Genomic DNA, 144,179 nt, shown 5'->3' with positions numbered 1-144,179 from the left:
TCCGCTAACCTTAGCAAATGGCTCTGACCACTATGCGACTTAACTTCTGAGGTCATCAGTCGCCTAGAACTTAGAACCAATTAAACCTAACTAACCTAAGGACATCACACACATCCATGCCCGAGGCAGGATTCAAACCTGCGACCGTAGCGGTCGCTCGGTTCCAGACTGTAGCGCCTAGAACCGCACTAACCTTAGCAGTGGTATCTCTTTCTCTTACTCTTTAACTGATTTTCCGGAATTTTCTTTCACTCCCTTTATTGCTTTCTCGGCACATGTGATAATCAACAGTGGCGATAAACTGTAATCCTGCCTTAAACGATTCTTAATAGGAGACAGTCTCTCTTGATTTTCCACTTGTATTACACCAATTTGGGTTTTGTAAACACTATGTTAACTGCTCACCTGTCTCTGTGCCTAAGCCCCTCTTCTTGGGATTTCGCACATCATATTCCGCTTTAAATTGTCGACAACTTTCCCAAGAATATAAAATGCCGTGCCTGTATCTTGCGTAAATCACAACAAGCCGAATTCGTATTCTCTTCGAAAATTTCTTTACCCTAAGCTTGTTCTGTAGGTTGCCTAGGAGCTGAAGAATTACATGAGAACATAGACCGACTTCGAACATAATTCACTAGCTTTCATGAAACCAGATTTAGCGATGATCGCTACCAGTTACAGTAACGTAAAAGAGCTTGTATGTCGTATGTTAACCGGAGGCCTAGAAACGGTGGAGACGCCCCTTCGCCGCCGTAGCCGCAGTGGTCCACAGCCCCACGACGATTACCGCAGTCCACTTCACCCCTCCGCCGCCCGCGAACCCGGGGTTATTGTGCGGTTCGGCCCCCGGTGGACCCCCCACGGAATGTCTCACACCAGACGAGTGTAACCCCTATGTTTGCGTGGTAGAGTAATGGTGGTGACGCGCACGTGGAGAACTTGTTTGCGCAGCAATCGCCGACATAGTGAAGCTGAGGCGGAATAAGGGGAACCAGCCCGCATTCGCCGAGGCAGATGGAAAACCGCCTAAAAACCATCCACAGACTGGCCGGCTCACCGGACCTCGACACAAGTCCGCCGGGCGGAAACATAAAAGAGCATACTAGTTTATTTAAAGAACTGTTGCTTGTTTCGTGTGAGATCAGACTAGTGCCCTGTTATCACTGACGGTCAGAGAGGCTCTTGGCACGTAAATTTTACATGGCCGAAGTTCAACTGTCCACTGCTTCTCGTTAACAGAATAGGAAAAGGATAAATGGACAATTTGTTCTCGGTTTCACGACACTGTATTGTGAAGAGTTAAACTTGATCTCCAATTAAAAATGTGAGAATCTTTGTAATTTACTCTTCTTATTACGTAGTTAGATGTATCCATACTTACATATTTATGAGCATATTGCATGGATATCTCATACTTGATGGGAAGACAAAACGTTTATCGGAATGACTGTCGTGCGAATATGTCCTGGAATCTTCGTGCAATTTGTTTTTCGCAGCCGCATTAAAAATAAACAATGGCGCTACAGTCAGTCCGATGAATAGTATACCGCATTACACACCGCGGGGATACACAGCCAACCTCAGTAAGAGGACAGAAAATATAATTAAAAAGTTGATTCACAAATATACTACATGGAATAACAACTAAATTACGGCAGAATGCATCAGTCCTACGCAGTGAGGTGTAATACAATTTAAGTAAGCCGGCCGGTGTGGCCGAGCGGTTCTAGGCGCTACAGTGTGGAACCGCGCGACCGCTTCGATCGCAGGTTCGAATCCTGCCTCGGGCATGGATGTGTGTGGTGTCCTTAGGTTAGTTAGGTTTAAGTAGTTCTAAGTTCTAGGGGACTGATGACCTCAGAAGTTAAGTCCCATAGTGCTCAGAGCCATCTGAACAATGTAAGTAAGCTTTTGCATCACAGAGAAACGTGTGTCTCTGTCGACGTAAATATGAGGGTAATACAAATCACAGAAACTGACGCTTCGATCCATGTAAACAGCCCCACTGTCATTGGATATTTCATGTGATGTCTCCAACATATGATGGCTCTTGGCGCGCTGGCTGGAGTAAACGACAGGAGGCGTGCCTCGTCGCCGCATGATGGACGTCGCGCCGAGTGCAGTGATGATGGGAAGCTAACGTCGACTCCTTTCCGTAGTGCTGGCACCTTTACCTGTGTTTTACGTTTGTACTAAAGTAGAGCGACAAACGTGGAAATACTGGCAGTGCTGTGAGACATACTAATATCTTACAGTTCGTGCCGGTTTTCTCCGCTACTGGCAGCACCAGTAAAATTTGGTCTTCTTATCATGGACAAACAGTATTCTTAAATGACCTCAGCGGCTACTAGGGCAAAAAGTGGGGAATTTAGAGCTACGGCAAACAATTTGTAATAAAGGATCAGCAGGAAATAGCTGGAATTGTATCGTCCTTCGACGGCCAGCAATGAATGTAGTACTGGTCCAAGAGACCAGTGAACACGTCCGTGGCGTGAAACGGTGCCTTCGTAACAAACGGCAGCACATTCTCTCCAACACAGTGGGCCGAGGCCTGTAGCAACGCTGGTCATTGTCGACCATTTTGCAACCCGCTGCCGGAAGTCAGTAAACTGTGTGGTTGCGCATACGTTTACAGGCGACCCAATAGTGTATAGCGGTGTAAGCGTCCTTTATCAGCCGCACAGAGGGAGTAGGACGAGAGGAAGAGGGAAGGGAGGAGGGGGAGGGGAGATAGAAAGATACAGGTAGAGAGAGAGAGAGGTCGTGTAACGTTTCTGAATCTCTGTTTGTCACGCGCAATAATGTCGTTTCTTTATGCTATAATATAACCACCATTCACGTAGTAGTGACAAGAATTAGAATGCACCTATGTTACGTAACTGACTTGGCGCTATATAGTACGTCTTCTGAAGCTTCAACAGCTTTAGAAAACGTTAATGCATTTACCTCTACTAGTCATACTGAAACAGCCACACGTTCAGTTGCAATTGTACTGCCATTATAACTGATGTAGGTGTTATTCACTCCACTTTCGATTGAACAACTCCATGTGGAACATAGAATATGAATTTTTTAAACTTATTCCAGTTATAAGTTCAAAATGAAATACATTAATTACCACATCATAGATATCTTATTTGTTATGGGTTGAGCACATTGCAATGTAGTTGCATGCTGATAGGAGTGGCCCCCCAGGGGGTCCACAACTCTTTTGTGGATACGTGCGTAGCGAGCACGGGACCCCGAGCTAATGTGGCCCTCCTTCCTTTCCGGGCTGCATACCTTCCCTTTCCGCATCCTTCCCCGTCCCCCATCTTCGCCCCCCCCCCCCCCCCCCCCCGTCACCTCTGGCTCTTTCCTTCCCTTTCTCCCCCTCTGGGAGTATGGTTTGTGCCTACGTCCAGAGACGGACGGTCGAAACTGTTACAAATTCCTTGCTTTCTACACTTGCAAGTCTTCGTCCTTCCTCTGTCCCTTTCTTTTCCTTACCTCTTCTCTTTGCCCTTTTCTCCGCTGCGGCGTTTGAGACCCCTCTTCTTTCCTTTCTCTTTCTCTTTTTTCCTCCCTGTGCGTGTCTGAAGGCCGACCCACGCATTTCCATGCGTAGCCGGTGACGGGGTAACGCGTAATTCCCCGCCCCGGGTAGACAGGTAGGACACGTACGTACCCCCTGGTAACGGCCAGGCCCAGGGAGGGGTGATTACACGAGCTGATACCTTCCGAAAGTGCCGATTGGTCCCTCCATCCGTTTGTCAGGAGGTGTGACCTGAGGTGTGAACAATCACCTAAGGCGGGAGTGCCCTCAGAGAGGGCCCCCACAAGGGAGGAGCGCGCCATCGGAGATGCCGGTAATCATGGGGGATTCTTCCGCAATGGTTTCCTCACCTTCCACTATGTCTGCTCACAAGCGTAAGTTCACTGAGTCTCAGCCACAGACAGTTCTTCCATCGTTGCCACAGTTCCTTGTTGTTTCTCAGTCTGACGAAGGTCACGACTTCTCCAAGGTCAACCCTTTCATTATTCAGAAAGGTGTCGACGCAATTGCAGGTCCTGTAAAGTCTTGTTCCAGATTACGGAATGGCACCCTGTTGTTAGAAACAGTCAGTGCCCTCCAGGCACAAAAATTGCTGCGTACTTCACTGCTACACACCTTCCCTGTCCGGGTTGAAGCGCACCGCACTTTAAATTCCTCGCGTGGAGTCGTTTATACACGCTCCCTCGATGGATTGTCTGATGAAGAAATTCAGCAATACCTGTCTGACCAGGGCGTAACAGCTGTTCATAGAGTTATGAAAAGGGTTGGCACGAACATCATTCCAACCCGCACTGTCTTCTTGACATTTGACAAAGTTCAGCTCCCATCGAAAATCAAAGCAGGCTATGAGATAATTTCCGTTCGCCCTTATGTCCCAAACCCTACGCGTTGCTATCGGTGTCAGCGGTTCAATCACACCAGCCAGTCCTGTTCCAATCCGGCCAAATTTGTTACATGTGGCAAGGATGCCCATGAGGGTGCTTGTCCACCTCCATCCCCTCGCTGCATCAACTGTATGGGTGACCACGCTGCTTCCTCTCGAGATTGCCCCGTTTTTAAGGACGAAAAGCTCATCCAGGAAATCAGAGTGAAGGAAAAGGTGTCGACCTTTGCTGCTCGAAAATTATTCGCCAGTCGACGGCCCACCGTGCCTCAGACAGGAAAATACAGCACTGTCCTTGCTTCTCCTCGGCCAACAAACGAGGCGGCCATGCAGACTTGCGACCTCACCTTTAGTGCCACGGTCGTCAGATCGGCCAGCGCAAAGATCGTCCGTTCAACCTCACCACCTTCGCCTGCCCACTCTCTGGCTCACCCTTCGTCGGGTTCTGCTAAATCTCGAGCCCAAAAGTCAGACACCAAGACTTCGAAAAAAGAGCATACTCGTGAAGAGTTTTTATGTACTGCAACTTCCCAACCATCGGTTCCTCCTTCATCTAAACATCATACTTCCAAGAAGGCTACAAAGAAACCCAGTTCCTCTCCTTCTCCGCCAAGGCGTGTCCCATCTAGAGCACCACCTGGCGGAAATCGCCCTCGGCCGTCTTCTGTGTCGCCGAGGCGCACTGCTGGCGGCCGATCAACCGGCCGATCGCTGGTGGCAGAAGCTGCTCCTGAACAACTTATGGATCAGGATCTTCTGCCTTCGGCTGAATACCATTCCATGCTGTCGGTCGCAAGCTCTGAGCAGTCTTTGAGTTGACAGCACCCTTGGTCACATTCCTCCATTTTCTGTTCACCCTATGTCCATTATCCACTGGAATATCCGCGATATTCGAGCCAATCGGGATGAATTGTCGATCCTCTTACGATCCTACATCTTCTGTCTTAAGGAAACAAAGCTGCGTCCCCATGACCGCTTTGTTCTCCCTCATTTTCAGTCCGTCCGATATGATCTCCCCTCTGTTGAAGGCACTCCAGCACATGGAGGACTCATGATTGTTCTCCATGATACTCTCCATTATCACCCAGTTCACTTAAACACTTCCTTCCAAGCTGTCGCTGTCCGTCTTTCCCTTTCCGGATACACGTTCTCTCTTTGTACTGTATACATTCCATCATCCACACCAATGGCACGAGCTGATCTCCTTCATCTTCTTGGTCAGCTTCCACCCCCCTATTTGCTGGTTGGGGACTTCAATGCCCACCACCCGCTTTGGTGACCTCCACATCCTTGTCCACGTGGCTCACTGTTGCTCGACGTCTTCCACCAAGCGGATCTAGTTTGCCTCAACACTGGGGTCCCTACATTTTTGTCTGCCTCCACGACAAATTTATCTCATTTGGATCTTGCAGTCGGTACTGTTCCGCTAGCTCGGCGCTTCGAATGGTTCGCCCTTGATGATACACACTCGAGTGACCACTTTCCATGTGTCCTTAGACTGCAGCCTCAACTGCCATATATGCGCCCGCGACGCTGGAAGTTTGCCCAAGCTGATTGGACACTTTTTTCGTCTCTAGCGACATTCGATGACCGTCACTTTCCCAGCGTCGAGGATGAGGTCACACATATTACCGACGTTATTCTTACAGCTGCGGAACATTCAATACCACGCACCTCCGAATTGCCCCGGCGCGCCCCAGTTCCTTGGTGGAACGAGGCATGCCGTGATGCAATACGTGAGCGGCGACGTGCTCTCCGCGTTTTCCGCCACCATCCTACTTTGGCCAACTGTATCCGCTATAAGCAGTTCCGTGCGCGATGCCGTCGTGTCATCCGCGATAGCAAGAAGCCAAGCTGGAAATTCTTTATTAGCTCATTTAACACCTTCACTCCCTCCTCGGAAGTTTGGAGTCGGCTTCGACGGTTCACAGGCGCGCCCAGTTTCTCCCCGGTCTCTGGGCTCACTGTCGCGCATGATACATTAGTGGACCCCGTCGCAATTTCTAACTCGTTGGGTCAGCACTTTGCTGAGATTTCGAGCTCTTCAAATTACCCGCCAGCGTTTCTCCCGAAGAAACGTGCAGCGGAAGTGCGACCTCTTGCTTTCTCCTCTCAAAATCGCGAAAGCTACAATACTGTTTTCTCCATGCGGGAACTCCAACATGCACTCTCTTCTTCTCCCTCCTCCGCCCCAGGACCGGATGGTATCCACGTCCAAATGTTGCTGCATTTATCAACCCATAGTCTGCGTTACCTCCTTCGCCTTTATAATCGAATTTGGACCGACAGTACTTTTCCCAGACGATGGCGGGAAGCTATCGTCGTTCCTGTTCCGAAACCTGGAAAGGACAAACATCTCCCCTCTAGCTATCGCCCCATTTCTCTCACGAGTAGTGTCTGTAAGGTTTTGGAGCGTATGGTGAATTACCGTTTAGCGTGGCGGCTGGAATCCCGCAGTCTTTTAACACCTGCCCAATGCGGATTCCGAAAGCATCGATCTGCAGTTGACCATCTTGTTGCTCTCTCCACTTATATCATGAACAATTTTCTCCGGAAACGCCAAACAGTAGCAATATTTTTTGATCTGGAGAGAGCATACGATACCTGTTGGAGGACAGGCATCCTCCGCACACTGTTCTCTTGGGGCTTTCGAGGTCGGCTGCCCCTTTTTCTTCGCGAATTTATGGCAGAGCGCACATTTAGGGTGCGGGTGAACACTACTCTCTCCCATACTTTCTCCCAAGAAAACGGGGTACCCCAGGGCTCCGTGCTGAGTGTTGTACTGTTTGCCATTGCCATAAATCCAATTATGGTTTGTCTCCTTCCTGATGTCTCGGGCTCCCTCTTTGTGGACGATTTTGCGATCTACTACAGCTCTCAACGGACCAGCCTTCTTGAACGACATCTTCAAGGATGTCTCGATCGCCTCCACTCTTGGAGCATCGAAACCGGCTTCCGTTTTTCTCCCAGTAAGACCGTTTGTGTTAATTTTTGGCGACGTAAGGAGTTTCTTCCGCCCTCCTTACATCTAGGTCCTGTCAACCTTCCGTTTTCAGACGTCGCTAAATTCTTGGGTCTTATGTTTGACAGAAAACTGTGCTGGTCCTCCCACGTTTCCTATCTTTCGGCTCGCTGTCTGCGATCCCTCAACACCCTCCGTGTCCTGAATGGTACCTCCTGGGGAGCGGACCGAGTGGTCCTTCTCCGCCTCTATCGCGCCTTAGTGCGCTCGAAATTGGACTATGGAAGCATAGTCTACTCCTCTGCTCGGCCGTCTATTCTTCGGCGTCTCGACTCTATCCACCACCGTGGATTACGTTTAGTGTCTGGAGCTTTTTACACCAGCCCTGTGGAAAGCCTTTATGCTGAGACTGCTGAACCTCCGCTGTCCAATCGGCGAGCAGTCCTTCTGAGTCGTTATGCTAGCCATCTGTCTTCCATGCCTGCTAATCCAGCCCATGACATTTTTTTCGACGCCTCCTTTGATGTAGGGTATGCAGGCCGCCCCTCCTCCCTTCTACCACCGGGAGTCCGCTTCCGTCAACTGCTCCATTCTCTTTCCTTCCGCTTTCCTAAAACCTTCTTACAACTTGGGGTACAGCACCGCCTTGGCTCCGTCCCCGGATCTGCCTGCTCCGTGACCTTTGTCGATTTCCCAAGGATGGTACCCCTTCACTTGTTTTTCGTCGGGCATTTGCTGCTCTATGTGCACAAATGACGGACGCCACATTTATTTACACCGACGGCTCGAAAACATCGTTAGGTGCAGGGAGTGCCTATTTTGTTGGCGACACCCCAAATCACTTTCGGCTTCCCGACCAGTGTTCGGTTTATACTGCGGAGCTTTACGCTGTTCTCCAGGCTGTCTACTACATCCGCCGCCATCAGCGGATACAGTACGTTATCTGCTCAGATTCTCTCAGCTCTCTCCTCAGTCTCCAAGCTCTTTATCCTGTGCACCCTCTGGTCCACCGGATTCAGGACTGTCTGCACTTTCTCCACCTGGGGGGCGTCTCGGTGGCATTCCTCTGGCTCCCAGGACACGTTGGTATCTGTGGAAATGAGGCGGCCGATATTGCAGCCAAGGCTGCAGTCTCTCTTCTTCGGCCAGCTATTCAATCGATTCCCTTCGCCGATCTACGGAGCGTTTTATGTCGTCGTGTTGTTCATTTATGGCACGCGCATTGGTCGACACTTCCCCATAATAAATTGCGGGACGTGAAAGCTCTTCCTTGTGCTTGGACCTCTTCCTCCCGAACGCGTCGTCGGGGGGAGGTAATTTTAACTAGACCCCGAATAGGGCGCTGTCTTTTTAGCCATCGACATCTTTTAAGCGGCGATCCTCCCCCACTATGCCCCCACTGCTCTCAGCTGTGGACGGTAAGACACCTTTTAATTGTGTGCCCCTATTTTAATCCGTTACGCTCCCGTCTACCGCTATCGCCTGATTTATCGTCGATTTTAGCAGATGACACGCGCTCAGCCGACCGCGTTCTCAAGTTTATTAGTGCCAGTGAAATGACGTCAGTCATTTGAAGCTTTTTTTGGGGACAACCAACCCCTTTCTGTAGTGGATTTTTAAGCCTTCCTTCTGCTTTTAGTTTCTCCAATTGTATGACTTTCGTTCCCATTGCTGCTGGTTTTCAATTTCGGTTTTTTACTGTTTCCTAAGTCACGGACCGGGCGCTAATGACCATAGCAGTTTTGCGCCCTAAAACCAAAACAAAAAAAAAAAAACAAAAAAAGTGATAGGAGTGGATTGTCGAAGTCATTTTACAATCCGGATTACAATCCCGGAAATTGCTTCGCGAGCTGTAATGTGAAACCGCCATAGTCAATGAGCCGGGAGCGATCTTCAGAACACATTCCGAACTGATTGAGAGCTGAGGGTCGGTTTAAGGCCCAAACGACACAAACTATCATCTGGGGCGCCAAGCTGGGAGAGGTGCAAATGGTGCCTCAGATGTAAGATATCTGTACAGCACTAACCACGATTAGTAGCGCCTGCTTGGGGCGTCAAGTTGTGTGTGTGTTTGGGGGAGGGGGGGGGGGAAGGGAAGGGGGTGCCCAAGTGCGAGATTTGTATTAAGTGCGTATCACAACTCAATTAGTAGCGAAAACTGACACGGGTGAACGTGTAGGAGGGAGAAGAGGGGAGGGAGGGGGGCGCCAAATGATAAGCCACCTGTGTGCTTTAAGCGCTGGAGTTGGGATGAACATAACTAATCTCTCTCTCTACCTTATTATTTGTTCCTCATACTTATTGCTTTATGTATGTTGTAACTTTTTTAGTTCTATAGTCAGCGGGTTTATTCTTCAGTCACTGTTATTTATTACCAAAACGTGAGTTTGTGTCGTGAAACAAATTAATTTTCAATGGTATGATGACACTGTACCCAGATGCGTTACTACGCACTGAAACACAATTCTCAACTTTATAGGTATGAACAAAACCGCGCGCATTTTCTTGGTTTGTCTGCAAATGTCAAAAAGTTTCAACTCAAGTCATTTTAAACAAATAGGTGATAAATCACTGCGTACATGTTATATGCTAAGATCTTACAATGAATGATTACGTGTGATCTAATGTGGTCAGTGGTACGTTGCACAACAGTTCCTGACAGGTGTGCAACGGTCTCGTTATAAAATATGGGTCGGATCAGAACAAAATCTCTAGCCTCTGATGATTTCCACCATCATCGTCTTTAGAAAAAATGAACCATTCTGAATATTATATTTAGCTTGCTTTACTCATAGCTTAGTTCATCTCCATAGGGAGGAGGGGGACGTGGAGGGGATACTAAACGTCTTACAAATCTCTTGAGCGTAAATTTGTTGTACGAGGATGTGCTGAAAAGTAATGCCTCCGACTTTTTAATGTGAAAACTTTTGAATAAATTTTATTAACATTTATTCTCCATGTCTACATATTTGCAGCTCTCTGCTGCTAGAGGACCCAGAATTGTAGCGTGTAACATGGCGTTGTGTAACATAAGTATGTCAGTGCGTGAGAAACAGAGTGCTGCAATAGACTTTCGAATTCGAAGAGTTCGTCCAGAGATGGAGCTCCCTCTCATTCAGCATGACATCGCCATACCACACCCGAGAGCTACGACTTCTTGGGTTCACTGTCATCGATCATCCTCCTTACAGCCCCGTCTTGGCCCGAGTCATTTTCATCTGTTTCCAAAACTTCAAGAGCGCCTTCGAGGACTTCAGATAGTGATAAAGCGGTGCAAGCAGATGTGGGGTTGTGGCTCCGTCAACAAAGTAAAACGTTCTACATTGCTTGTATCAACAAATTGGCCTCTCGCTGGGAGAAATATGTTCATCGCCAGGTTGACTATGTTGAGAAATAAATATGTAGACATGAAGAATAAAGCAGTAGGATGTTACTAGCGTTTGGATTGGATTGGATTGTTTAGGGGAAGAGACTAAACAGCGAGGTCATCGGTATCATCAGATTAGGGAAGGACGAGGAAGGAAGTCGGCCGTGCCCTTTCAAAGGAACCATCCCGTCATTTGCCTGGAGTGATTTAGGGAAATCACGGAAAACCTAAATCAGGATGGCCGGACGCGGGATTGAATCGTCATCCTCCCGAATGCGATTCGAGTGTGCTAGTCACTGCGCCACCTCGCTCGGTAATAGCGTTTGTTATATTTAAAAAGCTTTAAGCGTTTTCACTTAAAAATGCGGAGGCATTACTTTTCAGCACGCCCTTGTAAATACACAACGCCAGATTTTTACACTTAAAGTGCCGGGTGATCAAAAAGTCAGTATAAATTTGAAAACTGAATAAATCACAGAATAATGTAGATAGAGAGGTACAAATTGACACACATGCTTGGAATGACATGGGTTTTATTAGAACCAAAAAAATACAAAAGTTCAAAAATGTCCGACAGATGGTGCTTCATGTGATCAGAACAGCAATAATTAGCATAACAAAGTAAGACAAAGCAAAGGTGATGTTCTTTACAGGAAATGCTCAATATGTCCACCATCATTCCTCAACAATAGCTGTAGTCGAGGAATAATGTTGTGAACAGCACTGTAAAGCATGTCCGGAGTTGTCATGAGGCATTGGCGTCGGATCCCTAGAGATGTCGGTCGATCACGATACGCTTGCGACTTCAGGTAAACCCAAAGCCAATAATCGCACGGACTGAGGTCTGGGGACCTGGGAGGCGAAGCATGACGAAAAGTGGCGGCTGAGCACACGATCATCACCAAACGACGCGCGCAAGAGATCTTTCACGCGTCTAGCAATATGGGGTGGAGCGCCATCCTGCATAAACATCGTACATTCCAGTAGGTGTTTATGAGCCAGGCTAGGGATGATGCGATTCTGTAACATATCGGCGTACCTCTCCCCTGTCACGGTAGCAGTTTTTCTGTCCAGCGCCATCTGTCGGATATTTTGTGAACTTTTTTTTTGTTCTAATAAAACCCCATGTCATTCAAAGCGCGTGTGTCAATTTTTACCTCTCTTTAATACATTATTCCGTGGTTTATTAAGTTTTCAAATTTATACTGACTTTTTGATCACCCGGGATTAAAAACAGCGAGATTAAAATATCATTAATTTTGATTTTTTTTAAAACACTGGTGACACTGTTGTGACCACGAAGGCGCTAGCAGTGAATAGGCTTTGCATGCTGTTACGCACGATAGTCAGACCGAGTAAAGGTGGAAAGGGAGAGTGACAAAATGAGAAACGGCACAGTAAACACCAGAAAGGAGACAACAGATAGGGTAAGGGAAAGTATTCAATTCTTGGGAATTGCGCGCGCAGAACCTGTGAGTCGACAATGTGTGCGATGGACAGCGGTGGGATTGGACTGGTCTTTATAATGGAGACCTGAAGGGGTGAAGGGTGGGGGATGTAGATAGGAGAAGAACTAGAGATATGGTAATCAGAAAGAGCACCGAGATCTTTGAACCAAGATAAAATTCTGAAATGGCAGCGGACAGAACAGTTTTTCACCGGTCAGACTTACCTCTGACTGTGTGCATTAGAACAAAAAAAAAAAAAAAACACGTAGATTAAAGTGGCTAAATGTAATGACAGGATGTGTACGATCATCAAAGGCAACTACGACTATAAACAGAGTAGTCGAAACAACCGGAAGACTGCTTCGTCCAGTTGTGGCACTCTAATGGCTAATGACAACGATCTTCAGTACTACACCCAAATCAGAGTAAGCCGGCCGCTGTGACCGAGCAGTTCTAGGCGCTTCAGTCCAGAACCGCGCTGCTGCTACCGTCGTAGGTTTGAATCCTGCCTCGCGCATGGATGTGTGTGATGTCCTTAGGTTATTTATGTTTAGGTAGTTCTAAGTCTAAGGGACTGATGACCTCAGATGTTAAGTCCCACAGTGATTAGAGCCATTTGAACCAAATCAGAGTAGTTCGGTAAATACTTAACAGTTATCAAGGTGCTTGCGAACCTGAACTCGTATGGCCTCATGATCTTGAAACCCAGCACGACGTATGGAACTCCTTCAAGGAGCACTACGCTGCAGTGAGTGGATGGTAACGAGCCATGCACGAGCGCAGCCTTGGGAAGGCCACCGCCCCTGTGTGTTGCAGCAGTGGACTGCACAACCGGCGTTGGCGGCCTTTGTCACGTTATTGTCTTCGATTTCCGGCGCGAATCGCCGTCATCTCTTGTCATGTATTTGGACTGTACTTTCCTTAATTAATTCCTGAGATAACCATCACAAACAACAAAGGGATTGGGTGTCGCGGTCTAACGCTCCCATTCTGTGTCGACCGTCTGTGGCACGCAACGTATGGTTGGGATATCCGCTCTCTGATGCTTGATCTGCCTGGTAAAACGATGTCACAGGAGCTGAATATTAACATTGCAGCTGCGTTGCCTTGATCTCTATTGTCACTAAGGAGCTGCAGTCTCTTCAGTCTGTTTCTTCTTTTTAGTTTCTCGTTAGTGTTAGGTAATGCTATCCTCATACCAAGGGTTGTCTTGAGCACCACAGTGCAATAGGCGTGTTCCTATTGGAGGAAGAATACCGTAGCCTATTTCCGACCTTTGAACTGACTTTCTCATCCAGTTACAGTGGGATCTGCGGTTTAAAATGGACTCCAAACCGAGGTGCCACTCGGTGTTTTCCACATAACAAACACTACAAGAGATGAAGTAAGTAGTAAATTATTGATAATAATATCATTACTGACGGGGGACTGCACCCGTGACCTTTTAATCCGTAGTCTGACACGTTACGCTTGACAGCGATATTTAAGCACCGTTTTTGCCAAGGAAGGAAGATTGAGTTTAACATCCCGTCGCCGTCGAGGTCATCAGAGACAGAGCACAAGCTCGTATCGTGTCAAGGATGGGGAAGGAAATCGGCCGTGCCCTTTCAAAGGAACCATCCCGGCATTTACCTGGAGTGATTTAGGGGACTCACCGAAAACATAAATCTCGATGGCCGGATGCGGATTTGAACCGTTGTCCTCCCGAATGCAAGTCAAGTGGGCTAACAACTGCGCCACCTCGCTCGGTGTTTTCACCAACTCTTATTCAATAAATAAATCAATTTACATAATCATATCATAGTAGTGGGCTCATTCCTGAGTGAGCTCTCGGCTTGCTGTGCCAGGATAATAAAATAACGTGAAAGTAGGTCTCACGGAACTAAGGCCTTTGACAAGATAGAAATCATAACTCCATCGCATTTCATTTATTCCATCTGTCGCACGCTCCGTTATGCTACTCCTCTTCGATAGTGTCTATGTACTATTTTTCTACTGTTTGTGTCCAAGCTTCTCTGTTTAAAGGTTTTTTTCATTTACTGCATCAGTTAGCGGTTGCTGTTCAAAAATGGTTCAAATGGCTGTGAGCACTATGGGACTTAACATCTGAGGTCAACAGTCCCCTAGAACTTAGAACTACTTAAACCTAACTAACCTAAGGACATCACACACATCCATGCCCGAGGCAGGATTCGAACCTGCGACCGTAGCGGTCGCGCGGTTCCAGACTGAGGCGCCTAGAGCCGCTTGGCCACACCGGCCGGCAGAGGTTGCTGTTGTCTTGTCTTTTAAGTTCACTATTCGTAATTACGATCATTGAATAATGATCCCTGGCAAATTATAAACACCGAGAAGGTAAAGAGGTTAAAGCAATGGAATCGTATGCGGTATTAGTCAACCACAGTATTATTGCACCTGCGAGTGAGGGCACGTAATATTTCCTGAGGACACGCTGAACCACTTGACAGTATAAACACAGCTGTCTTGAAATCATTCACTGCGTGATGCGTTATCCTCAGTCACCATTGTAGGTTCAAATGGTTCAAATGGTTCTGAGCACTATGGGACTCAACTGCTGAGGTCATTAGTCCCCTAGAACTTAGAACTAGTTAAACCTAACTAACCTAAGGACATCACAAACATCCATGCCCGAGGCAGGATTCGAACCTGCGACCGTAGCGGTCTTGCGGTTCCAGACTGCAGTGCCTTTAACCGCACGGCCACTTCGGCCGGCCCACAACTGTAGGTGTTTGCTATAATGTCACCACGTGTTTCCGGTGTGAGACACGGGAGGCAAAGTACAGTAATATCGTGGTCAGATAGTAATGTTCTCCCTAGATTACAAACACTCACATTGCAGCTGTGAAGCTCGGTTTTAGTGGTGCGTCAGAACCAATGGAGTAGTTATACCTGTACAGCAAAGAGTGTTGTCTGCGGCAGGTTGTCATGCCGGGTTCCGCTTGCCAACGATTCTGAACTACAAGGAAAATGTAATTGAGATAGACGATGAGGCGCTGCAGCAAAAGAGTCAGGATTCGAGAAGATATATCCTCTACAGCTGTAATGTAATGGTATCAGCGGAAACTTCTGATGTCACCTCCCACTTCATTCAGTGACAGACAATTGTATGTGTGAAGTGACATGTTAATGAACTCTGACTTCAAACCTCAGAGTATGTAGCGATTTAATTAGAAGAAAGCACTACTCTGATAACGAAATTATTGATAGACTACTGCATCCATCGTTGAATCACGTGAAGACACATGTAAGAAGTGGAAATCATCACATATGGCGTAAGAACGCTACCCACTGACTTCAGTCGAGGAGATGGAACCCCGGAGAGTGACACCAACCTGGACAATTGGGAGCAGACTCAAGTAGTGGACAGACTTGACCTAGACGCCATGAGTGAAAAATAGCGAGTAAGGTAGAGACGTGTGAAGAGACAGTGAGGTAAGTAACAGTTCTGAGACAGAAAACTGAGGTCGAAGACAGTGTTCAGTAGTCTGGATAATTTGGGCTCTCTTTTAAGAAAAAGCTAGACTAGTCTGAGCATTAAGCAGCCTGCAGTCAGTTGTATGGTTTGAGTTTTGTTGTAACGCAAGATCAGTCTATCATAGTGTTTGTTATTGCACAGTAAATTATTCACAACTCCGGCAGTCTTACTTACTCACATATATGACTTCAGTTTTGTGTTTGCTGTTATTGTGGTGTTTCAACATACGAATGGTTCAGTACGAATGATTCATTGCTTGTCGTCAATGGTAGCCTCGTGCCCGGCTAGTGACATAACAGATATTATATCTGTATTTCTGCTAGTATTTACAAGACTGATGCAGCCTATGACCTGTGATCTCAAAAACTGAAAAATTTCCCCACCGCAAGGTGTGCTCTTCGTCTGTTTCCCAGCGCCTCTGCGACAGAGGCACTCTAGCATTCCGAAGGTAAACAGTGGAAGACCTCTTTCAGTCCGCACGCTTGAGACGGAGGAGCGCGTTCTACATTCAGTGCACGAAAACCGTGGAACCAGAGCACAATGACAAGCAGCAGCGGGGGCATAAGTCATCCTTTTGTCTTGCTGTGTCCGCCCCATCGTTACATACATGAAGGCCACAAACGCATTGATGACTAACTGCGGGTTTCTTAATGGCACTTGCAAAAATGTGTTGTACATGCGTTGGATTTTATTTGCTTATGAAGTGGGATACACAAAAGGTCTTTTTGTAATTTTCAACTTAATCATATGTAGGCTGATGGAAATTCCGATGTCATTGCTGGAAGAGTGCACAGTCGTTGTACTGGAGCTCCGTCAGCGGGATCAGCAGAGCGTTGTATGTCTTTCTTTATTACTAGGTTCATTCTCTGCCAAGAATGTACTGCGGTACCTCAGACAATAATTCTTCCAGCAAGTAATATGTTCGTAATGATACTATTCACGATACTATTCATGGGTCCACTGGGGGCCGAACCGCACAATAACACTGGGTTCGATGTGGGGCGGCGGTGGGGTGGGTGGACTGCTGTAGCCTGTTGTGGGGTTGTGAACCACTGAGGACTACGGCGGGGACCAAGCCTCTCCGTCGTTCCTAGGTCCCGTGTTCTATACAATACAATACAATGTTCATGTCTGAGGAGTTTCGTGGCCAGCAGAAGTGTAAACTTAGAAGACTGTTGCTGGACCCACTCTGTACGAATTATGGACGTGTGGGGTATCGCATTATTCTGCTGGAATTTTCCAAGTCCGTCGGTATGCATAATGGGCATGAATGGATGCAGGTGATCAGACAGGATGCTTACGCACGTGTCACCTGTCAGAGTCGTATCTAGACGTGTCAGGGATATCATATCATTCCAAATGCACACGCCCCACGCCGCTACAGAACCTCCACCAGCTTGAACAGTCCCCTGCTGACATGCAGGGTCCATGGATTCATGAGGTTGTTCCATACCCGTACACGCCCATAACGTCTATAACACCACTCACTTAAGTAGTCATAATCTGCCACTGTAGTAGCAGTAGCCGATCTAACAACTGCGCCAGACACGTCTTGTGTTTTATATAGGCGTGGCCGACCGCTGCGCCTTATTCTGCCTGTTTACATATCTCTGTATTTGAATACGCATGCCTATACCCATTTCTATGATGCTTCATTGTAAAACGAATTCTGTAGCTCAGTAGAGTTTTGACAGTTTATTTATATATTTCAGCACATTTATATATTTTACACATATGAACAACAAAGAAGGACGCATAATATAAGGTTGATATAAAATCTTTTGCTTTACGTTTCTTCTAGATACCTTGGTCATCGATCGCAGTTCATCACATACGCCCTTCTTATGATTTGTAGCTCAAAAAAGTAAAAATGGTATTAGAAACCATTTATCGTAGTTTCCATCTTTCTAGTTTTACATAATTTTTTAGCAGTCATTTTATGTTCTTTTCAGGCATTTTAAGACCATTTTAGCCCCTTTTGTCACTGCAGTACCACTACGGGCATATTTTTATAGGTACGTTATGCAAAGACAGTGCGTTATAAAGTTTTATTGGTGAAAAATGCCGACTAAAAGCATGTTTGCTGACCTCAGAACCCTTGCGATGATCCCAGAAACTTTGTTATGTGGTCATAACGTCAGTTAAAACTACATTTACGCGTCAGACCGGATATTACGTACATATTTCACGTGCGTAAGTTCGGTAACTTTGGACCTGTGGATCTCAGTAAGGGGTAAAGATATCGAAAAAAGTTTAGAAGTTCCTAGAGAATAGTGTCTCAATAACATACTGTAAAAATTTCAACGACCTGCCAAGAATAGGAATTCTTGAAGAATTGGTCCTTTTTGCACCCAAAAGTCATTGTTTTTGGGGGTTTTCTCAGGAACCGCCCACGAACAAATGGTGTTTTTATAAAGCCTCTAAGGCCCACCCTAGAACACACCTAATGCAAAAGATCCAACCGATTTGCTCATTTAGCCTGGGCTGGAGGAAGTGTATAATGTTTAAATTTTGATCCTGTACCGTAGGTTAGCTACCGTATCGCGTTCTTCCGGCAGGTATACAAATGGCCGCTATGGCTAGGGCTATCCGCAACACTTGACCCTATCTCTGCGATCAATAGAACCTGAGATATGAAGCCCTGGAAAGTCGCATTTTCACGCGCGGCTTTTTGGAACATACTGGTATTGTGCACTGTCGTGTTCGAACCGATATACATCGTGTAAATGACAACTATTTATGATGATGATGATGATGATGATGATGTTTGGTTTGTGGTGGGCTCAACTCTGCGGTCATCAGTGCCCGTACAAATTCCCAACCTGTACACAGTCCAATCAAGCAACTTTCACCAATGATGATGGAATGATGACGACAGCACAAATATCCAGTCCCTGGGCAGGGAAAATCTCCAACCCGGCCGGGAATCGAACCCAGGATCGCATAATCCAGAGGTAGGATAACTATTTACAACGTACCACAGTGGTGTAGGTCAAGATGAACGAACACGTTGATGTCGGGCATTTGTAGTCTGTCAAGCCAGAAAACAATCTCAAATTGGCCTACAAGAACCGCCTAACTTACAGCACAATCGCGCCGCACGAGATTTTGGATAAACCGTCCCTGAATATTGGAAACCACTTATTCTTGAACTTACAGAATGTAAAACTGACGTTTATGTAAATTTTACCTAAGAATATTGTGAACTCTAACAGCATAAAATAACAACGAAATCCATTTGTTTTTCTAGCCTGATAATATGTAACTATCGCACTTGTGGGGCTTATAATTAAACTTTCGCTACTTGAGAGAGCACTCATGAGGAACGAGTGATCGTGGGACAAAGCGACTTTGCGGAAATATTTGTAAGGACATGCGGAAAAGAGAACAAATGAACCATTAACAGAAAAAATTTTAATTTCCACATGAGAGGGTAACATTTGTTAATTGCGTACCACTTTCACGTTCCAGGTCTCATCTGCATCTACGACAGCCCGGTGTTTGTACGGATACCATTTGACAACTATTGTTCGCAGCACTTTTCGTACGGTGGACCATGGCTTGTTTAGCTCTCGTGACGCAGCTGGTACATTGCTTGACCACACATTGTGTCCAGCATTCTCAGCTCTGGGAACAATAACTTCTTCATTAATTTGTGGCGCAATTGGCCGTCAGCCTCTCTCAGGAGGATTTCCAAATCGCCAGTAAATTCGAATTTCCGATTCATGTTCTTCAACCCCGGTGCGGAAGGAAGACCTTCTCGTATTCCTTTAATGCGTCGTTTACTCGCCAAGAGTAACAGCACTACCGCTGTTGGTTGATTAATACAGTTTAACGAGTAAAGCCCGCTCACCTTGTGCGGATTTAAGTTGTCTCTCTGGAACTATAGTGCACTCTGATGCTTGCACATATTTCAGCACTACGTCCCCGTACCAGTACCGGCGCCTAACGGCATGTCATGACACTAAGACTGCTAACAGCGGAAACTGTGCAGGGCACAGTCTGGAAATCATTCGTATAAAATTGGGTACTCTCACAGCAAATAGTTTTCCGCCTTCACTGGATCAAGTAACGGAAGTTTAATTATAACCACCCTGTAGATCGAATTGTAAACGTAGTCAGTTTTTGCATAACTTTTAACAAAAGGCTTTTTCTCTTCCATTACCCTCACTGGAAAGTTTAAATTAGTAATGTTAAACCAGTGGCGTAAGAGGGCGACACAGTTTTGGAAATCTCGTGTGGTACGCTTGCTCTGTAGCTTGGGTGGCTTGTGTAGGCCAATTTGAGGCTGTTTCCCAGCGTGGTAGACCGCAATTGCCGGCCGGAGTGGCCGTGCGGTTCTAGGCGAGCGACCGCTACGGTCGCAGGTTCGAATCCTGCCTCGGGCATGGATGTGTGTGATGTCCTTAGGTTAGTTAGGTTTAATTAGTTCTAAGTTCTAGGCGACTGATGACCTCAGAAGTTAAGTCGCATAGTGCTCAGAGCCATTTGAACCATTTTCAGACCGCAGTTGTCCTGTACCAAATTCTGTGTCTCGACTTCACCTACACCACTATGGTACGTTATAAAACGTTATTGTTTACACCCTGTAGATACTGTGTAAAGTATATGCTTCGTGTCTTGTTTTGTCTCTAAGGGCCAAGTAATGTCGGAAACTACACATAGAAAAAAAAAAGTTTGCCATCACCTCGGTTTCGAGAGTTTCGGAACCTGTACAGAAAATTGGAATAGAGATCAACATAAACATCATTTCTGCCCTTTTCATTGCTCATGAAAACCACACATTGCATGTTGTACAACCATACAGCCAGACCTTCAGAGGTGGTGGTCCAGTTTTCTGTACACACCGGTACCTCTAATACCCATAGCACGTTCTCTTGCACTGATACATGCCTGTATTCGTCATGGCATACTATTCACCAGTTCATCAAGACACTATTGGTCCCAATTGCCCCACTTCTCAACGGCGATTCAGCGTAGATCCCCCAGAGTGATTGGTGGGTCACGTCGTCCATTAACAGACCTTTGCAATGTATCCCAGGCATGTTCGATAGGGTTCATGTCTGGAGCACATGCTGGCCACTCTACTCGAGCGATGACGTTATCCTGAAGGAAGTCATTCACAAGATGTGCACGATGGGGGCGCAAATTGTCGTCCATGAAGATGAATGTCTCGCCAATATGCTGCCGATATGGTTGCACTATCGGCCAGAGGATGGAATTCACGAATCGTACAGCCGTTGCGACCACCAGCGGCGTACGTCGGCCCCACATAATGCCACCCCAAAAAATCAAGAAACCGCCACCTTGCTGCGCTCGCTGGACAGTGTGTCTAAGGCGTTCAGCCTGACCGGGTCACCTCCAAACACGTCTTCGACGATTGTCTGGTTGAAGGCATATGCGACACTCATCGGTGAAGAGAGCGTGATGCCAATCCAGAGCGGTCCAATCGGCATGTTGTTGGGCCCATCTGTACCGCGCTGCATGTTGTCGTGGTTGCCAAGATGGACCTCGCTATGGACGTCGGAAATGAAGCTGCGCATCATGCAGCCTTTTGCTCATAGTTTGAGTCGTAATACGACGTCCTGTGGCTGCACGAAAAGCATTGTTCAACATGGTGGCGTCGCCGTCAGGGCTCCTCTGAGCCATAACCCGTAGGTAGCGATCAACCACTGCAGTACCCTTGGATGGCCTGAGCGAGGCATGACATTGACAGTTCCTGTCTCTCTGTACTTCCTCCTTGTCCGAACAACATTGCTTTGGTTCACTCCGAGACGCCTGGGCATTTCCCTTGTTGAGAGCCCCTCCTGGCACAAAATAACAATGCGAAAGCGATTGAACACCGGTATTGACCGTCAATGCATGGTTGAACTACAGACAACACGAGCCGTGTACCTCTTTCCTGGTTGAATGACTGAAACTAATCGGCTGTCGGAGCCCCTCCGTCTAACAGGCGCTGCTCATGCATGGTTGTTTATATCTTTGGGCGGGTTTAGTAACACCTCTGAATAGTCAAAGGGACTGTGTCTGTGATACGATATCCACAGTCAACGTCTATCTTCAGGAGTCCTGTGAACTAGGGTGATACAAAACTTTTTTGCCGTCTGTATTTTTCTCGTTTAATGTTTCTGATTGCTTCCCTACTGAAAAAATTTTAATTGAAATATTTTTCATCTGTTTACTGTCAAATTCATGTACAACAGGCTTTTTCTATGACCGGGTGCTCTAGGACCTAAATATGTTTTGTTCAAATGGTTCAAATGGCCCTGAGCACTATGGGACTTAACTTCTGAGGTCATCAGTCCCCTAGAACTTAGAACTACTTAAACCTAACTAACCTAAGGACATCACACACATCCATGTCCGAGGCAGGATTCGAACCTGCGACCGTATCGGTTGCACGGTTCCAGACTGTAGCGCCTAGAACCATTAGGCCACCCCGGCCGGCTTCTGTTTTGTTCTCAGATATTTTGCATTTCTTGTTATACAATACTAGTAGGAAAAATCTTTCCACGCAACCTGACCAATGTGTCATGAAAACAAGTAAACAGTAAAATAAAGATTACAAAAACATTAAATATGTTGTTGTAACATGAGCGACGCGGTGAGAGCTGGCTAACTTGTGTTCTTCTTCTATTCTATTCCATTATTTCTGATCATGTGGAATGTCCAGCACACTTAGGAAAAATGGCTCTGAGCACTATGGGACTCAACTGCTGTTGTCATAAGTCCCCTAGAACTTAGAACTACTTAAACCTAACTAACCTAAGGACATCACACACATCCATGCCCGAGGCAGGATTCGAACCTGCGACCGTAGCGGTCGTGCGGTTCCAGACTGTAGCGCCTTTAACCGCTCGGCCACCCCGGCCGGCACACTTAGGATTTTAGAACTGTACACTCGGCACGGTCAATTGATAATTGACGTCACTGATCCATTAGCGACTTGGTTGGCGGCTGATTTACATGCAGGTGCGTGACGCGCACCCAAGACGACAAGTCGAACCTGAACAGATAGCCGCTCGTGCAAAACGGCCTTTACGGTGGTGTGCTCTGGCGAACCTAGAAAAACAGCGACAGCTGTTTGACGCAAAGGGCGGATGGTTATCACTGAGATTGGATTGTCCTTGCGTGCCGGCCGATGTGGCCGTGCGGTTAAAGGCGCTGCAGTCTGGAACCGCAAGACCGCTACGGTCGCAGGTTCGAATCCTGCCTCGGGCATGGATGTTTGTGATGTCCTTAGGTTAGTTAGGTTTAACTAGTTCTAAGTTCTAGGGGACTAATGACCTCAGCAGTTAAGTCCCATAGTGCTCAGAGCCATTTGAACCATTTGTCCTTGCGTGTTCCTATTTCACATCATTATACGATATGTCCTCTGTACATTAGATTGACTGGAAAAATGTCAGTAGGAGTTCATAGCTTTGAGTTACTCCTTGAAGCGCGTAGTCACGCGCGTCACCTAGAAAGAGTACTATCTACGAAAGTTAGGAGTTTGTCACCCTGCTACGGCACACAGTTTTAACCTGTCGCAAAAGTTCAATGCAGCTTAAACTCAATCAAGCGTACGAGAATGACGTCTCTAAGGAAAGAAACCGAAAGAGATTAAGAGGGTCAAGACGGAACGTGTGGCAGCCTCACTGAGGTCCTCTACCTCCCTCGCCTAATGAAGTTCGCTGACCTGCAGGAGGACCTCACGTCTGCGACGCCGCGGAAGTCGGCCGGTTCAGTAAAACCCAGACTGGGACAGCGGGCTCTCCCCAGGCGCTGAACGGCGGCCACTCAACCCGCGCCGTCGGCCAAGGTCGGCGGTCGCCGGGAGCCAAGCTACGGCGGCTGCTTGCGTCCTCTTTATCCGTTGTCACTTCAGGCATGTGTGTAGCCCGGCATGGCGAAGGCAGAGTTTGTCGCGCAACAATATCAAAAGCACGGTAATCAAGGATCAGAAGTTTTCAGTCATATTTACATTTTGTAAGCTGTGTTTGGTAGTGGAAACATTGCTGTGTTCCTGTATTAATCATGGTTATTGCACTTGTGGCGTCTCTGGCGCAGAGCGCCCTATCTTTGGGAACCTTTTTCTTTGGACTAGCGAGTCTGGCGTGAACTTTCTGTTCGCGATATAACAGCCATTATTGTCGTATGTGCAAGTGTTCAATAAATGTGTATTTCATATCGAAGTGAGCTATCTCTCGACTAATCCCGTGATAACCACACACTAATTTATAAGGAAACTAAGGCGTTTCGAATGGTTGGTATGCCAAATGTGTGCCGAGCAAATAACACCCAGAGCGTTTATAAAATAGCTGTAAAAGCGGTACCTTTAATTGTGATACGCGTAAATAACTTACAGAAATGTTTGATGAAATGCTGAATGTAGTATATCGTCAAGTTTTATTCACTCCTAACACTGTTAGTTTCCGACATTCCCGCTAGGTGGCACGCGCGAATGTTTTTTCCAACAGTCATCATGGAATCGTATAACAGTGCAGCGCAGTGTTGTTTATGGTTTCGTGAATCCAAATCCTCTGCTACAGTTCAGAGATAATTCAGGGGCCTCCACCTCAAAGACAAGCTGTAACACTGCCGAGCTTGTTCAATTGCTGCGTCAGAGAATGCTGGCCGACTCTGACCTAGCGTCCTATGTGATTCGCAGCGTTTCGGGGAAACGATTGTAGGGCTACCAGTTAACAACAGTGTCTGTTTGAGGTGGTGGCTTGGATTGATGAAACCATAAACAACGCAGTGCAGATTCTGCACTATTATACGACTCAAGGGCGGTTGTTAGAATAACTCATTCGCGCATTCAACCTAGGAGGAAAGTTGGAAACGAAAAGTGTGAGGCTGGAATAAAACTTGAAGAAATACTGCATTCTGTGCCGTATCAAACGTTTCTGTAAATTATTTACCCTTGCAAAATGAAAGGTTACTTTTGTATAACTAATTTAAACACCCTGCGAAGTCCCACTATCATTTCAAAAAATCATAAATTGGAAACTATTAGAGGTAGAGTACCGTGGGTTGTTACAAAACGTTTAGCATCTCTCAAAGTTTTTTACTCTTATGCCAGAATTCCAACAAGCACCCTACTTGTCGATCGTGGAACATCTAGGAGATATTCGAGTTCTGTGCATGTACGTGTGAGCACTGCAGCATCAACACTTCTGACTGCGTCATTCATTTGTGCTGTAAGCATAGCAGAGTCGTTGATTGGTGCGGTTTCCACGCGACCCTTAAGGTAACCCCACAAAAAGAAGTCTGCTGGCGTGACATAGGGGGCGTGCAGTGCCATGCCATAGGACCATAGAAATAAGAATAATCTTCACAAAGATTTAAGGTCTCTTACTTTGGTCCAGAATGGTGTCCATTATGCGGGAACGTGCATTTTCGATAGCTTGCCAGCACCTAGAAAAAGTACCGTTTAACTTGAGCCTAAAGGTTTTTTTGGTGGCCAACTCCTTCTTCTCCATTGATGAGTTTCTAAGTAGAACGAACAGATTTGTATATTTTACTAATAATATCAAATAATGTGAGTATTAGTACAATCTGACTTCTGTACAATTTCAGTGAAATAATGTGATCACTGTATATAAGTGTTGTAAAATGATTTTTCTTCTCGATGGTGGATGGCTAAATATATCCTAGAAATTATCACGTACATCTCAGTGTATTGAACATATACATGTTTTGTAACAAAAATGGTTTATTACCGTTCGAATGAAAATATGTTCAAGTTTTTTTTTAGATGTTCCACACCCATGAGGACCATTTCACTTACAAGTTAGTACCTGCGGAAGGTACTTTAGCATACTTGTTTTTCTTTGTAAATGTTTATTGTGTGTTCTTGTTTCTCTGGCGTTTTCTACATCCTGAAGGACCTCCTCACTATGGATGTATTGGAACGAAAAGTGCGTCTAATCTAATCTAATCCCACGACCCACTCATTCGTAGGAAATGTGTAATTCAGCGCATCCCGCACGTTCTTACTCGAATGTGGAGGAACGCTGGCACGCTAGAAGACGATGGACGCCTGCATCTCTTCCATCTATTCGAACGTAACAAGATCAACATTTACCTCCATGGTTTTCTCTGCAAAAAATACCGCCTCATTATATGAATGCGTTGTGTCTGTTCTTTCGGACATGTGTCCCGATGCAGCTAACGTCAATAATTCCTTACCTTTCCTACATAACCATCTCATTATCCTTGTTTTTGCCAATGGTGCCCTACCACATTGGCGTCGATAATTCCGCAGTATCTTTGTCACAGATTTGGATTCTATGTACAAGATGACACATTCTGCCTTCTCGTAGTCTGTTGGCATCACAGGATCACAGACTTTTCCTCACGATGTACAGATTCACTGGTATGCACATCTAAGACCAATGTATCATCACTGGCAATGGAGTGCACGGGAGTCCTCTACAACCTTTGATTTTACACTGATTATACCGTATTGGTCTGTCTATACTTATGTATACTCTTATCAATACCTACACATTTTTTTGTAAGTATGAACCTGGTGTATGGTGAAACCTGAAGCCCAATAAATACAAATAAAAAAAAAAACCTACGCCTGGTGATGTGTTGTGACTCGTACAAGAAGGAAGAAAATGACGAGGGAGGTAAGCATTTCGTAATTTCTTTGAGGTAGCCATATATGGAGTATAGTCAAGTTGGAGAAGGATGAAAAAGAAAGTGATCGTGGCCAGTTTCAATGACTTCACAAAAGAGCGACACATCGAAGAAGGTTCATCGCGTCGTCAACCGATCGCTTCGTAGATGCCACGTGTGTGAGCGAATCGCAGCGATCGGTTGCTGATCGCGTGGAAATCCCAGGCAGTCTGCTGGGTCGCATGCGATTCGTGCTTGCAGTGTGGCTACCCGACTGACTAGCGACAATGTGTGATTATATGGATGCGACGCGTTTCTCCAGTTGTTAAGTGTGCTTGTGCAGTTTTGTTTCGTTTCACTTTGCCTCTGTGGAGAGAGAACAGTACATTAAAAGTTATAGTTATCCAGGGACCACGAACTACTGAACTGGAAGCCAGAGCTGATGTTTATATTCAAAATTAATACAAAATACGTCCTCCGATTTTGCAGTGATTAGGATTTTGAAACTCATGCTATAGGTGTGTAATAGTCACGTCTGATAATTTTGAGTTATTTATGAAACAATTACACCCATAATTAAAGCTTTTAGTTTCTAAACAGAATGACGCGCCATAATATTAAGTGGACAATTTTATTTAAATGTTAGCGACAAATATATTATACTGCTACACTCAAGTCCCTTGTAATTTCATATAATCTAACTCTCCCTCAAACAATGAAAAACTTGACATATTCTGTAAATTAACCCACAGTGCCCCAGAAAATCGTTACAAAACAAATTTAATAAATTACAATCCCCGTTTTTTAATATATTTTTGCAAGTATTCGTGAGGATACGAAGATGAGCTGTGACTGCTGCTAAAAATAGCAGTTCATTTTCCATAGCAGAACTTTTCCACACAATGGTGTTCGTATAACTGGTTGAAATTGCTTGGCAAATGGCTCGTGTGTGGCGGGGTCGATTCCACCGATACTGGATGCGACGAATTTCCGCGCTCCGTCGCTTGTGTGTACGGCCATTAAAGAACATTCCGGTATTAACTTGAAGCAGATGTTTAGATGTCCTGTAGTACTGTTGGCTATTAAATTTTTTGTGTGGGCTTAGTAGCTTAAGTCAGAAAAGTTCATTCACATGATGCCTTACCATAGTACATAGTGCATCTTATTTACAACAGTTTCGCGTAGGTGGCTACGGCAGATGCATTTGTAGAATGAAGCATTGTTTTGTGCTGGTGACGACAGGAAAGGGATAGAGCGAAACCAAAGGCCTAATAGCAACTAGGGGCTCACCGATCTTTGTCAAAATTCGAAAGGGCTACCTACCTGTATAGCGCCGCCACTGTAGAAAGTGTTTGCGGTCATAAGACCGTTAATAAGAACTTTTTAAAATAAAATGGCTATGTACACCTGCACGGACTACCCTAACACACCTCCCACCTCAGTTCCCCGTTTCGTTTGATGCTGGGGTATTCTTGAAAAGGTCTCTGGAACCAAACAGTTTCATTTGAAGAAAATATATAAGTAGTTTCAGTTTATTGAATAACAACTGCTATTTATGTTTCATTTTTTTCAATGAGATATTTCCGCTTAATACATCTTACACCAACATAGCAAAATTGTAGCATTATCTCTTATGCAATTAAAATGCTGTAGGTGACAGTGAAGTAAAGGATTGCCAAAGCGGAATTTGAACGATGCTCATTACGAATACACATCCGTTGTGTTAATCAGTGCGAAACATAGCTAAAATCTTTTGACGTGCTCTTAGAGGAAAACCGCAGGCCGTTTGTACGACTCGTACTTTGTAGTAGCGGAGTTGAAGTATCCACTCGCCCATCCTGATATCCGTTCGCCTTGGTTTCCCGAAATAACTTCTGACTAACGGTTTTTCGTTCATAGGTGACCGCAGTCATGTAGAACTCTTTGAAAGAAATTTCTGCCATTTGACTGTAAATTAGTACTCATACATTTCACACAATCATGATTATACACTATTGGCCATTAAAATTGCTACACCAAGAAGAAAAGCAGATGATAAAAGGGTATTCATTTGACAATTATATTATACTAGAACTGTCATGTCATTACATTTTCACGTAATTTGGGTGCATAGATCCTGAGAAATCAGTACCCAGAACAACCACTTCTGGCCGGAATAACGGCCTTGATACGCCTGGGCATTAAGTCAAACAGAGATTGGATAGCGTGTACAGGTACAGCTGCCCATGCAGCTTCAACACCAAACCACAGTTCATCAAGAGTAGTGACTGGCGTAAAGCCACCATTGACCAGACGTTTTCAGTTGGTGAGAGATCTGGAGAATGTGCTGGCCAGGGCAGCAGTCGAACATTTTCTGTATCCAGAAAGGCACGTACAGGACCTGCAACATGCGGTCGTGCATTATCTTGCTGAAATGTAGCGTTTCGCAGGGATCGAATGAAGGGTAGAGCCACGGGTCGTAACACATCTTAAATGTAACGTCCACTGTTCAAAGTGCCGTCAATGCGAACAAGAGGTGACCGAGACTTGTAACCAATGGCACCCCATACCATCACGCCGGGTGATACGCCAGTATTGTTGTGGTCTTCAGTCCTGAGACTGGTTTGATGCAGCTCTCCATGCTACTCTATCCTGTGCAAGCTTTTTCATCTCCCAGTACCTACTGCAACCTACATCCTTCTGAATCTGCTTAGTGTATTCATCTCTTGGTCTCCCTCTACGATTTTTACCCTCCACGCTGCCCTCCAATACTAAATTGGTGATCCCTTGATGCCTCAGAACATGTCCTACCAACCGATCCCTTCTTCTGGTCAAGTTGTGCCACAAACTTCTCTTCTCCCCAATCCTATTCAATACTTCCTCATTAGTTATGTGATCTACGCCAGTATGGCGATGACGAATACACGCTTCCAATGTGCGTTCACCGCGATGTCGCCAAACACGGACGCGACCATCACGATGCTGTAAAGAGAACCTGGATTCATCCGAAAAAATGACGTTTTGCCATTCGTGCACCCAGGTTCGTCGTTGAGTACACCATCGCAGGCGCTCCTGTCTGTGATGGAGCGTCAAGGGTAACCGCAGCCCGGGTTCCCGGGTTCGATTCCCGGCGGGGTCAAGGATTTTTCTCTGCCTCGTGATGACTGGGTGTTGTGTGATGTCCCTAGGTTAGTTAGATTTAAGTAGTTCTAAGTTCTAGAGGACTGATGACCATAGATGTTAAGTCCCATAGTGCTCAGAGCCATTTGAACCATAACCGCAGCCATGGTCTCCGAGTTGATAGTCCATGCTGCTGCAAACGTCGTCGAACTGTTCGTGCAGATGGTTGTTGTCTTGCAAACATTCCCATCTGTTGACTCAGGGATCGAGACGTGGCTGCACCATCCGTTACAGCCATGCGGGTAAGATGCCTGTCATCTCGACTGCTAGTGGTACGAGGCCGTTGGGATCCAGCACGGCGTTCCGTATTACCCTCCTGAACCCATCGATTCCACATTCTGCTAACAGTCACTCGATCTCGACCAACGCGAGCAACAATGTCGCGATACGATAAACCGCAATTGCGATAGGCAATTTATCGAAGTCGGAAACGTGATGGTACGCATTTCTGCTCCTTACACGAGGCATCACAACAACGTTTCACCAGGCAACGCCAGTCAACTGCTGTTTGTGTATGAGAAATCGGTTGGAAACTTTCATCATGTCAGCACGTTGTAGGCGTCGCCACCGGCGCCAACCTTGTGTGAATTCTCTGAAAAGCTAATCATTTGCATATCACAGCATCTTCTTCCTGTCGGCTAAATTTCGCGTGTGTAGCACGTCATCTTCGTGGTGTAGCAATTTTAATGGCAAGTAGTGTATGTTTCTATCATTCCGCCACTAGCGCGTTTCACAACTGCTGGATGGTAGCTGGTGAGCGTCGACGTGCCGCAATACGTCTCCCCTATGGACCCCACGCACGCCTAATGGGACTTAAGTCGGGCAAACCGGCAGGCCAGCCCATTCGCCGATTTTCCACCAGATCCGAGAGTTCCTCTACCTGGGCTGTTCGATGCGATGCAGTCGAGCACTGTCATCCATAAAAATTAATTCCGGGCCGAATGCACCTCTGAGAAAATGCACATGGGGCAGGAGTACAGTGTCGCCTTAACGTTGACCGGTACAGCCGTGCAACATTATACCTCTCTACACCATAACACCTGGACAATCCTGTGCGGCTGGTCCCGCCAGAGGTTCGAGTCCTCCCTCGGGCATGGGTGTGTGTGTTTGTCCTTAGGATAATTTAGGTTAAGTAGTGTGTAAGCTTAGGGGCTGATGACCTTAGCAGTTAAGTCCCATAAGATTTCACACACATTTGAACATTTTTGAACCTGGACCATCAAAACTATCATGTTCGACAGTGTTCCTGAGTGCATTACCTGTTCCCCCCTCTCGTCACATGATGGTACGTCCAGTACTGTCGAACATAATCGTATTTTTTGGTCCAGGTGTTACTGTGTGGGGAGGCAACACGTTGTCTTTGAACACGGTACTGTCACCACTCAATATTATTGTGACATAGTACTCCTTCACCTAGCGTCTTTTCGAAAAGGCATTCGGCACTGACTTCATTTGAATGGATGACAATGCACGACAGCATCGAACAGCATAGGTGGAGGAGCTTTTGGAACGAGAGGGTATTTGGCGAACGGGCTGGCCTGCCGTTCTTCCCAGCTTAAACCGCATCTAGCACAAGTGGGACGCACTGGGGAGACGTATTTCAGCTCATCCGTATAGCGCCAATGACCATTTAGCGCCGCGTGGTCTGAGGCGCCTTGCCACGGTTCGCGCGGCGGCTCTCCCCCATCGGAGGTGGGGGTATGGCTCTGAGCACTATGGGACTTAATTCTGAGGTCATCAGTCCCCTAGAACTTAGAACTACTTAAACCTAACTAACCTAAGGACATCACACACATCCATGCACGAGGCAGGATTCGAACCTGCAACCGTAGCAGTCGCGAGGTTCCGGACTGAAGCACCTAGAACCGTTCGGCCACTCCAGCCGGCTCCCATCGGAGGTTCGAACCTCCCTCTGGTATGGGTGGGGGGGGGGGGGGGGGAGGCGTTGTCCTTAGCGTAAGTTAGTTTGACTTAGATTAGTGTGTAAGCCTAGGGACCGATTACCTCAGCAGTTTGGTCCCATAGGAACTCACCACCACCACCATTCTTCAGCAGGTGTCGACTGCACTGGTGAAGGAATGGAACGCTCTATCGCAAGAACTCCTTGCCACCCTTATGGCCAGAATAGGAGCACGTTGGAGAGCATGCTCTGCCTTGCGTGGTGACCCAGGCTCTATTAAGAACCATGTCCCGTCATTTACAATATCGAGGGAATCATCACGAATCGCGCTGACTTCAGTGAAATTAATTTGAATAAAATAGTCATTTATTCGTCTCCATCGTATTTCTTTCAGTTATTTCCTCCGCTATACTGTACTACACTACAGCAGTTCTTTCTACAAAAAGATGCTCAAATGTGTGTGAAATCTTATGGGACTTAACTGCTAAGGTCTTCAGTCCCTAAGCTTACACACTACTTAACCTAAATTACCCTAAGGACAAACACACACACACATGCCCGAGGGAGGACTCGAACCTCCGCCGGGATCAGCCGCACAGTCCATGACTGGAGCCCCTTAGACCGATCGGCTAATCCCGCGCGCCTTCTTTCTACATATGGTCTAAGTTTCACTGAGTTACATTAACACTTCGTGTGAAAGTTACTTTCGTCTTTAAGTTTTGCACACTAGCATTTGTTTTTTTTAAGCACCATATGATGGTTGATTTTTAGACAATCTTGCACTATTAAGTTCGTCCATTAATGGATTTTGGTCCAAAAAATCGATTTTTCAAAAATATTATTTTCTTGATCCACACACTTTAATCTAAGTCGTGTGTGAATTTTATCGTTATAGCGGCTTTAAAAATGCCTTTAAATGGTTAAACTGACTAACTCTGCACTGTCGGCCACTCCCACCTTTTCCGACATTTGGGAAACTGCTTGCTTCAGTGGTATTTTTGTCAGTGTGAAGGCTATTTTCTTTCGATATCTTTGGCTGACATCTATATCTCTGGCTGACATCTGTATCTTTGCCTGAAAACTTTCTTGCATGTGGTTTATTTACGTTTTGACAATACTAACACATATTAGTAGGTGGAAGGTTGGATTTGCAAACCTTTACGCGGAAGTCAAGATTTGTGCATAATGGGTGGTGAAAAAGACAGTGAGAAACTGTGATAAGAAAAGCATGCAGTAGCATGCTCTAAAAATTATAGTGGCTCAAGTGGGGGCATGGAGGCTGCTGCGGTTGTGAGGATGTTCTCCAGATCTGAGGACCAGTATGGTGTTAGATATACTAAATACCTTAGTGATGGGGACCCCCCTTCGTTCAAAGCTGTAACAGATAAAAATACGTATAATACAACAATAGAAAAGTTGGATGTATCGGCCACATCCAAAAGAGCCTTGGCGGTAGGCTTCGTCGCTTGCTGAAAGAGAAGAAAGGTGAAGCACTTGAGGATGGAAAACCACTAGGAGAAAAAGGCAGGCCTACTCTGAAAGAAACTGATTCTTTTCAGTTATTTTATGGAAGAGCTATCAGGAAAAACACACGTAATTTAGAGGTAATGAGGCGTGCTGTGTGGGCAATCTTTCTCCACAAGCTATCCACTGACCAAACGCCAGTGCATAATCTGTGTACGAAAGGCAACTGGTGTAAGTTCAACAACAGAAATGAGATGTATTCACATAAACACTCGTTACCAGAACCTGTTATGAATGCAATTAAGCCCACATTCTGGTTTCTTGCAAACTCTGATTTGTTGAGGAAGTGTCTTCACGGAAAGACACAAAATGCAAATGAAAGCCTCAATAATTTAACTTGGTTTAACTAGATGCTCAAAAAGGACATTCTGTGGTCTTGAAGTACTCAAAATAGGTGTCTATGATGCAGTTTTATGTTACAATAACGGAAATAATGGGAGAACTGAAGTGCTGAAGAGAGTTGGTATAGATCCTGGTGTGTTTACGACGAAAGCATTTTACACCATCGACGAGAGCAGGGCCAAGAAAGCTGACAGATCAGTGTCTTACCTGCAAATACATGCCAGACAGATTCGAAGAGGAGAGAAGAAAAACCTGGAGGACGAGGAGTATCAGTATGGAGGATTTTAAAATTGAGGTAAGATTATTACATGTAGAAGTAGGGGCCTATGAGAAGAAAATGTTTGAACCTCATTTTCTCTGTTTCACATTTTTTACATTATTAGAAGCCTTTTCTCAAAAAGTATACGCGCTAATGCTATGGAATTTTCAAGAACTGTTCGCAACGTGTTGCTGTCTCCCTGGAACTAAAAAATACGAGATTGTGCAATTACATTCTGATTTTAGATGATTGTATGAAGAAAAAAAGTTAATTTTGGCTGTGCAAACTTAAAAACCCTGTTAATGATACAGTTTGTACCATAAATTAATAACTGTAGTTCAGTGATGTTATAACCTTCTCAGGACACTACAATAAAATTTTCAGATTAATTGCATGAGTAGAACTTGAATTATGGCTTTTTATGAAAAAGACAGTTTAAAAAAATTAAAAATTCAGATTTCTGGCAAAATATTAATCTTGCTTGTTTGATTATATTTTTCTGTTAAAGCAAAGCTCTTTTGCTATACACATACAAAATTTTAGATTTGTACATTAACAAATATGGCTTTAATGGTTCAGATGGCTCCGAGCACTATGGGACTTAACATCTGAGGTCATCAGTCCCCTAGAACTTAGAACTACTTAAACCTAACTAACCTAAGGACATCACACACGTCTATGCCCGAGGCAGGATTCGGACCTGTGACCGTAGCAGTCACGCGGTTCCAGACTGAAGCGCCTAGAACCGCTCGGCCACAACGGCCGGCTATGGCTTTAATGTTTTTATAGATAAATGTTTACATTTTCCGTTACGTCCCCCTTAAGATATCAAGTTTATTTGCACTAGAGACAAATATTACAATGTAGCCAATAAAAGGTAGATGGTTCATGTATACCGCATTAATCCATATTATTTCTTCTTGATCTCAACTCTGGGGCCGATGAGAATCATTTTGGTGATGTGGAATTTTTCTGCCTGACTCCTCTTTAAATTCTGAATTTCTCACTCTTCTCATGAACTCTTAACAGTGTACCGAGCGAGGTGGCATAGTGGTTAGCACACTGGACTCACATTCGGGAGGACAACGGTTCCAACTCACGTCCGGCCTTCCCGATTTAGATTTTCCGTGTTTTCCTTAAATCACTTGAGGCAAATGCCGGGATGGTTCCTACGAAAGGGCACGGTTGACTTCCTTCCCTTACACGGGCTTGCGCTCCGTCTCTAATGACCTCGTTGTCGACGGGACGTTAAGTACTAATCTCCTCCTTCTCCTTCCGTGTATTTGCGTTGACTGAATCAAATCCCTGTTTCTCAAAGATATCTAATACAGATTTTATTGAAATTAAGTTCAAAGCTGAGGCGAAATGTATGAATCCTAGACGAAATGGTAATTCCCATTCATTACTGCATTTTCATTCGCGATTTGCAATAAGTCAGTTGTAGTATATCCACTCCTAAACGCTCAAAAGAGGAAAAGCCGCTGGACCTGATGGGATACCAGTTTGATTTTACACAGAGTACGCGAAGGAACTTGCCCCCCTTCTTGCAGCGGTGTACCGTAGGTCTCTAGAAGAGCGCAGCGTTCCAAAGGATTGGAAAAGGGCACAGGTCATCCCCGTTTTCAAGAAGGGACGCCGAACAGATTTGCAGAACTATAGACGTATATCTCTAACGTCGATCAGTTGTAGAATTTTGGAACACGTATTATGTTCGAGTATAATGACTTTTCTGGAGACTAGAAATCTACTCTGTAGGAATCAGCATGGGTTTCGAAAAAGACGATCGTGTGAAACCCAGCTCGCGCTATTCGTCCACGAGACTCAGAGGGCCATAGACACGGGTTCCCAGGTAGATGCCGCGTTTCTTGACTTTCGCAGTTTGTTCGATACAGTTCCCCACAGCCGTTTAATGAAGAAAGTAAGGGCATATGGACTATCAGATCAATTGTGTGATTGGATTGAAGAGTTCCTAGATAACAGAACGCAGCATGGCATTCTCAATGGAGAGAAGTCTTCCGAAGTAAGAGTGATTTCAGGTGTGCCGTAGGGAAGTGTCGTAGGACCGTTGCTATTCACAATATACATAAGTGACCTTGTGGATGACATCGGAAGTTCACTGAGGCTTTTTGCGGATGATGCTATGGTATATCGAGAGGCTGTAACAATGGAAAATTGTACTGAAATGCAAGAGGATCTGCAACGAATTGACGCATGGTGCAGGGAATGGCAATTGAATCTCAATGTAGACAAGTGTAATGTGCTGCGAATACATAGAAAGAAAGATCCCATATCATTTAGCTACAATATAGCAGGTCAGCAACTGGAAGCAGTTAATTCCATCAATTATCTGGGAGTACGTATTACGCATTAGGAGTGATTTAAAATGGAATGATCATATAAAGGTGATCGTCGGTAAATTAGATGCCAGACTGAGATTCATTGGAAGAATCCTAAGGAAATGCAATCCGAAAACAAAGGAAGTAGGTTACAGTACGCTTGTTCGCCCATTGCTTAAATACTGCTCAGCACTGTGGGATCCGTACTAGAGAGGGTTGATAGAAGAGATAGAGAAGATCCAACGGAGAGCAGCGCGCTTCGTTACAGGATCATTTAGTAATCGCGAAAGCGTTACGGAGATGATAGATAAACTCCAGTGGAAGACTCTGCAGGAGAGACGTTCAGTAGGTCGCTACGGGCTTTTGTTGAAGTTTCGAGAACATACCTTCACCGAGGAGTCAAGCAGTATATTGCTCCCTCCTACGTATATCTCGCGAAGAGACCATGAGGATAAAATCAGAGAGACTAGAGCCCACACAGAGGCATACCGACAATCCTTCTTTCCACGAACAATACGAGGCTGGAATAGAAGGGAGAACCGATAGAGATACTCAAGGTACCCTCCGCCCCACACCGTCAGGTGGCTTGCGGAGTATGGATGTAGATGTAGATGTAGGTTGTTCCTTTGTTTGATGAAATCGAATGTTTACTTTTTCTTTGTAGTTGGTAGTGACGTTTAAATTTCGTTAAATGTTATATCTTGTAGGGCTGTAAATAGCGCTACTAATACGGATAACTGTCATAGATGAGACAGAAATAACGCCTAAGATATTATAGTACAGTCTGAAGTTACACGAGCTGCGCAATTCACTCGTGTATTGCGAGCGCCCCCCTAATCTAGATAAGGGAGTCGCTTGCTGTCGCTGTCAAACCTTTCCGTATTCTGCTGCTTAACGATGAAAATGTAGGCGAAAGTGTGGAGTGCCTGACATTTAGGCGGGGGTGTTTTATGATAACGTGCAGCGTTGAAAGTTGTGGGTGGGGAGGCGGGAAGAGGGAGGTGTCATGGGGGCTTAGTTACTCGCGGAGCCGGCGTCTGCTCGCTCAGTCCCGGCGCTGACGGTGCGGGAAGCGGACGGCTGACCGCGACACGGCGCCATGGCGGCCTACCGCATAGGTGAGTGGCCGCACTTCTACACCTGTACACAGCAATCAAGCGTATCGTATGCCAAGAGAATATGTACTGCCTACCAGCATTTTACATGTGTCGTATGCTGGGTAATACGTTGGAAAATCGACTGTCGGGTCCGCTACATATACATCCACATATATTCTCTGCAAGGCACTTCAGAGTGCATGTAGGAGGGTACATCGCACCAATATTATCGATTTTCTGTTCCATTCGCGTAATGAGCGGCCGAAAAATGACTGGACAGTGGCTGCATAAGGTCGAAGATACTTTTCCCAAAACCGGCTCTCTAAATTTAAGTAACAGGGCGTCGAGAGAACTACGTCGTCTTTCCTGCAAGGATTTGCCTTTCAGTTCCCCGAGCGCTTCCACACTTTCGTATGGTTATGGCGATCTCTTATTTTCCTAGCAACGCCTATCTGAACTCGTTCGGTATCTTTTTTTATGCCTTTTTGATAAGGACTCAAAAAACTGGAACAGTACCATGGCAATGGTCGCTCTATCTCCTTACGTGTGAGCAATCGCTCTTCCCGCGATCCATATATGAATGGAACGGCGAAAGCCCTGATAATGGTACTGTGAGACGTACCCCCTGCCATGCACTTCGCAGAGGTTTGGAGAGTGTTGATGTAGATGTAGATTTCCATTACAGACGCACTGCGTTTTCCCAAAACGCTTCTGACAATCCTAAGTCTTCCATTCGCCTTCCCTAATACTGATTTCACTTGATCGTCTGATTTCACAACGCCGGCCGCGGTGGCCGTGCGGTTCTAGGCGTTTCAGTCCGGAACCGCGACACTGCTACGGGCGCAGGTTCGAATCCTGCCTCGGGCATGGATGTGTGTGATGTCCTTAGGTTAGTTAGGTTTAAGTAGTTCTAAGTGTAGGGGACTGATGCCCTCAGATGTTAAGTCCCATAGTGCTCGGAGACATTTGAACCATTTTTGATTTCACAACCTTAAACACTTATACGACTTGACGTGCTCAGGAGTGCACCTTTACTCTTGCAAATCAGATACATCTGGGTTCTTTCTCTTTCTTATACACATTATCATACATTTATCTGCATTTAAAGAGACCTGCATTCATTAACCCGAATTAAGAATTTGATGCAGTCTCTTACTATCGCTCACAGCTAATATTTCCTGTACGCAAGAGCATCTAATACTGCTGCTGATCATATATGATAAATTGTCTGTGTACATTGAGAACATTAGAGGTACTGACCCAACCGGATAGACGCGCGTGTTACAACACCGCTTCCGGGACCCAGGGAGGCTCGCCGGACCCGAATCGAATCCGCCCTGCGGATCATCGACGAGGTCAGGTGTGCCTACTAGCCGGGATGTGGTTTTTATATGGTTTTCCCCATACCTCTAGGTGTATACGGGCTGGCACCCACGTCCCGCCTCCGTTACACCATTCGCAAACAATTCGTAAACGATCACAGTTTCACGCGCGTTAACGCTAGACGCAGACAGATGGGGTACACAAATTCTTTCCAAGGAAAAGGGGTGGCTGCTAGAAGGACTTCCAGCCACCATCTGCTGTTGACATTGTCAGTTTCTGATTAACATGCCGACCCCGTGAAGACACGAGATAAGGCAAGGAATAATACGAACAAGATTAGAAATACTATTAACGTTCCATGGATACATCCGATGTTGCTTTCGTTACTGTGAAACATTCGCTTTGAAAAATACCGTAATGTGTTCTATCAGTAATCACATATTTCCAAAGACACTCCGCATCGTCGTATTCCGATCAGTAGAAAAATATGCGGTGCAGTATATCGAACGCCTTTCGGAAATCTCGGAAGACAGAATCCACCTGCTCACCTACTCCTATTATCTACAAGATGTCGTGTATGAATAAAGCAAGCTGTGATTCGCACTACTGGTCTTTCGCGAATCCGTGGTTATTCTTTGAGAGAAGCATGTTGTCTCTACGAACTCCATAATGTTTGAGCTCACAATATGGCCTAGCATCAGCCAGCAGACGGACTGCGGCGGTAATAGTCTGTAATTCTGTGCATCCGAACTTTTACCTTTTCCCGATAATTCCGCAGCGTTCTGAATGTAACATCTGACGCGCCAGTATATCCAAATACCTACTTCACAGTCAAATTTATGATGGATGATGTACAGTGTTTATTAAAACGCCTTGAAATGAACGTTCTCGGAGTAGTAATAATGCGCCTCTACATAATGCAGAACGTTTTGCTTACGTCTCCCACTGGAGATCACTGAGTGTTCCTATGACGCTCGCGGTTTCACTAAATAGAAATGTGGCGCAACTCTTCTTTGAAACTTCTCTACAGGTTCCTTTCATCAGGGTTAGTAACGGTCCAGGCAAATGAACACTGCTGGACTTTCTACGCGTTCTATTCGTAGACGAGTTACACATCTTCAGCACGTCCATCTTAAATCGTGCAGCATGGAAGCCGCTATACAACATGTCCCAGAAGGAATGAACAATATTCAGGGATACGACAGAAAATCAATCGAAGCAAAAAAGTCTAATAAACATGGGCTCTAAAATTCATACCTTAAGAGCTACGATCACTTCGTTATCTGCGATTCTGTGAAGCAAATCTGTTCTACTGCGAGGTCGTAGCCTTGCCATATTTTGAGAGGTGATAGTACGGAACAAAACAAGAAATAAAAGGCCAGTAAACATGGGTTCTAATGTGCATACTTTAGGAGCTGTGAGCACTTGTTCATCTCGCTAAGGTAAACCACATCTCTTCTACTGAAAAAAAGTGCTCATTGCTCTTAAGGTATGCCTGCCGTAGTATGCGTTTACTAGACTTTTTGTCTCAACTGATCTTTCCTGTCATATCCCTGAATACTGATTATCCCTTCTGGGACACCCTGTGTATTCGATGTTTGTAACTGACTGCAGTGACTGATCGCTGGTGATGTAGCGAAACAACATTTGCCCCTTTCAGCACCAATCTGTGTTACCATCGTCTTTGCCGGCGTAAAGGTACGATTCACAGATTACGCGACATCCAGCAGGGATAACCCACTGTTATAGATGAAACAGAACACAAGCAACTGCGGATACGTTAAGGAGCTATGAGGAGACCAGTATTTTTTGTACTGTTTATTAATAAATTTGCAGAAAGTGTTAGCGCCAGTCTTACAGATTTTGCAAGAGACTGATTGTCTGTGATGTTATCCAAACGTTAATAATATTTCTATTTAGTGAAATTTTGGCATTTGCTTCTACATGTAGATGAATAAAAGGTTACGTATTTCACGAAGAGTGTAGCTACATCGGACAAAATAAAAGTCACATTTTGCTTTATTGTCAGTACTGGACATAATAGGTAACAAAAAAAAGGTTCAAATGGCTCTGAGCACTATGGGACTTAACATCTGAGGTCATCAGTCCCCTAGAACTTAGAAATACTTAAACCTAACTAACCTAAGGACATCACACACATCAATGCCCGAGGCAGGATTCGAACCTGCGACCGTAGCAGTCGCGCGGTTCCGGACTGAAGCGCCTAGAACCGCTCGGCCACCGCGGCCGGCTAATAAGTAACAACACTGTTTTTGTTATATCAAGTGTAATCATAAGGAAACAAAAATGAAGAAAGTAAACACATTTCCACTTGATAAACACAAACAAAAAAACCTACAAAAGATTCCACTGCAAGCATTACAGTTTCTTCTCATGTCATCTTGCATAACATATTGTCTATGAACCAATTGACCCTTCCCATAATTGGAGACAGTTTTGAATTTTGTTAGGCATGTTGTTTACGAAATTGTCCACATAACCGTGTACGATATTGTCCCACTCCTCCACAGCAGCCTTTATGATGCCCTGTAGTTTTAGCACGGCTCATGCACTCTCAATGCATTTGAGATCTGGAAAATATGGAGGCCATTCCATCGGACTAGGACCGTGTTCATAAAATTGTGATGATGGAGCCGTGCATTGTCGTCTATCAGCGTGAATCCCGCTCCATTACGTTCACCAAATGGAGTCACACTACGTGCAAGATCCCGGTACTTCGCCCCACTCATCGTGCCATGTATTGGCATAAGCGGTGTCCTGCGGCCACACCTGATTCCACTCCAAAACGTGACCCAACAGCTTTGATGAAGATGGCTGTCTACGATACAGCTAAGGTGTAAACGTTGTCCTCGTTGCCTCCGTACTCGAATATCAATATTTTCAGGGAGGAGACTGATACGGATCTCACTAGAAAAGAGCACTATGTCCCACTGCTGCCCAGTCCACAAAGAGTGGTTTCGTGCCCAGGCGACAGGAGCCCCCCTTTGAGCCCGATTTAGAGGAGAGCCTTGAAAAGTCTTCTGGCACGTAATCCCCGCTCTCCTATAGCTATTTGGAACTGCCGCCATTGTGTTCAGGGTTTCTGCTTGCTGCTACGCAGTTTTCGTTCTACACGCCTGTTGCTTTCCTCCCGCGACCACTTCTGTGACTATCGTCAACTCATCCTGTCGCTAGAAATTTGTTCAAGATCCTAGAGGCCTCACTATGACTCACAGTGAGATTCTCTGCGACTGTCTGGCTCCATTAGAGTGACTGACTGTACGGAACCTCTGCTCCTATGTTATTGTTGTCCGAACCATCTTGAAGCAACACGGCTCTCGTAATGTACTGCGGTGCTTCCAGATGACACGGTTGCCATATATTGCACATACCGCCCTCTCATGGTGTAAACATGGACTATTCGCGTTATAATTACATTACAAACAAATCACTGTATCGATATCGTTATGTATTTCTGGACCACAAAGTTTAATATTAAAGTTTCGGCAATATGCGACTTTTTTTTTTACTACTGTATAATACCCATTGCCAATAGGATTAATAAATCGCAATGTAACCATTCATATCTTACAATAACTGTGTGTCACATTGCAGTAAGATGTGAATTGGAACATTGACAAAGGCTCAGTTGTCAGTGGAGTACAAAGGGAAATCATAACTCAGAAATTTTATTATAAAGCGTTGGTACAATCGATACTAGAACGTCGATCAAGCACGCGTATCAGGCTGCACTGACTCAGAATTTCCAGCAAACGCAAAAAACTGCAGCGCGACTATTTAATTGCTGGTTTAAGTGGTGCGAGAATATCAGAGCTCTTCTAAAAATTTGAAGTGGGAGGTGCTTGAAGAAAGTGTCCTTACAAGGAGCGACTTACGTTGAGAAATCTAAAACTATCCTGCAATCCACTGCTTAGGAAACGCTTCTGTGGCGATGGTAAAGATAATCATTATTCAGTACAGGCAACACTTTATGGATGCAGCCACATTTCTCTCTCATCGCCTGTCTCATCCGTCTCTAACGGTTTAATAACGTCAAGTTGATTGTATCTACTACATACAAATGTAACGAGAGTTTCTTCCTGCACTCTGTGCGTGAACGGAAGAGGAAATATTTTAATATACGTATGATTCGAAATTGTTTTGAAAACCTTAGAGGGCTTTCAGTAGGGATAGGTACAGTGTAGATACCGTTTGTAATACGGATTCCTGTTTCGATTAGGGTGAAACGATATCATATATCTAATTCATGGCTTCGGCTAGTGCCGAAGGGAGACTACATCGCTGTACTTGTGTATGATCTACCAAGTAGTCGTACAGTTCGCTGCATTTGGTACATGGTATCTGAGATCTTTCCGATCAAGTTTTCGAGAGGGAGACGGCTGGCCTGAGAGGAGCCGCATAGGGTATCAGATTTAAAATATCACAATGCAGTCAGAGGAGGTCTGTTAGCGGGAAAGGCAGCGTTTTTTTCCGGATATTGTCTATTTAACCGGTTTCTGATACGTGAAGGATCGAAAAAAATGCCATATTCCAGCATGATAATGAAAGACCCCACATAACTGCTCACACCAGAAAGGCATTGAGCAATGTGCCAACGGCCTTGCCTCGTTGATTACACAGGCTCTCGTCGGATCATCGAAGATGAGCAACGTCAGGTATGGGTAACCGCCTGGGTATGTCACGTGCTACTGGCTGCTTTCTTCGCTTTACCTTTACGGCATAGGAGAGAAGGGGTGGTGGCGTAAGGTCCCTGATCCCTATTCTTCGTTCCAGTGTCCTGCATTACATTTCAAATCTCTCCGCAGTGTCTCACGGAGTGAGTGCATGTGACACTGTTGATGGTGATGGGTTTTACGGATGGGGGCGTTAGGCGTGGCGGCTCGTTTAGTGTCGTTCGAGAGGAGTACACTACATATCGAAGCCGGGTTTTCCACCATCTTCCTTCTCTCACCATCAGTAAAGCAAACAAGACACTCCACTACACACAACCGTTACAGTCACCTACACTTACTGGATTCACTCAAATACATAACCCCCGCCGCGCGGAGTGGCCGCGCGGTTAGAGGCGCCATGTCACTGATGACGCGGTCTCTGCCGCCGGAGGTTCGAGTCCTCCCTCGGGCATGGGTGTGTGTGTTGATCTTAGCATAAGTTAGTTTAAGTAGTGTTAAGTCTAGGGTCTTATGTCCTCAGCAGTTTGGTCCCGTAAGAATTCACACACATTTCAACATTTTTGAACACAATTTTCACGCTTCGTGAAGGAAAGGTGCCAGTGTGCGCGAAGAACAGAAAAACCTTTCCAATTAGGCGGCTAAACCAGTCCTCTGGGATCTCCCACCCAGCCAACCATGCAATACGACTTTACTAGTGAGAAATTTACGGTTCCTTGACTGGTCTGCTCAGTGTCCTGATCTGTCACCCATAGAGCGCGTCTGTGGTACAATGGGAAGATTGAAACCTTCCCGTCTCCTCTATATCTCTTTTGTTAATAACCTTCCCTTCTACAATAACCTATGAAACCTTTCCTTAGGATTTCTGTCTCTTACTTAATAATAACAAATGAAATATTCCCTTTGAAATTTATTCTCTTTCTCAATCTTCGCATACAAATTTAATTGATGCTTATTAAAAGTGATTTTCTGATTATTTCGACGAAGCATAGAATGTGTCGTCGTCGCGGCCCTCAGTCGTTATCTGCAATAACCAAAAACTGTTCCTTGCCTTTTTTACTGTTACTGCCTCGCCATCTGACTGCTACATCGCACTGTGACATGAATATACTTACTCTGGTTTACTATACTCTATTAACTGCTGGTGGGCTGTCATAATAAGTGGCTGTATTTTTTACCAAAGCTGACGTTATTCTTTAATAGCAAAGCTGACGTTATTCTTTAATTAATTTGACTGAAGTTATGTAATTCATAGTTACACTTTTCCTTGACAACAATAAAATTTTTGCAAAGTTTTTACGTTGATGGTTTTTGGGATGGATTATAATCAGTAATGCAACATTGCTGGCAAAAATTAATTATATTCTGAAAACGCTTCAAATATTTACTGTTGGTAGTGAAATGATTTTACAAACGTTCAAATGGGACTTACTTTTTACAATAATCTTACAACTAGCATTGCGCAGACATACCTTCAGTAGTCTTGAGTTTCGCAAAGAAAATAATACAATAATATTAGTTCCTCTTATGATAATAGTTAGTTGATGTCTCTGTACATCCGTTTGTAATCTCTTGTAAATCATAGCTGGTGGCTGGCAGGCACACGGCTCCTCTCAACGTCTCTCTCTTCTGACATGCTACCGACTCACTTCACATCTCACTTACTACTGACTTCCTACGAACGCTAAAGTGCGGTCTCTCCTGCCAACAATGCTTTCTGATGCAGACAATCTCTTCTACCATTGCAAAATGTATCGATGCGCGGTCTCTCCCGCTCTTTTCTTAAAATGTATCCATACGCGGTCTCTCCCGCCCTTTTTAAAATTACATCAATTTGCGGTCTCTCTTGCCAACAATAATTTGGTGCAAACATTCCCTTCTACCACAATTATTTCCAACATGACAAATATTAATTATTCCTACTTAATCCTATTAATAAAATATAAACATCTTTCATAAATTGTGGTTTGACAATAGACAATAGAAATATACACGTCTTACAAGATGTATACTGCACTTCCTGCCAGCCTCCGGCGTGTAGCATTTATGAACTGACCCAGCATTTGCTTCCTGAATGGCAAGAAATTCCTCGACATAACATCTAAACGTTGTTGGGTTCCATGCCACAACAAATACAAGAGTTTATCCATATTCGGGAAGGGAGGGGGGGGGGGGGGAGGTGCGAGAGGCAGGGAGAAGCGTCACACATCGTACTGATGTTGATAATGGACATTACTTCCGTATGAAATGACAGTTCAATCATTTATGTGGTGAAGATGTCTTCAGAGTTTGATAAATGTCAGACTGGCACTTCATGGGGTAATATTTCTAAATTCCGTTAATGTATATCTAATAATGTGAACACCCAGCAGGAAATTAAGTGGCGGTACATAAACATATATTCAGTTTTTCAGCAAATGGGCATTGCTTGGAGTACTGCCCTATGTAATGAACATTCAAATATTCCTTTACATATTAATGATGTGTTCGTGTATGTACGAGTAGAAGTGAGACTTAATTAGGATGTAGTTAATATTTCGTACGTTGTTTTCGTCCATCCATGTATTAGAAACTGATCAAACAGACGACGTCCGGAAAAAAATTCGTCGCTTTTATCGCTACTAGATCTCCTCTGACTGCAGTAACGTGTCCTAAGTTTGCTACAAAGTGCAACCCCTCTCAGACCAGCGTCTTCCCCTCGAAAGTCTCAGATACTGCGTCCCAAACGCAGTGGACTCTATGGCCATTTGGGTGTAGTTCATAAACAAGTACAGCGATGTAGTCGCTCTTCGGCATTAGCAGAAGTAAGGAGGGGCATAAAAACAGGATTTAGAATTACTGCCTCATACTGGCAAGTATTCAAACTCCCCCTAGTAATCTTGAACTCAGGTATGGGTCTCACGAATCTCTGTTTCCTGTGGCCTTTCAGCAAGTCGTCCACGGCCGCCATGGCGTCGATCTGACCACCACATTCAGAAGCCAGACTCATCACTGAACTTTGCAGAGTGCGACTCAACGTCCCAGTTGACTCTGGCTCTACGACGCGCAAGCCTCTGTCGTCAGTGGTATGATGTCAGCGGAGAAGCACGCATGGCAACTCAAGAACTCAATCCAACTTCCAGTAAACTCTTCCCGAAAGTTCGTGATGACACTCTGCCTGTAAACTGTACCCGAGCTCAGCTGTTGTGATCCATTAATTCGTCAGAGTCAATCGAAAAATCCACACTATCTTCTCGTGCTGTAATCCTATCTGAGCCCATCTCGCCAGCGCTCGTTCTACAGCCGCTGCACTACAGCTCTGTGCTATCTGTCGAAGTGATGCTCCAGTGTCACACATTCCAGTCACAAGACTTTTCTCAAAATCCGAAATATGGTGATAAGCTGAACGTGCACGTCCTCTGGCCATGCTGTGTTGCGATCTCCACCTGCTACGTCCCAGCAACGTTAGGTACATCAAATAGCCATGATGCGTTCACATAATTTTTCGTCTGCAGAAATGACATCGTTCTGTATTGAATATAAGCTCGCAAAAGGAAGAAATTTTACTGAACATATTCCACAGGCAATGGAATACTGGAGCAACTGTTTGGTGGCGTTAAGCCTGTGAGTTGATGGAGTAACAGTTTACATTTCCGTCGGCGTAGCGGGTGACTTGTGCTCACATTCACTGAAGTAAGCAATGGTGGTAGCAGTAGCCTTATTCCTGCAGTACGTACACAAGGCTGATTCAGCCCTCTGCAATATGTGAAGGTGTGTTTGACTTTTAGCAATTTACGCGAAGGCGAATCTCCTGCAATATCACGATCGTAATGGAATGTCAGAGACTCCTCATATAGGTGAAACATAAAGAGTTTGCAGTCACGTTTGGCTCCAATTTGCAGCCGTCCGAACTCGGGTCATATTACTGTACTTTGTCACTTGACGTACTTTCTGCTTCATAGTGGGTAATCTTACGCCACAGTTCTCCAGCCACGTCATAATATTTTGGTCTACAAAATATTTCTGTCACTCGTCCTAAAATTTGGTTCACCAAGCAGTTAACCCAATAGATACGAAAGATTTAAGTACTTGATTTTACTTTGTTTCATTTGTAGCAAAGAAGCATATATTCCCATAGACGCTTTCTTATTCATAACTTTTTGGAGATTTTAATGTTAATTTTTATGTACGTTGTTCTGTAGAGTCTAACTGTAAATGTAGACAATAATGTTTACATACTTGAACTTTCCTTGGACTCAACTGGGTTTTTAACATCGATGCAGCTTATGGTTCTGCCTGTATAGAAAGTTCCAGCATAGGCGAAAATCACACTCCGTTTAAAAAAAAAATTAAGATCCGCTGGTTATCGAATACTACATCTTTTAATTGCTCTGCTGATCGCTAGCAATAGAAATGTCATGTATATATATGAAACTCATAAAACAGTTACACAGAAAGGCAAGAATTGTAATCTGGCACCGCTGCTGCGTTTTGGGTTCTCTCCCCTAGATGTGGAGGGCGCAAGATTAATGGGCATGATATTCTTCTCGCTGTTTCTCAAGAGTAAGGGGAAATAACAGGTATTCTTCGTCCTGCAACTCGGCCTATATTTCACTCTTACTCAACTGCAATGACAAATAAACATAAAAGTTTTCTGGGTATGGTGCCGCCTATATTTTCAAATAACTGTCACTGAATAAAACCAAAGTTTCGACCACGGTTGTAATGACTCTCGTCGGGGTTTACAGGTGCACTGTTTCATAGAAAGTCCACTTACATGGTCCTTCCACATTGTACAGTATCACAATTTAAAAAAAAAAAAAATACTATTGATACGGTTGATCTCCTACGGTGGAAGCAGTGTGAAACTTTATTAGATTCCGGAATGAGATTTTCACTCTGCAGCGGAGTGTGCACTGATATGAAACTTCCTGGCAAATTAAAACTGTGTGCTGGACCGAGACTCGAACTCGGGACCTTTGCCTTTCGCGGGCAAGTGCTCTACCACCTTTGTTTTTTACGTTGTGTTTGGTCCTTGCGAACGTCACATGACATCCGTTCAAGTTCGTTTGTTGATCCTTCCATTCAGTTTATTACAGAGGCCAACCAGCTCTCTGACCGTGCCGGCTGCCATCTGAGCTACCCAAGCACGACTCACGCCCCGTCCTCACAGCTTTACTTCTGGCGGTACCTCGTCTCCTACTTTCAAAACTTTACAGAAGCTCTCCTGCGAACCTGCAGAACTAGCACTTCTGTTTCATATCAGCGCACACTCCGCTGCAGAGTGAAAATCTCATTCTGGAAACATCCCCCAGGCTGTGGCTAAGCCATGTCTCCGCAAAATCCTTTCTTTCAGGAGTGCTAGTTCTGCAGGTTCGCAGGAGAGCTTCTGTAAGGTTTGGAAGGTAGGAGACGAGGTACTAGCAGAAGTAAAGCCGTGAGGACGAGTCGTGAGTCGTGCTTGGGTAGCTCGGATGGTGCCGGCACGGAAGCTCAGCGTGTTCGGTCAGAGGGCTGCGTACTCTCTGCAATAAAAAAACTGAGTCAAGGAATCAAGGACCAACTTGAACGGATGTCTTGTGACGTCCGCACAGACCAAACGCAACGAACTATATCGAACAAAATGAAAAAGGATAGTAATAAATGGTTTAAAGCCAACTCACTGACATTAAACTTCGAAAAGACTCACTATATGCAATTCAGAACCTGTAAGAGGTTTCCACCCAGCATATGCATAAAGTACGAAGAAGAGCAGATAGAAGATGTTGACAGTCTTAAATTTCTGGGATTACAACTTGATAATAAATTCAGTTGGGAGGAGCACACCACAGAACTGCAGAAACGCCTTAACAAATCTGTATTTGCAATTCGAGTGTTAGCAGACATAGGCGACGTTAAAGTGAAAAAGTTTGCATACTTTGCCTACTTTCATTCCATAATGTCATATGGTATAATATTTTGGGGTAACTCTTCAAGTCAAACAAAAGTTTTCAGAGTCCAAAAGCGTGTAATACGTATTATTTGTGGAGTAAACTCACGGGCGTCTTGTAGAAACCTCTTCAAAGAACTGGGTATACTAACTACTGCCTCTCAGTATATTTACTCCTTAATGAAATTTGTCCTAAATAATATATCTCTTTTTCCAACAAACAGCTCAGTTCATACATACAATACCAGGAACAAAAATGATCTGCACAAGGACTTAAAAGCACTTACTTTAGTTCAAAAAGGGGTCCACTACTCAGGAACACTCATCTTCAATAATTTGCCAGCAAACATAAAAAATTTAGTTACAAATAAAGATCAGTTTAAAAGGAGCCTGAAAGACTTACTAGTGGCCAACTCCTTCTACTCCATTGACGAATTTTTTAATAGAAACAAATGATGTATTGTATATATTCATACTACGAGTATTAGTATTGTTATTTCACCTTAAAAAAAGTGACATGTTCCACATCCACGAGGATCTCCTCAACACGGATCTATGGAACGAAAAACTAATCTAATCTAATCTAATCAGAAATGGCAAAACGTCGTCTTCACGGACGACTTCCCGTTCTCTGTTCAGCAACACGATGAAAATAATAGTAGGCCTATGTGGAGGCTCCATGAGGAATGAACGTTGCCATCACCTGGAGTGATGGCATAGCCTGTCATTTAGTGTACAACAGGACCACACAGCCGGTAATTTGAAGAGCAATGGCTGCCTTTCTGAAATGTTTAGGCCAGTGGCTGGCCCCTAATCTTGGAAATCTCGGTTGCCTTATCTTTCAACGAGATAATGCGAAATCATATGTTTTCTGCGCTCCCTGACATACCTCCATATAGAGAGCGTTCAATTGCTGTCCTGTCCAAGACATTCTCCAGATCTGTCACCCATTGAAAATGTCTAGCCGTTGGTTGCCGAGAGACGGGCACGCCACTGGTCACCAGATAATACGACTGACGAACTCTGATACAGTATTGGAGCAGTATGAAATGTATACAAAATTAATCAAGTAATCTAAAAAATGGTTCAAATGGCTCTGAGCACTATAGGACTTAACATCTGAGGCCATCAGTCCCCTAGAACTTAGAACTACTTAAATCTGACGAACATAAGGACATCATACACATCCATGCCCGAGGCAGGATTCGAACCTGCGACCGTAGTGGTCGCGCGGTTCCAGACTGAAGCGCCTAGAACGGCTCGGCCACACCTGCCGGCAATCAAGTAATCTATCTCACTGTATTGTCTACTTATTTTACAAGTAAAATTTCATTATTTTCTGTCCTTCTTGGTATTGCAGTTTTAGTGGTCAGCAATGTTTTTAGTGGCCTTGCTGACCTTGTGCTTCACGATCCCTGGCTGGCTTATTGTCTTGGCGTAATCTGTATGGTATTCGGCCATTGCCGATTAGTTGTACTGCCCAAGTCGACAGCAGTGCCGAGGTAACCGAAGGAGGAGGCGCAGTCGTTAGTACACTGGACTCACATTAGAGAGTATTACGGTTTCAACCCGCGTCCGGACATCCACATACGTGTTTTCCGAGATTTTCCTAATTCGCTCCTGGCAAATGCCGGGATGGTTCCTTTGAAAGGGCACGGACAAGTTCCTTCCCATCCTTGAAAAAACTGAGTTGGTGCTCCGTCTCTAATGACCTTGATGTCCATGGTACGCTAAACCTTAATCTCCCTTCCTTCCTCTTCCGATGTAGTCTTCTCCACAGTCGCACTCCATCCTGTACACACCTGCAATGTGTGCAGCGTCTGTCATGTCCTTGCTGGGGCCCAACACATCCTACACCTCACTGACGCTCTCGAAGATGGAATGGACACCAACCTGGCGAAGATGTTTGCCAATTCGGTCACTAAAGTTATCCTTCCTTCCAGCAAACGATATCAAACGTCTCTACAGTTTTATTTTTTAATTGTAATGTAGTGTCTGAACCATCGACAACACAGTATAACAGAAGATCCAGAGGAAGGCCACTGCAGCCATGGCTGAAACATCGACTTTACTGACATTTATTTTACAAAATGAAGCGGCACCATACCCAACAACTTATACCATCTTACTCTGTCTTCAACCGACAGAAAAACTATCTTGTCCATTGAAGATCCATATTAAGTTAATGTTTACCTGCTTCTTTAGCCTTGACGGCTTTCATCGTAAGTAGTCAGTCCCTCCTGGTCAAAAAGTTAATAAATAGTTCTGTCACGATATGTCAACGTGTCTGAGGGAGATTATGTGGAGAAAGTGTCTCAAAACTTTCCTACGACAAACCACACTCGAATGCGGTTGCCAATGTGCCGATTAGCTTGGCTGAAAATAGGATGACACTTGCGCTCCAACGACGATGTTTAACGGTCTTGGCTCCCCATGACATTTTCTATCCCCCATTTGAAAATCAGTTTGACGTTACATACAGTCGAGGAAATTTAAACCAAAACTTGGAAACCTGTAAACAATACCTCGTACGAAGCGAGAAATGTTCTGAGTAGCGTTTTGGTAGCTTGTCCGTGACTTTTTGTTAGTAAATTTTCACAGATTTTCAGATTATAAGGTCAACATTACTTCGGCAGAACATTCTAGTGTTATCGTCTCTGTTAGGTTGATTGCATTTAAACTTACTGTAAATGCCAAAAGCTTAAATAATACAATAAGTAGATTCTCACAATCGCTTTGTAAACATTTTTGTACTTTAAATACTCCCAGAAGCTCAGACAGGCTCGTATCTTCCAACGCATTATTTGCACTGAATGTTATTTGTGTTGAGTGATGGAATAAAATGCTTGCATTAGGGTTCTATTTAGTGAGGTACAAAACTTTGGATTCCTTTTTATGTCTTTTTCCCTTTAAGGCAGTGTGTGGCGAATCTACCACTTTCTGAGAGTCGAGAAACATCTCATTCCGTCGACTGATCCTTTTAATGTTATCCAAGTTTCAACACCATGCTCTCTTCCAAGTTACTAGAACATGGAATCACTTTCTTTTCAGTAGGTATTTCTTACCTTGACGTCTGGTGAAGGAAATGGGCATGGCAGAAAGATGTCAATTTAAGAGCCGCTCAGGGATATGTACACAACAAATACGGGTAAATCAGCACATGTGCACATTCTTGGTTCCACACAGTTATGTACAAAACCGCTTCCGTTTGAGTCAAGATTTCACGTACAGAAGTGCAGCTGTGTTTGACATAGCAAGATGATGCCTAGAGGAAGAGTGCTCATGAACTCTGTTTTTTTTTACTGATGTTCTTGATTCTTATGATGAAAAAACTTCTTTCTATTACTTCCCACTGACTGCTTCTTCTCACAAAGAATACCAGTCCTTCTGTGTAATGTAGTTCCCGGAATTGTGTAAACTTTAGGTACAGACAGCCATATGGATTTATGTGTCCAGTAATAGCATACACACCGGTCTTCGACATCAGTTTATAAACTGGAGCGCCATTGCCTCCAGTGACAAAGAGAATTATATGTGACGGTCCTCCTCGAGGCTCGGGTCATACAGCTAGAGTTGTAGGATGTACCCTCCCCTACACATTCCACAGTAGTTTGAACAGTATAGATGTAGGACTCACAGACCACGCGAATACAGTAAAGCGAATGGACAGACATCTATGAGAACCGATTATGAGGACAACACTGGAGATTTTTACAAAATATAAGAAGAATTAGTTTTTAAAAAATTCGAAAGATTTTATTGTTTTTAAAAATATTTCCCTTTAACATCAGAACGTTTTTCCATTCGATGAAACCAATCCTGAAAGCAATGATGCCTCTCTTCCTGAAGTACTTCAGAAACCACATTTTTGTAATGTTTCACTGCTTCATCTCATAAAAGTTATCCTATGCATTTTATCTTTAATTTTTGAAAACAAAAAAGTTCTCGGTCAGTGATGTATGGTGCTGAACTTTAGAGCATCCAGATACCCAGTTGTTAGGTTTTGTTGAGTGCAATGACACATTGTCATGAGATTTGTTTTCCATTAACTTTTTCAATAATTTGCAATAAACAGACGTTTGAGTATCATTTAAAAAATGATGGCCCACTTAAAGAAATTAACAGCAATCTCCTTACCGTCACTGCGAATTCGTCGAACTTCTGCATAGATTCTGACCCACTGAGCTGATTGACTTTTCTTCTCAGGATTAGAACAATGAATACAAGATTCGTCTCCAGTTTTAAGCTACATCAGAAGTTTCCAGTTCCTCTGCACCAGTCAGTGCGTTGTTGTTTCTTAGTGGGATCAGTTTATGTGGAATCCATCGACAACAAAATTTCCTCATATCTAGCTGTCGTGTTGATGTAAAATGTTTTGAATTTGACTCTTATCAAAGTCAAGTTTCTACCGAATAAACTCCTTTGATATCTGTCGATCTCTTTTGGGCATTGCCTGAACAGCTGCAATATTTGATCAGCAACTTCAGTTCCTGTGTGCCCTTCACAAAATTCATCACTAAGATAAACCCATTCTCTTTTGAATTCGCAGTATCAAATATAAATTGTTGCTTGAGAAGGAGCTTCTTCACAAAATGCATTTCCGAGTCGATCTTGACATTTTTTGGCGTTAATGACGATTAAGAACTGTAAAAAAACATAACCTGAAAATGTTTTTCGGTGCACATAAAGATCTTTAAATAATGATCATTAACAAACTATTAGAATATCTCGAAAAAATTACAAGGCAATCAACTCGCAAAACATTAAGAATTAGCTGTCGAATGTAAACAGAGTCAAGGCGCTCCAAACACCTTCAGCCTCATCCTCGTGTTTGCCGGTGGCTCTGATTGGCAGATGTCAATCAAAGTACGCTTGGCTATCAGGACAGTGCATGAAGCCTGCTGTGACAAAACAGTGTCACATGATCTCTCTCAAAACTCTCTAAGAAGTACTGGTCGTATGTTAAGGCACAGCGTGGCAAAAGAAGGTCAGACATTTGCTGACAAGAGACTGAAACAGACAATAACAAATTGAAGCCCGAAGTGCTGAATTCTGTTTTGAAATGTTCCTTCACAAATTAAAATTAAGAAATGTTTCCAGTATTCAATTGCCGCACCACAGCAAACATTGGTGGTAAATAGAATGTAGTTAGGAATGTTCAAAAGAAAATAAAGTAGCCGTTACATAACTAAGTCCCAGGCTTCAACGGAATATTACTCAAGTTATATACAGTGTTTGCAAGTGAGTTATGTCACGCTTTATGACAATTTCCCGCAGATCCTTGCAACGGGGAAATGTTCCATTGGCTGAAAAAGAAAACACAGATTACCCCCATTAACGGAATAACGCAGCATAAATTTACACATAGTTACCGATATAAACCACTCACCGCTATTTGTAGTAGAGTTCTACAACAAGTTCTGAATTCAAACATGAGGCCTATCTAAAACAGTGATATTCTGCGAGGCAACCAACATGATTCCGAAAACATCGACCTTGCGAACATAGCTCGCGCTCGTCATACATGATATTCTAGGTACCATGGATATTTAGTCTGAAACAATTGGCGTCTGTAGACTTCGGACAAGCTTTTGATTTACTATCAACTCCACACCTGTTGTAGAAAATACTTTTGTGTGGGATGGTTAACCAGGCTTGCGACTGGACTGAGAGCTTCGTGACAGGCAGAACTGCAGCAAATTATTCCAGTTGCATTCCCTACAAACAGAAATGCAGATGGCATGATACACTGTAGTATAATAGTTACAGCAGAAGGACTGATTAAACGCTGTTATTAAGAAAAAATGTGCAAATGCAGTTGTGACTAACTAAACAGCGGAAAAACAAGATCTCTCCACAAAACTGTGAACTCCGAAAGGCAACATGACTTGGAAGTTAATACGTCTAACGAGAAACGCGCATTAGAGCTTTAGAAAGCTATAACTTAACGGAACATACTGAATTCAGAGAACTATTCACATCGCTTTCTGACTACTGCTTTGTTGTGGTTCATCCAGTAATATCGACGATAACAGTCCTATCTGTAAGCGGTTTGTTTAATCAATACAACAGTACCGTGCAGATAGTCAATAAATTTACATTCCTATCGCGGAAGGCTCATTACAAGACATTAGGAAACCATCATCACGAAGCATTCGGAAATTACATAGAATACTGTTTCATATAAAGTAATGGGTTAAAGATATAAAAAGAAAAATTAGGCGGCAGTTAACTAAGCTGGACTTTTTAGAACATTCTGTCGATGAACTCTCTGCCAACCACTGAACAAATGCTCGTCGAGACACTGATTAAAAGGTCGGAGAAAAGTTCAGGAAAACCCTTAAAACAACCCCTCCCGCACTCCCCCCCCCCCCCCCCCCCAGCATCGAATGAAAAAATGGAGTTACGCAAAATCACTCATACAATCCATCTTGTAATACTGGATGGGGGAACGAAATTCAAAGGGTTTTGCCTTCCTCTCATATAGTATACTTCAGATGTCTTGCATAAAAACTGAAATTATAGAAGAAGATAATACGAGATCTAGACTCGACGGTATCTACTTGCCGCTGCTTCTCTGATAAGTCACACTTACATTGGAGCAAGGGCACGCAGATTACGAATGGTAATAACCAATCGGTTAAAGCCGACACTGGTATTTTAGCTCTCAGTAACGGGTATTTTTCGGTATACGTTTCGTCTCGACTCTAACAGGTGTTTTATTCATTTCTTTACTGATAACCGATAAAACACCGGAAATATCGCGACAGGCAAACACATATAATAAAAATTGGTAGTGCATTGCTGAAACAATGTCCCTGTTGCCGCGTGTCGTGGTATTAGGTACACGTGTACATGCAGTGCACCTGGTCTATACAGCAGTTTCTCGCTTTCGTCGCGCCGACATCTGTAGTATTGCAAAATTGTGACAACAGTAATAAATTAAAAACTCAGTATTTCATTCATAGTAAACAATAAGAATAGAAAGTAGCTGAACTTCTGCCGTGTCAACGTAATACGCCTTTATGGGCTTGTAGTCCTTGAAAACAGGCAGACTAACACGAAGAAAAGAGTTCTTCAGCCTTAGTTTTCACACTTTAACACTGACTATTCATAATGTCCAAACAATGGTATGATCCCCAGTTACTAAGTGATTTTTGAACAGTGTTTCAAAAAATTAGAATCAGTAGGAGAATATTGGTGGTTTTTTGTAGTATTCAACTACTTATCGCTTTTCGAGATGCGCAGCGAACGGGGGACGGACTAAGGTTTCTTTTATTTGCCTATTTAATATTTTTATTCTATGTATCTTGAAACTGTGAGAGTCAAAATTTTTCATTTTTAGTTCGATTTCGAGGTTCATCACAGGAAATAATAGGAATAAAAAAGCGAAAATCGGTTATTTTAGAAACTGGCTTTTTGAGCGGTTTCGGGTTAAACTGGCAAGGAAGAAAACCAATGTAACCCAAACCCGGTTGTTTCAGGCCACATGCAGCCCAACAATTATCAGCTGGTTGTCACGGCGTTGATTCTTGTAACTAGCCTCACTGTTCGATGCTTTTAAACTTGCACACTTGTGCAACAACGCAGTCGCAGCGACAAGAGTGGCACGCCGGTCTACAGGTAGACATAATTTAGTCGTCAATAGAATTTCCAGCGACTTCCTAAATAGTTCGTTCAGCTTTTTGTGACCAAGATAAGCGAAAATTTCTACATGTATTTGTGTGAACCTTACAATTATTGATCGAATTAACGTAAGAAAATTTTATAATCAATTTTTGCCCCGAACATTTTTTCCTCTTCATAGACATTGTTGCTAAGATTCATTCTCCGTACTTGTAGAAGATCTAAAATTAATTTTAGAATGGATAAAGGCATACAAAGTAGGAAACACAACGTTGTTGTAATTGTTGGTGTGGTTTGGAGCGCTCAACATCTAGCTCATAAGCGCCATCAAATGTTATTGGACGCATGAGTTTAAAAAAATACTAATAAAATCTTTCTTATACATTGGCTGAAACAAAACTACGACATTCACGATAAAATAATTTTCAACGAAAGATGCAGTTATAAGACAAAACCTCAAAAATTGTGCTAACCAGTTACTAAAAAAGAGCAGGAACCAGCTTCTCTGAAAAAATTTAAAATCTGTGGATGCATGTATGGTTGATCACACATAAAGAGTCACGCTTACAAACTGTACCCATTCAAACACGCAACCTCAATGTTTAAAGATTTTATGTCACCCAAAAGATAAAATATTAAAAAATGAAATGATGAAATGAAACCTTTTGATGAAAATGCTTGGGAATGAATCAGTCACCCTTATGACAGTTAAAATCTACCCTCTAATATCTCAGGGAATGGTCGTGTAACCTCACAGGATTTCAAAATCACTACTACACTCGCCCAATCATCATTTAAAATACAGGGCATGTTCATATGCGTCGAGGAGTCAGAAGTGCATTAGGGCCTACAAGCACTGCAAACGCGGCAGCTTCAGGGTAGCTGGAAGGAAAAACCTTTCTTTTTTTTGCACAGTCGCTGAATAATATAGTTCGCCTTATTTGCAAAACTGTTGCAGCCGTTCCACAAAGAGACACTACGAAAGTCTCCATTTTCAGAATTGCCAGCACTTTATACACCGTTGAAACGAGAAGTAACCTGTCAGCAATCTATATTCACTAAATCTGTTGAAGATTCAGTAAATGCAACACAAATAAGTTTCGAAATATCTCCCGTTATAGAAAAAAATTGCCGGCCATTTACGGACGGAAATTTTGTCAGTTATTATTTCGAGATAGGTGCTAAAAAGATCCGTCCGGAATTCTGTGCACAGGAGATTACCGTAACGTAGGCACTGACAAAGGGCTAATTAACATACTCTGTAATATTGTATTGGATGAGCGGCCAGTAAAATAGTGGAAAATCACTCATATCATAGACATGGGCCTCCGCAGAAATGTTTGCAGGAGGGGCAAGATTCAAAACTTGCTAGTCTTGATGTAACTGATTCGATGAATCTGAATACCTGTACGCCTCGTGCACCAAGAACTAAATTTTACAGGAAGTACAGAAAACATACGGTACGTCAAAAGAGTGATGGTTATCTGTTTAGAATTATTAAAGTCGGTTACTTTGGTAGCTAAATGTTAAGCATTTTTCAATAGCATATGCAAAGTACATGTTTTACTATTATTAACATTAATTTGGATGTCACTTGTTTGATTCGCCTACCTGAATTTATATCCTCATATGATTAAATTCAGGGTATCCAGCGAGCTATGAAATAAAACTAGAAAAAAATTCACAAAAAATTATTTATGGATGTTCCCATGATGTTAGGTTGAAACAGAAAAATAAAAACTGAAATAGTAAAAAAAATTTCTGGAAATTTGTAGTAAGGTCTTGTGGGACCAAACTGCTGAGGTCATCGGTCCCTAAGCTTACGCACTACTTAATCAAACTTATACTAACGTACGCTGAGGACAACACACACACACCCGTGCCCGTGGGGGGGGGGGGGGGGGGGGGGGGGGAGCCGCGCGGGCCGTGACAAGGTCCCCTCAGACCGCGGTGCTACCCCGCGCGGCCTGAAATTGGAAAAAAGTCTGAATGATATCCTGCTGGAAGCCAACAACAATACTGCATTATTGTTTCTAGAAGTGGAGAAATAGTACATAAACTTTAAAAAGGTTTGCTCAACTCTGATGCTAAGTGCAACATTTTGTTTTCTTATAAAACTTCACATCTGTTCACATTAACGGATTTTTTGCATTACTTTCAAAATCTATATGTCTTTAGTGTCGGCTGGTACAATTGAAATGGAATAAAATGTATTTTGAAATCTACATTTTTTGTAGTTAGTTAGTGTGGCTCAGGGCCAATACATGACTATATGAAAGTGAGGAACCTCAAAAAATCATTCTCTGATTGGCCGGCAAAATCAGCTTTTAGTAGGCTAGGACTGCGCCAAGCTAAACCTTCTCTCTCGAGTTTGTCAAATTATTGTGCAGGCATACCAACTGTAACTCAAATCGCAGCTCTGTGCCTACATGTGGTGTTGATTTGCACCCATAGACGTAGAGCAATCCCAATTCTGGATACTTTTTCCCTCTCTTCTAGCGGAAAAGTCGAATTTTCTTTTTCGATTGATGTGTTTGGGTTTAAGTATAGATGTAGGCCTACTCACCTACAATATAGCATGATTGTGTTCTTCAGAGTGTAAAACCTAAAGCAGAATCAGCAAGCCATGGATTCTCTTTTTCCACAGAGAAATGGTAAACTGCTGTTGACCTGTTGTGATTCCATGCGTAAAAGGGCGAGGGCGTCCTAACGCTAATTAGAGACGAATGACTGGTATCATGTGTAGTTGTGTTTGTTGTGTTAGGAATCGGCTGTGGAATCTGTGCCCCAGGGGCTTTTTATCGGCTTTTCTGCAACGTGATAAAGGCAGTATGGGAAAGGGGCAGAAAAAGACAGAAGATATTGTTTCGGCACAGGATGTATAAAAGCTCGTATCCATCTTAACTGCAGATCAGCGCTGAAAACGCAGCCGCGCCAAGGAACTGGCATAATGTCCTGCGGACAGTGAGACAACTAAGAAAAACCGAGATAAATTGTAATTTCTAAAGATGCAGCATTTCCCTTCGTGATCAACAACGCTAAATCTGCAGTTTAGTGGAGTTACTTTTACCATGTGTGAACAAACGTATGAGCTAGCCACTAGTATAAATTAAGCGCCGTATATCTATTCCTCTGAGTACTAGATTCCAATAGGAATCCATAGGAATGTCATTACTTTTGCAGTCTTGTTGGAAGAGAAGCCAACCATTGACAATAGTTATATCGATGAAGTGACAGAAAAATCTCAAATAAAATTTCCTAGGCCTTAGCTGATGAGACCATCTAGAAGGTATACTCACTCCATGATTTTTTTATGAGTTCTAGGACAAGTGACATCAGTCTCCTGCTCATCTTTTTGGTCAAAACATCGTACAACGGTGAGAGGGAGAGCAGATTAAAAAGTTCACGCAAGAGATACTCCTCTGTTATCCAACCATTTTACAGCCCTAATATTTACCCAACAACTGCTGGCATAATCCGTATCACTTCAGGCAGGGGGGTTACCTTCATAGTCTCGGATGTTATTGAATTTAGCATATGTTAAAGTTCAGTAGTAAGCAAGAAATTGTATTTTTTGTTTTCTCCAAAAAAATTCTTGCCCCAAGATACAGGCCTCCAAAGATGACACCGCTAACACCATTTTGTAGATGCGAATTTCGGAATTTTTTTAAAAAATGCTATACCTCTGTAACAGTTCTAGATATTTTGTTAGAGGTTTTTATTTGAAAGATAATTGCTTTATGATTACAATGGTATCCTTTGTTTGGACATATCCGTCAAAGTTCTTGTACTGTCGCCTTTTGGATTCTTTTTATAATTTACAGATTTTTTTTTCCAAAAATGCCAATCCAGGAAAGTTAGATTTCTTTTCTGTTGATTAATGCCATGTAGTCCTATATTCCCTCAAAAGGAGAGCTCACACTTTTAAGTCAGACAGGTTTTATTTTAAAAAATAATTTTTTTTTTAACTTTCAAGGGTAATGTATGTCTTCACTGAAGTTGTTTCTTACTAATTTCCTTGATACAATGTTTATTTCTATTGTCTTTGTTGCTGTTATTTCTTATTAATTTCTTTGTTGCAGTTATTTCTTTTCACTTTCATTATTGCAGATATTTCTTACACTTAGTTGTAGTTTCTTGTCAATTTCTTTGTCATGGTTGTTCATTGCAGGTTTCTGTATTGTAGTTGTTCAGTGCTAATTTGCTTACTGAAGAGACTTCTCAGAAGTCTGAGACCATCCAGTGAATTCTGTGTTTTCGTGAGGAATTTGCCAGTTAACACAGCTGCAGTGTGTTTTGTGAAATGACTGTTTGAAATGTCTTCTGAATGAGGCCACAGGAGAGTGAAGTGTGCTCACTATTTGCATATCCAGAAAAGAGTGATATATAAGACAAACAAAAAAAACAGCCTATGTTCAGCTTGGGAATAAGTGTTCTCATTTGAAGACTGTGTTTGAAAGTGAAGATGTTTCCAGTGACGACTTTTCGTATTCTAAATGTTTTGACAGAATAACAACAATGATAATATCAGAACAAGGTGAAGTGTCCCATTGTGCAGATGATGCAGATTTTGAGTCAATAGGGGAAGAATTAAATACCCTGAATCAGTCAACTACAGAGGTTGGTGTTAGTCCTGATAAGAAACTGTGGTCAGTGCAGTTGAGTCTTAAGCTCTATATATCAGGAAAGTGCAGAGAAATTACTAAAGCTATGGATAAATACACTACAGCAAAACTGACCACACTCTTCAAAGTAGAAATTTCAAATGAACCAAAACACTCTTGCACCTTTTGCCAAGAATTTTTCACAAATATAAATTCAACTGCTAAATATTGTGCATCCTATGGTGAAAAGGTGCAAGTTTTAACTATTATTCCAGAGACATTTTCAAAGAAAACAATTCTGAAACATGTTCCATCAGTATCAAAGTACATGGTAGACAAATCAAGAAATGTGAGGTCTGTAAAAGAAGTCTTTGGAAGACCAGATCCCTATTATGGTCATCCTGTACAACAAGCAGCTCAAGTTCAAATAGTGTAGTCATTTTATCTGGAAGATAAATGGGACTGCTCTCACCAGAGTGCCAACAAAAAAGACACTTCAACTGTAACAGTTGAAGGTCAAGAAGTTGTGAAAATGATGAGGTACATGATTCGCAGTATTAAATAAACTTTTGCAATTTATAAGAGCAACTATACAACTTCACATATTGGAAGATCAAAATTTTATGCACTATGACCTATGTGGGTAGTTCCACACCCACCTAGAGATGTCTGTTTATGTGTGTAATGCATGAATTTTGAACTTTGTGTGGTAACTTTGAAGAACTTACTGAAGGATGTGACATATGACACCTCGGTTGGGCTTTGAAGTCATTAGTAGTCTGTAACGTAAAGCGAGGGACTTGTTTGTTTCAAGACGTGGAGACTGCGCTGGAAAGGGAGAATTGTCTTTACAGACACTTGGCCTGGAAGACATATGAGATAGGTAACCCTGCAGAAATTACATATGCAACATGGGAGGAAAATAAACTAATTAAGAAAATTGTTGCCTGCAATAACAACACTTTGCAGGAGTGAAAGGGTGTGTACAGGCTGAAGAGCTATGTTTAGTGCTTCACTCTGATTTTGCTGAGACCTGGTCTGTAATTCTCACACAAGAAGTACAAGGGTATCATTGGAGTAATGACCAGGTTTCAATTTTTTACAGGAGCGACATATTTTCAAAACAAGGCCACAAGTGTTGCAGTTATAAGTGATGACAAAAAACATGACTCAGCACATGCTTTGCTAACAATGCGGAAAATTTTTGAACTGCAAACAGGGGCAGAGAAAATCATAATTATTTCTGATGGTGCTCCTAGTCATTTTAAAAATCATTACCAGCTGTTTGAATTGAGTAAGTTGGTTGTGCCAACTGACTGGGTATACAGTGCTATTGGTCATGGGAAGCGGCCTTATGATGGTGTAGGAGGCATGCTGAAGCACCATGCTACAACACATAATCTTGCCAGACCAAATACAGCTGTGATTCAGAATACTGAGGATTTTATGACAGTTTTGAAATCTTACACATCCACAGCCCTCATTCTTTTGCCAAAAGAGGAAATCGAAGAATTCCATGAACAGATAAAAGAAGAATTGTCCAAACAAACTACTCCTATGAAAGGAAATCAGAAGACACATTTTTGGACTCAAAGTGATGGGCAAACTCATACTGCACATACTTTAAAGAGCAAGAAAGAATAAATTTCGTTCATTCAGCCAACACCTCAGAGGCAGCAGGATAATATTCAGATTTACAACCTGAGAAGGGGGATGTTTGTGACATCTGTGTGTGACTGGACTGGTGGACTGCAGAGATTATAGACGCCATTTATGAGTTAAACGATATTGTAGTGAACTTTGTGCTACCACATGGACCAGCTGCTGGATACAAGTTTCCAGCTGAAGGACTGCAACAATGTCATCAGTGTTCACTTACTGTTCACAATGTTTGGAAGATTGTAAGTGCTCAAGTTCCTATTGGTTCAATGGGAAAGCATCACTCTTCAAAGGAAGACACTGAAGTAGTGGAACACATTTTTAGTTCATTGACTGGCTGATTTCAATACAAAACAGAGAGCATAGAAGTTATATAAATTGAAACCTTTAAGTCTTTGGATCTTTCACATAAACTTTGGAACCATTTAAAATGCGTGAGAAATGAGTCTCTTACTCATCTTTCAAAACTAAAATTATCTTAAATAAGGCTAGGTTTTGATTTTTATTAGCCTGTTATGTGATAATGTGGTAATAAAACAGGTTTTATGTAGGCCTATGGCAAAAATTTCAGTTGTTCAACCAAAAAGTGGAAGCTCTCCTTTTCAGGGAATGTAGAACTATATGGTACTAATCAACAGAAAAAAACTCAAAATTTTATCGAGTGGTATTTTTGAAAAACAATTTTTTTTCATAAATTATAAAAAAAGCTCAGAACACTCTAGTAAAAGAACTTAGACAGGTAAGTCCAAATGGGAGATTTCTTTGCAGTCATAAAGAAATTATCTTTCAAATAAAAAAAACCAGCAAAATATCTAGAACTGTTCCAGAGATAAAAAAATTTCCAAAATTCGTATCTTCAAAATGGTATGTGCAGTGTCATCTTTAGAGGGCTGTATCTTGGAGCAGAAATTTTTTTGGAGAAAACAAAAAAATATGTGTTACTCTTATTTAGTCCTTCATTTTAACATATACTAAATTCAATAACGTCTGAGGCTATGAAGGTAAAATTTTTTCCTAGCCTGCCTGAATTGATATGGACTATGCCTGCTGTTTCTTCTTCCTCTTAAGAACCACACCCTCAATTTTTCATCTCTCTATCAGATGAAGACTGTAAGATTGGGAATCATTGTAGTTGAATGTTTCCTAGGGATTGGAAACCAGTATTTGACAGAGTCATTGACAAAGCTGGTGATACGTACCAATTGTCAAAGTAAATTTAGATTTTGTTTTCATTGTGAGATAAAACAAAATAAGAGCCAGCTCTAGTGTTAGGAAGGATTGGTTCAGGTAGTACACAACCTGTATAGATCTCAAAATTGTGAAGTAGGTCCATGGTGCCACAAAGGAAAACAATTTATATCCCCAATGATGGGGTTTCATAGGATTGTTCTTGTTTAGAGAAGACGAGCTTTGAAAAGCACAATATGTTCATCAACACAGAGCATTGATTCCGCAACGGGAATTTATTTAAACTCACTTTGAAGAGCATTAACTATTGTGTGGATCTTATAAAGCCTACGTCTGTTGGGCTCATTCTGTGAAGGCATGTGATTGTTGTCACAGAAGTGTAAATTCGACTTCAATTCCTCCCATCTGTTATACGCCATAACATTTGCTCCCTTCTCAACTTGGATGTTTCCATTCTAGTACGTCCTACTGCCAGGTAGACCATAATTGCTCATATAGATACATATGCCATAAACTGCTCTGTTTCCTTCTCTGAGATATTCAGAGGCTTGTTCAGATTTTATTAGTCACTGTACAAGTTTGACTGAGTGGCAATTAAAGTTACAAGGTCCTTGCAAAAAAAACCTTTGAAGTAGTCAATTGGAGACTGAAGTATATGATCATTACCTGAATCCAACAGTGATTTTTTATGTGGCTAGAGCTGTAGAATCTGTAGGGCCACTCTCTTCACCTTCATCTGTGCCGTCATTGGAGCATGCTTCATTGTTTCCCAAAACGAAATAAACTCACTGCTACCTTGTTTTATTCAAACATCACACATTTATAATGACTGTTATATAAGATATAGCCCCAGTCATTTCATCTTTGATGATATTAGGTAACAAATTATTATAACTTTACTGTAAATGTCCAACTATCATAGTTTAATTTAGGTAAATTACATTGTAGAAATAAAAAGCAGAATTCAGTTATCACCAAATAAGGATATTTTGTTCCTTCTGTCGTGGTCAAGGGTGTAATCTGGGTTCCCATCCGAGTTATCCACCAAACTACCTTCACTCTCATCAGGAGGTACAAATGGCGTTGCATTGTGATGTCTTCTTAGTCAACAAAGTGACATCTGAAAAGAGTAAACTTCATTGTCTAAATTGCATGAAGTAATTCTTCAATGCGAAATGTGCCAGTTTTGGCACAGACTAAAAAGCAGTAGTTTTTCAGTATATGTCCACTGTGACAAATTTGGCACAAACCCAAAAAACCTTATAGAATGTAAACTAAGCATGTTTTGCAAATTGAAACTACTGTAATGAACTTTAAATAGACTGCATAAACAACATAATATTTTACAAAAAGCACTTTCCTTAATTTTTGTTTTTACAGCCATAAAATTTGAGGTTATGAGCAGCACATGTTTATCTCAGATGATGGAACTGCTCACTGACTGTAGTTCACTAAACTGCCACCAGGCAACAGCACAATACGGTAAATGGTTGAAAATAGTTCCAGGTACGGCTCAATGGGCCAGTAAATTGTTGCTTTAAAATTTAACATTAAATACCTGTATAAAGTGGTTATGTGCCAAACATGGCACACTGGGCAATAAGATGTTAAAGATTACTGTAAGGTACATAGAAGATTTTGTTACAAGCGATAGGTGCCAACCTTGCAACGAAAATTTAATTTATGTGTTTTTGTAGGTGAGGTAACAAAGGAACAAGGTCAGGGTACGAATCTTATTTTATCTTCATTTTTAAATGGTCTGAGTTGTTCTTATTTTTGCATTGAGGTACAATAAAGGGAGACAGTGCTAAAGACTTATACAGGATCTAACCATTGAGTACACTTGCCCTATGACTCTAACAATGTCGTACGTTGCTTTTAAGCAGGTGCCACCACGAGATGCCTCAAAACATAATACTCTGATTCATGAACAATGGCAGCTTTTACCTTACCCGCTGGTGGTTGAATACCAAATGCTTTTACCATTTAACCAAGAAACTGCAGCTTACAGAACTGAATCTGTTCTTAATTTTTGTGACTTCGCTGATTCTGGTGACAAAATTATTCTAGCTGGAAAAAATTAATTTCACAATTTTACTGTATGGTACAAAAGTAAGATGGGTCACTGTTAAATCAAGTAGTGGTATATTTAATGTACGGTATTGTATTGCTTTGAAGCAAACTTTTAGTTAATATCTGTAGATTTCTTGAAGGCAGGACATTTAAGCAAGCTATAAAATATTCATTAATATCGATATTTAGGCAAGAGGCATAAATACTGAGAGACAAAGTATTTAGGCTTATTGTTTAGTGCCTGTAAGAGAACAACTTCATTATTATGGGCTATGCAAAACACTTATTTCTCTCTTAGGAAATTAACTGAATATTTATTGACACATTATTTGTTCAAAATGTGTTAAATCAGGGCTCCATATATCTGGATCAACAGAAGTCTGCCATGCTCATGTTTTGTTCCCGGCCGCTGCGAACATTAACGATTTAATCATACAGTACTCGTGTTTACTGTGGCTGTTACGAACTCATTGTCATGCAGTGCTATGCCAAACCAGTAAGCATATTTATGGTGCCAGCACTGTGAGACAAAAGCATGTCTTATTCTCCTGACCCAGCCTCCCTCCCCCCCCCCCCCCCACCCCACCCCTCATCTGACAATGTGCTGGGAGTCAGTGGATAGAGCTTACTTTCTCTGCTCGACACAGTCCCTTGAGAATTTGTTCAGGATGTTGTCAGCGATCTGCATGAGTGGCACCAAACCTTCCTATTGAGCATTTATGATATCTTACTCATGGAAAATGATTAAGGAACCACACTGTATGTTTAGCAGCAGTGAAAGTTTAAAACAAAAATGAAATAAAGTTTCATCAGCTGTTTTGCCACCGGTCTCTGTTAATGTTTATTAGTACCATAGGCCCTGATACTCATCTCAGCAAAAGCCATGTACCGGCAATACATCGGCAGTAGAAAAGCACTTCTGGTCCTCCTAATCATAAATTTTTAAAGAAATGACACACATACAGCCTTTGTAAATTTCAAATAATAATTTGTCTGTTTCCTGCGACTCTTATAGGTAACTGGGACAAGTTAGAAGCACTTTTCACTACCACAACAATTATAACAATACAAACCATCATGTGCTTGTAAAATTTGGCCACAAGCCATGTCATAGTGTTCTTAGTTGTTTACATTATTCTGTGGAATTGGGCACATTTTTTATTTACATTTGTAGTTTTGTTGGCATTGCACACTTTCAGTGTATGCTCTTCCCAACATCTCAAAAATTTGTTAACACGATTACTATAGAAGTTTATGTCATTACACTTTTTTACATCAGAAATTAAAATGCACCCACCAGCTATGTGTTCAACACTTCTGTTGGGTTCAATTACTTGTATTTAATAACTTTATCACAATGTATCCGTAGCCAGTGTGAAATAGGTGGCACATCTGTTGTATGCTGACCAAAAAGAAATGCGAGAACCATTGTGTCAGCTGTGTGAGGATTGTTTTAAATAGAATCCAACTGATTTTGCTCAGTGATATGTTTCTTTGGAGAACATTGTGTTACAATAGTTAGTGGGAGCTAGTGCAACAGCACCAAAAAAAAACAAAGGCTATTTAAACTACTGGAAAGGTTACAGCTTTCTTCTTATTAATTGCTTTGCTAATGGTAAATACCTGGAAAGTACCACACTGGTCTTCTATGCCAATTAAACTACTAAAAAACTGACTTGCTTGGTTTTTGTTGGTCTGCTCTTTATCCAAACACTTTTGAGCATGGGAAATGGCTATGTACAGTTGTGGACAAAACGAGCGAGACCCCTCGCCTTTTTGTTATGCTGATCCACATAGCTTTAAAGTCTGCTACACAGCATAACGGGCAAGGCGACGAAGTGCTACCAACATACTATGCAAGTTCTCTTTGCACTGGAGAAACTCGCGCTTCGAAGACGCCACAGCATCGTCTGCCACCACTTCGTAGGAAACGAAATACCTCAAGTATAAGCCAATGTGTTTTATTCGCATATCTGTGAATGTGACTTGGATCTAAAGTGTGGTTATGTATAGTATGTATGCTCAAATTGCGAATCTAACATCATAAATAAAGACAAGGGGAAATGAATTAGGTGTCCTTACTCTTCCGTAACATCAAATATATTGTAGTTATTCTATTTTAAATGAACTGCGCAGAAAATCATTCACCAGAAGTGAATAACTTTTTACCAACACCAGATGATATAAACAGCTTGCCGGCGTGGGTTAGCCCTGTGTTCAACGGCGTCATATCGCAGACCGTGCCGCTGCTTGCGCCGTCAGTTCGAATCCTTCCCCGGGCATGGATGTATGTTAGGTTAAGTAGGTTGAAGTAGTTCTAGATTTAGGGGACTGAAGACCTAAGCAGTTTGGTCACATAGTACTTAGAGTCATTTTTTGACCTTTCGCATAAATTATCTTCACATAAACAGTCACATCTTTAGATTGCGTTGACATAGCTCACTTTTTTACATCACCAAGGTACCGTATACCGCAGGAAGTGCAATACATTTCCGCTTATTACATCCGCCCGTACTCGAGGTAAACTGGTTTTATGCGTTGGGTAGACAGATATTCGGTCAAGAAACTGAGACTAGTAGGGTTTCATTTTTACCTATTTACGTGACGAAATCCTAACGACAAAATTAGCTACCACAGTTACTGAAGATGAGGGCCGCATAATAATTTCCCCTACTCTTTATTCGAAATGTTCCAGTTGCAGTCGATACATCAGCATATTAATCGTTGCTACGCTTTCGATCCAAATGACGTTTACAGGAATGCAAATAAAATCCATTTGCCTATACACGTGGTAATTCAGATCCCACAATTAATGCCACCATGTTTTAGATGTGCAAGCATTTCCATTGCTAGCTACCTTAAGGAACACTTCGGCTAATTAAAGTTTTCTGGCTGTGGCACGTCTAATGGAGAATTCGAAACATTGTAGAATACGTTTATTTCCTGGGGTGGTGCAGAATTATCCTACTAAATTTACTGGCTAATAATGGTTTTTTGTTATTTTGATAAACATCCCAAATGATTGTCACATAAGCGGTGACATAAAGGTAGACAATTCATGTTTTTGAGTCTAGAAAGCTCTATGCAACAGAAACTGCAGATCATTTTGCCATTTTCATTGCGAAATTGCAGGCTTATTCATGTCTGGGGTAATATTAGAGGGCTGTTTGCCTGGGTTGTCTGCTAGCGTAGTGAAAGGCGTATGCTGCTGCAAGTGAGCTCTGGTTTGTTTTCGGTTCTAATCTCGATGGAGGTAGATAGACTATCAGTAAAGGAATTTTAAGAAATTCTCGTGCCCCGAATACGTTTTATTGCCACCTATATTCTGTACCGGCGCCCTGTGGATGTCAATATGAAACTCTTATAGAATTTCATGCTTGTTACTGCCTACTGTCAATAACTGAATTGACTTAAGTGTGGCACTGAATGATTTTTAACTGAATTTCGTTATAAATCTTCATGCATTGCTATATTTGCACACTTTCATGGTAGGTCAGCAACGGTAATCCAGTATGACTGGTCTGAATATTGACACAGACCATTTCGCGGCCGAATGCGCATAATATTTTGCTAATTCGTATCGGTATGGGGTACTTTGTCTTACTAAAACAGTTATGTCATCTCGATAAGCTGAAATTCATTTTTAATAGTACAGTTCTTACTAATTAGCGTTTCTTCTTTCATTTATATCTTATATTTAGGTGTTGTGGTTAACACACTAATCAGCATTAATATAGTCTTACACATGATTGAAAACAGTCTGACAAATTTCGGATAGTTTTTCAATTTTACGCCTGTGCATAGTATGTTGGTAGCAATTTGTCGTCTTGCCTGTTATGCTGTGTAGCAGACTTTAAAGCTGTGCGGATCAGCATAACGAAAAGGCGAGGGGTCTCGCTCGTTTTGTCCACGACTGTACATTTATATGTGTGACCTGCTTCATCAGTGCATGGATGGGACAGTATGCTTGCATACACTCTTGAGCCTAGCAGTATTTCTTGCAGAGGCATTTCAACCTTAGTCAAGATGGTTTGTCAGTACAGGAAATTGTTGTCTGAACTGACATACTCCACAGTGAAGCCCATTTGAACATTCACTCACTGCACAAAATATTGAAGTTCTACCTCCTGCAGTCAACAACACCAGTTAATCACAACTATCGACAAAGTATTGATTGTTACTCCTAGGAGAAAGCAACAAAACTGCACTAAGGTGGCAAAAGTCATGGGATACCTCTTAATATTGTGTAGGACTTCCTTTTGCCTGGCATTGTACAGCAGCTCGATGTGGCATAGACTCAATTAGTTGTTGGAATTCCCATGCAGAACTATGAGCTCTGAGCGCTATGGGACTTAACTTCTGGGGTCATCAGTCTCCTAGAACTTAGAAGTACTTAAACCTAAGGACATCACACACATCCATGCCCAAGGCAGGATTCGAACCTGTGACTGTAGCGGTCCCACGGTTCCAGACTGAAGTGCCTAGAACCGTTCGGCCACTCCGGCCGGCGAACTACATGCTTTTGCTGCCTATTTAGCCATCAATATTTGCCAAAGTATTGTCAATGCAGAATGTTGTGCACGAACTGACCTCTCAATTATGTTCCATTAATGTTCAACGGGATTCATGTTAGGGGATCTGGGTGGCCAAATCATTCATTCAAATGGTCCAGAATGTTCTTCAACAAATCACGAATTACTGTGGTCCAGTGACATGACATCATCCTTTGGGAATATGAAGTCCATCAATGACTACAAATGGTCTCCAAGAAACTAAACATAACCATTTCCAGTCAGAGGACCCAGTCCATTCTACATAAACACAGTCCATTCCACGGCCCACACCGTATTGAGCCACTTCCAGCTTGCACAGTGCCTTCTTGACAACTTGCATCCCTGGCTTCGTCATTTGAATCCTACCATCAGCTCTTACCAACCGAAATTGGGACTCTTCTGAACAGGCCACAGTTTTCCAGTCACCTAGGGTCCAAATGATATGATCAAGAGCCCAGGAGAGGCACTGCAGGCAATGTCATGATGACAGCAAAGGAATTCGCGTCAGTTGTCTGCTGCCATAGCCCATTAATGCCAAACTCCATCACACTGTCCTAACAGATATCTTCATTGTATGTCTCACTCTGATTTCTGCAGTTATTTCACACAGTGTTTCTTGTCTCTTAACACTGACAACTCTATGTAAACGCTGCTGCTCTCAGTCATTAAGTAAAGGCCATTGGCCAATGTGTTTTCTGTGGTGAGAGGTAATGCCTGAACTTTGGCATTCTTGACACACTCTTGACACTGTGGATCTCACAGTATTGAGTTAACTAATGATTTCCAAAATGGGATGTCCCAAGCATCTATCTCCAACTGCCATTCCACATTCATAGTCCTCTAATTTCTGCCATGCAGCCATAATCATGACGGAAACCTTTTCACATGAGTCACCTGAGTACAAATGACAGCTCCGTCAATGCACTGCCTGTTTATGCCTTGTGTACATGATACTGCCACCACATGTACATATGCATACCACTATCACACGACTTCCATATCTCAGTGTACACACTGCCTTTCTCACAACATCTGGGAAGACTTATGTCCACCAGCGTATTATACATCTATCTCTACCCAATCAATGTGGCATCTGGGCCTCTATTGCAAACAGCAGTCAAGCCCCCAGCAACATAGTGAGGAAAGGGAACACCTGGAATGGAACCTGCATCAGTGGCATGAAATTTTCTTCAACTAGTACATGTTTTGTCTGAAGCACAGTCATCATCAAGGAAGAGTGTGGAGGCAACCACATACCAGTGCACATCTCAGGCATACAGTCTCACAGGCTCAGTAGGATAGTAGGTCAGTGATGTTTTGGGCCCATATTGTGTACTAATGTCAGACATTTTTTGTCACATTTCAAAGATAATTTGATGGCTGTGCAGTATTACAGCAGGCTCCTGCAACCTATTGCTTCTCGCAGGGACTCTGTTATCCTGTGTCGGCTCCACATCGGCCATACATACCTGATGCACGGCCATCTTTTGCGTCAGGAGGATCCCCCCTTGTGTCGGCGTGGGTCCCGGCTGACGGTCGCCCACATTTTATTGGAGTGTCCCCGACTGCGCACCCTTCGGCAGTCTTTTAATTTCCCGGGCACCTTGCCTTTGATTTTATGCGACGATGCCTCCATGGCTGACAATGTTTTACATTTTATCCGTGCTAGTCCTTTTTATGGATCCGTTTGGGGGGTCCTCCACTTTTCCGTTTCTGTGTCTTTTGTCCTCGCGTCTCTCCATATTTGTTGCTGTTTTGGTGTCTCATCGGATGGTTGACTCTTTCCCTTTTCTGTTGTCGTGGTCAGTCAACCAGTCTCCGGCCATCTTCTTTTCTTCTATTCCTTTCTGTCTGGTGTTCGTCTGTACTCTTCTTTTCTGTAGTGTTCGTTGCCTAATTTGTGTTCTTTAGCACCTGGGGGGGGGGGGGGGGGCAATCTCCTTCCCCTTGGGGTTTTATCTGCTCTGCGACTTTGTCTCGCTTGTTTTTGGAATGGGGGACTGATGACCTTAGCTGTTTAGTCCCCCTTAAACATCCCAAGAACCACCACCACCACCTCTACAATCAACATTTTGGCACTACGCTCATCTTGCAAGACAATATTGCAAGATCACAGTGCACCCATCTCATGAGTACCTTCTTGTAGGAGACAGGGATCAGCCGATTGAAATGGCCTGTGGTACCTGCTGACATGACTCCAACTGAGCATCATTAGGACTGGTTGAAACTTGAAGGAGTCATTGCTGGAACACTCCTCATACACTCTTTAACTTGGGAGTGCCGCCATGGAAGACAGTAACATTTTTTTTTTTTGCGTCTTGATTACAGCATGCCAAGGATGATACCAGCAGATTTTGCTTCCAGTGACATGCAAAGATGTGCACTTTCAAACAGACTGTCTCAGTTTTAATTTTTGGTTTCTCTTTATTTCACAGTAAAGTTATATTTTTTCTCATGAGGCTTATTCTTCCATTCCCTGCTCTCTTTGATCTAAGCCTGCATATGTTTGTAGATCTGCAAGTAGCTCCAAACTTTTTTAAGCAGTCTAGGTATGAACATGTAAGGGGACATGCCAAGATTGTCAAAGAATGAAATAATTTTTTGTCAGGGCAATACACCTGCCAATAAATGTTCTTTGGTAATAGGAACACTGGGAAACTTAAAGTACTTATATATTGTTGGAATATTCACACTATTCACCAGATTTATGCCCTCTAGTGCATACCTAGTCCTGCATCTAAAGAAATTTGTGCCACAAAACTGGTGAAATATTCTCACAGAAACAACATTAGGCAAAGAATCCTTCATTATCAAGCCAGGAACTTCTTACCTTGCTCTTTTAAGCCTCTGGGTAGAAAGTCATTTAATTACCTCAATCATAAACATATTTCTCAGACCTACAAAATAGCAATTACTGCATTTCACCCATCAATAATTAATATAATGTAAACAAAAAAATGATATATCCATCTGAGAAAAAGTTAATGTCTTTATTCTGTTGATTAACAAAGTTACAAAAACAACTTGTCACTAAGAAACTTCCTGGCAGATTAAAACTGTGTTCCGGACTGAGACTCGAACTTGGGACCTTTGCTTTCGCGGTAAAGTGTTCTACCATCTGAGCTACCCAAGCATGACTCACGCCCTGTCCTCACAGCTTTACTTCTGCCAGTATCTCGTCTCCTACCTTCCAAACTTCACAGAAGCTCTCCTGCGTACCTTACAGAACTAGCACTCCTGGAAGATAGGATATTGTGGAGACATGTCTCAGTCCGGTACACAGTTTTAATCTGCCAGGAAGTTTCATATCAGCACACACTACACTGCAGAGTGAAAGTCTCATTCTGGAAACATCCCCCAGGCTGTGGCTAAGCCATGTCTCCACAATATCCTTTCTTCTAGTAGTGCTAGTTGTGTAAGGTTCACAGGAGAGCTACTGTGAAGTTTGGAAGGTAGGAGGTGAGACACTGGCAGAAGTAAAGTTGTGAGGACGGGGCGTGAGTCTTGCTTGGGTAGCTCAGATGGTAGAGCACCTGCCCGCGAAAGACAAAGATCCCAAGTTCGAGTCTCGGTCTGGTACACAGTTTTAATCTGCCAGGAAGTTTCATATCAGTGCACACTATGCTGCAGAGTGAAAATCTCATTCTGAAAACTTGTCACTATTTCATTGGCCTATGTCTTTTGTAACTCTTTTTCAAGGTCGAAATAGATTCTCCCATATCTTCAGTACACTGAAAGAGTGAAACAGTAAAGAGGGAGACCCTGTATATTTTGAGTATGAAGCAGAGAAGAGACATGTTGGGAATCATCATTTGTGTAGGAATTAATTTTATTGGATTCTGATATGTCCGCCGATGTGGACCCAAGGAAAACCACCCAGGCAGTAAATATTGCAAACTGTATTACACACAACTAAATGATCTTCTCTGAGGGGAGTTAAAGTCGAACATATTAACTTAAAACGAGTTGTTTTTAGAATATTTAATGAACAAGATAAATAACAGAAGGCTGAAGGTGAATAAATGACTCTAGCCTAAATTGAAGTCACACAATAATTCAACACAAATCACTTCTGAAGAATGGAGAAAACAAAAATAATAGCTGCAGGCTGAAACTGTCATAGTAAATTGGATGGTGGAACTTTTGCATCACTAAGTGCATGATTATCAGAGTGCATTAGCCATGCACAAATTAAAGTCTTGAGGGGATGAACAAATGTTAATGTCCTGAAGGAGTGCACAAAAGTTGAAGTCCGGTGTAGTGCTAATTAATGATTAGAGAACTGTTACGGTGCAGGTGGCCATGTCTCTGTGATGTAGAGGCCAAGGTGGCAGCTTCTGGATGGCAAGGTTCATGCGGATGGCGACAGCATCATGGTAGTGGCTCCAGAGTGACATTCTGATTGTGGGAATGCTTTTTCAATTGGTACCTGGCCCAGGAAACTGGCTGTTAGTGAACTCACACATTTTGGCCCAAGTGTTGGTCTAAGTACTGCCTGTACACTAGGATGCAGCTGGTATTATTTTCAGTCACACAGCCTGTGGAAGAGAAAAGGTTCACAGGGCCAGTGACCTCTGGCAGCACTTGGATAACTGCGTGGTGACAGGATGGAGCATGGCCCTCTCATGTCTGTCATCTGCAAAGAGTTCCATTGCCTGTACAGGCTCTCTGTGTTAATGACTGCTAGATGAGTAGGTTCAAGGCCTCAACACAGCAGATTCCTTTCATATAATTATAGCAACAAGGTATCTTGAGAACTGTTTTAGTTGTTATTTTATATAATATAGTGTATTAAGTTAGGAGAAGACTGAGTTTGAAAGCTAAATTTTTATTTATTTATGACATGTATTCACTATACAGGATGTAACAGATAAATTGCACTAATCAGCTGGCAGCCTTTGAGGCTGCTGCTTAAATAAAATTAAAAATGTAAAAAAGAAACATGTCCACTGAAACTATGAAGAATATTGAAAGAAATAAACAAATAAGTTATCAAAGTTTACTTTCCAACAACTGTAGCCACCACTACAAATCTGCATAACCCAGAAAAACAGTAGGTATCTCACAAAAATATGTACTTGTATGTATTCTGTATCATGTTACTTAGTATGCTGGAAAAGAAAACATGACTTTAAATGTGTCTTATGTGATCCAACATATATATTATTCCACAAGTCAACCATTTTTCTCAACATATACTAAACCCACAGGGAAGAATGAGGTACTGTTGTTAGAAAGGTTTCTTAACTGGCTTTTGACACTGCATACCCATGTCGTATTAAAACTTATTAATTGTGGACAAGATTTTTAACTGGTTTCTGACACTGCATACCAATTTTGCATTAGAATTTATTAATTGTGGAATATTTTAACATAAAAGAGACATTTAATTATCATAGGCAAAAGGGCATCATGGATGCCCAGCTTCATACCCATATTTTATGAAGCTACTTTATTAATCATGAATAAGGGATTCCCATTTCATATAGTCTTATTACAAATACCATTTTATTTATTTTAAAGTAATTATTACGTGGATAATTTATATACGGCATTGTCATACATGATAACAGTGACCACTGTTGTAATCCATTATCTCTGCTCATCGTACAAATTGGCTTTTCTAAACGAATATACTTTCCAAAATGACTAACATATTTGTCATTGTCACCTTGAACTATGATTTACCTATTGCCACTATGGCCTAACATGCTTACTGTAACTGAATTTTGTCCAAAATTATTATATACAAGGGATGTTTCATAGGTTCATATTTATTATTTCACATTGCTCAATTCTTTTCTAAAAGTGTTTTCTGGTCATTCCCACAACAACCCTTTCCCAATGACTACATTTATTTATAACCTTAAAAGTGTGAAAGTTTCCCAAGCGTCCTCTGCTTACAAGTAATGCTCAGCTGACTGACACCAGGAAAACTGTTGTAATACAATGGATAAACTTAACATTGAGGCGTAGAGCGCCATAAAAATTGATATTTGTTCTATGCGTAAGTGTGCTATCTTTGAGGAGAGGGCTTTGGAGAGCATGTTGGACGCTAACAGCAGTTAGCCTCCGGACTTGTATCTGTGTAGACGCTAAGTGTGAATAAATCTGTATATGAGAGAATTCTAGTTGTTTACCTACAACTATACCATATTCCCTCACTGGTGACCCCGTTTTTGTGTAATACACGTCCGAGTTACCGCCTGAAGGTTATTTACGCACCTACCACGTCGGGTTTCTCCGCGATCGCGAGGGCCTTTGTTCAGCTCCAGACAATGGCCTTTCAGCATTCACCGCTGCCCGGATTCCTGCAACATCTTTCCAGCACTCCTGCCGTCGTAGTGGACATGCCTCAAGAATCTTCGGAATCCTTCAGCCAGAACATGCAGTGGAATTCATCGAGTGCCGCCAGTTTCTTCCAACTGCCAATGGTCGTGGACTCTGGCTTTGTTAGCCTGGACCTTCCCACGTGTTCTCCACAGAGTGTTGGTCGGAACATTTCTACTCCTGTGTCGAACACACAATTCAATACAGTTCGTGGTGTCGAACGAGATTTTGCTACTTTGGAAAATCCAGTAGTAAATTCAAACTCGAATCAGTTCCCGCCACGTGTGTATCCTTCCACGCCGTCTAGTCAACAGGTGTTCAATACTCGCCAAACAGCAAATATCACGCCGAGTGTGCATCCTAGTGGACGTGTGTGGGATCCTTGTGTTGCTTCTAATCAGGTCAACAATTCTATGCTGGATAGTAATTACTCCGACATCTACAACCAGCCCCACCACTCATGGTCGAGTGAATACTGTGTGCATAACGGACATTCACCAGCGTACTTAAGCACTTGTGGCTTCTACCACGTCAATGAGAATGCACATTTTGACTACGATCCTCACACTGTTCGAGCGTCCGTCGCTTCTCAGCCGCCCCCCCATCGTCAAGTGAATTTGGCGATTCCCGCATTACGGGACGCCAATAATCCGGACTCGCAATCTTCTGCATGCTCTACTTCCGCCCGAAGTAATAGGCGCACCTCCTCAGTGACTGCAGTGCCGAATCTGTGAAATTACCAGACTACAAACCCACTCACCCGGAGTTCTGGTTTAACCTGGTTGAGCAAACATTCAATGTCTGTGCTTTGGACGACGATGCACGGTTCGCCTGCCTCATGAACCATCTTCACGACCGCGTCAATTTAATTTATGATCTGGTCAAAGCACCCCACCCCTAGCAGGGAAGTATGCTGTGGCGAAACAAACGATACTCGAGCGCGTCTCTAAAACAAAGAGAGAAAATGTGCGACAGCTCATCTACGAAGAGCGTCTTGGCGACAGGTCTCCGTCCCAGCAGTGGCGGTGCATCCGTCTTCTCGGCGATGAGCAAGTTATGCCTGATGACACGCTTGCAGAAATCTGGACTGAAATGCTGCCTTTGCCTGTCCAGACTGCAATCTCTCCCTATGAAGATAGGCCAGTAAATGAACGTTTACGCGCCGCCGACAGAGCATACTCCGGCAGGCAACGTGAGCTCCGTGCACTGCATTCTGGATGTGACCGCACTAAGACGCTTTCTGACGCCACGCCCTTGTTTGGTGCTGCTGATAACAAGTTTTTTAAACTAGCCGCCCTGCCTGCACCTTCAACTCCTCGCAAAGACAGTGCATCGGCCTCTGTGGAAGACTCTGGGGCACATAATCCGTCACCTAGCAACTACCCACAAGGGCACAGGCCCGCCCAACCTTACTGTTTGTTCCACGCGAGATTCGGGGAGCAAGCTCGCAAATGCCAGTCACCGTGTTCTTACCCAAACTCTAACCGCAGGTAGGCTACGGTGCCACCTCCTGCGATGTAAACAACGGGCACCATCCCACGTTGCACTTCGTTTCGGACAATAACAGTAAGTGTGGTCGAGTCTATATTCGCGATTTACGATCAGGTGTATGTTTTCTGGTAGACACTGGCGCTGACGTCTCTTTGCTGCCGGTTCGCCTAGCAACCAATAAAGTGCAACCACAGAAAACAGTACTTCGTGCAGTGAACTTGTCTACCCTACAGTGTTTGGGTTCCACTTTGTATACAGTGAAACTTTCGCCCGAGTGCAAGCTGGAGTTGACGTTTCTAGTGTCAACAATTGAAGAACCTATTCTCGGAATTGATTTCCTCAAGCACTATCAGTTGTCACTAGATTTTGTGCAAAATACTGTGTTTTACCCCTCCCTTAACAAACATATTCCTTTCGCTTCGCCTAGTGACAGTTCGGCTAACACTAAACACGTGTGCTGTGCTAAGAAGTGTGTAAACCTATCCTTGGAGCTGCAATCTTGGACAAACAAGTGGCTAGTGGAGTGCGCCAAGTCTTCTAAGTTGCGGATGGAACGTATGGAAATGCTGCTGCATCTCTGCGACATACACCACGAGTTGGCCTCCACACAACAACGCCTCGTGGCACTACAAGCAGACGACTCGTCGGCTACAGACAAGGTCAGTCCGTGCCAATCTGGTGTTCCCGTGCCCGCGCACGTTATCGACAATATTGTGAACTCTGTAAACTGTGTTAGCACCCCCTTTTGTAATGATAGGGTATGCCCGAGTGCTCATGCTCCTTGTGTTCCGAATGGAAAATTAACTTGCCAAGCTTGTGGCAATGAACTACGGCCATCTGCAGTCCGGCCACGCCCACTCGTGCCTACAGCGCTCGTAGCGGCATGGCCCGCTACCAAGAACCAGTGTACCAACCTCGCCCATGTTAACACGTGTGCGGCCTTTACGCAGCCTACGAGCGGGTGGCACACCTGTACTTCCGTGCCCTCAGCGCCACAGCTTGGCCCGTCCGCCACTGCCTGCTCCGCTTCACGGACATCTGACTATCGTGCCGCGCCACGTATTGCAGTAGTCACTAACGGCACAGTTCATCGCTTACGTCTAACCGATGGGCCGCCCATATCGCAACGTCCACGCCGCCTCAAGCCGGAATTTATGAAAATTGCAAAAGGACAATTGGACGATCTGTTACAAAAGGGAATAATTGAATGTTCTTCCGGTTGCTGGGCTAGTCCTATCCTGTTTGACCAAAAGAAAGACGGTACTTGGCGTATGGTCGGAGACTATAGGCGTTTAAATGCCCGCACCATCATTGATAAATATCCGGTCCCACACATCGCAGACTTCAATCATGCGCTCGCAGGTGCAAAGTACTTCTCTGTTTTGGACTGTAAGCATGCATTTCATCAGATTCCTATGGCTCCGGAGGACATTGAAATGACTGCCATAACCACTCCCTTCGGGCTGTTCCAATACAAATTTATGCCGTTTGGGTTGAAAAATGCACCCCAAACGTGGCAGCGTTTCATCAATCAAACTTTATCCCATCTAGACTTTTGTTTCGTATATATGGACGACATATTGGTTTTTGCTTCTACTTTAGAACAGAGTGAGGAGCGTTTTCAAGTCGTGACAGATATTTTAGCAGCCGCTGGTATTGAACTGAACAATAAAAAGACTCAATTGCACCAGTCATCCGTCACATTCCTAAGTTATGTTGTGTCATCGGACGGTCTGACACCACCACAGGACAAGATCAAGCCTGTTCTCGAGATGCTACGCCCTCAGACCTACAGGGAATTATGCAGGTTCATCAGAACAGTTAATTATTACCGGAAACATTTGCCAACCGCTTCTGCGGTGCAGGCTCCTCTCACAGATGCTCTCGCTGGCCCACAAACTTCTGGCACCCGCCAGGTACCATGGACACCAGACATGGACAAGGCATTTAATGAACTCAAACACTGTTGGCCTCCGCTGTCACTATTGCTCACCCACAGGCGGACACCACAATGTTTATCACTACTGACGCTAGTGACAATGCTATCGGCGCAGTACTGAGTTAGACATACAACGATGTTACGACCCCCCTGCAGTTTTTCTCAAAAAAGCTAAACAACGCGCAGAAGAAATACTCAGCATTCGACAGAGAACTACTTGCAGTTTACGAGGCCATAAGACACTTCAGAACTGATGTTGAGGGACGAGATTTCTATGTGCTCACTGATCACAAGCCGTTGGTTCCTGCCATAAAAAATCCTGCGGCTGATCCGCCCCCACGACCCTTTCGTCACATCGATTACATCTTGCAATTTACAAATGACATTCGCTACATCCGAGGAGCGGACAATGTGGTCGCTGATTTTCTCTCGCGTGTTGGTGCTGTCACAACCTTAATTGACTTAACGGACCTACCTCGGTTGCAATCGGCAGACCCCGATACCATGCAGTTAATTTCAGACCACAGCTCCTCTCTCCAACCGGTACGCTCTACTTTCCCTGGCATATCTGACTTAGTGTGGTGTGATGAATCGACTGGTACGTTGCGGCCATTCATTCCTAAGCCCCTTCAACGCCAGGTCTTTGACAAACTACACACATTAGCACACCCCAGTGTCAAAGCCCCCACCCGTCTGGTAGCTGAACGGTTTGTCTGGAGAAACATGCGCCGTGACTGTCAGTCTTGGGCAAGGGCATGCATGGTGTGTCAACAGAACAAAGTTTCCAGGCACACTTCTCCACCCCTTGGCTGTTTTGCCCAACCTCCAGGCCGGTTTCACAATGTTCATGTCGACCTCGTAGGCCCTTTGCCCCCCTCCGAGGGTTTCCGTTACTTGTTTACAGCTATTGACAGGATGACTCGGTGGGCTGAGGCTGTGCCTATTCCGAACATTACCTCTGAGACAGTAAGTCGAGCATTCTTAGATTCGTGGATCTCTAGATTTGGCTCACCTGTTTACCTCGCCACTGACCAGGGGCGACAATTCGAGTCTTCAGTTTTCTCTGACTTATGTGAAATGTGTGGTATTGTCGAAATTCATACTTCTGCATACCACCCCCAAAGCAATGGGCTTGCCAAGCGATGGCATCACACCCTGAAGTCTGCCCTGCGTTGCCATGACTCACTATGGACAGAGGCACTGCCCTTCGTGCTTCTTGGCCTTCGTGCGACTTTCAAGGAAGACCTCAAGGGGTCCATAGCCGAGTTTGTATATGGCCAACCTCTGGTTTTGCCTGGAGAATTAGTCACTCCGACCCCACTTCCACAGCCCTCTGAACTCCCTTCACTTCTCGAGCGGGTGCGCTTGCACTGCAGCAAAATTCAGCCGCCACCACTGGCTGCTCATACACCGCCGCGCGTGTACGTACCGCGCACACTAGACTCTTGTGAGTACGTGTTTCTCAGAGACGACTCAGTCAAAGCCCCACTTCAGTCGCCCTACACAGGTCCTTACAAGGTCGTCAAACGCTCTGAGAATAACATGGATCTCCTCATAAAAGACTCTGTAACCACGGTCTCACTCAACCGAGTGAAACCAGCTTTCATTGAGCCTCAGGTGAACCTCCCTGATTCTGCCCCTATTTCTCCCACTCCTGCTTCGAGCGGCCATCCATCTTCCCACACCATGCATTTGGGTATTGATTTTCCACAGCGTGTTTCTCTGCCGAGCACTGCTCCTTCTCCGCGTTCATCTAATTCGAGTGGCCAATCTTTTCGGGGCTTCACTCCTCACAGCCCTCGCAGTCGAACTGCCAACCACTCGGATTCTACCATTGTGTTACCATCTTTGTGTGACAGCTCTTTGTCACGCCGTTCAACCCACGTTGGCTCCTCGTTGCCTTCGGTCATGCTCCCTCGTCTGTCAGCTGATTGCCCGAGGTTGTCTCCTGCACAGTCTAGTGCACCTGCCACCCCCCTCTTAGCAGATGCTTCCCCCTGCCATGGCTTTCCCACACCTCCCTGCCTCCCTACCATTGCTCGTACAGGTGCCATCCAAGAATTCACAACACATGTGCACCCTGATGACATACATAAATTATCTGTGGTCGTAGATGGCGATACAGTGTGTGTGGTACTCGCATGTGACAATGTTGAGGGAGGAAGTGCAGAATCTCGTGTGGTGCACCGCTTTAAATTGAGCAGAAGTGCTGCGTGTGGCAATTTGCGTGCCTTTGTTAGGCCTTCTGGCAAGGTGATTCTCCGCCTGCCGGCTGACGAAGTGCTACACCTTCACTCCAGGACGGGATGTCGTCTTCAGCCGCTGGCGTCGCTTGCTGACATCACCGCCGACGTACCGGGCTTCACCCCCCGGTCTCCTACCAGTTGACCGCTTCCGCCTGACGCAGCTACAACTATACCATATTCCCTCAACATCATATGATCCAAGCATGCTGTTTCAATTGACAAGAAGACAGTTGCATATTAAAAGTATATTTTTGATCACTGTCAACAAATCACAGGAACAAACACTTTATAGAGTATGATTGTGTTTACCAAATCCCGTCTTTACACATGGACAGTTGTATGTAGCCTTTTCAAAGGTAACTAAATCAACTAACATTTTTGCATTCCTTAAAGAAAATGAAAAACAAAAAGTACATGAGGATTACATTCTCACATCAGATATCATTTACACCGAAGCGTTGTAATGCTCTATAAAGAATTTTGTTCAGAATTATGATCATGGAAATGTTTATACAAGGACTTATCATAAATTAAGAATTATCATTTCCAGTTGTTCAGTTATTATTAAAGATGTTTTATCACCATTCCTACAACTATCCTTTTTCATTGGCATCTCTCATTCCAAATACTGTCATTATTTAGAGATATAAAAGCTCAAAAGTTTCATATGGATCCCCTTGTCTGAAGATTACTGCTTAATGATATCTGCCATAATAAAGACTTGTGAAGCCTTCATGGAGAGTCAATGGAGGTGGCTAAGAAAGTCATCTAGATTGGTCTGATATAGTGTCAACTTTTCTGCTGCTGCTTCAGACCAATGAGCTTTTGGAATGGGTGTGAGTAGTCGTGAACACAGTGGGCAGTGACCTCTGTTATGCTGCCCAATTCTTCTCAGGGAGATGGTCTGCCACATTGTTCTTCATCATTCACCACGTCTGACCACAATGGAAGTGTCTGTGCCACTCAACCACTGCATCATAGAATGTGGCATTGTTTCCATACATGTCCATCAACTCAGCATGGATTTTAGAGCATTTTTCCACTTCAAATGCAGAAAATGAACAGTCGTATTATACTCCACTTTGTCAGTTGGCTGGCACTGTGTTTTTGTGCCCATAGCATCATTTTGAGGTACTGTGGCAGTGGGATTTCAATTTTTAGTAAGACTGCAGATGAGTACCTACAGACACACAAAAAATTAATCACAAAACTTTTTTTTTAAAATGATAATTAGACCTTTATGACTACACCTCATAGTTTTCATTACTCCCAATGTTTATTGTGGGTGGTATCTTCCCAAGATACATTCCTTATGTTCTGGCTATAGAAGAAATCAATATTTTTCTTTTTTAAAGTTCAGGTTCTTCATTGCCTTTGTGTGTTGCAGTTTTATATTTGCTGTGTATGTTTAACATAATGCATTTATGGTTTTTCTAACAAAATATCTTGTTGTACTTTTCAGATATAATATTATGTGTTTTGCTGGCTCAAATAACTAACTGTCAGAGACAATGGGAAACCCTTATCAGACACTGGAGACCACGAGATGCTATGGTAGATGTAACTAATGGATTTGGAATAGCAATTATTCAGGTCAGTATTAAGCAGACTAAGCCTCTATAGTCAAAATTAGGATAATGTTGTAATTTAATCCATAAGTAAAATACACACACAAAAAATAATTCTTAAGATTCAACTTCTGCTTGGGTTCTTGGTCCCTCAGTGAACTATAACCAAGTGCATATTTGGCAATAAAAATTGTTAAATGTCCAGTATACTTTGGGCAATGTAGTCTTAATTGGTAGTCTTTCAATGTGGATTAGCTATCTTCATTCAGTCAGAGTACACTGTGTGCCTACATGAAGAACAGCCCAGGCCCTATCAAAGTTCCATCTATTACAAATGGAGTCCACCAAAATAATTCCGCAGCCAGTTCACTGACACTCATCATCCACAGTCCACTGCTTGCACCAACACTGGCTTAGGCCAGCCCTGCGCTGGCTTGTATGCTAGAGTCTGGCATGATCTTTTCATAGGGCACACCTGAGGATCAGCACATCTGATTAGGGTCAATAGTGATGTTTCCCTAACTACTCATTGTCCATGGTAACATCAGATGGTGCCATTACACCCACCACTCCTCACCCTCCAAGCAGTAACCACCAGAGGAGATGACATCCTGCTGTTGTGTGTTCCAGAGTGGATATTACTGCAGAACACAGAGATAGGACAGCTGCAGCCCTCAGTTAAGGTGGCCCTGTAAGCTGCTACAAAGCTACTGAGAGCATTAGATATTGTGTTTGACATAACTGCCTTGTGGGACTGATTTTAAAGGAGCAGCTAAAGTATTCCGCATCTTTCCAAGGATGCAATAGTAGTGATCTGAGACATACATAATGAAAAAGGGGAATGAGAAGAACAATCATGAGCCGCAAAATGGGATAGCAAAATGTAAATGGCTACACCTGTATGATTCTGCTGCACTGCCAAGGAAAAGAAACACTTAGGAGGTGCAGTTCGATGTGACTGACAGGCAGAATGTTGGTAGATCAGGTCCATGATGGTGGAATTAATATGTGGCCAGAATACATGTTATCCCATCGAACTTTTCATCCAGGTCATGCTCCAGTGGGTAGTGTGGAGGAGGCGCAACACTTGTGGCAGAGGAGGTGGAATCAGGACGAGGCAGTGGTCCTTGTCTGAAACCCACTATTGAACTTTTTCGTTAAGGTGTAGTTGATGCCACTAAGGGTGATAGGGATGAAATTTGGCAAGTATGTCTGGCCACTCATGTTGCACAAACTGAGTGAGATGATGTAACATAGGCTTCTTGTGGATGATGACTGTGACATCTTGTGATGTTAAGGGAAAGGATGAAACTGGCAAATCCAAATTTGAGTTGAGTTGGAAACACACCATTTCATTTAAGTCAAAGGCTAGGTCAGTTCCCATTAGGAATCAGAGCAGCACATCAAGTTGGTGTGTAATGCCACTGGTCAGTAGTGGATAGAACAATGAAAATTAGACAAGTATAGTGCTCAGAATTACAAGCAATGTGCAGTCCAGTTTGGTAAGAGGTGTTTGGGATCAAAGGTGGTGAGCAATGAAGTTTCTTTATATAAAGGAATAATTTAAATTTTTGAACAGCATATGTAATGGCGAGAGCCTCTCACTCTGTTTGAGAGCAGCATTGCTGAGAATTTGAAAAGGTTTTTGAAGCATAAACTACATGGCACTTGGTGCTGTCAGGGTATTTATGGAATAAAACTGCACTAATGCATCAGGGATGCATCAGTTGCTACTCCCAGAGGCAGACCAGGAGTATACATTGTTAACCATGGTGTTCACTTGAGGCAATCTTTTAAAGCCTGTTGACAAGTATGTAACCACTGAAAATGTGTGTCTTGGCATTGTAGCTATTTCAGTGGGTGATAGAGTTCTGCCAGGTTTTCAGTTTCAGCCATAATAATTGACATTTCCCAGAAAGACTTGAAATTCTTTGATGTTCTCGGAAGAGGTGGGGTCTGCATTTTATTGATACATAATCTATCAATGGTTCCAATCTGTTTGCTGTGAGTTTAAACCTTAAATATGACGAGGGAGATTGCAAGAAAGAACACTTGTACATGTTGCATTAAAGTCGTCTTACTGTTAGCCTCTGGAACAAAAGCTCAAGGTGGTGAAGGTGATCTTGAGGAGTTGCACATGTGACCAAATTATTGTCATCATATGCAGTATAGTTGGGATGCCCTGCAGTAGTTGATTCATAAAATGCTGAAATATGGCAGTGTCTGAACAGATTCTGAAAGGTAACTGATTTTCATGGTAAGGCTATATGACATGTTTAGCCCTAGTAAGATTTTGATTCAGCATCCAAGGGGATTTGAAAATAAGATTCTGTGAGTCATTAGAGAATAAATTTCCACTTCAGCTTGTGTATTGATCATTACTTTGAAATCACCATGAAGTCCATATGTACCATTGGATTTGGATACTGTGATTAGGGCAGTGGCTCACTGACTATGAGGAGTAGGTGTTAACACATCACCATGAGTGAACCTATCCATCTCTGTTTTGAGGTCATTCTTAAGAGCAAAGGGCACGAGATGGCCTTTGAAGAAATGTGGGATTGCTGTTATTTGAAGAGTAGTGTGAGCTTCAAAGCTGTTTATCTTCCCATGTCCAGGTGCAAAAATTTGGAAATCCAAAAGCATGTAAAGAGTCAATTCTAAAAACAACCCTGGGTTCAGCTACCATGAAAAAATTTACTTTATATATGAGTTGGTTATAAATAAGTAAAATGGAATGTTTTTTAACAAAGGCATGTGTTGACGTGCATAGACTCAAAGATTTGTTTTAACAAAAACACAGAAGCACTGACTCCCAAAAGTAATCTCACAGGGTCTTCACCAATAGCACATCAAATTACAGTTTTTGGGGTGTATTTCGTGATTTTGGCACTCCTGTAGATTGCTAACTCAACTAATTCACTTCTGCAGGCTGGGGCAGGTTAACAACATTACTGCTAATATTTACCTCTTACAAGTGTCCCTTTTTGTTGCACCCGTGGCAACTTTCGTACCATCGGGGTCATACACAGAGTTGCGTGGTGAAGTAAACAATATTCACAGCCAGGCAATGGTGCCACCACTGGTGTGGCTCATTGCTGGTGGTATGGGTTTATGGTGCTGCCCTGGTCACAGGGCAGGTGAAAGTCCCACCAGAGGAGGTATGGCATCCTGCATGACCAGTGCCAAGGAGCCGGCTGCAGTGCTGTCTTCTTCCACTATAAACATAATTCAGCTATTCGCATTACTTCTATCACAGGAGGAACCAATTTCTTTAACATGAGGTTTCTCACTTCTGAATCAGGCATAAGCCATACAGTAATGTCTCCCATTAGAGTGTCCACATAGTTCTGCCCAAAAAACATTTAAAATTGCAATTTCAACTTAATCCCTGTGTTTAGGTATGTAATCACAAATGTTCCAATAAGACAGCAATTAGTTTGGCTTTCAAAACAGATAAATCTTAAATTCTAATTTTGTTTTAACTTTCTCCCAAACTGAAACTTCCTGGCAGATTAAAATTGTGAGCCGGACTGAGACTCGAACTCGGGACCTTTGCCTTTCGTAGGCAAGTGCTCTCCCGAACTGTTTTCACGATTTTGAAGAGTGAAATTTGGTTGAATTAATTTCTTTGAGATCTCATCTACATCTATATACATACTCCACACGCCACTTATAGTGCAAGGCAGAGGTAACATTTTACCACTGCTAGTCATTTCCTTTTCTGTTTGACTCACAAATAGAGTGAGGAAAAAACAACCATTTATATGTCTGCATAAGAGCTCTAATTTCCCTTATATCCATGGTTCTTATGTGAAATGTACATTGGTGGAAGTAGATACATTCCTCTCTATCTAGTATCTATGGTAATTGCAGTGGAAGGTACTATAGCTCCATTTGGACAAGCTATGTTGACATGGATTTATCTGTAATTAACATAGCTATGACATAAGACTGTATGCTATTTAATGAGGACTTTCTTATAAGTAATCTGAGTGAAAATAGAATTATGAAATATTAACTGGTTCTAGAACCAGGCAAATTATAGATTGTGCTGGTCACATCATATGCATGTAAGGCTCTTAACAAATCAGTATGCCATACACCATGATGGGTGAGCTAAACACCCTGTAAAATCATTACAATTATGAAATAAAATTCCTAGTGGTGAAAGAGAGATCTTTAAACATACAGGATTGGAAAAATGCAAAGAAAAATAATTGTAATATTTAGCTATCACTTACCTATTATATCTTAAATGTGCACCTATTATATACTTGTTAGATACTAATTAGATTGAGAGGTATATTCAGGTATGTATTACACACAAACACTGTGACTTGCCACTTGTTTCAATCATTTAGAGTTAAAAATCATGTAGCACAGCGCTACTGAATGCCCATCAAGGACATCCACACATAATTTCACATTGTGCTAGCAAATTTGTTTTCTTTTTGAAAGTTCTGAACTATCTTATTCTGTCTTGTCAGATAGGATCTATTAGCAATAATGTTTTTTTTTTATCGTGATTAAGAAATGTGATACTGATTTTGTAGTCTGCTTTGATTGTGTGTAAAAAATATAAATTTATTTTTCATTATATAAAAAGGGTTATTATAACAAATGAGAGAATTATCTTTTAAGAAACAAGTTAGTGAACATAAGCTTTTGTTTTTCATGTGTGAACATGCTGTATTTCTGACATATACTTGTGAAACAGAAACTACACAACTACCCACTTAAGGAAGGAAGGGAGCTTAGGGTTTATCACTCCGTCAATAATGAGGTCATTAAAGGCTACCTGCTTATTGTCATATTACTGGGTAAAGATCTCACTGAAACTGTCTTCAATAAAAATTGTGCAGTGTGTTTCAAAGAGCACAGTTATTCCAAATAAATCTATAACTACAAGCTCAGACTAAAAGAAAGTTCTGCTTTTAAGAAATCTTTTCAGTATTTGTGATTCAAATATTTTAACCTGTACACTAGAAGATGAACATACACTGATGACATACTCTACAACAGAGGACTAGTAAATATTAAAAAAACAAAAACAAAAAACAGATAGATTAATCTGCACACTGGACTCGCATTTGGGAGGACAACAGTTCAATCCCACGTCCGGCCATCCTGATTTAGGTTTTCTGTGATTTCCCTAAATCGCTGCAGGCAAATGCCGGGATGGTTCCTTTGAAAGGGTGCGGCTGACTTCCTTCCCCATCCTTCCCTAATCTGATGAGACTGATGACCTTGCTTTTTGGTCTCTTCCCCCAAACAACCCAACCCAACCCATTAATCTGCAGAGAGAGTGGGTGAATGAGAGAGAGAGAGAGAGAGCTCCAAGTTGGTGAATACTAGTGTATCTGAACACTGTTATTATGTCATTAAACTTTATATCATTGATTCAAACTGAACTTGTAGCACAGAGATTAAGAGAGTGGACTAGTACTCAGGATCAGCAGGGTTCATAATACCATTTGACTGTTGAGATTTAGGATGCCCACTGCTTCTGTAAATCACTTCAGGAAAATGCCGCAGTGGTTCTTCAGTCAAGGTCTTGACTCACTTTCTGAACCTGTACCTGTCCAGTCCTAGCTTGCACTCCACATCCAATGACCTTAACACTGAAAATAGTTTTAGCACAACCACTTCTGCCATCCTTCCTTCATTTACAAGCAATTTTAATAAAATATACTCACACTACAGATATCGTAGAGAACCACACTTTGTATTCTTATTAAGACAATCAGCATCTATATTAAAACCAAAGAATTCTGACAACAATGTAGAGTTGTGTCCTGGTCCGTGGTAGACTACTGCTGCACTCTAGCAGCAATCGCTTTAGTACGAATGGGAATCCATTACAAGCAGTGCTGGGAACTTTCATTCTATCAACAGTTATTTCTGGTTCTGGTCCATCTACATCTACATCTACATCTACATACATACTCCGCAATCCACCATACAGTGCATGGCAGAGTGACCTCATACCACAACAAGCATCTTCTCTCCCTGTTCCACTCCCAAACAGAACAAGGAAAAAAGACTGCCTATATGCCTCTGTACGAGCCCTAATCTCTCTTATCTTATCTTTGTGGTCTTTCCGCGAAATATAAGTTGGCTGCAGTAAAATTGTACTTCAGTCAGCCTCAAATGCTGGTTCTCTAAATTTCCTCAGTAGCGATTCATGAAAAGAACGCCTCCTTCCTGAGGCATTTCCGTAACACTCGCATGATGATCAAACCTACCAGTAACAAATCTAGCAGCCCACCTCTGAATTGCTTCTATGTCCTCTCTCAATCCAACCTGATAGGGATCCCAAGCGCTTGAGCAGTACTCAAGAATAGCTTGTATTAGTGTGTTATAAGCGGTCTCCTTTACAGATGAACCACATCTTCCCAAAATTCTACCAATGAACCGAAGACAACTATCTGCCTTCCCCACAACTGCCATTACCCGCTTGTCCCACTTCATATCGCTCTGCAATGTTACACCCAAATATTTAATCGACATGACTGTGTCAAGAGCTACACTACTAATGGAGTATTCAAACATTACGGGATTCTTTTTCCTATTCATCTGCATTAATTTACATTTATCTATATTTAGAGTTAGCTGCCATTCTTTACACCAGTCACAAATCCTGTCCAAGTCATCTTGTATCCTCCTACAGTCACTCAACAATGACACCTTCCCGTACACCACAGCATCGTCAGCAAACAGCCACAGATTGCTATCCACCCTATCCAAAAGATCATTTATGTAGATAGAAAACAACAGTGGACCTACCACACTTCCCTGGGGCACTCCAGATGATACCCTCACCTCCGATGAACACTCACCATCGAGGACAACGTACTGGGTTCTATTACTTAAGAAGTCTTTGAGCCACTCACATATTTGGGAACCAATCCCATATGCTCGTACCTTAGTTAGGAGTCTGCAGTGGGGCACCGAGTCAAACGCTTTCCGGAAGTAAAGAAATATGCCATCCGTCTGATACCCTTCATCCATGGTTCGCAAGATATCATGTGAAAAAAGGGCGAGTTGCGTTTCACAGGAGCGATGCTTTCTAAAGCCATGCTGATGCATGGACAGCAACTTCTTTGTCTCAAGGAAGTGATGTTTATTAGTACATAAGTTTTATCACCGCTGAAACAAATGATCATTAATCTGCTGCATCCCCTCAGAGGACAATAAACTCCAGTTTTAACCAAATGGTTAATGGCATCACTCACCTTCAATAAATGTAGAAAAGCTCCACATACTGTCTTCTGTTGATCTAATAACAGCACATCAATACCTTCAAAGTGAATGGAAACTTGATAAACAACAAGCCAGAAGTCAAAAACATTTTGAATGATCATTTTTTAAATGTTGTAGAGAAAGTGTTCATTAGAAGAAGCAAGGCAGTTAATGGAAGAGGCCTTACCCACACTATTTGATACAATTGAAATTCCACCCACCTCTCCTGAAATTAGGAAGATAATAAACTCTCTCAAGAATAAAAGCTCACATGGAATTGATTGCATTCCCAGCAGCTTGTTCCCAAGAAATAAGTGGGATTCTTAGCCACATATGTAATAGCTCTCTGAAGCAGGGTATTTTCCTAGATAGACTGAAGTATGCCATTGTTAAACCACTGCATAAAAAAGGGGATACGTCTGATGTCAACAACTACTGCCCAATCTCTCTTCTGACTGCCTTATCCAAAATTCTTCAAAAAGTAATGTATTGTAGAGTAGCTTCACACCTTTGTAAAAATAAAGTTTTAACAAAATGTCAGTTCGGTTTCCAGAAGGGTTTATCAACGGAAAATGCTATATATACTTTCACTAATGAAATATTAAATGCTCTGAGTAACCGGAAGTCACCCGTTGGGACTTTTTGAGATCTGTCAAAGGCTTTTGATTGTGTAAATCATGGAATACTTCTAGATAAGCTCAAGTACTGTGGTATGAATGGGACAGTGCTCAAATGGTTTAAATCATACCTAACTGGAAGAGTGCAGAAAGTTGAAATAAGCAGTTCACATAATATACAAAAAACTGGTGATTTCTCAAACTGGGGAACAATCAAGAATGGGCTGCCGCAAGGTTCGGTCTTGGGTCCTCTGGTGTTCTTAATGTATATTAATGACTTGCCATTCTATATTCACGAAGATGCAAAGCTGGTACATTTTGCAGATGATACAAGTATAGCTATCACACCCAACAGACAAGAATTAACTGGTGAAATTGTAAACGATGTTTTTCAGAAAATCATTAAGTGGTTCCCTGCAAACGGGCTCTCATTAAATTTTGACAAAACACAGTATATACAGTTCCACACAGTAAATGGAATGACACCATTAATAAATATAGACTTCAATCAGAAATCGGTAGCTAAGGTAGAATATTCAAAATTTCTAGGTGTATGCATTTGATGAGGGGTTGAACTGGAAAAAACACACTGAGGATCTGCTGAAATGTTTGAGTTCAGCTACTTATGCTATTAGGGTCATTGCAAATTTTGGCGATATACATCTTAGTAAATCAGCTTACCACGCCTAGTTTCATTCTCTGCTTTCGTATGGCATCATATTCTGGGGTAACTCATCATTGAGTAAAAGAGTGTTCATTGCACAAAAGCGTGTAATCAGAATAATTGCTGGAGCTCATCCAAGATCATCCTGCAGACACTTATTTAAAGAGTTAGAGATCTTCACTGCAGCCTCACAATATAGCTGTAGTAACACGATTCACGTTTCCGTCGCACTTCACCTAGTGTAGACCGAGAACTGTCTGCTAGGTATGCCCAATTTGAACTGACTGGGCACGGCCCATGCTGCCTGAGTTGTTGTTGTTGTTCCGCCAGCATACCTCCCGGTCCCCCGCCTGCAAGGTAAAGAGCCAGCGGCCATTGCGGCGCAGGACCACTGCCGGTATCCAACGTGGATTGCGACCAAACCCACGTGCCCAGACCGACATACCCGGTGGAAAGCCAGGTACCCTGTTTTGCGAAGACTGGCAAGGACCAGGGCAGAGGAGATGCAGCAGAGTCCTAGGTTGGCGCCCATGGAGGAGCACTGCGGGGCTGCATTCTCCCATTGGTGTGGTCCGGTATGCCGTCAGGAAAAAGTCAATGCCTCCTCCACAGCAAATTCGTGCACATACTTTTTCATCTGCGTCTTAAATGTGTACACCATGCGCTCGGCTTCCCCATTCGATTGTGGATGAAAGGGGGGAGAGCAAACGTGCCGAATACCAAAGCACCTACAAAAATCCTGGAAGGTCTGTGAAATAATCTGAGGTCCATTGTCTGATACCAGGGTGACTGGCAGACCTTCCACAGAAAAGATTTTTGCTAGTACCTGGATTGCAACTTCTGAAGTGATTGAGGAGCATCGAACCACATATGGGAATCAGGAATAAGCATCAATGACAATGAGCCAAAAGCCATTGAGAAACGGGCCCCACAAAATCCATGTGAACACGTTCCCATGCCTGGGTTGCAGGCGGCCATGAAGAGAACGCTGACCTGGGAGACGCCTGTTGGCTCGCACACTGGGAACAGGCAGCCACCAAGTGCTCAATTTCTCTGTCAATACCGGGCCAGTACACATGTCTGCGAGCCAAGGTTTTAGTACGGGAAACACCCCAGTGCCCATCATGTAATAACGTGAGGACCTCCCTTCGCTAACTTGCAGGAACAACCATGTGAGGAGCTGTATCATCGGTAGCCAGAAGGAGAACTCCTTCCAAGACTGAGAGGTGGTCTCGTAGAACAAATTAATTATGAAGAGTGTCCGAGACCCGACCTGGAGGTTGGGATGACCACCCCTTCTGAACGAGGCAAACTACTTGCCAGAGAACAGGGTCAAGTGCCGTTTCCCTGGCGACTCTAGAACTAGTGATCGGGAAGCCATCAACTGCTTGGTGGGATGCCACATCCAAATGAAAACACATAATCTCCTCTCGATCGAACTTTGGATCCGGGCCCACCGGAAGACGGGAAAGAGCGTCGGCATTGGCATGCTGTCCAGTAGGGCAAAAATGAATGTCATAATGGTGCTTAGAGAGGAACAAGACCCAGCTCTGCAGTCTGTGGGCTGCCCTATCCGGAATCTGAGAGGCAGGGTCAAATAACGATATTAATGGCTTATGGTCAGTGATTAACTGAAACTTCGTGCCATACAAGAAAGGGTGAAACTTGGTAACAGCGTAGACAATGGCCAAAGCCTCTTTTTCCACCTGGGCCTGCATGGGACTAAGCCAGTGGCTGCTCGGAGCCATCCGCATTGCGATGGGCCAGGACCACCCCCACCCCATACTGCGAAGCATCTGTAGCCAGGACCAATGGCTTATTGGGGTCAAAAGTAGCCAAACAAGGCGCTGACATGAGGAGGCCCTTCAACGAGGTGAACACTCACTCACATGCAGGTGACCAATCAAAAGGAACACCCTTGCACAGAAGGCAGTACAGGGGACGGGCTATGGTGGAAGCCCTGGGAATGAACCAGTGGTAATAGGCAATCTTACCTAAAAAAGCTTGTAACTCTTTCAGCGAAGCGGGCCACAGAAGGTCGACGATACCTTGGACCAAACTTCCTAGTGGCTGAGCCAAGGGGATCTGCCTCGCGTGTAGAAAATGCGGGCGAACTGACGCCTTCAATGTCAAGTGAGCTTCAAAGTCTGAAACACGCCCCAGGCCCTCCTCAAAGATATCCTTAAAGCCAGAGATCAAATATTCCAATGATTGATAGGGAACGTCTTCGGAGACCAACTGTATGGTGTCTGTGATAGAAAAACCGAAAGCTTGAAAGGCATCCAACCCAAAAAGGTTAGCGGAGCTCGCATCACTGACAATAATAAAAGTTGTGACTGATTTGTAAGTAACGTTGGTAGTGAATTGACACAGTAGGGGAATGAACTGTTTACCATAACTGCGTAGACGCCGGTAAACTGGCGCCAACGGGGGCGACCCAAGGTTGGATTAAGTTTGTGCATTCAAAAAGGAAACTGCGGCACCCGTATCTACTTGCAGTTGTAATCAGCATGACCGAACCGACACCTCGATAAAGAGTTTGTGTACCGATGTGTCGGGAGCCTGGCCTGATGAAACTTCCTGAATGCCAATGTCTATGTCCTCTGTACGTGCTTCCTTCAATGTTTTTAAGGCTGAGCGGCAAACTTTTGTGACAAACAGCCCAACGCTGGGGGCACTCTGACCGATCATGATGTATATAGCATGACGCACAGGATGGTAACAGGGGCCGGCGGCTGGAACTCTGTTTATGCGCCATGTGGGAGCGGCCATCACTGCCGGATTGTACTGCTCGCACGTCGTCCACACCGGACGCAGTGGACGCAGCCGTGCCGCCCTGAACTGCCGCGACGTTGCACCACGCTTCCAACTGTTGACCTGCGGTGTGAAAGACTTCATACGATTGAGCAATGGACAGGACTTCCTCGAGGGAAGTGTCTTCCAACTGCAGGGTCTGTTGCCGGACCTCCCTATCAGGGGCCAAACAAACAATGACGTCGCGCACCATAACGTGGGCATACGACTCTCGCGACTGCTCCGTGACAAAATAACACTTGCGACTAAGACCGTGTAGGTTAGCGGCCCATGCCTGGTAAGACTGATGGAGCTGTTTCTTGCATTGATAGAACTCGAACCTAGCCGCCACAACATGCATGCGGTGGTGATAATATGAAGACAGCAATGAACACAATGCATCAAAAGACTAGGACGAGGGTTCCTGCAACGGCGCTAGCTGCCACAAAACTTGATACAGTGAGGGAGATATCCAAGACAAGAAAATAGCACGACATACCTCCACATCAGCAACATGAAACGCCTGGAAATGCTGCTGAAGGTGATGTTCATATGCGTCCCAATCCTCCGCAGTTTCATCATACGGGGCAAAGGGAGGAGGGAATGGCGCTGGAGCAGACTGTGTGGAAAGCAACTCCGGAAGCACTTGTTTCATGGTTGCCATGAGCTCCGTCTGCTGTTCAACCAAAACCCGCACTAAATCCTCCAAGCCGGAACAACGACACAACATGCGAAAGAACGATCCTAGTCGTCGCCAGTTGTGTAGTAACACGATTCACGTTTTTGTCACACTTCACCTAGTGTAGACCTGGAACTGTCTGCTAGTGTGAACTGACTGGGTATGGCCAGTGCTGCCTGAGTTGTTTCCACCGGCAGAGGGTGCGGCCGAATTCTCGCTTGTCCTCTGGTGGACAGGACTTTACTTGCGGCAATTACTGTCCATGACGCGCCGTGCCGATCTTTCTGGTGGCTACTGCAATAGCCTATATATTCCCTTATGAAATTTGTTATTAACAATCCGAATGAATTCAAAAGTAATAACAGTGTACATGGCTACAACACTAGGAGAAAGGATGATCTGCACTACTCAAGGTTAAATCTAACTTTGGCTCAGAAGGGGGTAAATTATGCTTCCACAAAAGTCTTTGGTCACTTACCTAATAGCATCAAGTCTGACAGATAGCCATATAGCATTTAAAAGGAAATTAAAAGGATTTCTTAATGGCAACTCCTTCTCATTAGATGAATTTTTGGATACAATAAGTGGGTAATTTCCCCAAACCACACACAAAAAAATTAAAGATATTGTAATGTAATATTTGTGTAATGTAATATCTTTTATAGACACCTTTTATTAACCTGACATGTTCCACATCATTAAGAAGTGTCGTATTCATGATCTATGGGACAAGTACTAATCTAATCTAATGTATACTGTTATTGTTGTATCCCAGGTGTGGTTCAGCCACAATGTTATGTCGTAGCAACATACATCAATAAAGGAAATTATTCATCATTGGCCCACTTGATTAAGTGACCTTGCACCTCACTGCATTTGATATTTTTAAAGAATTATGCAAATTTTATGAACAATTAGTTGTTTTCCATAACTGCTGAGTGGTGATTTCTTAGGATTCTGTCTTTTGATCGGGGTTTCTTGCATTTATATGAATATTCCCCAGCTCTAATTAACCTTGACATCAACAAAACATCAAACTCTTCCACCTCTCTGACATGAATTTGTCAAAGTATAGGTTTGTCCAAAGTAACGTTTCCAAAAACTGCTGTGGCACTGGCACCACCAGACTAACTGCTAAACAGAAAACCAATGAATCTTAAGCTTTCAGAACCAGGACCAACTCATAATTTTGCTGAAGTAGACAACAAAAGGCATCCAGGATGCCAGACTTTAGGGTGAATATTATGTCATCACTGTGACAAAACACAAAATGTGCAAGCATATCTGTTAGTTCATTATAAAAACTCCCAGTATTAATTCTACTGTTTCTTGTACGTCTTGTGTATGTTAACATCTTGACTCTACGTGCAGGTAATTATACAATATTTAATTTCATTATCTGCTATAAGCATAACCGCTTTCTGCTTTGTGTATTAAATTTTAATATAGATATGTGGTTAATGTCACATATGCTTAGCAAATGTGATGTTATAATATTTCAGTATCAAATATGGATCGTGAATTTCCTCTAAGTCTTCGGTTTAAGAAACCTGTGGTAATGGCTACAGGACTATGCATACACAAGGGGGAATTTTGCATTCTCCCCTTATGGAGCTGCATCTGTGCTGGTCGTACTCTATGAAGGTTCCAGGGGCAAAACAGCCAGCCAAATACAACACGCTTTACAGCTGCCATGGGACTGTGTAATTACAAGGATTGGTTTCAGAGACATCCATCGCCACTTAAGGGTGAGCTACTATATACACTAATATATATTTTATTAACTCTTCTTTATTTAGATTTTTACTTTTGCTGAAAATGTCTTTATTTAAAACAGTGAAAATTTAATTTAATTTCATAGATTAGTCATGGACAAGTACTGTAACTGCCCTGTAAACAAATCAGAGGCTATGTCATTCATCATATAAGTTATGTACTAAAATCCACAATAGTTAAGCTAACAGGAAAAGAGTAGCACCTGACACAAACTAAATCATTATTTCTGTGACTCCTTAGGTCTAGCTGTGGCACTTGACTATTGAATCAACTCTTTTGTCATGATATTTACTAAATTATTCTTAGCAGCAACAGAAAGCACAGTAACTAAAATAAACTATCAGAAACAGGTGTGTTAATTTAAGTAGGCACTATATGATCCACAATGGAGACCTGTTTAGTGGCTAAACTATTAAAGAATTAACAGAATTCATTATATCACTGAAAATCATGAATAGTTGAGGTCATAAAGGTGAACCAGTAATATCTCACTAAACATCATAATAGAGTCATTGTTTATGATTCTGTTGTGCAGTACCTTTTTCTGTGATCTGTACTTAACTGATCAATATATTTTATCATAATAGGTTAACATTTTATCTCTATAGACAAATAAACCATCGCCTGTTAGTTTCACAACTAAATAACAGCAGGTCATTGGGTCTAAAAAAATTGTCAGTGGCTATTGCACTACCTCTTCAATACAGCAATGTAGGAAAAGACAGATTGCTACTTACAGTAAAAGAAGGCATGACAAGTCACAGGCAGGCACAATTGGAAGACACTCATATATAGTTTTTGGCCATAGCCTTCATCAGTAAAAGACACACACACACACACACACACACACACACACACACACACACACACACACACACATAAACAAAAACCTCATCCACACAAACCTCCAGATTGCTGCTTGCATCCCATATTGCTGCTTGCAATCCCCAGCCCCTCCAGATTACTGCTTGCACCCCACGTGATGTTGCGTTCTGGCCCAAGATGCTGGAGCTGGTGGTTGTGTGTGTGTGAGGTGTGCTTTCTTGTGTGCTATCTCTCTCTCTCTCTCTCTCTCTCTCTCTCTCTCTCTCTGTGTGTGTGTGTGTGTGTGTGTGTGTGTGTGTGTGTGTGTGTGTGTCTTATACTGATGAAGGCTATGGTTGAAAGACATATGTGAGTGTCTTTTAATTGTGCCTGTCTGCAAGTTGTTGAATTGTTCAACAAATATCTTGATAAAAAGGCAGTACTCATTGGAAACAGTAGTTTCAATTCACAAGAAAGGGAACAGAGAAGAAGGTCACAGGTTGATTGTCTTTAGTTAGTGGTATGAAAGACTTTTACCAAAATTCTCATTAATTGTTTAGAAGATAAAGAAAACATTAGAATTTAGTTAGGAAGGAAAATCTTGATTTTAACACTGAGTGTAGTATGATGAAAATTTTCAAGTTTCAAGTACAACTAAACAAGAAAAGCAATGACTATGGGTTACCACTTTGTCTAGGATTTATTAAATTATATGAAAATTTGACTTAGTTGTAATAAAAGCTGTGCTAACTGCCTTGAGAAATCAAGCCTACATTATCAGTTTCTCAGTTAATATCTGTAATGAGGCTACAACTGCACTTTGACAACATGAAAAGATTGGGAGGAATGAAATGTGTTAGCAAAAAATTGATGAGTTTGATAAAGGAAGCATGAGAGTAGGGGTAAATATTATTTACACCAAGATGAAAATGTTGTATAACCAGTCCACTGAAAGGATGACAGTCTAGGTTAGCAGTGATTTTATTGGATAAGTTAATGAAAATTTGTATGTTTAGAACAACTGAAAATTAAATTCAAATAGACAGTGAAAGTAATAAACAGTAGAGCGCAACTGGATCTGAATTGATTTCAGGGCTGTAGGTCATATCTGAAAATAGGTATCTGGTATGCCAAACAAAAAACAGCATTTCAGGTGCAATGAGAAGGCACAGATGACATAATAATGGGTTCCAAATGAATGAATAAATTAAAGAAGAGGTTGAGAATGTGAGTCTGGCCATTATCGAATTGCAATGCTGATGAAATGATGAAATGTTCAGATACACTGACAGAAGATAAATTAATAAAATATATCTTTGCATTCTTCATAACAATATATGACCTAATTGAAGACAGGTGTACAAAATTAGGAAATGAATTGAATATATCTGTAAGCATAAAGCCAAAATTGACAATTTGTGGAGAAGTGTAGAAGAGACTTTTATATGGGAGTGTGTAAAAATTGGCTCAAAGAAGGGTATAACAGTGAAGATTTTATGAAAGAGAGTTTTCTGCCAGTGAGAGATACAGGAAAACTAGACATTTCTTGAAGACTGGTAAGCCAAATAGATGGATTCCTATGAGCTTGACAGGTACTAGATGAAAACATAGCCATTGGAAGTAGTTACCTAATATCAGATATCAGAATATTTATCATTCCTGTTACCAAGAACATAGTGTATGAACAAGTCATTTCAGTTTCACCAGCTTTATAGATGAAATTGTTGCCATCAGTACCTCATATTTGAAATTTTTCACTTTTGAAACAAACTTTCATCACAATATAAAAAGTGTGAGTGAAAGAATCAGGACTGATGGTGTTGCAGCATAGTTGTGTAGAAGCATAATTGTATAGTGTTCTACAAGTAATACAAAACATATGACACTCAGCAGCACAGAAATAAAACAATAAGACATTTAAAAAATATGATAATGGAAAGTCTTGAAAGGGATACAAATAATGCAGGAAGTAAAAATAAATACTCAGTATGTAACTGAGGTACTGTGCAGTCAGTAGGAATATAGACACTACAACACTTGTTGTTCAGCTACAATGTCCCATCTGACTACTTCATCCAGTCATTGCAGCTTTTCTAGGGTCAGGGGTTGTATTGGTTGGAGAGGGTGAGAAGGAGGAAGGAAGAGTGGAGGGAAAGAGAAGGGTGGAGAGGAGGGTGGCTCAGGACTGAGAGGGAGAGGCTACATGAGAATAGGGTAGGTATGTGCCACTGGTGAGCTCACATTAGTACAGGTACAGGGAATTGCATATCGCATACAAATACATTGTGTGGCACACACAACTTGCCATGCCTGCACCAGGGCAAGCAGTCCAGTGCCACATTCTTATCCTATTCTCTTGCTCCTTTTCCCTCCTATCCTGTGTCACATTCCTTTCAATTCCAAACAACACAGGCCCCCACCTCAGTTGTGCTGCAGTGTCAGGCCAGTAAAACTTCATGGCAGATTAAAACTGTGTACTGGGCAGTTTTGATGAAAATGAGTATGTAAATTTTGGAATACATATCCTTAAAGCATCTAGGTAAACATTTTTCTAAATAAATGCTCTTCTGTGTAAATTACGTAATTGCTGAGAAATAACTTTATAGTTTGCTTTCAAATTTAGTGTAGTTGGCTGTCAGATGTTTTATATCATTAGGTAAGTAAAAAAATATTTTGGAAGCAGCATTGTTCATCTTTTTCTATCCTGAAGTCAATTTAACAAAGTATGATGAATATCATTCTTCTTGTTTGTTGTAATTATAGCTTGAATAAAATAACTTTGTGATTTTTGTAAATATTATTTACACTAAAAAGTAACAGTGACTTACCCCAATTTATTTAACAAATTGAGCCACGTTGCAGAATTCTCCTCGGTGCAGTGCAAGCTGTTTTAAGTAAACAATCTAATAAAATGACCTTTCCTTCATGGGGGACCACAGTCATGTAGAACCTAATCAAAGTCCAGGTTGTGCAGTGTCAGAGCTCCATCAGTAACTAACAAGAGTCTGAAGAATAGACACATGTAAACTAAGTCCATAGAAAGAACCAAACCAACAGACTGAGTGGTGTGCAGTTTCACTGATCAAATTACAACTGGCCATGTGCTGTCTTATATGCAGAATTCATCAGAGAATGCTCCTGGTAACAAGTGTCATCCGAGTAGTGGTACCACAACAAACAACAATAATGTTGCACCAGCTAACTGGTTTCCACAGTGACATCAGACAGCACCACTACAAGCCCTCCCTCAGGAGCACCACTGTGGAAATCTGTGGCAGGTTGAGGCTCAATGGAAGTAGCATGAGCCACCTTGGGACTGGAGGATTCACTGGGGCAGGTGAAGCCAGGAGCTGGTGAACGGGATGGTGGAGATGAAATTAATTTTGATGGCACCACAGAAGCCTGTGGGCAGAGACCACAATACACGTCATGGATCTATGTTGGAAGGAAGCTGTCCACAGATCCAGGTTGGGTGGCATCCAAGTTCATGGGCCACACTGAAGTGTTCACCCTGAAGGGGAAGGCCTCATTGATGACATGTGCCAGGGCCAGCCACAGCAAGTCCAAGAGTGTGGTGAGGGCAACCATAAATCAGCTCCGCCAGACTGCAGCTTTCAATCAGGGTGGCCATATAAGTTGCCAGAATATTGCAGATGGTGTTAGGTGCAATATTGGGCAGTTCTTGTAGAGCTGGGTCTTGAATATGTGGATTAAGTGTTCCATGCGATTGTTGGAGGCTGAATGAAAGGGCATGGTACGGGGGTGCTGAATTCTGTTATAAGCACTAAACAGTTCAAAGTCATGAGAGGTGAACACCATCCTGTTATCTAAACCCAAAGAGCATTAGATGCCTTCAGTGGCAAAGATTTTTTCCAAGGACATGACTGTTGTAGTATAAGTGACCTGGGGCAAATGGCACAGCACCCACAACTGAAAGTGAAGAATCCAGCTGTGGCAGTAGTCCTTATATAAGATCCAGTTGTAGTTAATTTCACCATGACCAATAGGGACAACATTCTGAGCCAGTAGTCCAACCCTTCATGTGGCACAAAGTGAGAAAGGCAGCATAATGTTGGTTCCTTGCATGTAGCAACTGTGGCATTGTGTGATATTAAGGAAAAAGCCAAAATAGCCAAATCCAGATCTGAATCAAGTTGAAAATACAATTATTCAAGTTGGTCAAAAGCTGAATAGAGTCTCGTGGTGAACTGCAAGAGCACATCCATGTTAGCATGCAATGTCTCTTCCTGGTAGTGGATAGAATAGTGAAAATTCAACAAGAACATTGCCTAGTGCTAGAGGCCCAGTCTGGAAAGCAATGCTTAGGTCCAAAGATAGTGAGCAATGGTTGATGGACCATGAAAGTTCATCTTGATGTAGATTTCTGTCAATAAAATAATAATTTAAATTTCAGGGCTGGGTAGATGATACTAAGGGCCTCCCTTTCTGTTTGAGAGAAGCATTGCTGTAATGTGGATAAGGTCTTAGAAGCAATGCAGTAGGGTGCTCTGTGCCATAAAGATATTTATGGGACAAAATTTCACCTATGCCATGGGGGGATTCATTAATCACTACTGCCAGCAACAGACTAGGCATATATATTGTGAATACAGCTCCCACTTAAGGCAATCTTCCAAATCCTAGACAGCAAGGTGACAGTTTGAAATGTGTGCCCTGGTGATGTATCTGGTTCAATGTGTAAGAGAGTTCAGTTAGGTTTGTAATTAGATAATCATGGTGATTGATCTTATGCAGAAACACTCGTAGGTCTTTTTCATTCATGGGTGACTGCATGTTACTGATGCCCACGATATAATTTTCCTTTGGTTTTAGTACATTGACCAAGAGTTTGAACCCCAAATATGTCAAGGATGGTTGCATCTGAGTACTTCTGCACCTAGCCTCTGGAACAAGAGTTTGAATTGTGAAGATGGTTCTCAGGAGTTACACCTCTAAACAAGATGTCTTTCTCTATAAACATTGTCCATTTTGGTGTCAACTACCACAAGATAATGTACTGGATGAGTGACCTGGTAGCATGTGAGAAAAACTGAAAGTGTTCCTAACAAAGGCACATGTTGGTGTCCATAGGCCCAGATGTTTCTTTTGGCTACCTGCAAGGGCTGTGACACAAAACTTAAGTAAGTGGGTTGGTTTAGCAAGGACACCAAAGAATCTGTTTCAAGGAGTATCTTTACTGAGTGCTTGCTTATGAACACATCTACATTTTCTGGGCTGCACACTGAGAAGTCAGCACATTCTTAGATTTATCATTCACTTGGTTTACTTCCACAGGTTGGGGCACATTCGTTGCAGAGCTGCTGAAACATACTTTTTACAAGCATCCTGTTTAATTATGTTTGACGTCTTCTGAAAGCTTCTCCTTCTGTTAATTTTATGAAAATATGACTGTGGACTTCCTTTCCTCCATTTCAATTGTAAATGCAGGCAGTTGACTGCAGGGAACACCAGTGCCTCTCAAGATGATATAAAACGTGAAGAAATTCTTCTTAACTTGGTTCTATTTCACTTTAATAAAAATACTTAATGCTGTTACTACGTCTTCTCTTACTCAAAAACACATGTGATACAAAAGACTCGTAGCCCATCAGGGTAACTAAACTTCTACATTCAAGAGAGTGAAACAAAATCATGTAAAAAAAGTGAATGATATTTTATGGTCATTTGTCTACACTGTGCATTTATAACTAATGTCTTTACTGACCCTTATAGTTGGCCTTTATTCTGTCATTATCGCTGCTTTAATAAATTTTTAATAAATTTTAACTTTACCATATCCGGGGGCGTCTTTCACCATGTACCTACACAGCTCCCAAAACAGACCGTAAACAGTAAAGGAATATCAAATTTTAATAAGGGAGGGCTAGGACAGTAGTGGCCCAGTCCTCCCTTGCATATCATTTTTTCTATTTGATACTAAAATACTGGATTTCTTTCATGTAATGACAAAAAACTTTTTTACGTTGCAAAGATAAACTAATGAAGAACTTATAATAATACAGGCACTTCAGTAAATTTAGTTACTTCACTGTGTATTGACTTCAAAAGTTGCCCTTTTTTTTACTTTAGATAGTGAAATTCATGTTAACTTACCTGTAATGTCTAAAATCAAGTCAGTTGATGAAATTTGAATATGGTGGCTATAAACAGTTGAAAGTCAAAGATTATAGAAGTGTAAACCAGTGACACCAACCACAAAGTTTAAAAAACGGATGTCCCAAACATTCCCCCATCCCACCCACCCCTACATTTTATATCAAATGAATTTCAATTCTTCTGCTTTCAGAGCTTCTAATTTGTTTGGTTTATTGATGTAGACTGTAGACTTCAAATAACGTGATAAAAATATATGGAGAAGTTAAGTCTGGGGAACAGGGAGGCTATTCAGTGTTACAAAACCTCAAAATCATATATTTTTATTTATTTATTTTGATCCAACATCAACTGATTACAAAAAAAGTTTTTTTTTTTTTTTTTTTTTTTGTTCCAGTCTTCTAGATAAATCAGAGCCTTACTTACTAGAGTTATGTATTATTGCTTGGCATTTTTATCTACACAACTTTTTTTTCTAAATTTAGTTGAGAGAACAACATTACATATATGGACTATGCATAAAAACAATTTGTTATTGCAATACTTAGATTAAGGAATCTACAGTTTGTGACACAGTATTCAGATCTGAGATTCAAATATTTACAGTTTGTGACACAGTCTAAGACCTGAGATTACATATATTTTTAGATAGACAGTCTTCCATCATATGAGTGTACTAAATCTAGAAACTCATCTATTGAATATACAGGACTGTTTAGGAGCCATAATTTTAATTTCATTTTTAGTTTTATAATGGGCAATTTGGAGATATCAGGATGGAAGCAATTCAGTAGTTTTATGCCTGCATATCAAGGGCTTTTCTCATAAAGTGTTGTTCTATGAGAGATGATGTGGGGTCTCTCTCTACCTCTAGTGTTGTGTTGTGTATTTCTTTATTAAGTGTTTTGTTACTGTTTACTGCCATAATTATTATCTTCAGTACATACATATTATGAACAGTTAGTATTTTAAATTTTTTAAACAAATTTCTGCAGGGCTCCCTGGCATATTTCTTTCCCATAGTTCTAAGTGCCTTCTTTTGTAAGATAAGTACACTTTTCATATTACTGTTACTGCTGAATCCCCATACATCTATCCCATAGCTTAGATGGGATTCAAATAATGCAAAATGTATTTGTCTAAGAGTGGTGATGTTACAAAAAGGTGTCAGTTTTCTTAGGACATATATGATAGTACATACCTTCTTGCAAATATCATTTTTGTAAATCTAGAAATATGCCACATACATGTTCTTTATTATCTATTGCTTGAGTGACACCTTCAATTAAGTTGGATGCTGCTGTAATGGTGGATGACCCCTCGACAAACCCATACTGCCCCTTAGAAATCACTTTTTTGCATTGCAGGAAGTTCCAGATTCTTATGTATATTACTTTCTCAAAGATTTTTGATATTATTGGAAGAAAAGAAATGGGTCAAAAGTTTTCTACTAGATTTCTGTTTCCTTTTTTAAAAATAGACACAACTCGAGCAATTTTCAACTCATCTGGAAATAGACCATCTTCCATATGAAAGTTGATAACTGTTGATAAAGGTGATGCAGTTTTATGTGTACAATTCTTAAGAGTGTCCAGACTAAGACTATCATATCCTGCTGCATGGGAATTCTTTAAGCTACTCACCGTTTTAATTATTTCTTCTTTACTTGTTGGCATCAAAAGTATACTTCCTGACACTGGTGATCCTTTGAATTTGTATTTATGATTTTTAAGCTGATTGTTTATGGTGGAGCCAACAGAAGCAAAGTAATTGTTAAATAGATCTGCTATCTTATTCTGATCAGTTTCTATTGTGCCGTTTATCACCAAGTGATTTTCAGTTGTATGTTTCCCAAATTTACCTATTTCTCTATTTATTAGTGACCATGAAGTTTTGGAAATATTATTTGAGTTTTGAGTGATACTTTCAAAATGTTTCTGTTTTTCCAAAATTAGGAGGTCTACATAGTATTTCTGATACTTTTTGAACTCTTCTTTTAATTTTTTATTGCTCAAGTCATTTAACATAGCATACTCATACCATCTTAGTTTTTCTCTAGCCTCAGTGACTGAACCTGATATCCAGTTTTGGGTTACAGCATGTGACTGAATTTGAATTCTCTTTTTTTTAATGGTCAGGCTTGGTTGAGAATGTAGTATAGTTCACTTGAGAATTTGCCATAAATATAATGTGTCATTAGAATACTGTTCCAATCCACATATTATTCAAATGAGTTGTATATTGGTCTGTATTCATCCTAATATATCTGTAGCAACTATGTGTAGGAACTTTTTTTTTGTGCACACTTAGTTCTACTGCGTGGTGATCTGACAAAGCACTTATAATAACAGAAGATATAATACTGTATAATTGGTAAATGTCTGTTGTGATCTGAAAAAGCACTTATAATAACAGAAGATGTAATACTGCATAATTGGTAAATGTCTGTTGCAATAATGTCCTTGTTTCAAACTAGAGTAGCTTATCTGGATCTTTGCACACTTTTGTATGTTGACACCAATTTCTTTTGATAGCCTTCTTACGGAATTCTATGGGCTGTTTCTGATTGCAGCTCTCACTCTTTAAATGGTTTCTTGACTGTATACAGATCTATGCTTAGTCATACACTTAGCATCAACTGTACTGCCACCAGTTCTGTGGGATTCAACATGTCACTGAACTGTTTTGAGAAGGACATACACTACCACCAAATGTAGCACAAAACTTTCTTTGAGCAACAATAACTGAGTAATTGCTAGCAAAATAAAATTTCACTACTGCTGATCACCGTTGTTTATTCCCTCTTTCCACGTCAGGCCACTAAATTTCACAAACATTGGTCTTTATCTTCATGTGAAACAAACAGAAAAAAATTTTACCACAAAATTTTCAATATAAATGTGGTCCTCAATTAATTGTATTCCTCTAGGTTGATTGCCCGGTCTGCATAAGATTGACTGTATCCCTTTTTTTCATTGCCATAATTCTAACCTGGATTCAATAATGTGTTTTATTGTCAAAAAATGATCTTGTAAAAAAATATTCTGCACAATTCAAGTTGCACTAGATATTTTAGCAGCTCTAGTTTCTGTATTAGGTGATACAGTTCAGGTTTTCATAACAAGAACATGACCTTTGGACTTTTCATGTCAGAAATTTGGCAAGTCATAAAATGTTACTACAGATCTATGAGAGTAAGCATCCCACTCATCACCTTGTTTGTTAAAGGGTGGGAAAGCTGTTAGCATGGGTGCTGTAGAAGGTGCATTAATGAATGCTTGCACTGCCTGTAACATTGCTGCCATTAGCTCTTGATAACCCTGCATGATTTGAATTAGTTGTTGTTGTAGTTGCTCCATGACTGAAAACCCACAATCTTGCCTAATCATAAAATGTTCAAAGTCTGATTTGTGCACATCACAGGTCCCCCTGTCACCATTTTTGTAAAGGTGATTTACATTCAAAGCTAACTGAGACTTGCCCTAGTTTTTTCATCACACTGAGATATGTTACAGTACGCTTATTGGAGCAGAGCAGCTATTTTAAGTAAGCATTCTAATCAAAGTCCAGTCCATAGTTCAGAGTTCTGCTAGTAACTAACAGAATGTGAAGGGTAAACACCTGTAAAAAAAGTCCATAGTGAAAACCAAACTACCTAGATCGATCAGCACACATTTTCGCTGATCAAATTGCATCTGATTCAGACTAGCTCTGAGCCAGCTTGTATGCAGGAGCCATTCTGGTGACAAGTGCCATCTGCTCAATGGTGCCACTGTGGTCAACAGATACATTGTGCCAACTATTCACTTTCCATAATGACGTCAGGTGGCACCATTGCTGTTTTGAAAGATTGCTTTCATAGACATAAGTGTTGTCAGCCACACTCAGCAAGGCTTTGCATGTAAATGCAAAATGGGTACTACAGTAAGTATAGGCTGACGAAGAAAGAACTATGACTTGCTTGTCATAGGATACTAACATTCAAGTCACTGAAACATTAATCACGAGATTATTTTATTGAAGTACAAGGGGAGCATCACATCTTCTGAACTATAATGGGTTATTAACAGTAAATACTATGAGAGAATATATGTGATACTAATAACAAATTAAATACATTAGCTACTGAAACAATTAAATAGTTCTCTCCAAGTTTTCAAATGAGATAAACAGCAAAAGAAACAGAATCCTATTGTCTAACATACTCCAGGACATTCTCCAACTTAAATTCCAATTCTCTGTTATTATTTTTAGTCCATAATATGAAACTGTAATCAGTGTTGTACCATTTGATTTGCAGAACTGAATAAGGTGTTTTATTTTTACTTCTTTTACAACTTATATTCAGTTAAGAGAGAGAATGTACATCTGTACAAATTTTGTGAATGATTGATTTTAATACAATTTACAGTTTCTTTGGTTGATGTAAATCACCTAAGGTTGATAATAATATGCTGAAAGAATTAAACTTGCTTCTCTGTTCAGTAGAGCATTAGTTACATGTAAGGCAAACCATAATGAGCCTAAAGTAGAACCATGTGGAACTCCACCAATTATTTCCCTCCAATCAGAAAAATGTTCTTGTCTGTATGTTTGAATTTATGTACAATAATCTACATCATTTTTGTTTGGTGTGACATGAGACTTCTTTCAGCTACATTATTAACTGCACAAAACACTACTTTTTCTAATATAAATGTTGCAATAGACACAATCATGTGGCTTGAATGGCTTGAACATGTAACATATTTACTAACAGCAATAGAGGAGCCATTGAGTGGTAGATCAACACATTTAAAAGTCAGCTGTTGGATATTATCTAGGTATCAGAGAAAGTCCATGGCTGCTGTCATCTCCAGATGCTGTGACCACATATTATTCCATCCCAGATTTTCCATTGTTGCATTTTACAGTTTTATTATTTACTGGTTACTTAACTTGATGAATAAATATGAGGCACATCCAGAAAGTAAGTTTCCCTATTTTTTTAAACAAAGACAACATAGTTACATGAAAAACTTTATAGCCAACAGGTACAGAAATGTTTGAGCTATTTTTCAATGCAGTGAGCAAAAGAATTGAGACACTTGTCATATCATGGGATCAACTTTCGTATTTCTGTGTCATAGAAGCCTGCCATCTGTGAATGGAATCAGTGTGTGAAAGTCACTTCAATTCTTCATCATTGTCAAATGCCGGCCAGAGGACAGGAATTTCTTGAGGTGCAAGAAAAGATGGAAATTGCTGGGAGCAAGATCAGTACTGCATGCTGAATGATCAAACAGCTTCCAGCAGAACATCTGCAAAACATTTGCTGTGCACCAAGCTGTCTGGGGACGAGCATTGTCATGGAGTAGCACAACATGTGCATTAAGCATTCCATGCCTCTTGTTCTGAATGGTATGTCACAGTATCCGCACTGTTTCACAGTATTGGTCAGCATTCACTGTTTCAAATCTGGGCAAGAAATCAATGAACAGAATACCCGTCCTGTCCCAGGGTACTGTGCACATCACTTTGTGCACTGACACAGTATGTTTGAGTTACGTCTTGACCAGAGATCCACTGTGATACCGGTGCATTGAATGCTGATTTTTTTTCTGGGGTCAAGTGAGAAATCCAAGTCTTGTCACCCATGACAATCCTGTTAAGGAACGCATCACTGTTATCATGACATCACTGCAGAAATGTCAGTGCTGTTCGGTGTCAGGCTTTTTGGCACCCACTTGGCATGCAATTTCTTTAATAGCAGGTGCTTAGTGACCATTTCATGTAACAAGGATTGCAATATCTGTGGAAAATGGCTGCTCAGCACTGTAACTGTGAAGCAACAATTCTTCAAGATGTGCTGCTCACCAGCTCACCCAGGTAATCATTGATGAGGGATGATCACACACTGTGCTCTTCATCATGGACACTTTGATGACCTTAGGAAAAAGACCTACACCAGTGACACATCATATGTTTGCTCTTGATCTTGTGCCATAGACCTGAAAGAGCTCATGATATTTTGGTGGGTGCTATGTTTTTTGCATGAAGGAACTTTATCACTGACCAAACCTTGTAGGCGGCAGGAGAAGAGATAGGAGACACCATTCCAGGGTACTGCTGCCATGGTACTGCCACCAGGCAGGAGCTGTCCAGCTGGCGTTTTATTGTCACATCGTAGATCTATTGTGCATGCATGATTTTCCCAGCTAAATATGCCTACTTTAAAGAAAATAACATCGGGTAACTTACTTTTGTGATGCACCTCATATATAAACAACAAGTTTTGTTCAAGGAACCATTCTAAAAAGTAAACTGTGACTTGTTAAGAATATTATAATCAAAGAAGTTGGACACTACTCTACCATCATCTCAAAAATATTACTAATTGATATCAGCAATGAAAGTGGACAGTAACTAGTGGAATATTTCCTACCGGCTCTCTTATAGGTTGTTTAACTATGATATCTCTGTGAATATGTCTTGATTTCAGAAAGAACAGCACATTACATGAATGATACAGTTCAGTGTTTATATCACTGATATAATAAATTTCATACAAAAGATCAGTGAGGAAGGAAATTGCAACTAGCCACACCATTTTTGAATGAATAATTTATTTCTCTGGAACTAGTTTTAGGTCTTCCCCAATCATCAGATGACAGGAAGGTTTCTTCATACAAATTTAATCTTTTAAAAAAATTAGGAACAGTTTTGATTTATGTATTACAAAATAAAGATCTGTGTCATTGATCCATATCATGCTAAACCATGAGCCAGAATGTAGTTCAGCACCTCACACATCAATGAAACAATACTTTACACTGTAATAACAAAAGAGAAATTTGTCCTCAAGATAAAAATTTGAAATTTTTACATGAAAGCTATGCTGTCATTTGATGATGAGTCTAATCCCAAACCTAGTTTCAAGTAAATAAACTATTCATTCTAAACAGCATGTCCAATTGCAATTTTCTTCTTCATTGATTATCCCAGAAACAGCTGTGCATTTCTAAAGCTGTCATGGATAAAATGGGTGCTTTTATTTGTAAGAGAGGTTATACAGTTCTTAATTTTAGAGGGTTAATTGGTGACTTATTCAGATAATTAAATGTTATATTAACTGCTTTTTCAACTCATAATGATTGCCAGCAATGGTTAAGAAGTGATTCTATATACAAATATAAATACTGGAGTCAGTTTTATAATCACTTTATCCTCAAAACCTGAAATTATGAAAGATTATTTATCTGTTACAGAGCTACTTTTTACATGAAGGCTATTTGAGTGGTGTGTCAATGAGCAAGGAGAATGTTCATCTGCTGCCAGAATTTCAAGATGTACTTAGGTTTTATGGTTATAGCCTTGAATCAGAAATGACCACTCAGTCACAAACAAGTACAGAAGTTACATTAAATACATCATCTCCTGCAACAGTTACTATCACGACAGAAGAACAAACTATAGATACTAAAGGAACAACAGACATGTCTGATTTGACTACTTCTGTAAATGTTGTGCCTCCTTCAGTGACCACCAGCCCAAATTTGCAAACTATAACACCGACAAAATTTTATGAATCTACTGATTTCAGTTCTGACAACATTGCAAACAATATTACTACAATAGCCCCTGAAGAACTTCAAACAACTATAACACAACAGCCTAGTGTGGTAACAGAGACACCAACAATATTTGTGAACAAGGAAGAAACTGAAATGGTCACTAATCCCACACCTATAACCACACAAAGCTCAGTTACACAGAGTAATGGTATCTCAGTAGAAGCAACAACAACAAATGAGGTTGGGTCCACATACTTTCCACAGGTGACAGAAACACTGACAACATCAAATCCAAAACCAGGAAGTACTACAGAAACGGTACCTCCAAGAGAAGAATCAGTTTCCCCTGAAAATCAGAGCACCTATAGCAGTGTTTCCACTATGACACTTGCAAATACTGAGTCAACTGACTATACATTCAAAGAACCATTAACTTCTGAAGGAGATACAACCACCACTGAGGCAATCACAACTGAATTTGGACTAGCTACTACAGAAATGCTGTCTGAAATACCAAGCACAACAGTTACTTCTTATGCAACTAATGAAGTAACAGAAGCAAAAATGAACAATGATAATTCTAATGATAATACTGAGATAACTTCCACAATATTTACAAGTTTAGAAATGAATGATGATTTGCATTTTACCAGAGAAACAGCTACAGAAACAACTACCAAAGCTGAGAATACTGACAGAGAAAGAAGGGAAGTTGAAGGTAATTTTGTTTTTTGTTTGTATTTCATATAATTTACACTTTTTGTTATTTGTATTTAAACTAATAGATCCTATTAATGTTGGTAATATTCATACTATGGTTTAAGAATTACTGCACCTTTTATCATAAATTTTAAAGTGAGTGTTTCTGTATGTCGTGAGATTCCTGTTAATGGAACAACAGTGAAATTGTAATGCTTTGGTTTCTCTGTAGAAACTTGTCTGGTATCTTCCATTAAGTAAACCAAATAAAATCTCTATTTCTGTGTAGCATGGAAAGTAGTGGAGAGAGCTAAAAATTACTAATCTGACTCACACAGTGGGTAAGTTTACTTAGAGGTGTGATAGTAAGAAAGCCATGTAATATCTCATTCACCTGTGGTAGCGATTCAAAATTTGATTGCAACTGAAACTCTCATCTAATGTGAAATCTGTTCTGTAATATAATTTTAAGTGGCAAAAAGTCTCAAAGTTGTTGATATTCAACATGAAATGTGTGTTGTATAATGTAAGGATCAAATGTGGTGAGTGTGAATCAGTGATGATATTTTTTTGAGAATGGAAAGTCAAATGTTCAAGAAGGTGGAAGAACTGGTGTATATATGTACTCAGCAGTGAAAAAGTAAAATTTGTGAAAAAAAGAAAGAGAGAAACTGTATCAGTGGGGAGAAAAATGACATAGACTACATAGAGTGAGAGAGCTGATGCAATAAAAAAAGCATACTATAAAACAAATGCAAATGTAACTTAGAGAAGAATATTTCATGATCAATGAAAATATGTACCAGAATTAGATTTGAACTCGGATCTTATGCTTTTCAAAAGTGGTTGTGTTAATCTTATAGGCCATCTGAGGATACCTCCAGGATCAACTGAAATTTTCAGTAACATTGATGTTGACTTCTTATTACTTCATACAACCATTGTATGATGGTTGCTCACAATAAGCAGGAGATCCAGTTTTGATTTCAATCTACCACAATTAAATCATTAGATGGGCCAGATTCCCATAAAGTGGAATAAGTAAAGAAAACATGTAAAATAAAAAGCTGTATACATGAATTTGCTCAGATATAAAACCACATGTAACAACTATGTTCTTGGAGATGACTGTACAGGATGTCGTAGAAGTAATGGTCAATACTAAGGAATGTGACAATAATGATCATTCAAAGCAAAAAAAGTCATGTGAGCATGGTCTTTAAATTGGTACCATAAGAGCTATGAGCACTTCTTCATCTTTGATACTGTGAAACAAATTTCTTGTACTGCAATCTCTTTGATTTCCATATTTTGGGAAGAAGTAGTATTGAACAAAACAAGAAAAAATTGTGCAATAAACATGGACTTTGAAATGCATACATTTAAAGCTGTGAGCACGGGTTCAGTAGAAGAGCTGTGTTTCACAGTAGCAGGGATAAACAAGTGCTTGTAGCTCTTAACGTACACACTTTAGAGCCCATATTTACTAGACTTTTTTTTCTTGTTTTGATCCATGCTATCACATCTCAAAATATGGAAAACAAAGAGCTTACAGTAGAAGAGATTTATTCCACAGTGTCAAAGATGAAAAATTGCTAATAGCTCTTTAGGTTCAAATTTTAGAGTCAATGTTTACTAGACTTTTTGGCTTCAAATGAACATTGTTGTCATATCTCTGAATATTGACCATTCCTCTTGAAAAACTCTGTATACTGGAAATGTCAACATCTATTTGTTAAAGATTAGAGTTGTTGTTGTTGAGCATAGTCTCTGTGGAAATTATTTTTACTTCTAGTATTATGGTTCAAGAACTGTCCTTTTCTGATTATTATGCTTTATTGTCCGTTTTTTGCAATGTCATTGAGGGCTGAATTCAATTTTAGTTTGAAAACAAGGCTGAGGAAACCCTGAACAAAATCTTTTTGAAGAAAACATCCCAGTAGTCACTTCCAATGCCTAAGTTATGCAAATGTATACCAGAAGAAAATGAGCAAGATAGATAAGACATTGGACTCATATTTCAGATGACCAAGTTTAAAGTCTCTAGTTGAGAATGCAGATTTGGGCTTTCTGTGATTTCCTACAATCACTCTGGGTGACTGCTGAGATGATTTTTTAAATGCAGATACCACTAAGTTCCATTCACACCATGGTTCAAACCTAGCTTGTGCTCCATCTCTAGTAGCCTCAATGATGGAAAGGCATGAAACTCTTAATTGTACAAGCTAAATCAGAATCTCCACATAAGCATTAGAATCAGGTATTCCAGAATGCATGGCAGTGTTCACTTGCTGTGCCACCTTTCAGAAATCATCTTGCTAACAAAAATCTTATAATGTAAGTGAATAGATATAAAATCTACTCACCAAGTGGTGGCAGGAGAACACATCTAAGGATATTGAAATTTGCAAGCTTTTTGAGCCAGTGACTCCTTCTTCTGGCAGAAGGGTTGATGGGGAAGGAATAGAGGTGAAGGAAAAGGACTGGTGAGGCCTGAGAATTGGGGAGAGTTCACAGAAGTCACCAAGAACCCTGGGTCAGGGGAGACTTACTGGATGGGATAAGAAAAGACTGATTGTTGATGACTACTTTGGAGAAGATTTGAAAATCTGAGAGCTTAAAGACGGAAGATAGCATAACATGCAAGGCAGAGATTACTAACAAAACATTGTGCATGAGTAATAAGAGCAGAAAGCTAAATGCACTATATATGGTGTAGGTGGGGGCTGGGGAAAAATAGTCAGGTCAGAAAATAAAAGATATAGAAAGTTTAAAAGGAGAGAAGAAAGTTAAGGAGTGAAGTTTCTTTTTCTTTTGTTTCCTGATCCATCTATTTCCTCCCAACCTCACCCCCCCCCCCCCCTGTCCCCCCCCTCCCACCATCCCCCTTCCCCACCTCTATCACATATAATGTACCATACTTAGCTTTCTGGTTTTATTAATTCATGCATGATATTTTGTCAGTAATCTGTGTCTTGCATACTATCCAACTTTCCACCTTTAAGCTTTCAGGTTTTCAAATCTTGTCTGGTGCATTCTCCAACAATCAGTCTTTTCTTCTCAGCCCATCCAGTAAGTCTCTCCTGACCCAGTGTTATGGGCAACTTTTTTGAACTCTCCCCATTTCCTACACCTCACCAGTCCTTTTCCTTCAGTCCCCTTCCTTCTCCCTTCAACCTTTCTGCCAGAAGAAGGAGCCACAGCCTCTGAAAGCTTGCAAATGTCAATGTATGTGTGTTCCCCTGCTGCCACTTGGTGAGTAGATTTTTTTATCTATCCAATTACATTATTTTTTTCAAAATCCATTATTTTCATTGATATGTCAAAAATCTTAGAAAGGGTTGAGGCAACACTCAAATGTCAGAAGATGGAATGGTTCACTGGAAACAAATATATGCCAGCATGTGTCATGAATGCCATAAATCTCTGTCCTTACTCTAATTGTACTTGCTTTCTCCTTCTTCATTATTGTGCAGGAAATCAACAATATGGAGACAGTATACTCATTAGAGTAGTAACAAATTCTTGATTTGTGTAGGCATATAATGTTACATATTGTGGGTGTCTTATTTTTTTTATGCCTTTGTCCCATACCTATGCATAGTCAGCATGGCTACTATTGACTATTTTCCCCAGCCCCCACCTATACCGTATATAGTGCATTTAGCTTTCTGCTCTTATTACTCATGCACAATTTTAAGGAGTATCTGGATGCCCTTCCTGCCACCACCCCATTACCTCCCAGAAGGGAAGTGTTTTCCAACTGTCTGCATGTGGTGTTACCCATGTGAAAAAGCACAGACATTTTCTAAGTGTGTGTTAATTATGTAACTGAGGTTGGACTTGGGTACCAGCCCAATATTCACCTAGTCAAATGTGAGAAGCTACCTAAAAACCATATCCAAACTGGCAAGTGCACCAGCCCTCATCATTAATCCACTGTGTGGATTTGCTCTGGGGCCAATGCACCTGCCCAAATCTTGAATGTGGCATGTTAACCCATGCAGCTATCCCTACAGGTAATTTTATGTATTGTGATGATATAATGATATCATTTTCCTACAGTCGCATATGCAGAACAGAAACATAAAACTTGGTTCAATCAGATTTAATAGTAAATAATTATCAAATACCTTAATATATTCATTCTTAGTCAATTAAACACATTTTAATGTATAAAAATTAATCACTTTTTACAGGGTATAGATCAGCTTGGCAGAGCACTTTGGTGAAAATAGGACATATTGCAAGAAGACAGACATGTCACATGAATCCTTGTTATCCATTTTTGATTGATGGGATACAAGAGGAATATGTTCCTGTCATGTCTCTTACTGCTACATTTCGATTTGCTTATCTCAGAAAACTCCATGCTACTGCTTTAGAATTCCCACTTGATGTGAGTAATGCTAACTTGTTCAAGTAATATGTAAACTGTGTGCAGTTACTAGTAGTCAGTAACAAGATTTTTTATTTTTTACCAGAATCACTGTTTAGCTTCCTTTTTTTCTGTGACATCTGTCTTGGTGTAACAAAGGGATAAAATGCGGGATGACATAGTCGCTGTGAAGGTGACAATGATCCAGTGTTATGAAATTTTTGTAAATATGGCAACTTTCTCTGATTGCAAATATCTGTTTATTAAGTTGAATAAAAAAATATTTGTGATCAGTGACTGTTGTGACATTTAAGAAAATGAAATATGAAGTCCCTGTTGAGAGGGTACTGCACTTGCTTAAAATTTTGTATCACAACAGATATCCCTGTCATGAAAAGTCTGATTACAGTGAGTGACATTTGGCATGGTATTCAATATTGTTCATTAATAACTTCATTATGAACATGGCTATGTTATTTGAACTTAGTGAAACAAAAATCAGTAATATAGATAGTTTTGGGAAATGGAATGGAAGCACTTCATTCAGTTTGTAAAAAGTCAAAACACTACTTCAGCAATACATGGAAGGGAACATAATGAATATCAGCACAGGTTTGTGTCAATAGCAGGAATACAGTGCTCCTAATTTACAAATTCTGCACTGTTAAGTCAGTGTAGATTAATTTTGCTACAGCAAAAGATGTCATCTCCACGTAAATTGAGATCTAACAGTTATTTTTTTGAAGAGTGCTATAAGGAAAATGGAGCACCTCTCTTTGCACAAAAATACTGTTTCTCTTATAGATCCAGCTGCAGAATTTTGTAGTGGGCCAAGGAAATTGTAATTTTTATAGGTAATGGATAAAGATATTAAATAGTTCTTATTTGTTATAAATTACGAATAAAAATGTTATCATTGAATGTAAACAAAATGAGCTCCTGTAATTCTCTTAGGTCAGACATCCACTGTTTGTTCTCTGAGATATTCATACAGGAGCATAGTACATACACTAACTGATCAAAAGTATCTGGACACCTATTAGTAAACATTAATATAGGCTGAGTCCACCATCTGCCTTTATGATAGCTTGAATTCTGCTGGGGATCCTTTCAATGAGATGTGTGAATGCCTGTGGAAGTTTGGCAGCCCATTTTTCCTCAAAAGCTACAACCAGAGAAAGTAGTGGCACTGGACCTTGGAGTCTGGAGCCAAACTGACATTCTAATTCACTCCAAAGGTGTACCATTGGGTTCATGGGTTCAGGTTGTGACTCTGGACAGACCAGGCCATTTCAGAGATTTTATTCATCATAGACCATGGTCTCACAGATGCTGCATTTTGACAGGGTGCATTGTCTTACTGGTGAAGATAAACAAACAATGAAAAGTCCAGGTTGGAATATCAATAATTATGGAAAGAATAGACTGCTACTCACTGTAAAGATGACACAGTGAGTTGCAGACAGCTGCAATGAAATGACTGTTACACATTAAGCTTTTGGCCAAAGCCTTCATCAGAAAAGAAAAACACACATGCTTTCACACAAGCAAGCACACCACACACACACACACGACAGGGCAGCCAGAGAGAGCGTTCAGGTGTATGTAAGGTGTGCTTGCTTGTGTGCCTTTTTTTTCTGATGAAGGCTTTGGGCAAAAGTTCTGTGTACAGTCTTTTCCTTGTGCCTGCCTGCAACTCAACATATCATATTTGGGGTGAATAGCAGTCTATTCTTTGCATAATTATTGATACAAATAATTACTGTCTCCAGATTGTTCTTCGGCTACATGCAGCACATGATGCTGTAAAATGCTTTCATACCCATCAGCATGTAGCAATTTGTTAAGAACAATAAGGAGACCACATCCTAACCACAAAAACACCCCTTTACCATAGCTCCACCTCCTCTGTACTTCACTGTAGGTACTACAGGTGATGGCAGGTTATGTTCTCCAGGCATTTGCAAAAACACTAACCCTTCCACCAGACTGCCACAGGGTCCAGCATGATTAATCACTCCAAATCACTCATTTTCCATTTTCAGTCATCCATCATCTAGTGGTATCACTCTTTACACCACCTCAAGTGTCACTTATCACTGACTACTGAAATGTGTGGCTTATGAGGAGCTGCTCAACCACTGTACCGCATTATTTTTAATTCCCTGTGCACAGTCATTGTGCTAGCAGGGCTTCTGGTAGCATTTTGGAACTCATGAGGAATCCCTTCTTCTGATTTCACACATTTTTTTGCAACCAACCTCTGCAATGCTTGACTTTTATACTGCCAGGTCCACCTCTCTTGAGCTTTAGTGGTCACTTTGGCATTACATAAGGTGTCTGGATACTTTTGACCAGATGGTTCTGAATGCTGATTCCTGTGAATAATACTACATAACATTAATAATAATAATAATTATCTTGTTTGCACATAACATCTTGATTTGTAATTTTTATACATTTACTTTAACAACCTTACATAAAATAAAATGGATATATACAAACTTAGAAACTAACACATTAGATACTATAGGTTACTATCAGTATTTTAAAATGGATATTAACCACAACTCACCATATAGCAGAGATGCTGAGTCGCAGATAGGAACAACAAAAAGACTGTCACAAATAAAGCTTCAGCCAGTAAGGCCTTCATCAAAAATGGATGACAGACAACTTTCCTTTTCATAATATTGTTACATTCCATCCTGGGTTTTCCATTGTTTGATATTATCCACGACTCGTATACTGGAACTAAATACATTGGAGCCCAAAACTTAAGGACAAAACTAACTTTTGCTTCAAGTATCACTGCCAAGTAAGATAGCTTGATGAAACTTGGACCATACATAAAAAAACTGCTACAGTATAGTACCACAGGTAAATGGAAGAAATGCACAATGAGACAAACAGAAAGACAATAATGACACTGAAGTCACTGAAATTTGTGAAGGTTCCCTAGATATTACAAAAGGCAGGACATGGTTTTTAATAGGGTGTGTGATTATCATGGATGGCAATACATGCTTTTGCAACACACTCACAAGCTGGCCACAAGGTTGGTAAGGAGTTCTTGTGGCACGGCATTTAATTCCTCCACCAGCACAGTTGACAACTGCTGGCCATTGGTGTATTTGGATGTGCAGCAATACATTTCCCCAATACATTCTACCTGTACATGATGGAATTTTGAGTCAGAGGAATGACAGACCAGTGCATTCACTGAATATTCTCTCGTTCCAAGACCTCCTCCACCTGACCATTTCAGTGCTGTCACTCACTGTCTTATGTAAAAATGAAGTCAGTCCTGATAAAAGATACACGTGAGGAAGGAGTATAGATCACAATAATGTTGACTGGTGAGTATCGTGTGTTCAAAGATTTGGAGGGCAGTACTCCCATGCAACATTATGCCCCCCCCCCCCCCCACAGTAACACCTGGACCACCAAAATGATCATACTTGTACCGGGTAATGTTCCTGGGTGCATTATGTGTTCCAACCTCTCACCGTATGAGGGACTTAATGTACCCATAAACATTGTTTAAATGGATTGTTTTGATTGTCAAGGTGTTATGGTGTATGTTGGCATAATATTGAATGGGGTACCGAATTCCAAACCATTGAACACAGTACACTCACCAGTCAACATTATTATGAAACTGAACTCCTTCTGATGTGTGTCTTTTCAGGGGTCCATTCAGCCCTGACTTCATATTTCTGGATGACAATTAGCCACCACATCAGACTGCGCCACTGCAGGCGCTCTTGGGCTGAGAGGATATTCAACAAATAGCCAGTATATATATATATATATATATATATATATATATATATATATATATATATATATATATATATATATATATATATATATATATATATATATATATATATACTTTTTTAAACAAAGATGATGTGACTTACCATACGAAAGCGCTGGCAGGTCGATAGAAACACAAACAGACACATACATACACACAAAATTCAAGCTTTCGCAACAAACTGTTGCCTCATCAGGAAAGAGGGAAGGAGAGGGAAAGACGAAAGGATGTGGGTTTTAAGGGAGAGGGTAAGGAGTCATTCCAATCCCGGGAGCGGAAAGACTTACCTTCGGGGGAAAAAAGGACGGGTATAAACTCGCGCACACACACATATCCATCCACACGTATACAGACACAAGCAGACCTATTAAAAGGCAAAGAGTTTGGGCAGAGATGTCAGTTGAGGCGGAAGTGCAGAGGCAAAGATGTTGTTGAATGACAAGTGAGGTATGAGTGGCGGCAACTTGAAATTAGCGGAGATTGAGGCCTGGTGGGTAACGGGAAGAGAGGATATATTGAAGAGCAAGTTCCCATCTCCAGAGTTCAGATAGGTTGGTGTTAGTGGGAAGTATCCAGATAACCCGGACGGTGTAACACTGTGCCAAGATGTGCTGACCGTGCACCAAGGCATGTTTAGCCACAGGGTGATCCTCATTACCAACAAACACTGTCTGCCTGTGTCCATTCATGCGAATGGATGGTTTGTTGCTGGTCATTCCCACATAGAATGCGTCGTAGTGTAGGCAGGTCAGTTGGTAAATCACATGGGTGCTTTCACACGTGGCTCTGCCTTTGATCGTGTACACCTTACGGGTTACAGGACTGGAGTAGGTGGTGGTGGGAGGGTGCATGGGACAGGTTTTACACCGGGGGCGGTTACAAGGGTAGGAGCCAGAGGGTAGGGAAGAAGGTTTGGGGATTTCATAGGGATGAACTAAGAGGTTACGAAGGCTAGGTGGACAGCGGAAAGACACTCTTGGTGGAGTGGGGAGGATTTCATGAAGGATGGATCTCATTTCAGGGCAGGATTTGAGGAAGTCGTATCCCTGCTGGAGAGCCACATTCAGAGTCTGATCCAGTCCCGGAAAGTATCCTGTCACAAGTGGGGCACTTTGGTGGTTCTTCTGTGGGAGTTTCTGGGCTTGAGAGGATGAGGAAGTGGCTCTGGTTATTTGCTTCTGTACCAGGTCGGGAGGGTTGTTGCGGGATGCGAAAGCTGTTGTCAGGTTGTTGGTGTAATGGTTCAGGGATTCCGGACTGGAGCAGATTCGTTTGCCACGAAGACCTAGGCTGTAGGGAAGGGACCGTTTGATGTGGAATGGGTGGCAGCTGTCATAATGGAGGTACTGTTGCTTGTTGGTGGGTTTGATGTGGACGGACGTGTGAAGCTGGCCATTGGACAGGTGGAGGTCAACGTCAAGGAAAGTGGCATGGGATTTGGAGTAGGACCAGGTGAATCTGATGGAACCAAAGAAGTTGAGGTTGGAGAGGAAATTCTGGAGTTCTTCTTCACTGTGAGTCCAGATCATGAAGATGTCATCAATAAATCTGTACCAAATGTCCAGGGCCTCACTGCGATGGAGCACTTCCATTCACGCCGATCACCTGCCACCCTACCTAAAACCTCTTTCCTCATTACCTTAGCCAGCTCTATCCTGACCCACAACTTCTTCACTTTTGAAGGCCAGACATACCAACAATTAAAGGGAACAGCCATGGGTACCAGGATGGCCCCCTCGTATGCCAACCTATTCATGGGTCGCTTAGAGGAAGCCTTCTTGGTTACCCAGACCTGCCAACCCAAAGTTTGGTACAGATTTATTGATGACATCAACTATTTCAACTCAAGCAACCAACAAAAACTGTGGTTTTGGAACATTGCATAGCTACAGTGGACTCAATGAAATATGAACAAATGGAAGTGCTACAATAGAATTCATTATTTTGTGACTTTATTCTAAAGAGGCCATTGAAATATGAGAGGCCAACAGCCTGGTCAATAAAGCCAGTGGCTTCACTCTCAGGAAGGTGTGGGACCCAATCCTCAGCCAGCTAAAGTCACAGCGTCACCCAAGAGAGACTTCTGTGATTGATAGGGGCAGTAGAAGCACTGAGGGACCAGAGCTTGCACCCAGAATTTGGTGACTGTGGCTACGCTACCCCCCTCCCCCCCTTCCTCCCACTCCCATCCACACCAACACACACCAATCCAGCTGATGAGGCGTGTGACCAGGTAGTGAGGGTATATGAGGGGAGTGATAAGAGTGTAAAGGAGGTGCGATATAACAAAGGCACTTATTCTCCAGGTGCCACCTGAAGATGATGGCAAGTTATGCTGTTGAAATGTCATGTTACATAAATGACTGCACCCTGTTGGAAAACTGAGATCAAAACAGACAACTGATTCATTGGGAAAACTTAAGAGAATACTTTCCAAACATTGCATAGTTGGAGATAGACTTAGGCTGATGAAAAAATGGCAATGGAGGAAGATAAGAATACAAAGACTGAGTGGGTTCTGTAGAGGCAAGCAAGCAAGAGAGTAAGACAGAGCGTGACAGTTAAGAAAATAATGTGAAATGAGTTTATAGCACCAGAATGAGAGAAAAACTCAGGAAGGTTTGTGAGACAGGAAACTAACAGGAGGCATGGAAAGTGAAGCACTATTTGAAGTTGAGTGCATTTTGATCAGCAGATAACTGATCAAACTTATCCCATATCACAGTATATCATTGGTTGTACATAAAAGAAAACAGTTGGTTTTGTTTTGTGTACAAAAAGAGAGCTGTGCATTGACTACAATTAAGTTTCTATATTGTGTAACTCCTTTTATAACAAACACAGTAGCAGTTGTAACAGATCCAACAAGAAGCTAAACATATCAGTTTTTGTAATGACACACAAAGTTCAAAAGTTTCCTCAATTGTTTTATGGTTTTGAGGAGCCTGTTCTTGTATTGTTCAGTAGTGTGCAGGTTTTTCCATCTTTTGTGTAATAGTGTGTAATGTTACTTCTGAACTTTACTTTTAGGACTGAATGATCTTACAAAAATTACACTTTATTTTAATGAAAATTTGTCTTGTACTCTGTATTTCAGAATGATAAGTATAAGCTTCTCTTAATTTTGCCAGTGGACAAATGTGGATTAAAAAGCCTCATATACTCTCTAAGTTTATATCCATTGCGGCTGGTGTATGAAGCTTTGGTTCTCACAAGAGTGAATGCTGTCATACCAACATTTATGGCAGATGGTGATATTTCTCTGTCAACATCCCTAAAAAAGGTATATTAATGTATCAGCATTAAGATCAAATAGCTGACAATAATTAAGTTCCCCATTATGAATCAATTTAAATGATCTTTTTTTTATTTAAATAGGGTTTATTGTGCACAGTGTCTATTTCATTCAAGACAGTATCCCTTGTTAAAATGTGTGAATGCCTCCATAAAAAATTCTTGTATTTGTGTACACAATCATTCATCCCCTCCTGGTAGGTAAGCTATCTCAATTTTAAGGCACTGTTTGTTCCTTATCCTGATTTCCGATTAGAAAAGTGCTCAAAAGACAGATTATTGGTGATCTCAATTGTTAGATGAACAGTATGTGACTTTACACTGTTCAGTTACAAAATTATACTTTTTGTGTACTCTACATTATATTGATTTGATTCGATTGGATATCCGAATATGATACACTGTGGCAGTGTACATTCTAGATGTGCAACCTTGTTCTAAGGGATTAAATGTAACATTCCCTACAGATTGTCATGCTTAAAATTTCTCCTGTCACTGTTGTATATGACATTGCACATGTTATTTACAGTAGTATATGAACATATGTAGTTTTTAAAGATGACACTGTCATCTGTATTTCCCCTTTATTCTCATAACAGATGGGTTGTCTAATTCTGGGGTATAAGTGACATGCCCCCAACCTACCTCTCTTCTCCATGAGAAAGGAAATAGTATAGGAATAGTTTTCAGGGTGTCTGTTCTTTTGGACATGTCTGAAAGAACAGACACAATCTTGATCCTGCGATCACTATGAATTAAGCCACAAAGGAGTTACAGACATTGGCTGTGAGTGGGTATTGATTTAAGTCAATTAGGAAGTTGAAAAATTGTGCAAGACTGGGATTTGAACCCAGGTCTCGTGCGTACTAGGCAGATGTGCTGTTTATCAGAACACAGTGGTCATCCCACCTGCATGCACTAAGCTAGCACGCCCCCTGTCAGACTCAAATTCCCAATCTATCCACACACTACTAATGTAGTGCCTCTTGTCCATTACCCTCATTACTCATGGCATTTTGCCAATTCCTATAAGAGTTTGGGCTTGGTGTGCATCTGTGCTGAAGCTATCATTGGCCGTCATTGCCTAATTATATATATGTGGTGTCTGTTCTTCTGACAGTAGCAAAATGCACCAATTGCCTTTTCATTTGGTTGGGTTATAAATGTGTTTAGTGTGCATGATACATCACAGTATATAAACTTTGTTTTCAATTAACTATTTCAGTTAGGCATCTGGGACATTTTTGATCCCAAAAGAGCAAATCTGACTGGTATGAGTGATGATCCAGAGCTTTATGTACGAAACATTGAACAAACCATCAAAGTTAACATCAGAAATTATATGGATTCACAAAATGGTAAGTATTATGTCTTACTATTCTGAGCAGTTCTTGTGTTTACAGTTTAATTTACATATGTACTCTGACTGTTCCAGCGAGTTCATACGTAATTGGTTTTCTAAGAGTCAGAATATGAATTTCAACAGGTTTCCTTATTTGCATGACCAACTTTTAGGCTTACCGTTCCTTGACGTCTCTTTTGCCTGAACTTTGAAAGTCTTCTTCTTTTCTTTAGCATCTCAACTTCTTTATAGTTATCTTTTCTTTGTGTAGTTGATTTTTGAGAAACACTTTTATTTATTTATTTATTTTGTAAACTGTCAACTTTGCTTTTGACGCTGGTATCACATCTGCCATTATTTCTTCTCTTAGCATTACTTCTTGTAACTTTTGCAGTGCAGTTTTGTGTTCCCATGAACATGAGACATCACAAAACCATTATTACTTTAACCATTCTCTATCCTCTAGTTCTTCTAGACTTCCACCTCATTCCAGTAGATCTCCTTTTGTAAAATAAGAATGTGTCAAGGAGTACATAAAATATGCCCACAACTGAGGACAACCTCTCATGTAGAATTATATTTAGTTTGACCCTAAGGTTCTTTTCCTTTTTTTAGAGTATGGGAAATGGGAATACGGATAATTGTATATGCAACAAACTGTTCCCATAAATGTCTATACATGCATATAATTCAGCACAAAGAAAGCTACACGTGTACACTATACAAGGTACAAAGGCTGACTGGACTAATAACATGGCAGCTCGTCAGAGCAATTACAGTTCAAAGATCATGCTTTATGTGGTCAATGTGACCTATCAACACAACACAGCCCCCCCCCCCCCCCTCCACAGTACAGAGTATGGCCTGTGAAGCCTGAGGGGAGGTCGTGTGGGCGTCAGCGTTGAAGTGAGTATTGCGAGGTGGCAGGCAAATGACTGGAAGCTCCAGCTCAGTCAGGGTGGCATGTGAAGGCATGGTGATGGGATGCAGACCCACATTGTAATCAGACAGCCAGCGGGGGCAGGCAATGCGCTGGCCGGCCCGGGAGTGGAGATGTGCGGAGGGGTGCGGCGTACGAGCATGCCTGCCCCTAATGCAGATCGAGCCGTCCGAGGAGATGAATGCACGAACTCTTGATGGATCACACTCTCAGGGGAGGGACAGGCTACGCACTATCTTTCCATCTAGTTCCTCGTTGAGTGTCAAGTCTACAGTGTCTGTAAGGAGCACGAGCACATGGTCATCGAAAGTGTCGACACAGTTAGGTGGTACATTGCAGTGCAAATTGAAAGTTGGGGAGGAAATCTCTCCAGTAGATGAAACGTAATCAAACATTGCACATGGGGTTGATGACGACTTGCTTGGGAAACCCGCGAACTGTGGTGATGAATCATCAGAAGGAGAAGACCCTACCATGGGATTAGCTAATTCATTATCGGGCTCGGCAATGGAAAATTCGTCCAGATGGTCTGACTGGGACGGCAGAGAGGTGTCGGAGTCCACAAAAGCAAGCTTGAGCCTGTGTAGCGAAACAGTCTGTGGGTGATCTTTAACCATAATGTCGAACGTCGTCTCGCCCCTCTGGAGTCCTTCAGAGGGGCTGAGGTATGGGGATTGCAGGGGTTGTCTAATGGAATCAGCCCTGAGCATAATGTGGGAGCATATGATGGGTCCGGTTGGCACATAAGTGTCCGGGGAGGAATGGCTGACAGGCAGGTGTACCATGCATGTCTAAAGTGGGTGCGCATTCCACTAATAAAATCTGGGGAGGTGGGGAAATCCACAAGTTCCCCGGGTAGAACTGGGTTCTCACCAAAAACGAATTCAGACATGGTTCCCTGTAAGGCAGGTTTAAAGGTCGAACAGAGACCGAGTAACACCCAAGGAAGCACCTCAGACCAGAGGCAGTCATGGCACCTGAGTGCTGTTTTAAGGGTGCGGTGCCATCGTTCCACTAAACCATTGCTTTGCGGGTGGTAGGCTGTTGTATGAAATTTTTTGTCACTGCAAAGGTTACATAGAATCTTGAAAAGTGTAGACTTGAACTGTCAACCCTGGTCGGTGGTGATGGCGGACGGGCAATAGAACCTAGCGATCCATGATGAGGTAGGTCCCTTGGCCATGGTTTCTGCTGTGACCTTGGGTAAAAGAAGAGCTTCCACCCAATGAGACATGCGGTTGATTGTGGAGAGGATATATCTGTGGCCCTCTGACAGTGGCAGAGGGCTGATAAGGTCGATATGAACATGACGAAAACATTCTTGCGGAATGTCAAGCTTGCCAAGGGGGGGGAGAGGTGTGGCGTCCGATTTCATTGTGTTGGCAGGAAATGCAGCTGCGTGCCCAGGTTTAACAGTCCTGCTTAACATTTTTCCAAACAAAATGTTCGGTGATGAGGCATGTGGTGGTGTGGACGACAGGTTGGGTGAGGTTATGCAAGGCATCGAAGACTTGTCAGTGCAACGTGGGAGGGAGCAACGGTCGCAAAGTGCCAGTAGAAGAGTCGCACCACACTTCATCCAAAACGCTGGAGAACTTGGCTTTGGTAAACACAAGTGATGTCTGAGGATTCATGAAGAGAGCTTGATATTCCTCATCAGAGGCCTGGAGAGAGGCAAGGTCAGATAAATCGATGATGCGTGAGACAGTATTGATCTGCGAAAAGAATCAGGGGGGGATATTTTCCGTGCCTTTGATGTAGTGTACGTCCATAGTAAACTGAGAGACCATGTCGAAAGATGAAGAAAGAAAGGCCCTCGATGTCAGAGCCAAAGTGTTTGATGGCTTCATAGACCGCCAGAAGTTCTCTATCAAAAGCAGAATATTTCTTCTGTGCTGTAGACAGTTTTTTAGAGAAGAAATGAAGGAGTGAAACCATGTCACCTTTGCGTTGCTGTAATACTGCCCCAACTGCGATGTCGCTAGCGTCCATAGTGATGAACAACTTGGCAGACAGATCGGGGTGGGTGAGCACAACAGCAAGAGTTAACGCTGTCTTTAGAGCCCTGAAGGCCCCCAATGGACTGACTTAAGGCCCGAAGAATGTTTGCCGGGAATCGAGTCCGCCAGCAGGTCCTGCATGGCGGCGGCAGAAGGTAGATGTTGGCGGTAGTAATTTATAGTACTCATGAAATGTCGGAGTTCTTTGTACATAGCTGGGGGTAGAAATGATGTGATAGCCTGCACATGCAGGATTTGGGAGGCTGTATTCTGTCTGCTGAGACCGTGTAACCCAAAATTGTCACAGAAGACTGGCGCAATTGGAATTTATCTTTGTTGACCTTGACACTGTTGGAGTTCAAGGTCTGGAGGACATGGGATAAATGATCTTTTAATGGTCCTCTGTCGACTTGCTGAAAATGAGATGTCATCCAGGTATGCAAAGCAGAACTCAAACCGTCATAGGATTGAGTCAATGAAACATTGCCACGTTTGTGCCACATGCTTTAAACCAAATGGCATGAAGTTGTATTGGAACAAACTGAGCAGCATGATGATAGCAGTCTTTGGAATGTCTTCTGGCGCTACTGGAATCTGTTGATAGGCACGTATACTGTCAATCACACTGAACATTGTGGCGCCCAATAGCATATTCGTGAAATCGTTTATGTTCAGCACTGGGTAATTGTCCATGATGATACGAGCGTTTAAGTGTCTGTAATCACCACACATTTGAAAAGAACCATCATGTTTGGTGACAAGGTGAATCGGTGAAGACCAATTGCTGTCCGATGGCTGTAGAATGCCTGCCTCCAGAAGTTCGTTAATTTGCTTCCGGGCCCCACGCAACTTAATGGGGTTGAGGCGTCTAACCTTGTGCCTAATAGGAGGGCTGGCAATGGTAATTATCTTGTGTGTCATTACGTCAGTGACGGAAGAGACTGAGAACTGCACACGAGGCTGAGTAACATCCTCATGTGAAGTTTTGGGATGAGTGGGGCGCAATGAGGCGTATCCATTAGCGCGAGTGGGACAAGGCAGCACGAAAATCACATGCCTATTACATGAGCATGGCGTGTGCTTGTTAAGAGAGGTTGGCTGCACATACAGCAAGGAGCGGATAGGAATGTGCAGCGACTGTCTGTTGTTAGCTTTGCCTTGAGTAACTCCTTGAGTAACTGGCACGGGCGAGAGAACGGTGGCGTCATGCGGGGAATGGCGATGGCCGCCGAATCACGTGGTTGGCACATGAGAGAGGGGGAATGCTTACCAACACGCGGGGCGGCTGCCTGCGTGGTGGGGTGTGTTCGCATCACGCATGCGACTGTCATTAGAAGCACTGTTTGAAACACATGGCATTGCTCGTAGCGGGTGTGTGGTGGGTGCTGAGATCACTGAACATGAATCGTCACATGCAATGAATGTTTTTGAACTAACCTGATAAGTGTCGGTGCTGGTGCTTGCTGATGAAGGTTGATCAGGTGAAGGAACTTGGACTGCAGTTGCAGCAGCGAGGTATGAGCTGCGGTGAGCTCGTCAAAAGTGTGAGCAATGCATTGTTTCAACTTGTTGTTTTGCCAACAAAGTTGCACCACTGTGTCATACTCTGACAGTAGATTAGTGACACAGGTCACAATGTTGTTCGCAAGGGTGGAGCACTCGTAAACCAAATCTGTGTCGCAACAGAAACAGAATGACGAGCACAAGTGCCTGAGTACGGTATCTGAGTGTCAGAAGAGTGGTGTAGCTCTGAACCTTGGACTATGTTCGGGGAGAGTTTATAATGGGACAAGAAATCCATACCAAGAATTGGTTAGTCAATGTCAGGAATGTAAAAAGTCCATGGGAAATGTAGAGAAGGAGACAGACACACCATAACTTTAGCAGAGCAGACAGTTTGTAATGTTCATGCATTGACAGCGCGTAAAAGCAACTTCGTCAGTGAAAAAACGGGAGCAGCCAACAATGTAGGTATGATGGACATTTCAGCAGCTGTGTCGACTAGGAAAACAAGTCTGGACGAAATGTCAGTCACGTATAAATGACTGCTCGGCTGAGAGGACGAGTGGAGGGAGTGCAATGTTTGAGGACGCCTGTGAAGTTCCCCACAGGACTCAGCGTCTTTTAGATCCTGCGGTTGGCGTTTGGATGCTGGCAAGGTAATCTGCACTTCTTGGCCTCATCCCCGAAAATCTTGTGGTACCAACAGTAAGGATGAGCCAGATGTGGCGGTGGTGATGATTGTGACAGCAGAGGGGGTTTGTCCTCGTTGATCTCTTCCAGAATGTAAACCACGACGTATGGTGCATGTGCGATTCTTGAGTGCTCAGAAAGAGGAGAGAGCCAATGAGCTCTGCCCAGTGGTGTAGATGGCTTAGAGGCAGAACGAGTCCTGCCTCTGCCCACAGATGGCCAGTAAACAGGAGGCGTAGTGCCAACTAGCGGTGAGAGGTGTGCTGGTGGTTTTTGTCGCAGTAGTGCATACAGCTGATCTGCGATGCAAAGGCGAGAGACGTTAGGCTCGAAAGAGTGCAGTAGCAGGTGTATCTGCAGGTCAGCAGATAACTTGGCAAACTATACCATCCACAGCGTAACGTCCGGCATTGTGCGTTCACTCACAAGTAGCCGAAGGCGGCGCCAGAGTTGTGACGGAGTGGGGTCCCCCAGGTGTTCCTTGTACAGGATCTTGATTATTTTATTAATTCCTGTGGTGAGCAGGCGAATCGGTCCAATATTATCTTCTTGGCAAACTCGTATTTTGGTGGCAGTGGTGGCGAAAGGAGGTCACAAATTAAATCTGAGTGGTCATGGAGGTGCGTGACAAGACATAGAAATTTAGAGTTGTTGTCAGTCACCTGATGTAACTCAAATAGGTGCTCCACAAGCACGAGGGAGGGGTGGGGGGTGGGGTTACTTTCAGCGTATCTTGGAAGGCCTGCTGTCCTGTGGTAGGATTGCCCCCCTTCTTGCAGCGGTGTACCGTAGGTCTCTAGAAGAGCGTAGCGTTCTAAAGGATCGGAAAAGGGCACAGGTCATCCCCGTTTTCAAGAAGGGACATCGAACAGATGTGCAGAACTGTAGACCTATATCTCTAACGTCGATCAGTTGTAGAATTTTGGAACATGTATTATGTTCGAGTATAATGACTTTTTTGTAGACTAAAAATCTACTCTGTAGGAATCAGCATGGGTTTCGAAAAAGACAGTCGTGTGAAACCCAGCTAGTGCTGTTCGTCCACGAGACTCAGAGGGCCATAGACACGGGTTCACAGGTAGATGCCGTGTTTCTTGACTTCCGCAAGGCGTTTGATACACTTCCCCACAGTCGTTTAATGAACAAAGTAAGAGCATATGGACTATCAGACCAATTGTGTGATTGGATTGAGGAGTTCCTAGATAACAGAACGCAGCATGTCATTCTCAATGGAGAGAAATCTTCCGAAGTAAGAGTGATTTCAGGTGTGCCACAGGGGAGTGTCATAGGACCATTGCTATTCACAATATACGCAAATGACCTGGTGGATGACATCGGAAGTTCACTGAGGCTTTTTGCAGATGATGCTGTGGTGTATTGAGAGGTTGTAACAATGGAAAATTGTACTGAAATGCAGGAGGATCTGCAGCGAATTGACACATGGTGCAGGGAATGGCAATTGAATCTCAATGTAGACAAGTGTAATGTGCTGCGAATACATAGAAAGATAGATCCCTTATCATTTAGCTACAAAATAGCAGGTCAGCAACTGGAAGCAGTTGATTCCATAAATTATCTGGGAGTACGCATTAGGAGTGATTTAAAATGGAATGATCATATGAAGTTGATCGTTGGTAAATTAGATGCCAGACTGAGATTCATTGGAAGAATCCTAAGGAAATGCAATCCAAAAACAAAGGAAGTAGGTTACAGTACGCTTGTTCGCCCACTGCTTGAATACTGCTCAGCAGTGTGGGATCCGTACCAGATAGGGTTGATAAAAGAGATAGAGAAGATTCAACGGAGAGCAGCGCACTTTGTTACAGGATCATTTAGTTATCGCAAAAGCGTTACGGAGATGATAGATAAACTCCAGTGGAAGACTGCAGGAGAGACGCTCAGTAGCTCGGTATGGGCTTTTGTTAAAGTTTCGAGAACATACCTTCACCGAGGAGTCAAGCAGTATATTGCTCCCTCCTACGTATATCTCGCGAAGAGACCATGAGGATAAAATCATTGAGATTAGAGCCCACACAGAAGCATACTGACAATCCTTCTTTCCACGAACAACACGAGACTGGAATAGAAGGGAGAACCGATAGAGGTACTCAGGGTACCCTCCGCCACACACCGTCAGGTGGCTTGCGGAGTATGGATGTAGAGTAGAGTAGATAGGCTGTCCTGTAACCCAACATTACTGGGGGCATGTTACTAGCAAACATGTCCCGATCAATGGCCAGTTGAAATGTCCCTGATGAGTCATGGAAGCATGACGTGGGAACGAATGGATGAGCGGTGTGTGAGGTAGGCCCGTAAACTGGTTAAAGGCACAGTACTTAATTTGTCCACCTTGGAAATGATGTGGAAGGCCAGCACGGCAGGTGCAGACGGCACTACAGAAGGAGCAAGCGGCTTTATGGTCGGAATTGGGGCCCCCTGTGAGTGAGGGGAGGCTGGCGGGGGGATGGTTTGGTACTTGGTGTAGCAGCATCAAGAGTTTTCTGTACACATCGGAAACACACCTGCTGCGGTAGAACTATAAATCACTGGTGAAACCTGCTGGCAGTCACATTGTCATGGTACAACATTCCTGGATGGTGAAGCACCGTCGGGTGTGCATGAACCCATGTGGTCGAGAAACTGGGCGACAGATCTGGTGGTTGAGCCTGGCGAACTTGATGTATAAAAATGTCTGTTATTAAATTGTGAGGAAGGCGAAACTGGCATAGCTTGATAGCAGTTGACTATGTGAGCGCTTTGCATGAATGGCGTTGCACACAGCACTACTGTAACCAATGTTGCAGCGCGTAGAGGATCAAAGCACATGTGCGAATTTGTGTCCCTTTGAACACTACACAAGTGATTGATCGTTACACGATTCTGGAAATCGTCCACTTCACCTTTCACATGTTGGCATGCACAGTCCGGTGACATAAAATCTGAGTCCATTGTCTCAGGTAACGGCGTAACACTTGGCCATTGTAGAGCTGCAAAGTTTGAGGTTAACTTTGTTGGAGATTGTGAACCACTGTCCGTTAGTGGTGCAACAACCATTGGCAGGGGATTAGAGTGGTCTGGTAGTAGAAGCTGAGCCTCCAAATCCTCATATAAAATGTTGGGTGAGGCAGCCATGGCGCCGAATGCAAACCCTGTTGATTCCACACAGCCAGCACGGAAGTCGCGGAAGACGTAGAAACTTCAGGGTCACCAATATGGGAAATGGGAATACAGATAACTGTATATGCAACAAACTGTTCCCATAAATGTCTATACATACATATATTTCAGCACAAAGAAAGCTACACGTGTACACTGTACAAGGTACAAAGGCTGACTGGACTATTAACATGGCGGCTTGTCAGGTCAGTTAGAGTTCAAAGATCATGCTGTACGTTGCCGATGTGACCTATCGACGCCACAAGAGCATACTCTGTCTGTATTGTTATATAACTAACACTCACCTGAAAATAATTGTTACTTCTAAGTAACCTGAAGACTGGAAAAGGTCATTGTTCTTTGTGAAATCTAGCTAATAGTGTCACAAAAACATTAGGGATTCTTAATAACACTTCACCTAAAAAACCTACTAACAACTCTATGGACAACAGCTCAACTGAAAACCATGTAGGCCCAAATTATTTATCTGAACTTTGAAGAGAATGTAATAATATCAGTTTTTGATTCATAAATAAATATTACTTTTTATGATTGACCTTTACTTGACATGTATTTAGTTGCAAATAACATCAACAGATACAATAGTAAAGTTGAAAGATCAACACCCATCTTCACTGTTGGCAATTCAGTGATTAGCTGGATCATTCAGCCCAGTTTGTCAAGTTATATTTTTTTCTGACTGACTTTTGCAGTTCTGTCCATGTTTCATTACTGATACCTCATAGTTATTAAATACTTCTACCAATAAATTGGTAGATCTTTCACCATGAGGAAGTAATTTTCTCTAACTGTTTCTACTCCATGCTTGTGAACAACAGTAGTGGTGATGTTGGTACAGTAATTGCTAATTAGACACACAATGGAAAAGATGACTTTAAAATAATTTGCTACAAGAAATATTCCATGAATCTTTTTTCTTTTTATGATTGGAATATCGATGAATCTTGTTCAAAACACAATAAATGCTAAATCAATGTCCTGATTCTCAGATCATATGAACCTCTGCAAATTTTATCTTAGGATTTTTCTGTAATTTTTCAGCTTCGAAATATAATCATTAATCAACTCATGTTTCCCAGATCTATTGGTTGTTCATCCTTATTTGTTTACTGTGGTAATTTGTACCATACTTTGACCTGCACTGTCATCAACCAGTTTTTGTGGCTGCTTGTCACACTTACATAGTCACTTAACAATTCACAGCAGCCACAGACTATGTAAGCCATACATAAGTTAAACACTTTTGAAAAAATAATATTACTGTATAGCCCATCTGGACAATTAAGAGGGTTTTCATTGTAGTTACTCTTGTGCAGTAAGAATTTCGTGTATTATGAGCTTTTGGAAGATGTACATTACAATTACTCTGTTAATAAGAATCTGACAAAAAAATTTACAGTAAACCTTGATTTCTGCATGTTTCAAAATAGCAAAAAGAAAGGAACACTTCTTTATCAATTTTGAAACTTCATCAAAGTAAATACGGTAACATAATAACTGTTTCCTGGAGGCTTTTTTTTTTTTTTAATAAATTGAACATTTCTCTCTTTACAAAAATTTCATACTATAGGAATGTTTATTTTGCAATACAGTCTAAGAATGAAAATATAAAAATGATTTGCTTGTTTTCACAGGTGAGCTAACTGCTTATGGACCAATCGAGAGATTTTATGCAACTCATCCATTTTTATATTTTGTACTTGATAAGGAGACTCATGTAACACTGATTTTGGGTAAAATGACCAACCCTCTCAGTAAAAAAATAAACTGATTTCTTGACATTTACAACCACCAAGAGTGATATTATTTATTTGGTTATATGTTTCATACAATAACCCATAAAACTACTTTAAGATTTAATCAGTAAGACTTGGCCTGCATCAGTCAGGCATGTTTAATCAGCAACTATTTCCTTGAAAGCAGTGGTAAAAATTGAAAGTTACAGATTTTGGCAGGTAACTGTAGTTCTCTGACAGTTCGTTATGAAAAATTACTAGTTATATTATGAAACGTCAGTGTCATTGAGTGCTGAATATTGGAATTGGTGTCTAGTAAAACAACAGGAAACATTTCAATTATCAACAAATCAGTGTTCTCAGGAAGCTGATTGGGAGACCATCAGGAACATTATACATTTCTGTTGCCGAATGTTAATGCACTAGTTAATAATGGAGAACCCATTATTGTCTCATATCAGAGAAGAATCATATTAGAGAAGATAGATTTCGCATTTTTACAATTGTTTTCTGATTTTGTATTAGTTAAACAACTTTCCTTTACACGTGTTTTTTATATGCAAATATAACAAATTCCTACTTTCTTTAAAAGCCACTTTTTGTTGCCTTCATGATCTGCACATTTGATTGCAGATATTTACTAACACAAAATTTATCATCTTGTCAATTAAAAATCAGTCATTTATCTGATGGTGAGCAAAGCTAATGAATATCGAAAAATGGTAATGGAAACCTGTTGTCAAAAGTAGAGATAATTTTTTGGGAAAAAACTAGGCATTACAGGAATGGTCAAAAGCCATATGGTATATTGTCTGCATTTTTATGACGCTTAGAGTATATTGTAAGATACATAAATCACTCACAGGTGATAGTACTCCAGCAGTGAAATCTGTGGAAGGATTGCACTTCTGTCATGTTGAATGGTTCTCTTCAGTTTTCATTGGTCCCGTTCTTGCAGGATCTTTTTCTAGTCACAGCAATGTCAGAGATTTGATGTTTTGCCGAATTCCTGATATTCACAGTACACTCATGAAATGGTCATACCATGTTTGTGAAAACGCAAATAAAGACTTTGGCAAATCATCATATATGTCACCCTCACCCTTTTCCTTGTATACTCGTAATAGACGTAAGATATCTGTAAATGAAACTGTATTTATTTGGATTAAAGGTAAAGGTACTTGTGAATATGTAAAATTATTTTTAAGTACTTCCACAACATGTGATAGATGATAACAGATCATAGTAATACGCCATGAAACTTGCAAATACAATTCTTTTAGATTATTGAGGGGCAAAAAAGGTAAAAAATAGCACAAATACACTAATTTGTTTGGTATGAAATTTTTATACAGTTTCTGGCCCTTTGATGACTTCTGTAAATTATGATTAAGCAACATGTAGATATAGCACTATCAGTTGAACTGGGATTGTACAAAAGCTCCCTCTGGGAATAGATGGTGAACTACACTGAAGAGCCAAAGAAACTGGTGCACGTACCTAATATTGTGTAGGGCCTCCAAGAACATGCAGAAGGACCACAACACGACATTGCATGGAGTCGACTAAGATCTGAAGTAATGCTGGAGGGAAATGACATCCTGAATCCTACAGGCCTGTCTATAAATGTGTATGAGTACAAGGGGTGGAGATCTCTTCTGAACAGCAATTTGCAAGGCATCCCAGATATGCTTAATAATGTCCATGTCTGGAAGTTTGGTGGTCAGCAGAAGTGTTTAAACTCAGAAGAGTGTTCCTGGAGCAACCCTGTAGCAATTCTGGACGTGTAGGGTGTTACATTGTCCTGCTGGAATTTTCCAAGTCTGTTGGAAGGCACAAAGGACATGAATGGGTGCAGGTGATCAGACACGATGCTTACATATGTGTCACCTGTCAAAGTTGTATCTAGATGTATCAGGAGTTCCATATCACTCCAACTGCACATGCCCCACACCTTTACAGAGTCTCCACCAGCTTGAACAGTGCCCTGCTGACATTCAGGGTCCATGGATTCAGAAGTTGTCTCCATATCTGTACATGTCCATCCATTCGATACAATTTTTAATGAGACTCATCGGGCCAGACAACTTGTTTCCAGTCATCAACAGTCCAATGTTGGTCTTAACTCGTCCAGGTGAGGCATAAAGCTTTGTGTCGTGCAGTCATCAAGGGTACACAAATGGGCCTTTGGTTCCAAAAGCCCATATCAATGGTGTTTTGTTGAATGGTTCACTCGCTGACACTTGTTGATGGCTCAGCAGTGAAATCTGTGGAAGGATTGCACTTCTGTCATGTTGAATGGTTCTCTTCAGTTTTCATTGGTCCCGTTCTTGCAGGATCTTTTTCTAGTCACAGCAATGTCAGAGATTTGATGTTTTGCCGAATTCCTGATATTCACAGTACACTCATGAAATGGTCATACGGGGAAATTCTCACTTCTTTGCTATCTTGTAAATGCTGTGTCCCATCATCCATGCACCGACTGTAACACCAACTCCAAACTCACTTAAATCTTGAAAACTTGCCATTGTAGCAGCAGTAACCAATCTAACAACTGTGCCACTCACTTGTTGTCTTATATAGGTGTTGCCAACTGCAGCACCATATTCTGCCTGTTTACATATCTCTGTATTTGAATACACATGCCTATACCAGTTTCTTTGGCAATTCAGTGTATGTCCCTTAAAAATTCCATGATGATACTGTAAGAAGATATATTTTCTGATGCAAGCGTAGTAGTGATACTCGTGAGAAACTGGTGTTTTGACTCACTTAGTTTCCTGCACAAAAGTTACTTTCCGGTCACAATAGTGGACACACAAAAATAATAAGTGAGGTAAAGAATCTTTTGAAGTTGACTAAAATAAACAAATTGATGAATCTCCAGTACCCACTTGTGGAGATGACCACAGCATTTGAAGTGATTGAAACCCACCCTTATGATGGATATTAGATGTTGTCTACTGCACATCCAATTCATAAGTAATGATCTTCTGAAAGTATATTGACTTATTGTGTTAAACTTTTTACGTAAGATTATGACTCTTCATGAGTAGATTACGACAGCATTTGAAATTTTTAAATTTGTTCAGTCATTATATGAAATAGTAAAAACAAATTTTTTCCTCTTGGAAGTCGTTAACTAGACACCCTGCAACTGGGACCAGGTGTCAACAGCTGTTTGTTAATGTGACTAGGGCCTCCCGTTGGGTAAACTGTTCGGCGGGAGCAAGTCTTTCAATTTGACGCCACTTTGGTGACTTGTGCGTTGATGGCGATGAAATGATGATGATTTGCACAACGCAACACCCAGTCCCTCAGTGGAGAAAATCTCCGACCCAGCCGGGAATCGAACTGGGCCCTTAGGATCGACATTCGGTTGTGCTGAACACTCAGCTACCGGGGGTGGTGTTTGCTAATTCAAATGGCCTATGAGATGGGAGGTTTGCAGCCACACCCTCTGTCATAACACTGATGTGTTTTGAGGGAGGGAGTATGATTATTCTGCTTGGAGACCAGAACAAGAGAAAACAGTACTCTCATATGGTTGTGCAGTTGACAAATATTTTAATCATATTTCCCCACTGCATTTATGTAGCTGTCATGCATTACTTGTTGATATTTGTTGTTTCATGTTTGGTGAGCAGATGAATTTTGTATAACAAAAGTAACTTAGAAAAAATATTTTCAACGCTGGTTTGTCCAGGACATGTTGCTTTTGGGTAGTAATTTCTATTCAGTGAGGAGATCTGTGTTTTCGTGGAGATACCATAGCTTTTCCAGCAAACTTTATGTATATTAGCTAGTTTCTGAACAGTTGGGAGCCCTAGAGGTAGGTTTCTCGACTACATACATTTATCTACCATGTACAGGCATTCAGATATGGAGCAGCATTTCCACTGCTCCCAAGAGTGGAGCACTGTCCATTGTTGAAGACATCATTCCGATCCAGATTTTAATGCAGCAGTACTGTATTTTGCCTAATTTGACATGCAGCAACTGCGGTAAAAGGTCACTTCCTATTGTAACTGAGGTTGCACCAGCTAAAGCTACTGGGTGAGTACTGTGGCAAGCTGTGCAACTTACCAAGTATGGGTCAGTGCAAGGAGACCATTTTATTTTAGCCTCATAAGAAGGTGTCTGATATGGGCATACCACATCACTCATGAGTTGTATATTAGTCCCAGGAATAGTGCAGTTGATGTTATTGACATTATGTGTGTAATGCTGCATGTTGTGGGTTCATATGCATACATCAATCATGAAGTGTGAAGTCTAGGTTGGGTGATGTGTAGCTGGTGATCACATTGATTATGACTGCGCCACAGCTGGCTGTGAACTGCTGCCAGGAAATCCCACATCATTAAATACACTGATGGCCAACCATTAGCAGTTGGCATGCTAACATGGCAAGATTCTGAGTGTGTCTGCAGTTAAATTATGCATTCAGTAAAGAATAAAAAATTCAGAAAATGAATAAAAAGTCCAATAAAGTCTCCACCAATCATATAATACAGATATTGGTTATGTTGCTAACTTCTCTTTATTGTTTTTACTATTAGAAAGACATTATAGTAAAATAATGTTGTGCACTCATTATTTGACTAAAGGAGTAAGTTACAAGAATAAACAATTAGACTGCAAATTTGACTAGTTACCTGCTGTTTCAGTTCATAGTGTGAATGGTAGAACTGCATGCAAAAGACAGTTTAGCCGGATGTAGAATTAATCTGTTTAATAAAGAAATACAAAAGCGCCATAGCGTAGAAATCTACCATTTGTGTTTAATGTAAAATATTTTTGAAAACTGTAAATAATTTCAATTGGTGGTCTAGGAGTTGAATGCTAATATGACTCAAGTAGGGGTCATGTGACTAAGCTGTGGATAGCGAAAGCAGTGCAGGTTCTTCGCGATCTTTGTGCTACAGTTTGCAATTGTAAAGATGTGTTTACTCATTGAGTTAGCCTGAACAAATGTTACTGACTTTCACATTAGACTGTTGAAAGTGATAACTGTGAAGATTATAACTGTGGGAATTAATAGACATTATCATGCCTTTGTAAAAGTGAAACACTACATGTGTAGGAATTGTTTGCTTGCACTGTTTTCCAAAAATATCATTCATTAACTGTGAACATTAATCTTTTTATGCCCACCAACTGAAGGAACCTTTTTTGACTGAAATATAACTGAACTTCAATCTGAATCTGAGTCCAGATACATTGCTTTCCAAATGGACCACTCCCAGATTACGTGATGTTTTTGTAGTCAAACATGATTTGTATTATTCACTGGCTGTTCATAGGCTGGCATATTATTTATTGAATTAGTATAGGGCTCAGAGCAATGGTGTACAAGCAAATCCCTGTGGAAATGAGCCAACAGGCTGTGCACTCGCCCCCCAGGTAACACTGTATTGTCTCCCAACTCAGTCCACAGAGCCGTAGACATAAACATTTAGTTTGTCATGTGTTTTAGAGACAAATGGCTACTGAGAAGAGGTGTATATTGCATCCATAACATCATACAAGGTGTTTCAAAAGGAATAACCTGTTTTGGACAGTAATAATTAGGAAACATGGGACGTGCTGGCAAGGAAATGTGGGTTATCCGAATAGGCATGGCCTAGAGTTTCATAAAATCACCATTTCATGTCAGTCAATGCAGCTTTTCAGTTTGCAGTCAGTCAAAAGTATGATACCATCCACTCAAGAGAAGGTGTCTTGCGTGCTGCAGTATGCAAAGAGTAAGTCAGCGATTTCAGTTCAGTGCGCTTTTTGTCAGCATTTTGACAGTGATCCATCTGCACCCAAAAAAATTCATTGTTGGTAGAGAGGAGACAGGAAGCTTGTGAAAAGGCAAGAATCCAGGTCAACCTTGCAATTCTTTTTTGAGAAAACACAGTGACTGGAATGAGCTACCTTCAAATGCTCCAGAATTGGCTTTTCCACGACTTCAAGAGGACTCTGATGACTTCACTTTCCAACAGGATGGAGCTCCACCACACTGGCACAACAATATACATCATTTTCTCGATGACACACTGCTACAATGCTGGATAGGGTGCACAGGACCCCAAGACATTGTCCTGCATTCTCGGCCTCCTTGATCACTGGACATGACCACATGTGATTTTTGCTTGTTGGGATACATGAATGATAATGTGTTCATCTGTCCTTTATGTGTAAAGTTTATGAGGAATTTAGGTACCATCTAGACATTGTTTGTGCTGCTGCTGGTGGACACATAGAGCATTTGTAATGGTATAGCTAAAACTTTAAGATTTTGTATTTTGTAATTCATCCCATGTTAGTAGTATGTTTTTATCAATAAACATGAAGTTTTAAAGTCAGGTCATTCTTTTTTAAGGATCCTGTAGTTTAACAGTTGATGATATTGAAGTTTCAATATCTGCCATATATGGGGTGATCATAAATAGTCTGAAAAGCTTGTAATGGTGTTGTGGAGTAGGTTGTACTGAGAAATAATTGTTAAGAAAAAATCTATACATTGTGGCATTTCTGAGCTAATTATTATTGAAGTTAGCCAATCTGGCTCTTGCATATGCAAATTCAAGCTGCCTGCCAGAGACAGTGTCACCAAATGTGTTCTTTCCTTTTTTTTCCTGGAACTGAAAAAGAGAGCAATATAAAAGCGGAGATGCTGAGTCACAGAAAGGCACGATAAAAAGACTCACAGACAGTCATGCAAACGCAACTCACATACACAACTGCAGTCTTAGGCAACTGAAATGTCACTGTGATGTGTGTGTGTGTGTGTGTGTGTGTGTGTGTGTGTGTGTGTGTGTGTGTGTGTGTGTGTCATCTATTGTTGAAAAAGGCCTTAATGCCTGAAAGTTTTATTTGTGACAGTCTTTTTGTTGCGCCTATCTGCAACTGAGCATCTCCGCTATACAATGAGTAGCAACTTTTAGCAACTTTCCTTTTCATAATATTGTTACCATTCTGGATTTTCCGTTGTTTGATTACAGCAGTACAAAAATTAGACACGGGACAGTAGTAAGGTCAAAATTGAGCCAAAGGTTGAGCAGTCTTGTGCGCTATCATCTACACTATGAGAACAATTAACTTATTGTATCTGTCAGGCTGCTTGAATTTGCACATTCAAAGGTTTTATTGATTAACTTCAATGCTAGTCAACTTTGAAATGGGGCAATCCACAAATTTTTTCTTGACAGTTATGTCTCTGCATAACGTATCCTGCAACATCCTTACAAGCTTTTCAGACTGTTTCTGACCACCCTGTATAAAGTACACAGTACTGGACTGGAGACCATTCCTTGAGAAAGAGCTTGTATTGTTCTGTATGGAATGTGCATCAAGGGTAAGCAGCCATTGATGCCTGTGATGAAGGTATCTGAAATCCTAGGAGCATCAATTTCATGTATCAGTACAGGAATCTGTGAATTAACATACATTGATGAGAGATCAAAGAGGACTGTGATGAGGAAGCTGTGCTGGACAAATGCAACCCAGATTCCAGTTGTTTCTATTACATAATAATCAAAAGCTTCTTTTTCTTTATTAAGTAATTTTTAGTGTTAGGCAGTAAGAAATCGTGTTCTAGACACCATTCTCGTTGTGTTTTAACAACCTGTTCCAGATTTTTGATGTTGATAACTGGCCCATAAGACCAGTGCGAGCAGTTTATTTTCCCTTCTTCAGTATGTGCTCAATGATTTGTGTGATCCTCATCAGTGAAAGAGATCTGTTAGATGATATTTCACGGATGATGCAAAACAGAAATTGTAATGTAACTGGTGATAAATGTGTAAGAGTCAGATAACAAATATTGTCAGTTATTTTAAAAGTTGGCTTGATTAGCAGCTGTTTCTTCAAAGTAATGTTGATGGATAGGGCATGATCCAAAAGCATGAGTTCAAATGAAACTGCTTGAGGATTAGCAGACAGTATGTGACTGAGTCAACAAAGTCTTCTGTCCATCCTGTGACTATATGTCTGATGTTGTGGGCAAATCTTCTGTCTTAAACCTCTTGACTTTTCACCAAATGTCAGTCACATTAGCACCATGCATCAATACACAAAACAACTTCCAAAAATATTTTCACTCTGTTGTTGACACATTTGCTTTCTAAAGGCTTGGCCAGACAGAACATGACCTGTCACTGCAGCATAGTTCATGGTGGGTAGCTGCAATGTTCGGTCATGTGGACAATGATGCTGAAAGTGGCTGGCCTTAGTGATTGCCATCTGAG

At 41.9% G+C, this 144,179-nt stretch overlaps 1 protein-coding gene across 3 annotated transcripts; it reads left to right on the top strand.

The window, feature by feature from the left end:
- Nucleotides 1-36,842: 36,842 nt before the first annotated feature.
- On the top strand, nt 36,843-135,986 carry LOC124596039 (location of vulva defective 1-like). Of its 3 annotated transcripts, none has more exons than XM_047135006.1 (8): nt 36,843-36,937; nt 84,010-84,140; nt 97,682-97,861; nt 112,055-113,078; nt 117,259-117,458; nt 124,358-124,543; nt 125,780-125,912; nt 135,841-135,986. In XM_047135006.1, exons 1-8 carry the CDS (start codon nt 36,919-36,921, stop codon nt 135,975-135,977), a joined length of 2,010 nt encoding a protein of 669 aa, XP_046990962.1. In that variant the 5' UTR covers nt 36,843-36,918; the 3' UTR covers nt 135,978-135,986. The 3 variants fall into 3 exon arrangements, with proteins under 3 accessions (XP_046990962.1, XP_046990963.1, XP_046990964.1); XM_047135007.1 differs by lacking the exon at nt 36,843-36,937 and adding an exon at nt 57,906-57,924; XM_047135008.1 differs by lacking the exon at nt 36,843-36,937 and having other exon boundaries at nt 84,008-84,140; nt 97,616-97,861.
- The last annotated feature ends 8,193 nt before the right edge of the window (nt 135,987-144,179 follow it).

The sequence above is a fragment of the Schistocerca americana genome, chromosome 2 (genome assembly GCF_021461395.2).
Source record: "Schistocerca americana isolate TAMUIC-IGC-003095 chromosome 2, iqSchAmer2.1, whole genome shotgun sequence".
NCBI classification, from domain to species: Eukaryota; Metazoa; Arthropoda; class Insecta; order Orthoptera; family Acrididae; genus Schistocerca; species Schistocerca americana.
Note: the sequence above shows the minus strand (reverse complement) of the source record. Positions and strands in the feature narration are given on the sequence as shown.

Bases quoted from the DNA above. Each gene is read 5' to 3' on its own strand.
- LOC124596039 (XM_047135006.1), top strand. The intron at 84,141-97,681 runs GTCAGTATTAAG...TAATGGCTACAG, and splicing joins TTGGAATAGCAATTATTCAG to GACTATGCATACACAAGGGG. The intron at 124,544-125,779 runs GTATATTAATGT...TAACTATTTCAG, and splicing joins TGTCAACATCCCTAAAAAAG to TTAGGCATCTGGGACATTTT.